General features: G+C 48.5%; 2 protein-coding genes across 8 annotated transcripts in view; both read right to left on the minus strand.

Moving 5' to 3' along the window:
* Window positions 1-1,908: 1,908 nt before the first annotated feature.
* On the minus strand, window positions 1,909-68,187 carry RAP1GAP (RAP1 GTPase activating protein). Its single transcript, XM_082612628.1, has 24 exons — window positions 68,102-68,187; window positions 30,846-30,939; window positions 24,868-24,903; window positions 23,794-23,841; window positions 22,501-22,539; window positions 21,828-22,013; window positions 18,036-18,139; window positions 17,698-17,776; window positions 17,276-17,329; window positions 16,094-16,177; window positions 15,787-15,887; window positions 15,524-15,653; window positions 14,034-14,189; window positions 13,497-13,568; window positions 12,803-12,889; window positions 12,239-12,376; window positions 10,280-10,411; window positions 7,189-7,298; window positions 6,110-6,223; window positions 4,383-4,506; window positions 3,291-3,393; window positions 2,823-2,926; window positions 2,512-2,553; window positions 1,909-2,135 (listed from the first exon to the last, which is right to left on the minus strand). Exons 3-23 carry the CDS (start codon window positions 24,883-24,885, stop codon window positions 2,545-2,547), a joined length of 1,992 nt encoding a protein of 663 aa, XP_082468754.1. The 5' UTR covers window positions 24,886-24,903; window positions 30,846-30,939; window positions 68,102-68,187; the 3' UTR covers window positions 1,909-2,135; window positions 2,512-2,544.
* Window positions 68,188-78,006: 9,819 nt separating this feature from the next.
* USP48 (ubiquitin specific peptidase 48) overlaps window positions 78,007-143,522 on the minus strand; it is a gene marked incomplete at its 3' end in the record, with an annotated part of 67,457 nt that continues 1,941 nt past the window's right edge. For 2 of the 7 annotated variants that reach the window (XM_082611885.1, XM_082611881.1), the window contains exons 2-27: window positions 131,795-131,915; window positions 130,454-130,610; window positions 127,687-127,814; window positions 127,245-127,369; window positions 126,648-126,756; window positions 122,229-122,362; window positions 121,541-121,623; window positions 113,734-113,913; window positions 110,799-110,927; window positions 109,967-110,116; window positions 106,277-106,474; window positions 105,461-105,575; window positions 104,403-104,533; window positions 101,678-101,749; window positions 95,487-95,611; window positions 95,201-95,323; window positions 94,843-94,904; window positions 94,467-94,577; window positions 93,763-93,893; window positions 93,320-93,426; window positions 90,971-91,075; window positions 87,180-87,335; window positions 83,416-83,541; window positions 81,837-81,885; window positions 79,611-79,637; window positions 78,007-78,555 (exon numbers count right to left, since the gene is read on the minus strand). In XM_082611885.1, coding sequence (XP_082468011.1) covers window positions 78,533-78,555; window positions 79,611-79,637; window positions 81,837-81,885; window positions 83,416-83,541; window positions 87,180-87,335; window positions 90,971-91,075; window positions 93,320-93,426; window positions 93,763-93,893; window positions 94,467-94,577; window positions 94,843-94,904; window positions 95,201-95,323; window positions 95,487-95,611; window positions 101,678-101,749; window positions 104,403-104,533; window positions 105,461-105,575; window positions 106,277-106,474; window positions 109,967-110,116; window positions 110,799-110,927; window positions 113,734-113,913; window positions 121,541-121,623; window positions 122,229-122,362; window positions 126,648-126,756; window positions 127,245-127,369; window positions 127,687-127,814; window positions 130,454-130,610; window positions 131,795-131,915 — 2,977 coding nt within the window. Of the gene's footprint in view, window positions 78,556-79,548; window positions 79,638-81,836; window positions 81,886-83,415; window positions 83,542-87,179; window positions 87,336-90,970; window positions 91,076-93,319; window positions 93,427-93,762; window positions 93,894-94,466; window positions 94,578-94,842; window positions 94,905-95,200; window positions 95,324-95,486; window positions 95,612-101,677; window positions 101,750-104,402; window positions 104,534-105,460; window positions 105,576-106,276; window positions 106,475-109,966; window positions 110,117-110,798; window positions 110,928-113,733; window positions 113,914-121,540; window positions 121,624-122,228; window positions 122,363-126,647; window positions 126,757-127,244; window positions 127,370-127,686; window positions 127,815-130,453; window positions 130,611-131,794; window positions 131,916-143,522 lie in introns of those variants that run through there. The other 5 variants (XM_082611884.1, XM_082611883.1, XM_082611882.1 and 2 more) reach the window with 5 other exon arrangements.

The following is a 143,522-nucleotide window of genomic DNA, read 5'->3' on the forward strand; positions in this document are numbered from 1 at the left end:
CTCAAGTCTCCCAGCATTTTCCAGACCTGCCCACTGTCCTGGTTACCCTCCGCACCCAGCAATGGCCTCCTGGGTCCTCCCCTCCTTGGGCTGACATTGCCCAGCCAGTCCCCACCAGCAGCCCCCACTTCTCTTTCTACTGCTATTTCACATCCTCCATGGCTCCCCACTGCCCTCAGCATGAAGCCTTAGCCCCTTGGTCTGGCGCCCAAGGCCATGTGACCTCTGGCCTCACCTCTGCCCCATCTCCCTGCCCCTCCATCCTCACCTCCCCATCATTCAGAACTGCTGGCTCCCTTCCCGACAGCAAGCAGCACTCTCTCTCCTCCTCCATTTGCACCTGCAGCTCGCTCCCCAGGGACACTCTCCTAAGCCTTTCCAGGATGCTCAGGCACCACTGTTCCGGAGTCTTCCCCATTCTTCCCTTAGCCAGGCTGGACCGCAAGCTTGTCCCCGCCCCCCACCCCCGCCAGGGCATTCGTCACCCTTTATTGTAACCGCTCTGCACTGTGAGCTCCTTCCAGCAGCTGGACAGATTCATCGCCATCTCCCCACCCCCATCATTCCAGGTAAGCAATCCCTTGGCGCCCTCAGGTGGCCACATAGGGGAAACCCTTGAGCTTCACTGGGCATAGGAAAAGAGAGGAAAGCCGATCCTTGAGCACCCACGGGGTGCCAGACGCTGTGTTAGATGTTCCACATGCTCCAGCTCCGTGAATCCTCATGACGAACCCTTGGGAGACGTATTATCGCTTCCGTTTTACAGAAGTGGAAACTGAGGCTCAGAGAAGCTTGTAAGTTTCTCAGCGTCACCCAGAGAGTTAGAGGCGGTGTCAGGACTCCAATCTAGGTCTGCCTGATTGGACCTTCAAAACCACGTTCTCCCCGCTGTGGAGAGGGGAGCAAGGTGGAAGAAAGGGCAGGGCCATGGTGGGGAAGCCACAGCTGGTGGTCACGGAGCCTGCGGCTTGGCCCTGGAGGTGCTCGCAGACCCAGCTGCTGATTCGGGGGTGAATAGGCTCTCCCTCGCCACCATGGTGCCACTGAGATCTGTCGGGTTGATCCGGCTGGGGGGCGGGGTCACACGAAGCCACATCCGACTCGGGGTACAATAGCGATAAATAGAATTTATTTTGTACAACTGTTACTGACATACACACGGCCACGGGGGGCTTCCAAAATGGGTGTTGGGGCCGGAAGGCTGGCCTTTGGCGTGGCGCCTAAAAAGTGTGGACAGACACACACAAGGATGTGGACTCAACAGCAGCTGTGCCTGGCTGCCCCCTCCATGGTGGGTGAGGGTGGCGCAAAGGTGCGGCCCATAATGCTAGGCCAGCTGAGACCCCTCGGCCCGGCGTGCCCAGGAGCATGGGAAGGCAGGGGTTAAGCTGGGTGCTGGCTGAGGAGCCAGGTACCTCCCGCTTCCCCCAAAAGCGGGTCACTCGTCTGTCGTGGAGGCAGTGGATAGGGCATCGGCGGTAGAGACTGAGGGTCCAGGAGGGGCAATGGGCACAGCCAGCTCCCATCGGGGGCCCCAGGAACCCCAAGAAGCAGGGTAGGGTGATGGGAGGTCTCTGGGACGACAATCCTCCATTCTGGGGCAGGTGCATGGACTCACAGCCTTCAGTGACCTCTGAAATAATCTTGTCCATTTATAGCAGAGGTGCCCAGAGAGGGAGAGTGATTTGCTCATAGTCACAGAGCAGAACCCAAATTAGAAGCTAGGACTTAGGACTCCCAGCCCAGTGCTCATTCTACCACACCTCACACCCCACGGCCTCCATAGTAGGCTCTGTATGCACTGAGATGTCTCAATCCCCCCTTCCAGCTCACTCCCCCTGAGTCCAGAGGGGCACCCAGGGGTGATGGATGGCCAGGCCTGGAGTCCTGTTTCAAGGGACCACTCCCTGCCCCAGCCGGCCCCCCAGCCCAGGGGGTGGGGATGGTGCCAGCAGCTTCCCCGCTCCCAGGTCTGGATGGCTCTGCCCTGCAGAGACAGCCCAGACAGTGGGCCAGGAGGAGGGTTGGGGAAGTGGGGGGCAGCCCACAGGCTGGTTGGTGCTGGCCTCGGGGGCAGAGGTCCCGTCTGCCTGGATTTGACACAGCATCTTCACCTTGTGCTTCTGCGGCCTCATCTGCAGGGTAAAGGGAGACGGAGGCACCATGAAGCAGGGGGACAGATGCGGAAGGGCCCACCCTTGGAGTTCCAGGCTCTGGGTGTTTCCATCCCACTGGGAACCCTCCTAGACCCCTCCCTCCCAACAATTCCCAAGTCCCTTTCAGGCTCCCATCAGATCCTCCCAGAAACTCATGGGCAGAGGTGAGGCAGCATTTATTAGCCCCATTGTACAGATAAGGAAACTGAGGCCCACGGTCACCTAGCAACTGAGTGGCAGAGGACTCAAACCTAGACACATAGCTCTGACCCAAGAGAGGTGACAGAGGAAGAGAGAGAAGTCGGCCCACCCCCGCCCTCTCCCCACCAAACAGAAGCTGAGGGCTGGTGCTGACCTGCTCAGTGTCACCTTCAGAGGGGCCTCCTGGCTAACAGCCCTGCACAGAGAATGGTGGCAATGCAGGTGACAGGACAGATGACACGGAAGATACATGCAAGCAGAAGTCACTGGCTGTGCCCAGGCTGGACGAGCCCAACCCTCCTGGATTAAGGGGGCCCCTTGGTCCAGCTCCCATCCCTGGGGACCCCTGGTCGCTTTGATGCCTCTCCCCAACAGCCAATCCCCCTCCCAGGTAGGGCTCCCCATAGGGCCAGGCTCCAGGCTACCCGTCCCCACCGTGGCCAGGCCCCTGGTGGCTGTGCGTACCAGCTGGGGCGTGTGCTGTTCAGATGCTTCCAGCTGGATCTTGATCTCGGGACATGCAGGGTCCCCCGACTTGCCGGCGTCTGGGTGGGGTGACCGAGAGGGGCCTGGGGAGGGAGGCAGGAGGGAGCCACCTCACTGGCCGCGGGGAGGCACCAGGGAGGCGGGGGGCATGGATGGGCGGTCGGCACCAGTGCTCCCCAACCCCACCGAGCCCCTCCCTCTGGGACTCCCACCCTTAACTCCCTTCTTTACCCCCCCTTCCTGCATCATCCTCCAAGGCCTTTCTGGAAACCACCAGCCCTCCAAGCCACCAACCACCCTAGGCTGGATAATGACCAGCCCACCGTCCCCGTGTCAGGGGCAGTCCCATCACACACCCACCACCTGGGGCCTGAGAACTGCTTTTGACCCTCTGTGCCCAGCCTTGTCCCCGGCCCACCACAAGACTGGCCCCTGCCTGGCCAGTACCTGGGGAGCTGCCCCCACTTGTGGTGCTGACACTGTCCTCCAGCCACGTGCTATAGATGAAGGAGTCCCGCTTGTGGGGCGTCCCTGAGGACGAGACACTCTCCTGGGGATGGGGGAGGAGAGAAAGAGGGAGGTTAGCCCTTGGCCATGGCACTGGTTTGGCTCCCCTCTCCCCTCCTCACCACCCCCTCGCCGCTGCAATCCACCACCCCCCACCCTTGCCCCTCTGCAAAGAGGATGAAGCCCCAGCAGTGTCTGCCCCAGGGGGGACCAAAGGAGAACAGAGTGGGAACAGACACGGACCCAGGCGCGCGCGGGCACACGCACACGTGCGCTCCCATTCATTCATTCCGCAAACATGTATTGATGTTCTCGTAAGCCAAGCCACCGAGAGAAACCAGGAAAGGTCCCAGCCCCCCGAGAGCTTGAAGTTGAGAGGAGAGACAGGCTGTGAAGAGACTAGTACAAGCCCCACAGGGCAGGGCCTTGGTCTGCACTGTCCCCTCTGCCCATGCAGGGCCTGGCACGGGGCGTGGCAAGGAACAGCGCTCGCCGAAGGACTGTTGAGTGAAGCATGACAGACAGGTTCCAAGGACAGAGCCCAGGGTCTATGAGAGTGTAAAGGGGGCTCCTAACCTACCCTGGGACCAGGAAGGCAGGCTTTCAGGAGGAGGTGATATGAGGCTGAGCTGAGAAGGATGAATACGAGTCAGTCAGACAAAGTGGGAAGGAGGAAGCAGGCAGTGCTCCAGACAGAGGAAATGGCATGTACGAAGGCCCAGAAGTAGAGTAAAGCCTGGCTGGTTTGGGGACTGCAGAGGAGGGCAGAATGGCTGAGGTGGTAAGAGACGAGGCTGGGGAGGGAGGGGCTAGATCTTCAATGAACTCAGAGATTGGGCTGTGGGGGGTACTGGGGAGCCATGGAAGGCTTTAGAGTAAGAGAAGGTCAGTCTGCATTACTCCTTTGGGCTGAGTCCCTTGATCACAACTCAACCACACCCAGCCTCATGCTTCAACCCAGAGCATCTCCAGGGACCAAAGAGTACCCCCTTCAAGCCGTTGTGGGGCACCTCCCCTCCCTGGGCCTCTCACCAGGCCTGTATCGTCCCCGTCCACACCCTCTGCTTCCTCCACGACGCTGGCGAAGCTGCTGGCACTGGACGAGGAGCGGGAGAAGTCCTTCAGCACTTCTGCTCTCTGAGCTGCTGTCTCCGCTCTGCCACAGACAGCGTCCTATCAGCCAGCATCCACACTGGGCACCTCCTGGGCCAAGACCCCATGCCCCTGCCCTCCCGGCCCAGGGCGGCCCAGCCTGCAGCCAGCCAAGGGCCTTTTTGGCTTCTTATAGCTCCCTGGGGCTCTGAGCCTCCCCGATGCCACTGTCCTTCCTAACACGCGGATCCTATCATGCCCTCCCCTGCTCAATACCCTCTCCTGGATCCCCACTGCCCCAGATAAAGTTCAATTTCCTCGGCTGGATGTTCAATCGTAACTATTAACAACAATACTGTCATCTAGTGCAGGTTTGCTCTGTGCCAGGCACTGTTCTAAGTGCTTTTACCCTAGTTATCTCATTGCTATCATTATTAGACCCATCTTACAGAGGAGCGGACACCGAGGCACAGAGAGGATGGGCACACAGCCCGAGGTCACACAGCCACAGGATGGGCACACAGCCCAAGGTCACGCAGCCACAGGTGGGAGAACCGGTAGGACCCAGGCCTTCCAACTCCACAGTCTACTCTCTTTTAACTCTCTCACAATTTTGTCCCATGCTCAGGGCCTTTGTGTCTCTTGCCTGGAGTCTCACTCCTTCCCTCAGATCCCAAAAAGTAAATTCACCTTTCAAAAACCAGCCAGGGGTCGCCTACTCAAGGAGGCCCTCTCTGATTCTTCTTTGCTGTGGGAATGACCCTCTCTGCTCAGCTTTGTCCCTCCCTGTCCCTGTGGCCCTTTCCTGCTTCTCTGTTCACCCGCCTGACTCTTCAGCCCAGGCCGGGTCCTCTCAACAGCCCCCTCACCCGCCGCAGCCAACACAGAAGGGGCTCAGCCAACAAGCACTGAACAGAGGGGCAGCCTCCCGGCTGGCCTCCCTGCGTCTGCTCCTGCCTCCACCCTCAGAGCCTTCGCATGCTGACCACAGTCAGCTTGTTAAAGCACCACCACTCCTCTTAACTAAAATCTTCCAAAGCCTCCTTGCCAGTCTCAAAGTCCTCACATGGCCTTCAAAGCCGTGACCTAGCCCCCACCCACCTCTCCAACCTCATCCCCTCTGCTACCGGTGTCCGCCTGGGCCCAGCCTCACTCATTCAGCTCCAACTGCACCAAGTATGCCTCAGGGCCTTTGCACTTGCCGTGTTTCTTACCTGAAACCCTCTTCCCTCTGCCATGCCACTGTAAGTCAGATCTAACAGGGCTGACTCCTCACTCAGCTCCCAATTCAAACCCCACCCCTTGGTAGATGTCTTCCCTGAACACCCACCTAACGCCCCACCCCCACCCATTCTTCATCATATCCTCTGCTTTATTTTTCTATCACCACTATCTGGAAGTAGCTTATTAGGTTATGTTAGGCTGGACTGTCAGCTCCACGAGGCAGGGGCCGTGTATGTCCAGCTCACTGCTGTCTTGCAGAGCTTGGCACGCACAAAGTGCTCAGCGGGTGTGTGTCAAAGGAGGACCTGGGAGAGTAGTCAGGCCCCCTGCCGCTGTGGTGTGGCTGTGTCAACACTCCTGGCAGGCCTGGGCCCAGACAGGGGGTAGAAAGAATGGGCCCGCCACACCCAAGCCCCCCGGCTCAGCATGCCCCAAGCCCCAACCTGTTTTTGGTCGTGGGCATCTCTGGGGAGCTCTGAGTGGATGAGTTCTCCGACTTGGGCTCCTGTGAGACGTGCCCGCTGTCTGGGGTCTTCTGGCCAGCCGGGGGGCTCTCCCTGCGGGGCACATGGGGGCAGCGGGGGGATTCAGCACCAGGCCTGGCATCAAGGGTAGAAGGAGGCCCAGGTGGTGAGGGGAGGTCATGGGTGCCTCCTGCCTCGTACCCACACCCCACATCCTCAGGGGCCAGCCCCAGAGCAGTCCCTGCAGCTCCTGGGCTGGCCTGGCCAAGGAGGGGGCGGGTGCTGTGGGAGCACCTACTTAAGACCCCGTTATGGATAAGGAAACTGGAGTCCAGAGATGGGAAGGAACCTGCTCAGGGACATGCAGCTAGGACATGGCGAAGCCAAGACTCGAACCCTGGATTCATGGGATTCTGGGCTCTCTTGCCTTCGAGGACAGTGCCAGCTCCACTCCTGAGGCCTCAGTGCACCTGCTCCCTGCTTCACATGCACTGCACACACCCTCACAGCAGCACCATGCCGTTGGTTGTGTTCTTATCCCCATTTTTCAGATTGGGACAGTGAGGCTCAGAGAGGTACCGTGACTTTCCCAAGGTCACACAGTCCCAGTGTGGTGGAGACAGGACTCACCCCCAGGAACTATCCTCTGCTTCCTGGAGGCTCCCTGCTGGTAATACGGTGTGCTGTCCACACCCCGCCCACACAGATGCACTTACAGACCTCCACGGACCAGGCCTCAAATCCCAGCTCTGCCCCTCACCAGCTGTGTGACCTGGGCAGGCCCCTGACCCCTTGACCTGTGGCTCCTTGATGTGCAAGGTGTGACCCCTTGGAAGCCGGCAGAGCTGGGACTGGATGATAGGGCTTCATGTTAGGTGACGAGCTGGCTGTGGTGCCTGACGCAGAGCAGGGACTTGACCGTGTAGCTGTCACCGGTGGGGACAGAGGGGGAGAAGGGTGGGAGCTCCCTCTTGCCTGCTGTGCTTTGCCACTGACAGGGGGTCAGGGGGAGCCAGAGGAGACGCAGGACGCCATCCTACCCCCTCTGCTGCACCCACCTTTTCTCCTGCACCTCCTGTATGTTCTCAATGCCGATGGCACTGCTGCGGCGTGAGCCGAACGGGCCCGACTTCTTCCTGGTGGGGCTCTTTCCAGGGACAATCAGTGACTGCGGGGAGAGGTCCCAACTCAGTACCCACCTGCTCCAGGAGCCCCCGTGCCCCCCACATGCCACCCTGGGGCCCTGCTGCCCAGGCCCTGAAGCAGAGACAATGAGCAAGAAAAATGAGAGAACTGTCCATCTCCAGAGAGAGCTGTCCTAATTTACAGATAAGGAAACAGGCCCAGAGAGGGCCAAGGCCCCCCTGAGGTCACACAGCATGTCTGGACCCAGCATCTTAGTGCAGGAGAAGAGCAGAAGCCTGAGGGAGCTGGACAGCCGCTCTGGGCTGGGATTGGAGGAGGCCAAGTCCTCGGAATGACTGCTGCCTTTGCCCCCGGGACTTCATGGGACCTGCAGCCTACGGGCAGTGGGGAGAGAGTGGGTGAGGCAACCCAAGCCCCTGCCCCCTGCTACACCTCGGAATCTCCAAACTGGCTGGGGGAGGTTCTGGCCCAGCAGTTGAAAGACGCCCCCCAGCCCAGTTTACACATACACTATGGTGGGATGCCCCAGGCACCAGAAGCATGTCCCCCATTTCTCTGGGGAGGCGGGAAAGTGGGCCCCATGGAGGCACAGATGGGCAGAAACCCCCAGGCCAGTTCATGGTCGGGACAGGGAGTTAGGGCAGAGGAGGGCGATGGCACTCCATGCAGAACCGGCGATATTGGGGGACGTGCAGCTGGACAGAGGGTCTTTAGGTACCAGATCCTAAAGGCAGGGACTGGGCCAGAGTCCCAGGGGTCACGGCAGGGCCAGAGCCCCTGGTGGCGGGGGGGACACTGGCACTGGCACAGGTGCCAGGCCCCAAAGCAGGTGCTGAGTGCCATCAGAGCTGCTGGCACTCCATCCTGCCAGCCCTCGGGCCTGTCCCGGGGGGAGGGGGGCAACGTCCCCAATATGGCCTCCGTCCTGAGAGCGAGCAGAGAACAGCGCGTGCAGGCAGCCTCCAGAGACGGCGGCCCCGCGGACGACAACCTCTTCCACGGTTCCTATGCCTATGGCACTGCCCCGGCGTCCGAATCTACTTGCACTTTTCCCAGGAATAAGCAATGACTGGCAAGCAGCAGAGGGTGGGAGCAGAGAGAGAGAGAGACAGGTATAGAGAGAGTCAGAGAGACAGAGATGGCGGGAGGGGGAGGCACGGAGAAACGAGACAGGGAAAGGAGGGAAATATAGACAGACACAGACAGACAGGGACAAAGAAGAGAGCGGGGCAGGGGATTGAGAGAGACAAGGCCGGGGAAGGGAAGGAGAGAAGAGGTGGGAGGAGACACAGAGAGAACAGAGGAGAGAGATTGACAAACAGTCACATGAGAAGGGGTGCAGAGTTAAACACGGACAGACAGACACAGAGACGGACCCGGGGAGCAAGACGGACAGAGACGGAGAGGGAGGGGCAGGCACAAAGGAAAAATCAAGGGCGAAAACAGTTCGAAAGAGGAGAGGGAGTAAAAAGACAGGTGCAAGAGGACAGAATACACAAGCGCAAGAAGGTGGAGGGAGGCAGGGGGTGGAGGAGGGGAAGAGAGAAAGGGAAGAGGAAAACAAGCAAAGAGGAGAGAGTGGAAGGAAAAGGAAGCAACATGAAGAGAGGGGACAGTTGTGCAAAAACAAAAACAGAAATGGGTCTGGTTACTGCCACGGTGGGTGCTGCTGGTCTGGCCCTGTCCCTGGGGCCCCTCTACAGCCACCCACAGGAGGCTGGGCCACTCTGGTGGGGAAGGAAGGGAGTGGCTAGTGAACTGGGGTTGGAGGAGGGTGGGCCTGCTTCTCCAGTGACAGTGGGCTTGGTGACTGCTGGAACACAGAGGACTCGCCCTGCTTCCCTGGCCAGGTCAGCCCATGGGGCAGGGGTGGGGTGGAGGGGGTCCCTCCTGCCACAGGACACAGCCTCACAGCACTGAGCACAGGGCTTGCTTGGCATGCAGCAGTCAGTCAGTAAATGATGGGTGGGTGGGTGGATGGATGGATGGATGGACAGACGGATGGATGGAAGGAAGGAAGGAAGGATGGATGGGGAAGGGGCAGCAGAGCGGTAGGTGCAGTGCTGGGGGGTGACCACTGGGCAGCGGAAAGCAGACTGGCCCACAATCGAGGGCCTCATTCATCCTCTGTGCCCAGCACACCCCCTGAGTATTAGTAGCAGAATCCCACAGAGCCTGGCAGACAGTAAGTAATCACACAGTAGGTGCTCACTCAGGAGAGGCTCACACAGAAGCCCAGGTCCTGACACACAATAGGTGGGCACAACCACAGAGGCCCTGGCACATAATGGGTGCTCACACAGCTCATCTCCTGACACAGAGAAGGTATTCACTGCTAACCAGGGCTTATCACAGCAGTCCATTTCCTGACACATGGTGGATTCTCATACAGCAGCTCAGGGCTGGGCACACAGCAGACACTTACAGAGTTAGGTCCACGCAGTAGCCCAGGATCTGACATACAATAGGGGCTCACAGAATCTCAGGGCCAGGCCCACAGTAGATGCTCACAAGATACATGTCCACACAGCAACCGGGTCCTAGTACACAGTAGGTGCTCACATGGCAGCCCAAGTCTGGACACACAGCGGTACCCACCAGCATCTCAGAGCCAGGCATACAGCAGATGCTCACACAGAAATCCAGGTCCTGACACACAGTGCGTGCCCACAGCCTGACACACAATAGGTGCTCCCAGAAACTCAAGGCTTGACAGGAGGTGTCCATACAGCAGCCCAATCCCCAGCATATGACAGACAGTAGGTGCTTCACAAGGAATGTGACACAGAAGCTGCCCCAGAACAGACACAGCTGAATAAGGGGCCAGGAGGTGGGGTGGGCCGAGGAGCTGGGGAGGGGGATGCAGGCTCTCAGCATCCCAGTGTCACAGCTTGGGCACCTGACCCCGTGGAGGCAGTGGCTAGACCTAGCCTAGAGCCCAGGATGAGCCCTCGGACAGCAGGGCAGCGGGGGGAGGCAGGGCCCCTGGGGGAGGGCACTCACTATTCCAGCCGCCTTGGCCAGGTCCGGGTTGTTGGGCGCAAAGCTCCCGCTGTGGCTGGTGGACACGGTGTTGGGCTTCTTGTTGCTCAGCCCCATGGCATCCATGGACTGGCTGCGGCTCCGGATGACCCGCTGCGAAGGTGGCAGTAGGGGTTTCGTAAGGCCCCACCCCCTCAGGGAAACCCAGGAGCCACTGACGCCAATCTCGGTGACCCCAGGAAGTCCCTTCCCATGAGACCACACAAGAGTCAGGACCTGTACATGTGCCAGGGGTATTGTGGGCCTTGACTCTGCCACCAATTTGCTGGGTCACCTTGGGCAAGCCACTCCACACCTCTGAGCCTCTGAGCCTCATGACCTGTTGTGCAGTTGTAAAGACCGCAGAAGACGCTGGGTCATGAGCAAAAGCGTGCACAGAGAGACCTCCAGAAACCCCAATTCCCTCCTCTTAGCGTCTCTTAGGGCTTGCTTTCTTCCCTTTTCTCCCCTCCTCCCTCCCTCCCTCCCTTCCTTGCTTTTTTCAGTCAATCTGCGCTGAATGCTCACTTCAGGGCCGGGTACTTTCCATTCGCTCTCACTCAATCTGCCCCAGGAAGCAGGCACTGCCACCAAGCCCATTCTACACGTGACGAAACTGAAGCAGAGGTGGGTCTGGAACCCAGATGCCAAACCCAAACCCTTGACCGTGGGATCCGCTGCCTCTAAGAAAGTCTGTAACTTAAGCCCGGTCCACCATCCAGCACTCACCAGATGTGGGATCACTGGAGCCCCCCCTCAGAGAAGACACCCCAGGTCCGTGTTCCTCCCACCCACTCCCTGTCTCCAGTGAGCAGAGGCAGGGCTCTCTTCGAGCCTCTTTCTCAAAGACGTTCTGTTCGCCTCAGCCCAAGGCAGGCCTGGGCAGCTGGGCTAATCCTCTTATGCAAACCCACACCTCTAGCTTTGTGGCCTGCCCTGGGGTAAAGGTGAGGCCCCGCCAGCCTGCTGGGCACCTGGAGGATGGGCAGTCCTCCTCCTGTGGGTGGAGGACACAGTGGCAAAGAGGCCACCGCCTGGGGACCTGCAGCCTGGGGGAGTCCAGGCCCTGTGGGGGGAAGAGGAACTCTCTCTGCCTCTGTCTCTCACTTTGGATGATAGTTGCTGAGGTAGATGGGCAGGGCTTTGCATTTTCCTTAACTTAGATTACACTGATCTAACTGCTTCACAAATAATTCTCAACAGTTGTATGAGGTAAGTTGCCACTACCCTAAACAACAGATAAAAAAACCTGAGGCTCAGAGAATGCTCAAGCTGATAAGTGGCAGAGTTGGGATTTGAACCCAGGGTGTCTATGCTCTTAACACTAAGCTAAACCAGAGATAGCCAGGGTGGGGCACACGGCCTAAGGTCATGCAGACCAGGTCCCTCTCCTATAGCCCCTCGTTCACCTCCCTCCCCTGACCTCTGTTTCTTTCTCTGGGTCAGGACAGAGGCTTCCTCCTCTCTTCTCTGCCTGCTGACCTGGGAGCCACCACCCTTGGCACCAGAGGGCTCCAACCTTCAGCACAGCTCCCAGGCAGACTCCGCCCCCAAGCTTAGCCCCGCCTCCAACCATCAACTCCTCCCCCAGCCAGAGCCCACCTTACAACTCCCAACCGCAGCTCTACCCCAGGCCAAGACCACACCCCCCCAGGTCTAAGCCCACCCTAAAGCCCAGGTCCACCCAGAGGCTCACCATCACCCAGACTCTACCCCAGGTTCGTGCCCACCTAGCCCGAGCTCACGCCTATTAACTCCACCCCTGACTCCACCCTGAGCCACGCCCCCACCCGACTCCACCTCCAACGTGAGCTCACCTCTAGCCACACCCCCACACCTTGTCGCTAAGGGCATCCCCCGACTCTAGCCCGACCGCGTGCCCAGATTCCTAGCCAACCACATCCGTCCCCCTCCGCACCCAGGTAGACCCCTGCTCTTCACCTTGAAGGACTCGAAGAAGCCACCGCCCCCGCCGCCGTTCTCCATCTTGTCCTCGTCTCCACCCAGGCCCATCATGGACTGGCTGTGGATGTGCAGTTCCTCATAGAGCGTCTCCAGGAGGGCGGCCCGTGTCCGCTCCTGAGGGCCAGGCCGGGGCCGTTAGGAGAGACCCCAGGGATCAGCCCTTCCCACATTTGCAATCGCGGCCACCTTCTCTGAGTGGGAAGTGGGCCTGGGCTCCAGAAGCCTAGACGGCTTCCCTCAGGCCCCTCCGCAGCACAGGCAGCCCCCAGGGCTCGACGTGGCCCCTCAAAGATCTGACCTCATGTCCCCACGCCCCTCCTCCACTGCGTCCTCTGTGGCAGCCCGCCTACCTCCAAGGCCCTCCTGAGCATTCCTTACGAACCCTTACTTCCTCTCCCTTGACCCTGGTGCTGCTCATCTGTAAATCTGTCCTCCCCCAGGCAGCCTTCCCTAAGGCCAAGGTCTGAACATAACTCTTCTCTCTCCAGGGGCTGAAATTCTAGGGGGTGGGGGGATTCAACCCCAGGAACCCATACTCACCTCCAGTTTGGCAAACTTCTCTGCCTTGTAGCAAGCATATTCAGCATTGATCAGTTTTGTCAGCAAAAATTCCTGGAACTCAGGCCCCTGGGAGCCCCCAGCGTGGAGAAGAGAAAGCGGGGGTCAGGCGAACACAGAGACAAGGGGCTGGGGCTCCGGAGCCACGCTCTGCTGGGGCCTGGGGGCTGCCCTCTTCACTCCCAGAAGGGCATCTCCTTGGGCTCAGCTCCCCAGCCCAGGCACCTGTGAGCCCTAGGCCCTTCATGGCTGCCCACCCCTCGGGAGAGCTGGGTTGGGGTCTCCCACTGCCTCAGTCTGGGGATTGGGGGGTGCTGAAGCCAAGGCTCAAAGTGAGGGCTCCTGAGAGGTGAGAGAGATGTGTGCCCCTCTCCCCAAGCATTTTAGAAGAAGGTTGAAATTGTCAAAAAGACAACAGAAGTGAGGAAAGGCCACAGAGTCTGCTCTACAACATGTAAAACAAGGATACAGTCTGTTCTGTGCCGTTGTAAAATAAAGTCAGTTTTTATCAAGATGAACAGAAAAGCCAGGCCCCAGCTGCTCAGTTAGGGGAGCCGGGCTGCCCTGGCACACAGTGGGGCTTCAGGACCTCGTCCAGCAGAATGTGCACCCTCTCAGCCCCCACCCATTTAGTCCTGCTCTGCCCACGACGGGGGTGCTGGGGGCTGCCCCTCACCTTCCTGAACACAGCAGGGTCCGGGAGGGGTGGCCCGAAGAAGGGCACGTCGTCTCTCGCGGTGACGGAGACCTGGAAGGGAGGGCAGCTGTCCCCATGGAGTCCCCACACCAGCCAGAAACCACTGATTCGCCTCCCTATCCTGCCCCGTGCTGGGCACAGGGCTGCCCCTTGGCGGGGGAGGTTCAGTGACTGCCGATCGGATGGGTGAACCCCAGGATTTCAGCTCCTCCATCCTTGGTCCTGAATTTGAGTGGTGGGAAGGAGTGGAGGGTCTCAGGAGTCATGAGGCTGGAGAGGGAGGAGGAGGCTAAAGGGCGGAGGAGGGTAACCAGCCTCTCTGAGGGGAGGGACTTCGGGGGGCAGCGAGGGCAGGATGGGACTCCTCCAGCATCAGAGCACGAGGGGGGCTCAGAGCCCTCCGGACGGTCCCCCTACCTACAGTTGGGAAAACTGAGGCTCAGAGAGGCCTCACAGTGAGTGAGGGTGGGGCTGGGATGGTGGCTGATGCCCTTGGGAAGCTCCGAGATCACCCACCTTGTACAGGGGGCCATCGGGGCCCCCGCTCTCGGCCTGCACCACCACGTAGGCGTGCAGAAAGTTGGACGCAATCATGTCCGGCACAAAGGGCGTGTTCTCGTCCTGGAAGACCACAGCCACGATGTCGTTCCCGATGTGCCGCTTCCGCTGCAACTGAGCACAGGCCACAGCCTTCACCACCCGGCCGGGGGCCCGCGAAGGGTGGGGAGGGTGCACAGGGCCACAGCCTTCACCACCTGCCTGGGGGCCCGCGAAGGGTGGGGAGCGTGCACAGGGCCACAGCCTTCACCACCCGGCCGGGGGCCCGCGAAGCGTGGGGAGGGTGCACAGGGCCACAGCCTTCACCACCCGGCCGGGGGCCCACGAAGGGTGGGGAGGGTGCACAGGGCCACAGCCTTCACCACCTGCCCGGGGGCCCGCGAAGCGTGGGGAGGGTGCACAGGGCCACAGCCTTCAGCACCCAGCCGGGGGCCCGCGAAGGGTGGGGAGGGTGCCCGCAGAGGTGCGGGGGGCTTGGGGTGGGCAGAGGGCATGTCTAAGGAGTTGCTTCCTCCCAAAAAATGTGGGAGAAACTTGTCTTAAAATTATTTTCGTTTTCTTGGAATCCTGTGACAGATGAGAAAACTGAGGCCAAGACAGAAGTGACTTGCAAGGCCCTACAGTGAATTAGGGGACTTGAAGCCGGGGCTCTTGGTCCCCAGGCCCTACCTCTCACCCTCCTCCTGTCTAAATACCCCAAACATGGGCCCCTCTTGAACAAATAAGTTCCACTCAATATATCTTTGTTGTTAAAATGAACAGAGAATCTATTAAAAGAAAATTAAAAGACGTTAAAAATAAGGAATAAACGTTTCCATTTTTCTCACATGACCCCTGTATCCCCCTGTAGCCCTGGAGTGGGGGCATGGGGAAATAAGGAGGGCAGCCCTGCAGGAAGCTTAGGACAGGTGACAAATTTCCAAGTTCAGCTCCAGGAACATGCCTTGCACTTCCTCATCACCAGGCCTTTGCAGAAGAGGGAAGCCATTCTTTCTCCCAGAATGCTCCTCCTCCCTCTCCTACCTCCTTTGCAGCCTAAAAGTCACTTCATCTTGAAAGCTTTGCCTGACTCCCACCTCTGCCCAGTCTAAGTGCCCCCATGTGACCTGACAATACCCTTCATTTCCTGTAAAAATACTCGCATTTACTGAGCTCCTGCTATGTACCAGATACTGTTCTAGCCACTCTGGGTGCATACCCTCGCTTATGCTCACCTATAAGGAAGGTGCCATTATTATCCCCATTTCACAGATGTGGAAACTGAGGCTTTCACAACATCGTAGTAGCTTGTCACCTGGCCCCAACTAGAGGCCACAAATTGGGGGACTAGATCATTTCCATCTCTCTATCCCAGGGCCCACTGAGTCTGGTGTGGTGGACACTGAATGGATAGGTAAATGGGGGACAGGAGGACAGGTGGGAAGCAGGTGGGTGGGTGCCCAGGCTACCTGCTGGGCGTCCCCTTCTGTGTAGGGCAGCTTGGTGGACACGTGAAACATGATCTCCTTGTTGCGGAAGTTGCAGTACACAGACTCGGTTCCCGTCTGCCCGTGGGTCACGTCCAGGCCTCCTCGGAACCTGCCCCAGGCCCCCCAGGCCACGGCTCAGTCTCCAGCCCCAGCCAGGCCTCCGCGGGGCCAGGATGGGGGCTCCCTCCCTGCCCAAGGGCATGGGTCGGATTATCCTCTGCTTGTCCCACCCCAATGCTCACCCCTTAAAGTCCTGCAGTTTGACCTTCTGGCCAAGGAATTCGAGGAACTCCACGAAGGCGGGGCTCTCCTCGTTGGTGCTGAAGAGTTCTTCCTCGGAGGTCTAGGGATGCACAGAGGGCAGAGGTCATCGAGCTGGGCCTCCTACCCCCCCACTCACACCCAGGAAAGCTGGAAGGGGGACCTCTGGCAGCTCCTGAGCTCCTGGGAAACTGAGTCCCTGGGCAGGTGCTCTCCCTGGCAAAGGTCTGAGGTCCCAGGTACACGGCCAGATGTGGGGGGGGGGCAGGGAGGAGGAGGTGAGCACACCTGCCCAAGCTTCTGATAAATGACTCCGAACTTGAAGTTATTGCTGATGACATGCTCGTCGAAGGTGACAATGAGGCGGGAGGCCTGCGGGGACAGGATGATGGGTGAAACGTGCTGCTTTTACAAGTTGCCGTTTATTGCTCTATGTGCCAAGCACTGTGCCAGGCACTCCACATGCATCCACTCATTTCCTCCTCAGAGCAAGCCCGTGAGGGAGGCACTCCCGCAGACTGCATCTCACGGATGAAGACTTCGACATTCCGAGACCTTAAGGAACTGACTTGCTAAGGTCAACGGCTGGCAAATGGCAGAGCTGGGACTCGAACTCAGGTCTGTTGGATTCCAAAGGCTAAGCGCATTGCTCCTGAGTTCTGCTCATAAACTCCCGCCCCTACTCTGCTCTAACACCCAACTTGTTCCCCGGCTCTTCTGTAAAGCCACCTCATCATTCTAGAACAGGCCGAGTCTCAACAGTGTGCTGTGGAGCCTTGAGCAAGTTCCCCTTCTCACCTTGGGCTTTCGGTAACTGAGAAGCAGGACCTGATTTCTGAGGCCCCTTCCTTCAGGGGAACTTTCCTGGACCACCCGCCCTTCAGCGGCCTCACCTCACTCTGGAATTCAGTCAGAGCCACAGGCTGTACGTGTCTTTCAGGGCCCACCTCTTTCCAAAAACCCCCTGGCTCACTGAAGACAGAAGTCCCTCCCCTTTATCCCACATTGTCACAATGCCTCAAACCCAGCACCCAGCACCAGAGCTGGAAGTGCAGCTGCCGTCTGTGGGGTGGCACCTATGGAGGTGCCTGTGTTACTCTCTCTCCCCAGGTCCCCTCTGGGGTCAGAAGGCAATACCAGTGGAGCCTTGGCTCAGGAGCACAGGTTACCCTTAGGAGGGCCCCTAAATGGCACTGAGAGTTCCCAGAGGTAAGGAAGGCTCGCCTCCAAGGAGGACAGCACGAGGTTCAAATGCAGGCTTCCTTATCTGCTGTGCGTCCTCGGGTAAGGCACCAACCCTTTCTGGGCCTCTGGTTCCTCTTCCGCAAACTGTGGACTTTGCAGGGTTATTGTGAGGTTTAAGTGAGAGAACTTAGGAAAAATGCCCTGCACACAGCAGGTGCCCAATAAATGCTTGGCCCCCTAGTTACCCACCCACTCCCAGTGAGCAGGGCCCAGATCCAGCCATACCTTGGGGTAGAGCACAGGATAGAATCGATCCACATTCACGTCTTCGCACACCAGCTGCGGGAGCAGATAAGGGAGGGCCTGAGGGTGGGGCCTCTGGGCCTCCCTGGCCAAGGTCTGGGGGGAGGACAGTGGAGGACAAAGAGGGGACAACCAAGGCTGAAGGAGGCTCACTGTCACTCAGAATGGGGTAGAGAACTGGAGCCCCTGTCTCCAAAAGGTGCTCTAAAGAGTGCCCAAAGCACACAGCCAGCACGTGGGCATCATGGGAACACGTGAGCGGCAGGACCCTGGAGACAGGCCACAGCAGGCAGGCCAGGATCTGGGGCTAAAGATGAGGGTGTGCAAAGGCGAGGCTGCAGCCCAGCTCTGTGCCCACCTGGGGTGTCCACGGGGGGCTCAGCATGAAGGATCAGAGGCCTCACCTTTGCCATCTGGACCACGTTGGGGAACTCAGTGAGGCAGGAGATGGGGATGACGTCATGGTACGTCCGGCACTTGGTCCTGGGAGGAGAAGACCCATGCTGAGGGGCGAGGCAGTGCGAAAGGGAGATGGGAGCCCCTCCACACCAAGTAAGACCAGAGAGGGCAGACCCCAGCGAGGTCCAGAGGTGATGAGGCGGTCAGGCCTGGCTTGGGCACTAACTTGCGGTGCAACCTCAGGCAAATCCCTGGCCCTCTCTGGGTCTCAGTTAGAAGAGTGGGTAAAATAAGATGGGCTCTCAGATTCTGAGAGTCACAGGTCCCCTCACCCCACCCTCACCTGAGCAGCAGACGCAGGTGTTCCTGGTCCCCGATGACATCGTACTTGAGTGAGAAGACAAGGTGGCCCAGGGCGGTGTCCAGTGAGTAGTAATTAAAATGCTCCTGTGGTGGGAGGCGGGGGCCAGGGGAGAGGGTGAGGCTGAGCCTGAGGCTTCCAGAAGCCAGACGAGAAAGCCAACTCACCCCCAGATGGGGGTCCTTCACCAGGCAGCAGTTGTCCGGGCTGACAGCACTGTCTGCCTCAGAGAGACCTGCATTCAAACCCCAGCTCTGCCACTTGCCAGCTGGGTAACCTGAGAAGGTCACCTCACCTTTCTGTGCCTCAGTTTCCTAGTCTATCAAATGGGAGTGAGGCCCACTACCTTGTGGGAGGGTGGCAGGCACTGAAAGAGATAGCGCCCAGCGCAGAGTAGGTGTTCTCTGAACGTCTGTAGTAAGCTTGGCTCTCTGGGTCTTCAGCAAAGTCAGGACCACATCTGTACCTGCATGGCTGTCTCCCAGCCCCCACCCCTCTCAGAGCTGGGCACACAGTAGGTGCTCAATAAAAATATGTCAACTTGTTAAAAATCAGACATTTTTTTCCATTTAGTATTAAACTATTTTTTGTTCACATTTTACAAAATGCCTCAACATTTGTAATATTATAAAATACAGTTCTTTTCCATTAACTTTTTGTTCTTAGCTCCTTGAAACAAGAAAAATTAGGAATATGATTGTTCATATTCTTTTTTTTTAAATAAATAAACTTATTTATTTGTTTAAAAAAAAATGTCAACTGACTGATTGGTCAACTGATTGCTCTGTGGCCCCTGAAGCCAGGGCCCATGAGAATCAGGAAGTGAAACATCTCATGAACACACTGGCCGGCTGACCGAACCGGTTCCTGTCCTCCTGCCTCACCTGGGGAAGACACAGGGTGGGGAAGAAATGCTCCCGAGGGCCCAGGGGAACTGCAGCAGGGATGGCACCAGAGGAGAGGAGAGGAGCTGGCAGTCTGGCACCTCCAGGTGGGGAAGCCCCAAAGCCAAGAGCCGGAAGTGCCACATTTCACCCCACCTGGCCCTGGGTTCCCCTGCCAGCCCGGCCCTGGGAATGAGGCTGGCTCCTCAGCCACACCCACCCCAGAAGTCATCGTGGAAGGAAGCCCCGTTTAAATACAAACAGCTGTGCTCAAAGGATGGCAGGAGGAAAAAGATGTAGGGGCCAGGGGACATGTGCCATAAATCCACAGCTCAGGGGCAGTCTGCGGGGACCTGGGGCAGAGTGATGGAAACCCCCAAAGGCCTGGCACGATCTGCACAGAGGGAGTGGCAGGCACTGGGCAAGGAGGTCTGCACCCAAGTCCTCGGGGTGCAGAGTTTCCCCAGACCCCGCTGGCTGGGCCCAGAGAAGCCCAAGGAGAGTGGGCTCAGGGTCCCAGTGGGTCAATGACAAGGTCACCCTAACTTCCTCCCTCTGCCAGAACAGGGCGCACTGCTTCCCCAGCACCCCACCTGGAGCCGGGAATGGCCCGGCCTCTCTGCCAGCCCCTGGGGCCCCTCCTCTCTGTGCTGCCAGCCTGACCCTGGTCATCATGCCTCCTCTAAGACCCCCCAACCTGTACCTCTTCCAATCCTCCAGTGCCCAAGGCACCACCTTCATTCTACCACTCACCACTTCTTCAGCAAACTTTTCTGTGCACCAACTATATGCTAGGCCCACAAAGTCCCCCAGGCCCCACCACCTGCCAGACCCAATTAAGAGCCTCTGGACAGTGGGTTCTGAGGATGCAGGTCTCTCCCCACCCACAGGTGGAATCCCCTGCCCTGTTCTGAGTTTGTCCCCAGGCAATGGCTCCTGCATCTGAGCCTGCTGATTTAGTCTCAGTCACCCTGTCCCCCCGCCTTAGCACCAATACCCACCACAATCAGGCTAATGCCCTGGGCCCAGACTGAGCCCACACAGCTTCCCAACACCCCAAGGAGTCACCCCTCCTCCCAGCACCCACGAGTGCACGCACACACGCTAGAAACGTGACCCGTCCCTTAGTGTGTCTTAATGGAAGGTCAGCCAGAGTTATGTCCAGCTCCTAGCTCAGTAACTGTGTGAACTTAAGCAAGTTGCTTTATCTCTCTGAGCCTCAGTTTCCTTTTCTGCAAAAATTAGGACGATCCTGATCTCACAGAGTAATTATGAAGATATAGTAATAACAGCTAACATTTACTGAGTACTTACTATGTGCCAAACATGGTTCTCGATGCTTTTATCATCCTCATTTTTACAGACGAGGAAACAGGCTCTGGAAGGTTAACTAACTTGCCCAAGGTCACACCATCAATAAACAGAAGAGTCAATAGGTGCATCCAGGCCCACGAGACTCCAGAGCCCACGCTACATTCCACCACCTCGTTTGTAAACTGACACAGAGACAGCACTTGGCATGGAATGTGGCACGTACAAGGTCCCAGCGTGTGACCTCCCCTCCGGCTCCCACAGCCTCACCCAATAGCTCCTGCCTGGAACGCCGCCGTCGTCATCGGGTGACACTAGGACAGGTCGTTACTTGGCAGGGTCCCGGCTCTGGGGCAGGTGGTGGGGCAGGGGTTGTACCAATCCAGGTCACACCATGGAATTACTGTCTTCCCCACCTCAAGCTGCCTGAGGGCACGGTCTGGGTCTGTTTTGTTTGCTGCTGTATACCTGATGCCCAGAACAGGACCAGGCACACAGCTGGTGCTCATTATTTGTTCACCCTGACTGAACCCTTTGTGCCAGACACTTTGTGCTGGACATCATTCTAAATGCCTCACAAACATCGTCGCATTAAAGGCATAAGGTGGGTATCATCACCATCTCCGTTTTTACAGTTGAAGAACCAGAGGCAGGGGCTTCCCTGGTGGCACAGTAGTTAAGAATCCACGTGCCGGGCCTCCCTGGTGGCGCAGTCGTTGAGAGTCCGCCTGCCGATGCAGGGGATGCGGGTTCGTGCCCCGGTCTGGGAGGATCCCATATGCCGCGGAGCGGCTGGGCCCGTGAGCCATGGCCGCTGGGCCTGCGCGTCCGGAGCCTGTGCTCCGCAACGGGAGAGGCCACAACAGTGAGAGGCCCGCATACCGCAAAAAAAAAAAAAAAAAAAAAAAAAAGAATCCACGTGCCAATGCAGGGGACACGGGTTCGAGTCCTGGTCCGGGAAGATCCCACGTGCCACAGAGCAACTAAGCCCGTGTGCCACAACTACTGAGCCTGTGCTCTAGAGCCCACGAGCCACAACTACTGAGCCCGTGTGCCACAACTACTGAAGTCTATGCACCTAGAGCCTGTGCTCCACAATGAGAGAAGCCACCGCAATGAGAAGCCCGTGCACCGCAACGAAGAGCAGCCCCCGCCTGCTGCAACTAGAGAAAGCCCACACACAGCAACGAAGACCCAATGCAGCCAAAAATAAATAAAATAAATAAATGTATTAAAAACAAAAAACCAGTCTCCCCATCTTAAAAAAAAAAAAAAGAAAGAAAGAAACAGAGGCACAGAGAGGGTAAGTGACTTGCCTGATGTCCCAAGTAGTGACAGAGCCAGGATTCAAATCAAACCCTGGTAGAGTCTCTGTTAACCACTATGCCATAACACTGCCTTTTGCAATAAATGTTTGTTGACTGAATGAGTGAATCCACTACGCATGCTCCCTGGACTCTGCGACAGACAGCCCGCCCAGTCCACGGTTCCGCTCCCTCCCAGGCCCAGCCTCCCCCAGGGCTGGGCTGTGACCCACTCCCCACCCAGCCCAGCCCCCCAACACCAGCGGGCCACACACCTTGCCAAGAAAGTGCTTGCGGTAGATGCGGGCGGTGGGGTTGCATTCCAGTTTCACCTTGGCCGTGGGCGACTGAAGCGGCTCCGTCTCCGGGATGCTGGTGATTTCGTGATTGGTGCCTTCAATCCAGTAGCCCCCAAACTGGGGCAGCAGGATGAGGGGGAAGGGCCCTTCTCGCCCCAGGACCTGAAGGGAGGACTCAGCTGAGAGCCACCCACACTGCACACCACTGGGGGCCCCAAGACACCCCCCAATTCAGACCTGGAGCCACTTCTGCCATGGCTAAGGAGTACTAGGGGACAGCCCAGAGCCTATGTGGGTCCCAGGGCTCATATCCACATCCTTCAAGGCACTTGCTCCAGCCCTTCTCCTCCCACTGCAGGCACAGACCCAGATGCACAGAGCCCCATGTCCCAGTCTCAAAGGATGGGAGTGTGGGGACAGGTAAAGCTGAGAGCATGACATTGGCCGAGAGGCTGGCATATTTGGCTCAGAGGCCTAAGGGTTCACATGGGCTCTGAAGTCTTGGGCTTGTAAACTGAGTCTCCAACACCCAGAGCAAGGCCTGTGGTCTGGCTCTTGATGAGGAGGAGGACCTGGGTGTCCAGACTCCCTGAGGGAGTGCCTCCTGGGCTCGGGATGGAGATGGGCTCAGTGAGATCCAGTCGGTTACCTCGTGGACGCTCGGGTAGGGAATGTAGTCCTCCTCCGTCTGCAAAACACAAGCAGGGCAGAGGCCCAACTGGGGTGGGGTCCTTACCCTTTACTTCCAGCCTCCCCAGAACACCTGTTGTTCAGGCAGCACCCCCGGGCTGGGCTTGCGGATGGGGCTGCGTCCTCATCCCCCCATCCCATGTGGGCTGACCCCACGAGGCAGGGACTGAGGCAGGCTTAGCTCACTGAGTGCTGGCAGCCTCTTCTGGGTCTCCTGCCTGGGGAAAAGGAGGCTCACTGCATCCCCAGAAGAAACCTCTGGACCAGTGGTTCTCAGTGAATCAGAATGGCCTGGAGGGCTCATTAAACAGACTGCTTTGCCCCACCCCCAGAGTTTCTTATGCTGTGCGTCTGGGTGGAGCCCAAGAATTTATATGCCAACAAGCTCCCAGGTGATGCCGATGCTTCTGGTCTGAGGACCACACTTTGAGAAGCCCTGTTCCAGACAAAGCATCAGCCTTGTGCCCATGAACCCCACTTTAACCCTCATCCTTGTAGCCCTGGGTCCACTCCCCTAAGCCCAGCCACTGATATTCTTGGATTATTGGGGTCCCAAATCACCAACCATGGTACCGTACGCCTACCTGGAGGGGCTATGCAGCTCCCACCCCAAGAAAATTCCGAGTCTAAAGAGCCTCCTCACGCCTCCTTTGGTCCCAAGCTTCCTGTTAGTCTCTTCATGAAGGTTGGGGGACAACGAGGCTACCCCTCCCCATCTCTCCGTCTCTCCCCCTCCCCCTCAGCCGTCCCAGGCAGGAGCTACGTGGAGAGGGGGAGCGTAAGCCTCCTGGGTCCTGGGTATGAGCCTTCCTGCAACTGCTGATCATAAGTGGCTTCAAGGAAAACCTTTTACAGCAGGCTATCGCGAGGGATGGGGCTTCGATTTTGAGATGGGGAAGCCTGCAGAGGCAGGGTGAGTTTACAGTGGTGCAGATGGGGTGAGGAGGAGCTGGAATGAAGGCCTATAGCAAGGGAGGGGCTCTCCACACCTTAGCCTCCTAGAGGGCAGGGGCTGGGTATACCCTGCTTCCCCCTTGGCCCCAGCACCAGACCGCAGTTAAGACTACTTCATGAAAGGGGGGCGCAGATTCTCCTGGACTGGCTGCTCGGCTGGGGCAGCACTTCCCCGACCCCTCGAGAGGGAGTCTGCCTCCCCCTTCCCGTCCCCTCCCATCCCCAAGCCCTTTGGAGAGCACTGTTCAGGAAGCCAAAGGCCCCCAGAAGGGTGGAGTGGTTCCAGATTCAGACCTACTTTGAGGGGTGGTGGGAAGGAGCATCGCTGTTCATCCATCCTGCTTCCCTGCAAAGAGAAGGCAGCACATCCCGTCACACCCTTCCCATGCTGCTGGAAGCAGCACCCCTTCCAGGTAGATGGTGCTGTGGAGGTGCTCCCAGGGCAGGGCGCTGGCCGCCGGGTTACTCAGGCCTCTGCAGGGCTGGCCCTCCTGGAGGGAACGGGGGCTGCGGGAGGCTGGCAGCAGCAGGGAGGGCTCGGGGCTCTGGTCACTGCTGGGAGTGGGGGCAGGGCCAGTGTGCACGCTTGTGTGTGAGCTGGGGAGGGAGGCCGCTGCATCTACACAGATACGTGTTGTTGAGAGCGAGAGGGAGAGGGAGAGAGAAAGGAAGAGGGAGAGGGGGAGAGAGAGGGGGAGAGAGAGGGGGATGGGGAGAGGTGGAGATGCAAAGACTAAGAGGGGCAGGGAAACAGGAAGATGGCAGGAGACGGGGTTTGGAGGGTGAACCGATAGCAGGAAAGCTCCCGAGGTTGGTTCAAGTCCCCCGGCCACCTCCCAACACACACCCAAGCGAAAAACACAGATGAGGGCCTGGAAGACCAGGGCTGGGGAGTGGAGGATGGGCAGGGGTCAGGCAGAGGGGGCGGGGGCTGCCCAGTTCCTTAACACCTCCCCGGACCTGCAGCCCAGCCTCTGGTTGCCCTGTGCCCTGGCATCTGTCCCTCCCCCTATTCCACACAGGGTCCTGCAGAGCCTGTGATGCCTCTTGGGAGATGGGGGATGGTATGTGCGGGGTGGGTTGAGGCACTGACCCCAGCAACCTACACAGGGATGGGAGCTGGAGAGACGCAAGCGGGGCCTGCGCCCTGGGTCAGTCAGGCAGCTGGGCGCTATCAGTCCCCATCCTCTCTTCCGACCCCAGACAAAGGGCTCTGGACAACACACTGCCAACATCTCCTCCTGGCACGGTCTGTGAGAGCTCCTGGCCCGTCCTCAAGAGAGATGTAGGGCTGCAGATACAGCAAGGGTCCCCCACCCCCAGTCCAGCCCCCTCTGTGGCTCCCCAGAACGGGCTCCAGAGCCCACCTCACCTGCATCTTTTCAATCATCTCAAACAGGTCTGTGTTCTGCAACAGAGATGGAGAGAGAAGGTCAGCACCAGGTAGCCCAGCTGATCCTGCAAGTCTCTGAGGAGTCTCCACCTGCCCCAGCCCTCCTGGTCCCCCAACTCTGACCAAACACCGTGGACCTGTCCAAGCAGCAAGAGGGAGTGGAAGGGACATCATAGGATGGGGCTCTGTGCCACTGACTGGCAGAGTTTGACCAACTGCCTGGCGAAGTCTGCCCAGAGTCCAGCACCCTCCCCAGGCAGCCCACCCCACTCGGTCCCCTTCCCCAAAGGAGGAGGCTGCTGCCTCAGACAAAGAAGGTCTTGACCTTTGGGGAGAGACACATCTCCCCTATGTCACTGCAAGACTGGCAGTGCCCGGATCGGCCCACGGACCCCTCAGAAGAGCCCCAGGTCCCAACTCCAGAGACGAGCCCAGCTGGGATCCTCAGGAGGGTGTGTGGTTCCACTCACCTCTGGAAGGAGGGCCCCATCCTCCCCCCCAAGCAGTGTGGGCTGGGCGTCTGTTGGGGGAGAGAATGCTGGGATGTCCCATTGGCCCAATACCTGTGTCTGAGTCCACACATTCCCCCTCCTCCCTCCTCCCTCCTCACACTCCAGCCAGCCTCTCCTGAGGCTAGCCAGGGCACACACAGGGTTAATCCGGGCATCTGCCAGCTGTGCTTGGCAGCTTCAGCCTCTCCAGCGCCAACTCCCTACGAGCCTTCCTGGAAGGCGGCATCCTTGCCGGCTGGCGGAGCTGGGGGCTGGGCCTGGGAAGCCCCCAGAGTCTCTAGGAGAGCGCCCCTCCCCCAGCACCTCCAAGGCCTCAATTCTGTCGGCTCCTGCTGTCCAGTGGGGGCACTGCCTGAGCTCACACACACACACGTGCTATGGGGCTGTACACCAGGAAACACACACTCCCTCTCTCTCTCTTTCTCTCTCTCGGTCAAACACACACAAGCCTGCACACCAATATTTAAACACAGTCTCACTGTACCAAAGAAAGCAAACACACAGAAACCCACACGCACAAACCCACCGGGTCTGTGCACATCAATTCTTACAGCTACACGCTAACATACAAATACACGTGTCAGTGTCCTACGTTACACAACAGCACACTCCCTCACACACATACAGGTCTATGTCCCATAAGAGCCGCACACACAAATGCAAACCCACCCCTATGCAAGTCTGCGCAACCGCACCAGTAATTGCAAACGAAGCTACACGAATGCCACAAAACTACTCTCACATCCACGTGCCGAGAGACACAATAACATGCACTCGCAGACACAGGCAGGTATGTTCATGGACACCGAGCCACAGCCCCACTGCCACGCACAAGTTCACCCTCCCCCATCAGTCACACTCCCCGTATAACAGACATGACAGACTTGATCCCATAACATTAAATGAGCTTTGAGAAAAAGAAAAAGCATGCAGCAACTATGGAAGTGGTTAATCGCCAAGGATGAGGGGCACTGGTCTGAACCACACACACACACACACACACACACACACACACACACGGAGCTGTCTGTTAAAGATCACAAGACACAGACACCCCATGTGCACACTGTGAGGCCTGCCCACAGAGGCAAAACCCACCCTGTAAAATGCACGACAGGAGTCCACACGAGATGGTGACCCACGGCCCCTGTGGCCACACCCAACACTTCTGAGCTTGGAAGAGACAATTCCACAGGCAATTAGAGCGCAGACCACAGACACACATCTGCAGTCCAGGTAGACAAACACGCCTGTCAGCCAACACCTTGCACAACAGCAACATCAGCATCTGTGCCTGGGTGAGCCACATAACCTCAGCCCAGCACGGTACCAGCACAAGTGATACGGGTGCACTGATGTCCCCCAGAATACCCAACCCAGGGTAACATGGCCTTACATGGCCAGAAACAATGCACTGGGAGTCACAGCCACATAACCACTGACACATGGTACTGTCACCCAGAGCGCACACACAGCAACAAGTGATACCCACAGATACAGCCTCACTAGTGCATCGGATGCTCTGACACATGGAAGGCTGCGAGTGAAGTGCCCCAGGGCACCAAGCAAAGTTACACTGTGACATTCAGACCCTTCCTAAAGGGGGGAGGGGATGGATGAAGTGGTCCCAAGGCTAGCACCCACACACACACATGCACACACACGCACACACACATCCACACACACACAGAGTGCCCCGGTAGCCCAGAGCCACAGTGCCACCACGGGCACTCTGTTCCGTAGGCAGCTGCAGAAAGAGCTCAAGGTCTGGGACCCCAGGGCAGGGGTGTGCCCTGTGGCCTCGGTGGCCGTGTGTCAGCCCAGAAGCTAACACACCCTCCATGACGGAGCCTTGCACACCCGCCCTGACTGGGGCAGAGCCTGCCGGGCTCCGAAGAAGTTGGGCTGATCCGCCTCCCGCGGACCTCCTCGGCCAGGCCGCCTTCGCCCTGGTCCTCACCTGCCAGCCGGCCCCAGAGGGCAGTGATCCCCTCCGAGGACGGCCCGGGGGCTCCAGGGGCCGCGGCTGCGCCATCCTGAGCTCGGCCCGGCCCCGGCCCCCACCCCGGCAGCGCTTTAGCTGACCCAGCCGGCTCCGGCCCGCGCGAGCCCCGGCCCGGGCCCCGCAGCGCCGAGCTCCGCGCTCCCGGCTTCGGGCTCCCGCGGCGCGCTGCCTGCGCTTGGCTCGCCGGGCGGCCGGGCCCTGAGGGGGCGGGGCGCCAGGTACGGGCGGTGCGGGGACCGGGGCGGGGCTTCGGGGGTCCGGGGCGGGGACACAGGAGGCCCCGCCCCCGGCGCGGGTCCCGGACACTGCGCCTGCGCGCTCTTGCCAGCGCGTTGGGAGCTTTCGGCGCGGGCCCTTGAGCCCCGAGGCTCTCCAGCGCACCCCTAGCCTGCCTCCTCTACCTTCCCAAACTCTGGGTACCACGCCTTAGGGCCTCAGGGATGGGCTTCTTGGGCTGGGCTTTGAAGTCGGGGAGGAAGTGGCGGGGAGGGGGTGGGGGGGGTTACCTTGGAGACAGAGGGCTTTTCTTGAGCATCTACTTAATGTTGGACCCTTTGCAAGTCTTATCCTCGCCCCACAACTCAAGAGGTACGAGTATCATCCCCATTTTACAGAAGAGAAAACTGATTCCAAGAGATAAGACTGTACAGTGGGGGGCAGGGCCTCAGCATCCCCTCCCCAGACAGATGCTGGGAAAGCAGCAATTGCTTCCTGAGCTGTGGCCAAGTCAACACCAGCTGCTTCAGACCCTGCGAGGCAGGGCTGCCTACCAGCTCAGTACCCAACCTCTCTTCAGCTTCCTGAAGGAGCTGCTGGCAGCTACCCACCACTCTCCATCTCCAGGGCCAAGGCCTCCTGGAAGGAAGGCACTGCACCTTCCTTTCCCCCAGACCTGGCCCTGGGTCAAGCTGGAGCCCAGGAAGCCGGTGGGAACTCTGGAGATGTGTATTCCAGACACAGTGTAGCTTTGTTCTTAATAATTAACAGCAGCAAATATTGATTCACGCAGGCACTTCCAGGCCTGAGCGCTTCCGGGCACCCATCGAAATGCAGCCAGAGAAACATTCATTCCCACACTGGGAGGAGGCAAGAGCTGCTCGCATCACCGGAGACATCTATGTGCCAGGAGTGGAGGGCGTGCACATGTGTGCATGCAGCTGTGTAGATGAGTGTGACTCTGAGATCAGATGGGGACATCCTGGGTGTGCATATCAGTGTGTTTGTACACGTGTATCTGTATATACATGCATGTATACATGTGTGAGTCTCTGAATACATCTGCAGACATGTGAATGCACCCATGTATGTAGGTGTGGGTAGGCTGTGTATGTACATGTGTGCAGCTTTCTAAATCCTCAAGCAGAAAAAATCCTACAGCAGGGCAGGGTAGGAGGGTCTTGGATAGCTCAGTGTCTATACAAATGTGGCTTCCCAGTGAGAGGGGGATGTCCTTTCTGGGTGTTCTGTCCTGCCCTGGGAACATAATGATGCTGGTAATAGTTCAGCTTCCTAATTTGAACTTTCCAAAATTACTTTCACAGTCATCCCCCAATTGCAAGCTGGCAAGGTGGGTAGAAAAGAAACTGCCACCTCTATATTACAGATCAGAAACTGAGGCCCAGAGAGGGGCAGGGATTTGCCCACTGGCACAGGGAGGTCAACTGCCTCTCACGCTGGCTCCACCATCAACATTATAAATGTGTGCAGAGCTGGGGGAGGGGGAGTGGAGAATGTGTCACAGACCTGGGACCCCTCAGCCCCACCACTGGTTTGCTGGGGACCCAGTCTCTCTGGGTCCTGGTTTCCTTTGCTGTCAAAGGAGTACGATGTACAGACTGTGTCTTGATTCTGGGGTGGGGGCGGACTGTTGGGATGGGGCAGTTTGGAGCCCGCAGCCGGCTGGGCTGTATTGGCACAAATGGAGGCTTCTAGCCAAACTGGGCCGAGGGGAGGTAGCTCAGAGCTAATCTGAGAAGGCCAGCCCCAGGCTGGCCAAGCAGGCCGGACTCAGGGAGATGGGCTCTTCTAACCCTCATTTTTCCAACAGGAACACTGAGGCCCAGGAAGGGGAAGTGAACCCAAGCCTCCTACCGGATGCTTAGGGGGAGAGGGACTGGGAGACTCACTTCTGAGCCCAGCTGCCATGGAGTCGCTCCCTACCTGCCAAGTCCCAGGATCCACATGGCCCAGTCTTGGGCTGTCACCCAGGCACAGACAACAGGAGAGGATCTCAAGAACCCCTTGATATGGTTCCTAGGACCCGCTGCACTTGGACCCCCTTGGAGGCGGTGATCCAAAAGTACACCATTCCGTGGACATGTGCCCTCCTGGCCCAGAAGAGGTATATGGCCCTTGTTCCAGGTCAGAGCACTGGGAAAGGAGCTTGGCAGATCCTGCCTCTGCTATTTCCTGGCTGTGTGACCTTGGGAAAACCACTTCCCTCTCTGAGCATCTGGATCCTCATCTGGAGAATGCCTACCACCAAGGTTTGATGGAAGGACCAAGAGGCACGATATCTGTGGACGTGCTTTAGAAACTGAAAAGTGTAGTACAAAAGTGAGAGCTTATTACCCTCTGCATTAGAGATGCCCCCAGACTAGGCACTCTGGTCAGATAACATGAGTTCTGGTCCTAGACCCATCACATCCTACCTGTGTGTCTTTGAGCAAGTAACCTAACCTCTATGAACCTCGATTTCTCATCTGCAAAATGGGACTAATAAGAGTACTAATATAAGTACATAGTAGTTAGAGTTTGAGAATGAAATGAGATACTGCACGTAAAGCATTAAGTACCCACCTGGCACATAGTAAATCTCAATAAATGCTAGTGGTTACTACTGGTATTTGACACCCTGTATAAGTTGTTTAGTTATTTATCTCCTAACTGGACTATGGCTCCCTGAGGGCAGGGTCTGTGTCAGATTGATTTCTGGCACCTCAGTGCCCAGCACAAAGTTGACACAGGTCAGGTGCTGGGCAAACATTTGATTTTGATGATAACAACAAGAACAGCCTCATTTATAGGGCTCTTACTCTGGGCCAGATATTGTGCACAGAATGTTTTATCATCACTTTTGACACTTAACCCCACTTCACAGGGCTACCTCTTACAGTAGCCCTGTGAAGTGGGATATTATCATTATACCTGATTTACAGATGAGGAAACTGACGGTGATGTTGATAACGAATATAAGGAAGAATAGCTGTTTGGCCAGTTTATTCCCAGTTGTTTTGCCCCAACAGTGCTACAGACCCTGGTTCAACTTCTGAGACTGTACCGGGCCCACCCAGGGGTGAGGAGTGGTATACCCTTGGGGGGGGCTAAACCCCAAGCAGCATCTACCCAAACATTTTACCTCTGCATAGCAGTCATTCCTAGGTATCTCTTGGCCCTGGGGGGGTCTCCAGACCGGGGGCTGTGGGGAGGCGGGCACTTACCTTAAAGTGGAGTGAAGCAGTCTGGGAGGGAACTAAGTCCACTCGTGGCAGGTCTAGTGCCTGAGGGAAGTGCTGGTTCTGCCCATCACTCCTCCTGGAAGAGAAAAAGAGTCTGAGGTCAGGGAGGGCCCCAAGTTGGGAGATTTGTGAACTTTGGGAGGGAGAGTCACTCTCAGAGTTGGGGGACATTAAGGGGGACAGATTTCACGGAGGAAGGGGTCCTGGGTTACCCAGGAGGCAGGAGAGGAAGGGCTTCCTGAGCCGGGCTGCCAAACAGGCTCTCCTTCCCCAGGGATCAGAGCTGTAGACAGGGTCTCACTTCCAGCTCTCCATTAGGCCTCCCTAACCCATACTCCAGCCAAGAGGATGTCCACAGCCCATTCTGAAGATGGGCAGACTGAGGCAGGGGGCAGTGAGGGTTGCTGTAAAGGGCTGAGCCCTGACCTCTGGACTAAGCAAGGTAGCCCAGCCTCTATGCATCTCTCCCTGAGACTTTACGGACAGAGTAGCCTTAAGGCTGAGATGCCACCTGGGCCATTGCTATTATTAATGACAATAACAATAACAGACACTCATTGGGCCGACTATGTGCCAGGTCCCGTGCCAAGCCCCTCCTTCCAGGCCTGAGGGCACAGACTCATCACCACACTGGCATTCCCACTTTACAGATGAGGACGCAGAGGCATGCAGAGGTCACACAGCTGGTCAGCGGCAGAGCAGCATCTGAGTGGCGCTTGACTGACACCAAGCCCAGACTCTTTGCCCACACCCACGGCCCTCCCTGAGGAAAGGAAGCAGGTCTGGTGAGGGTGAAGTCAGCTCCTATTACCTTAGAAAGCCTGCCGAGGAGGCTAATTCTGGGGTCAGGGAGAGGAAGTGCCCAGTGGTTCCTGGGACCCAGGTGGCCCAGGGCTGGGCAAGCAGTCCTGGCTTCCACCCACCACCTAGGGCCACCCTGACGTGGCTGCACCCCCGCCCCAGTCCCTCGACCAAGGCTGGTCCTGAGAGGGTGACTCATTCAGCCCACTGCCCGCTTGAGTCAGGCAGAGCTGGGACTGCCACACCCCAAGAGGGGAAGGGCCTGTGGGAACCTGGCCCAGGAAGGAGACGCTGAGGAAGCTCTGAGCCCCCTTGCTGGCTCCCCTGGGCCCAGCTACTCAGGGAGAAACAGCTCAGAGGAACTGTTCATAGCCCTGCCGCAGGCACCAGATGCCTCTCCACCTCCCAGGGGGGCTAGCACCTTAAAAGGGGGTCCTGAACTGGGTAGTGCTTGACCCAGAGGATAGACATGGTGGCAGTGACATTTTAGGCCTGTGGCATTGTTGTAGGGGAGATATTCCCAGGCACTTACCTGTTGTGTGACCTTAAATCAGTGACACACCCCTCTCAGCCTCAGTTTCCAGAAAAAATTCATCATGGAGCCTGGGCAGCTAGAAGCTGTTCACTCAATGAATTCTCTGGTATTCATGCATTCATGGTAAACTCTGGCTCCCCATGTTAGGGTCTCATTAAGTATTTGTTAAATGGATGAATGAATGAATGAATGAATGTTGGCAGTAGGAAGGCATTAAAGGTCTGTGAGCGGGGCTTCCCTGGTGGCGCAGTGGTTGAGAGTCAGCCTGCCGATGCAGGGGACGCGGGTTTGTGCCCTGGTCTGGGAGGATCCCACGTACCACGGAGTGGCTGGGCCCGTGAGCCGTGGCCACTGAGCCTGCGCGTCCGGAGCCTGTGCTCCGCAACGGGAGAGGCCACAACGGTGAGAGGCCCGCGTACCGCAAAAAAAAAAAAAAAAAAGGTCTGTGAGGAAGACAATGGCCTAAACACAGGTTTCTGAGGATTACAAGGTACAGTGACATGGGGAGAGACTGGGGAAGGGGGAGTGGAGAGAGGCCCATAGAACTGGTCAGGGCAAATTCCACTGAGCCTGCCATGGGGACCCTTGAGACCGACTATGTGCCTGGAACTGTGTCAGGCATATTACACCTTCACTACTGTGCTGGGAGGCTGGCATTATTTATCCCCTTTTTTACAGATGGAGAAACTAAAGCTCAGAGAGATGAAGCCACTTCCCCTAGCAAGTGGGTGACAGAGTCAGAATTTAAAGCCATGCCCTTGACAAAGCAGGGCGGTGCCAGGTCAGCATGGAGAGCAGAGATTGTCCAAGGGCCAGGAAGTCCTGGAGTTGAAGCCCAGGTGAAGCTGGGTCCCCTTGATGGTAGAGATCACTGTCTTGGTGGCCCTGGCTGCCGAGTTGAGGTTTCTGCCCATGATTGAGCTATTCGGGTGCTGTCCTTCTGTCTGTCCCTTCTCATACCCCAAGGCTCAGGCTGTGGCCACTGCAGGTCAGCCTGGCAGCAGCTCCCCAACACGCTCCCCTTCCAGAACCTGCCTCCGTTTCCCTGTGTCCAGGTGCCCCTTCACGCAGGACTGCTCACGTTGGCACAGGACTCGGTAGGTCTCTCAAGACAAGGGGACTCTTGATTCTGTTGGAGTGCTGTCCGAGGCCCTCAGCTCTCCGGTTCCTGGCTGTCCAGAGTCTGCCCCTCACAGGCAACCCCTCCACCTCAAAGGTCATTGCTGAGGCCCTAAGGGGCAGGGGAGGCGAGGGGCTCCAGGATGAGAACAGCGCAGAAATCGGAGGCCCTGGGTCCCGCCTGCCCCAATCCATCCCAGCTCTGCAGGGATAGAAGAACAATAATAACAAAAGCCACAGCCTCCCTGTGCCTTCCATGAGTTTTCTTAATCCTCACAGCTCCCCAGTGAGGCAGGTGCTCAAAATCTACCTGCTTTACACATGAGGAAACTGAGGCTCAGAAAGGTACATTAACTTGCCCAAGGTCGCACAGTTAAGGAGGCAGAGCAGGCATTTGAGCCCAGGTTTGTCACTCCAGAGCCACAGATCTGAACTTGAGAGCACGGGCAGCCAGCCCTGTGGACCCAGCACGTCACATCAGGGAAGTAATAATAACAGTAACAACAGCAAGGGCAGCCAACCCTGATGCAGGGCGTACCGCGTGCAGACCCTGCGCGAACGGCTTCCCTTGTATTACCTCATTTAATCCCGTTTCAGAGGAGGGAACTAAGACACAGAGGTTAAGCAATGTGTCCAAGGTCACGCTGATAGTGACATACAGAGGATTTGAACCTCCAACCATCGGATCTAGACGCTGCCCTAATGCTACGCTGTATTATCTCTTAGAAAATAGTAGTTGCTCAATCAGGGCTTCTGAAGAAATGAAGAAACTCAGGTTCTTGCCTCCCTCCCTCCCCCCTACCCTCCTGATGCCTCCTCCTCCTCCTCTTAGCCTTCCTCACCTCTCACACACCTCTTCCCCACCTTTCTAGCCCACCATGCACTCTCCTCTGCCTCTGGTCTCCGCAGACCTCCCCCTATTTGGTTATTTTCCTCCCTCTCATGAACTTGAATCTCTCTGTCCCTCCCCTTTCTCTCCTATCCCACCCTTGTCTCCTCCCGACCTCCATCATTCCGTTCACACGGGGGCCTCCCAAGTCTCTGCCCCCTCCCCACTTCTCTGGAAACCTTCCTGACCCTATGGCCTGGCTCAGCTTAAAATGCCTTGCCTTCGGGCTTCCCTGGTGGCGCAGTGGTTGAGAGTCCGCCTGCCGATGCAGGGGATGCGGGTTCGTGCCCCAGTCCGGGAAGATCCCACATGCCGTGGAGAGGCTGGGCCCGTGAGCCATGGCCGCTGAGCCTGCGCGTCTGGAGCCTGTGCTCCGCAATGGGAGAGGCCACAACAGTGAGATGCCCGCGTACCACAAAAAAAAAAAAAGAAAAAAAAAATGCTTTGCCTTCTTCCTGCACATGCAGCAGCTGGGACATGGGGAACTCTCCCCACTTTTCCTTTCCCCTGGCCAGGACCGCAGTCATATCTGCACAGCACTCTACAGTTTACACAGGCATTGTCTCATTCAATCACCTTGGCAGTTTTGTGAGGCTGGATTATTATCAGCCTTTTTTCAGATAAGAAAACTGAGGCTCAGAGAGGTGAAGTGACAAGCCCAAGGTCACTCCAGGGAAAGGGCAGTGCCGGGGTTTCACTCTAGCCCAAGGTTCTTCTACTACACACATCACAGCCGCTCTCAACCCAGGCCCTCAGTCCTGTCACCCAGCCCCCAGCGGCCTCCCCATCACAGCCCCGGGTTCCTGCCGCCACCGCCAAGCATCTCCTCTAGGTCCAGCTCCAATGCTGCCCTGTCTGGCCTGGACACCTGCCTGTAGGTACAGGACACCTGGACACAGGAATAGGCGGCAGCCAGAAAGGAGGTGACTTGCCCACGGTCACGCAGAAAGCCAGAGCCCACCTGGAGTCTGGGCCAGCCACGTTCCAGGGTCACTTTCCAGCCATGCAGGTGTGTGGCCACCAGCCATCTGGCCCTAGCTCCTCTCCCTCTCGGAGTGCCCATCTCTCCCAGGGAGAGGGTGCGGCGGGGTGTGTGGGGAGGGACCCAGTGGCCCAGCTCCTGAGCGGGATGGGCCAGGCTGAAAGCTGCTGCAGACAGCTCCCGGTAACTTGGCAACTGTCACTGCACCTCCTCCCCCTCCCTTATCTCCATATTGAGGTCACAGTAATAATTGCAGTGTCGTGAGTGCAGCTCTTTCTACTTTTCAGAAGCCCTCTTTATCTGCTCACTCCTGGAAGTCTCACCGGAACTGGAGCGGGAGATAAGGCAGTCGCTAGGACCCTCCATTCCCAGCAGGGTAAACTGAGGCTCAGAGAGGTTAAACAACCAACTTGAAGTTACCCAGCAAGGCGGGAGCAGATTAGGAGCTAGAACCAGGCCACCACCGGTCCAGGGCCACAGATGCTGCACTGGGTGTGGGGGGGGGCGCTCTCAGGGGGGGTATCCACACTCTGCAAAACTGCAGGTCAGACCCAGGTGTGATTGGGGAGAAAGGGAAGACGGAGGACAGGTGACCAGATGCCTCCCTGGGTTGCTTCCCACCTGTTAACCAGCTGGAGAGTTGCTGGGAGGGTCCTGTCTTTTTCTCTTATCTGCAAAATGAGAGACAATGTACCCACCTCCTAAGCCACGGATTAGAGTAAGCAAGTAAGCGCAGTTGAAGTGTTTGCCATTATTATGATGATGATTATTAGCCGCTCTCCCAGAGAACCCACCCTTTCAGGGCGCCAGAGGGGTGGCTGAGCTATCCTGTGAGTAGGACTTGGCCCTTTGGCCATCCAGAGAGAGCTGCCCTGAACGGAGGCCCCCAGGTGGGTCTGATCCCTGCTGAGTCTCCCAGCCTCATCCCCACCCCGGCTTCCTGCCCTAACCTGGCTGGGCTGCAGGCAGCTTTCCAAATGCACTGTTGCCCACTGCTGAGCCTCTGCACAGGCTTTGCCCTTTGCTGGGAGCTCCTTTTTCCTTCTTTTCTCCCCGATAAACCATTCATGCTTTAAAATGCAATTGAAACAGGTGAAACTCTGGTGGCCAGAGCAGGTGACGCATGACCACCAAGGCAGGAGTCCTGTGACAGGAAGTAGGGTAGCCGGGCAGGTGCTGGACGGCACACACACAAGTTGGGAAACCAGTCCTGGGGGGGTGATAGAAGGGCAGAAGAGGGGCTCAGCCAACCAACGAACATAAGGCTGAGAAGGATTTGTGGGGGGCTAGCCCAGGACTGGGGCTTAAGGGGTCCAGGCCAGCCCAGCACTGGTCACCAGAGCTCAGGGTCCCTTGAATCTCCCTGGTCTCCATGAGACCAACCGGTTCTACCAAACTGGTGATTCACGTTGGGGCGGGGGGATGGGGAAAGGGCACAGACCTCAAAGCGAGAAGGGGTCCGGCCCCGGAGAGTTACTCCTGCGAACCTTCAGTCCCCTGAGAGAGGGCCCTCTGGATGGGGCTTGGGAGCTGCCCGTGCCTCCCAGCCGTGGTATCAGGTCTGAGGGGACTCTAATCTCCTGAAACCAGAGACTACAGGCCACCCTGGAACTGCCCCCTCCCCCGGGGGCCACAGAAGCCCATTGTCTCCGGAGCTCAGCCATCCGGCACTGCTTGCCCCTGGCCTTGCCAAGGTGCCAGGGAAGGTGGCCAGGGGCAGCCGGTGAGCAAGTTTCTGAAGCTAGGCCTGGGCCCCCTCTGGAGGCCCATGGGGAGGGGCGGCGAGAGCAGGGGCGTGGGGGACACAGGCGTGACTGCTCCTGGCTCTCCGTTCCCCAGGCACCTTTGACCTCAGCCAGGACTCAAGGGGGAGTGGTGAGGGCACAGGAGACAAGGGGTGGGGCGTGGGGGGAGCCAAGCGCTGTGATGTTCTTTGACCCTTACAACAGCTCTGACTGAGGCTGCTGTTATCCTCACACCATTTCACAGATAAAGAAGCAGAGGCTCAGCTAGGTTGCAAGATGGGCCGGGGTCTCGCAGCCGCCCAGCGGCAGAGCTGGCAGGGCGCCCCTGGGGGTGGGAGGACAGGACCTCAGGCACCAGGCAGGGCAGAGGGGAGCAGGAAGGGGGCTCGGGGGCACCGCACCCTCACCCTGAGCTGGCTGAGCGCCGAGACAACCGGATCCCAGAGCTGTGCCAGGCAGCGGCCTCCTGAGCAAACAACAGGTTGGCAGCCCCGAGAGGAGGTCATGGGACTGGCCCCCACCCGGGGGCACAGCACCTGGGAGCCGGGCCTCCCATCCGCCAGCTGCCCGCCAGTGCCTCCCCTGCCCAGGTGGCCCAAGGCCTGCAGCAGCCTAAGCCTGACCCTCCGCCTCCCCGGGGATCGACCCCTCCCTGCACCGGGGGCAGGAGGGAGGAGTGACGCTGAGGTGACCGGGCCACGGGGCCTTCCTGCTCCTAACGACAACGTCCGCTTATCCCGCCTGGCACTTTACAGTTTACACACCTCCTTTGCTCGAGACCCTCTCAGCAGCCTCACAAGGAACCGAAGGCAGGTTATGTTCGTTACCTCCATTCTACACAGAAGAAAAGTGAAGCCCGGACAGAGGTGATGACTCGCCCATGGTATCACACCCGAAGCCCAAACCCAGCGGCTCTGGCCCTTGCTCACGTGGGCACAGGACAACTTACCAATGTGCTGGCACAGGCCGCCGCCCTTAGCACGCAGGGAAAGGGTGGCCAGAGCTCGTGCACAGGGGCCTTCCCAGCACCCATGGGCTGCACAGTCTTGGAGCCGCCCCCACCCCGCCTCCCTCCTTAACCTTATTGTTCTCTCCCAGCCTCTGCGGCCCAGGGGGTCCCCCTTGCTGAACTCCATGCATTCCTCCGCTCACTCACTCCATCACCCACCCACTCCCCCATGTGCCCTTCATCCCTGTGCTTAGTCACTCATTCAGGACACACGTCCTGACGCCCGCTCTGGGCCAGACAATGGTGCTGGGCGTTGGCATCAGAGCCAGGCCTCACCCACCTCAAAGCAAAGCCCAGTGACACTGCCCGGACTGTCCTCTAGCTGCGCCTGGTGCTCTGTGGCCTCACTGCTCAGAGGCTAAACCCTGCAGTGCTGAGGCCTTGTTAAATCCATCCCTCTTCCTCCTAGCCAGTGGGTTTGCTCCCTCATGGGTTCCAGGCCACCGGTGAGCAGAAGCTGAGTATATACAGTAGGTGTTGTTCAATAAATTACAAGCTCCTGCCCGGAGAGACAGCATAACATCAGAGGTGTGGGCCCTGGAGCCAGACTGCCTGGGTTTCTATCCTAGCTCTGCCACTGAACAGCTGTGGGACTTGGGCAAGTTACTTAACCTCTCTGAGCCTCAGTTTCCTCATCTATAATTTGGGGATAACAACCGTGTCTGCCTCCAAGGGTTGTCGTGAGGATTAAATGAGTTCGTACATGTAAAGTATGTAAATATTAACCACGAGCATTTCCTGGCCTTCCCTTCTCTCTTCCTTTTTTCCTTCCTCTGTAGGCTGCTGAGGACTGAGGCAGGGCTCCTGGGTGAAAGTTGTGAGAAGGTAGACCAGAGTCCAACATGAGAAATAATGGGATGAATAGAGCCGTGTAAGGTACTGAGCTCCCCGTCAAGCAAAGGCAGGAAGGGATGGAGGGGGAGATGCCAAAGTATGGGAACAGGGAGAATAATGGGAGCATGGGGTTTCACTAGATGACTTGCCAGGCACCTCCCACATGTGGAATCGACTCCTCTTGACTCCAGGGTCTGTGGTCAAGGGCAGAGGCAGTGGATAAATTCCCATTCTTGCAAGGAAATGGACTTTCCTGGGTCTCCTGTGACACATGGATTGCTGCTACTTCTCTGCCGGTTTGCTTGCCTCTCCCATTAAGGATGAAAATGTGCACATTCTTGGGCCCAGCAACTCCACTTCTAGGCATTTATCCCCCAGAAGTACTTACCAAAAAGCACAAAAATATATGAACAGAGGACATTCACTGCAGCAGGGTTTGCCATAGCTGAAACCTGGAAGCTGGTTAAATACACAAGGCATGTGCAAACCATGGAAGACCATGCAGTGGTGACAAAGGAGGTTTCTAGTCCTGACGGAAAAGGGAATTTGAGGTATACTGTTAAGTGAAAAAAAAACAGGTTGCCCCCAAAAAATCTCACTTGTAAAAATTTTAAATTACTTGTAAAAGTTCACATGGGTTATCTCTGGGAAACAGGACCACTAGGAACTTCTGCCTTCTACAGGATATATTTCTCTGCATTATTTGGATTTTTACAATGAGCACTGATTATTTTTGTCATTAGAAAAAAAAAAAAGAAAGATTAAAACAACTGAGTCCTTTGAGTCACCTCTCTGAGTACCTGACTCCTTTACCTTCCTCAATCATCTTGAGAAAGAGATACTCTTCACTCCTTATTCCAAGGAGAAGCTGACACAGAGGGAGGTTAAACACCATGGCCAAGGTCCCCCAGGCAGCAGTGACAGAGCTGGGCTGTAACCCTCGCTCTGGCTGACTCCGAAGCCCACGTTCTTTCTCCTACACAAGGCACTCTGCTCTGAGGGGCAGGGAGGAGAGAAGGCAGGAGAGAAGCAATCCAGGCTGCTGGGCTCGGGGCTATATATACCCTGGGACCTCAGCTGTCAGGTCCTGGGAGCCAGGCCAGCCCGGGTCAGCCTGTGCGGGGACAAGGCTGTCTGCCTCATTTGCAAATGCAAATAAATGAAGCCTCTGCTCCTGGCGTCAGGTCCCAGCCCCGAGCTGCCCCAGGCTAGCAGGCTGGCAGGTGCCCAGCCCTACCCCTGGAACCACCCCCCAAGGCCTCAAGGCCGCCAGGCGGATGGGCATGCACTGGGGCTCTAAATAACTTTCCAAGTTGATCAACGTGTTTCTGGAAGAAACTGGTGTTTTAAGTCCCTTGCCGCCTTCTCAGTGAGAGCCTGGAGAGGAGAGGAGCACAGGTGCTCCTGAGTCTGGCTGGACCAATGGACAGATCTAGAAGCCAGATGGACTTGAGTGCAAATCCTGACTTGGTCAAGCTCTAGCTGTGTGGCCTGGGGAGAGTCACTTCACCTCTCTGAGCCTCAGTTTCCTCAGCTGTAAAATGGTGTTGATAATTCCTCCACGCAGGGCTGCTGGGAGAATTCAGTGAGATAACGCATATGAAAGTACTGCCCAAGCTAGGAGCCACCTTCCATGTGCAGGGGAGGGTTATGATCCTGCACACTGTGGGGGTGGTTGGGAGGGGGCACGTGCACATCTGTGCAAATGTGGAGTGTGCAAAGGGCTGGATCAGAGGGCGCTGCTCCACAAAATCATCAAGCAGCTGGGGAGAATGTCTGACACTTTCGCTGGGAGCTGGCACGGGGTTTTCTGCAGGGCTGCCTGCTGGTGCGACAGGGTGTGTGCAACTCCCTGGGTGAGGATGTAGGTGGGAGGCCTGGCAGGAACGTGAAGTGTGGGTGGGAGAGAACGCGCTCGTGTCTGGGGCGTGCGTGGGTTTGTAGGCGAGCATGTTTGTGTCTATCACGTCATCCACCTGCCTAAAAGCCCCCCGTGGCTTCCCGCCACGTGCAGGGTGGAGATTCGACTGCCTCACGTGGCCCACGAGGCCCTGAGCATCTGTCTCACCTCCCAGCCTTTGCACACACCGTACCCTCCACCTGTTCCACCCTCCCCCGTCATCCCCCATCACACCTACATGCTACACTCTCTTTTTAATTTTTTTATAAGCAGATATTCATTTAAAATTTTTATTTATTTATTTATTTATTTTTGCTGTGTTGGGTCCTCGTTTCTGTGCGAGGGCTTTCTCCAGTTGCGGCAAGCGGGGGCCACTCTTCATCGCGGTGCACGGGCCTCTCACTATCGCAGCCTCTCTTGTTGCGGAGCACAGGCTCCAGACGCACAGGCTCAGTAGTTGTGGCTCACGGGCCTAGTTGCTCCGCGGCATGTGGGATCCTCCCAGACCAGGGCTTGAACCCGTGTACCCTGCATCGGCAGGCAGACTCGCAACCACTGCGCCACCAGGGAAGCCCCATGCTAGACTCTTATACAGACTTTCTGGAGCCCCCTCTCCAGACTGGGTCAGGTTGCCCCTACCCTGACCAGCTTTCCCAGAAGCCTGTCCCGGGTTTGCACTTGTCATGGTGTGATTATCAGATCACGGAGCTTCTGCAGGTGTGGACCCGATCTGTTTGGGGGCCTGGCACACAGTCGATGCCTGATTATGATGTGCTACATGAGTGAATGTGTATATAGCTGTATGCTCATGACGAAGCTGCCTGGACAAGAGTCAAGTCTAGGAGTGTGCATAGGGAAAATGTGAGTGTGTATAGGGGGCATCTCAAAGAACCTCTGGCCCATGGGTGGGCCAGATCTGGGAAAGGCCGGGGCACGCTATGACTGGTACTCAGGCCCAGGTTGGCTGCAGTGAGAGAGAAAGCCAGCTGAAGTTCCTTTGCTCCCCTCCCCCAAACCCCTCCTGAAATAGGCCCTGGGTCTCTGCACCAGACCCCAGAATACTTCTAGGCAGTGGTCGCCAGGCTGGCCTCCTGCCTGTGCCCTGCAGTCGGCCCCACCCCTGCAGTCGGCCCCACCCCTGTGGGCTCAAAGGCTCCACCTTCTGCCACACGCCCCATCTCACCGGAGGCCCAACCCAAGCCTGGTCTTGCATGCCTGCCCACAGTGCCCACCCCCCTCCCCCAGGCCTGCCTCCTGAGCAGCAGTTCCTCTGAGAGAGGATGGGCCTCCAACCCCCCTGCCTACTCAGCCACCTTCCACCTGTTGCCAGGAGATGATCTGGAATGTTCCAGATTTGGGGAAGGGAAGGAATCTTGTTCCTACCCCAAGGCCTTTACACATACTCTGCCCTCTGCTTGGATCACCCTTCCCACAGTCAGTTCCTTGCCATTCAGGCCTTGAGAGGCCCTCCCCGATACCCTTAGCAAAGGGTATCCCCTCCCCAGCCACCCTGTCACTCACTACCCACTACCCATGTGAATTCACCTTATTTGCCTGTTAGCTCATTTTGCATCTGTCTCCTGCACTGGAAGGTGACCTGCATGAGGCCACACACCAGGCACCTCAGGTTCGCCGCTGTATCCCCAATTCTTAGACAACACGTGGCAGGGACTTGATTTTGTTGAGTGAACAAATGGCTAACGAGGGACTTCCCTGGTGGCGCAGTGGTTAAGAATCTGCCTGCCAAGGCAGGGGACACGGGTTCGAGCCCTGGTCCGGGAAGATCCCACATGCCGCAGAGCAACTAAGCCCATGCGCCACAACTACTGAGCCCGCGCTCTAGAGCCCGCGAGCCACAACTACTGAGCCTGCGTGTCACAACTACTGAAGCCTGCGTGCCTAGAGCCCGTGCTCCGCAACAAGAGAAGCCACTGCAACGAGAAGCCTGCGCACCGCAACGAAGAGTAGCCCCCGCTCGCCGCAACTAGAGAAAGCCCGCGGGCAGCAACAAAGACCCAATGCAGCCAAAAATAAATAAATAAAATAAACAAATTTATTTTAAAAAAAACAACAAGCAAATGGCTAACAAATCCTTGAAAGGATCCTGTGAGGCGAATATTGTCCCTGTTTACAGGTGTGGAAACTGAGGTTCAGAGAGTTTAAGTCTCTAGCCCAGGGTCACACAGCAAACAGTCAGACCAGGTCAAGATTAGGGACTATCAGACTCCACTAGAACCCCAGCACGTCAGTGTTTTGTAGCTAACCTTCCCATTTTATAGATAGGAAAATGAGCCTCAGAGAGTGAGAGTGCTGTTTCTGCAGGTTACCGGGGCTTCCCATGGTCTGAAAGAGCTGCACTGTTAGGCTGTGCTGGTCCTTTAAAAGCATCTCCTCACTCCTCTCACTCACCCTGAGGTGGTGACAACTAATAACCCCGCTGAACAAAGGAAGAAACCATGGCTCAGCCAGGGAGGCACTGCCCAAGGTCACCCAGCCAGGACTCAGTGCAGACCTGGCTGGCTGCAAAGCCAGCATTCTCAGGGCCAGTGTCAAGGTCAGTGCCCATGGCTGGGAGCATGCTCACGTGAGGGCAGGTCTTGCCTCCCAGAAGGCAGTGAACTTCCAGAGGGCAGACTCCACACACTGAGCGATTCTGCCCCCACTGCAAGGACCAGCTTGTAAGGATGACACGGCAGTGACCACGATCGCTGGCATCACTTTGGTTTTGGACCTTGGCATACATCTCTCACTTAATCCCCACAACAATCTTCAGGGTAGGTGCTTTTATGGTCTTTAATTTATAAAACCCAGAGAAGTTATCCTCCACTGTACACAGCCCCAGACTGACAGCAGGGCAGGTCTTACAGTGGGGAGTGCCCATCTTACAGTGGGTGACGGGCAGCCCTGGCAGGCCTCTGCCCCATCGTGGCTTGGGGGTTCAGACCCTCTAGGGCACCCACAGGAAGTCCCAGTGGGGCTAGCAGGGACATGAGCTGGTGGCTGCCTCTCCCACTTTCTGTTGCCAGGTCCAGTTCCGTCCTGTGCCCAGCACATGCCACCAAATGCTTTTCTCCTCCACGTTGCTGACCTGCCACCTCCTCTTCTTGGAACACTCTCTTGGCACTGGCCCTCCCTCCCGCACCACACACACACAGACACACTGCCACTTGGCCCATTTCAGCTTGTTTTTTGAGTTTCAGCTTCTGGGTCACCTCCTCCAGGAAGCCTCCCCTGATTCCTAGGTAGGGGAGAGGAGTCCTTCTCTGAGCTCTCAGAACTCCCCACATCTGCCCCATCAACACGTATCACCCCCCCCCTTAGAACCCTCTCTTTCCTTATTCTCCCCCCTGCCCTTGAACTCCACGAGGGGAGTGGCCTTGTCTGTCATCTCCATCGCCATGTCCCCAGTGTCCAGCATGGGGTTTGGTTGGCCCTTAGAGGGCATTCCCACATTAAATATTTGTTGAGTTAATTTGCTAAATGAAGGAATGACTGTCTTGGGAGAGACCCTGAGCAGAGAAAAGTCTTTATGGGATTTAGGGATATCACAAAGGTTGCCTCCTTAATCACTTCTCCTCAAATAAGCCACCTCCACAGGGCCTAAAACTCTAGCACTAAAATTTTAATGAGTCTCTCTTTGGTTTAATGTGTCTTTTCTCTCAAAATGCAAATGCTCAGAGAGAGGGAAAACATCCACTGAGTGTACACAATGAACTTATTTCATTCTAAATCCCTGAGAGGTAAGGAGCCTGGTCTTATTGTCATGAGCAATCTGAGGTTCAGAGAGGCAAAAGTAGCTTGGGCAAGGCCACACAGCAAGTAAGAAAAGTTGAAGTTGGTATCTGGACTCAGATCTGCCTGAAAACAGAACCCCCATCTTTCTATGCACCTCCCAAACAAAGGGACCTAAGCCTGAGCATTGCTGGAATGTACAAGCAAGCAGGGCCAACCAGACTGGGAAACTTAGAGCTGCAAAGTGCCCTCCAGGACCATCTCTGCCTCCTTTTTTTTTTTTTTTTTTTTGACCACACCTCGCAGCATGCAGGATCTTAGTTCCCTGACCAGGGATCGAACCCATGCTCCCTGTAGTGGAAGCGTGGAGTCTTAACCACTGGACTACCAAGGAAGTCCCCCATCTCTGCCTCTTGATTGTGCCGAAGGTGGGCATGGGGAAACTGCCCAAAGATGGGGATTCACTTCCCAAGGTCACACAGAAACATAGCGGCAGACCCAGGACGGAAACCCATCTGAAGGAGACTTTCTCTTATCTCTTTAAGTTAGGGAGGGCTCTTTCCTGGAAGAGGGCGCGTCTCCGGTCTGGAGTCTCTCCTAGGCATCCCCCCTGCCCAAGAAGTGGCCTTCCCCAGGAGTGGGCATTGTCTGGCCCTAGGAAGGCAGCGAGGGACAACTAAGGGGGCTTCAAGGCCTGCACAAGCTGAGCTAAACAGAGGATGTAAAGGAGGGTGGGCTAGGATGAGTGACTGTTTAGACAAGAAAGAGTGGACCTGGGGATACAAAATCCCCATCCTTGTCTCATTAAAGGGCCACTGTCAGGGATGGGACACCCAGAGGGTGCATCTAGGCTCAGGCAGCTGGTCTGAAGTAAGGAAGAATTTTGAAATCCATCTGAGTTGCTCAGGAATGGAATGGGATACTTCAAGGGTAGTGAGCCTCCTATCACTAGGAGTGAGCAACAAAGGCTAGTCAAGGAGCTGCCAAGAGGTCTTGATGGTCTCAACCAGGGACGATGAGCTTCAAGAGGTCTACAAAGCCACTGAGAATAAACGTACGATTTCCTCAGGGGGCCCCCAAAGTCTTCTTCCAATATTCAAAGGGGTTGTGAACCAAGGGAGGGTTCCTTGTTTAGTGGGAGGCCATAGGAGGGTGCCTCAAACACTTCTTCCATCTCCAAAGATTCTAGGAGGCCCAAATTCTCTGATTCTGAGATTTCACAAAGCCAAGAGTCTGAGACTCAGTGGCTCTGCATGTCAGTCACTGATGCTGTAGCCAAACTCCTACTCTGCCTGCGAGACTCTCAGTCTGGCCCCTTCCCGCTTTCTAAATCCACCCCTGGCTTCACTCTCCCACATCTCTTCAGCCATACCAGCCTCCTTCCTGTTCTGAGGACATACCAAACTCACTCCTGCCTCAGGGCCTTTGCATCTGCTGCTTTCTCAAGTGGCTCTTCTCATTCTTCAGATTTTGGTTCAAATGCCACCTCCTTGGAAAAGCCTTCCATGACTCCATCCATCACCCCACAGCTTCACAGTACAGGGTGATGTACAAACTGGAGCCCAGCTGTTTGTGTTCAGATCTCAGCCTGGCCAAGAGACCTTGAATAAGTTACTTGGCCTCTCTATGCCTCAGTTTCCTCAGCCCTAAACCAGGAGTAATGACAGTACCTGCCTCATGGGGTTGTGAGGATTAAATCCATCAATATATGGAAAGGGCTTTGGAACACAGCCGCGTGCTGGCTAAGCTCCAAGTAAGGATCAGCTCTTGTTAGCATGTACTCTTGCTTTAAAATTCAGCACAACCATCACAGTTTGTCTTTTTGGGTTTTGGGGGGGGCGTCTATTTATAGACTGTCTCCCCTACTCCCTGTTTTACACATGAGGAAATTGAGGTCCAAAGAGGTGAAGAACTGGCCAAATCAATCTCTCTGAAGATAGGGATTGGGCCTGTCTCATTTTTCGCTGAATCTGCAGTCCCTAGAACTGGATCTGGCTTACAGTAGGTGTTCAGTAGTTCCTTATGGCTGAATGAATGATGAATAAATGACCAAGACTACCATCACTCTGAGGTGCTGTGCAGCCAGGAACCTGTGCACCTAAGACTCTATACCAGCCTGCCTCTGCCCACCCTAGTCCCAAATGACTCTCAGCTCAATCAAGGTCCCAGCCTCTCTCAGAAGTAGCTGCTGAGACAGGCAGACTAATGAGCTGGGGACCAGCATCCATGCTCCTTTCCCCCGTGGAACCCCCTCACCCAGGCTGGGCCAGGGGAATGAGGCAGGAGCTGCCCTGGCATTCGCCTTGAGGGATCCCTGCTCAGAGGTGTGGTGGCAGGTGTGGGCTCAAGAAGTGGTAGCTAGCTCCCCTGTCCTGTGCTGTGCCAGCTGCCCATCGGGGTCCTGCCCACCAGATGCATAATAGATGAGGAGGCCCAGCAGGCTGTGCCCGCCTGGCATTTCAGAACCACTAATGAGGCCAGCCTCCTGCTTTCTGCAGCAGCACACAGGCTCCCTCCGCCCCCCAGGGCCTCCGGCTCAGTGATTACAGAAAGGAGCCACCTGAGGACAGGGGCTGCCCACCCAAGACCCCCACTCAGCACAGGCAGCCTCCAGGAGAGCTGGGGCTAAAGGTACAGGCTCAGGCTGACCCTGCTGCCAGCCTTGTTCACCACTCACTGTGTTCCCCTGGGCCAGCCAGGTCCCCTCTCTGAGCCTCAGTTTCCTCATCTGTAAAATGGGAGACAGAGAGTAATAGTCTCTACTTTGTAAAGCTGGTATGAGGATGGAATGAAATAATTTAAATGAAGTTCTCAGCCCAGGGCCTGAGACCTGGGAAATGTTTCATATATGGGAGCAACTGGTACCATTACTGTCACGGGGAAATATCTCTGTGACCAGATAGGCCCTCCTGGTGGGACACGGGGTTGGGCAGTGCCCTCTGTTTTGGAGGTATTCCGGGATTATCTCACTCTCCTCCTCCTCCTCTCTCACTGCATAACCAGGATTTTTCTCATTCCTGCGGCTTCCTTGTCTCTGGCCAAGGACCCTTCCCTGGCAGGAGGAAAAGCTGGATTCAAATCCAGCCTTCGCCAGCTGTGCCACTTTGGGCCAGAGTCTACAACGTTCTCAGTCTTGGTTTTGGCCTCTATAAAGGGGACACTAAGGCCAACTTTCAGGACTATCATCATGACTTAATGACACCACCACAGTAAAATGCCCAGCACTCACTGGCACTGAATCCTTGCCAGGTCCTGCTCCTCCTCCCAGGGTCCCAGCTTTAAGGTCAAAGCTGAATCTCCTCTTCCCAGGGTATTTCCAGAACCCACCTTCCCTGCACAACTCCACCTAGCCATTCCCCCACTCTGACACTGTTCCACCTCCCTCCTCCCCCCACCATTTGAATCCACCTTAAATGTCCATTAGGGTTGCGGAACCAGAGTCACCCACTATCCCACTGGCTCCTAATCCCCCCACTGGGCCTCATTCCTCGGCATTTGCACACTTGTTCTGTGTTCCTTCACTGTAGATAATCTGCTGATGAGAGGCAGTGGGTAGGGGAATCCAGCCATGATCACATCTGGCTTCTACCAGGCCTCACTGCTCCCTTGATCCAAGCCCCTATCTCTTAATCCTTTTTAAAAATACGCGGTGAGGGCTTCCCTGGTGGCGCAGTGGTTGAGAGTCCGCCTGCCGATGCAGGGGACATGGGTTCGTGCCCTGGTCCGGGAAGATCCCACAAGCCGGAGCGGCTAGGCCTGTAAGCCATGGCCACTGAGCCTGCACATCCGGAGCCTGTGCTCCGCAGCAGGAGAGGCCACAACAGTGAGAGGCCCGCGTACCGCAAAAAAAAAAAGATATCTTGGGGGCTTCCCTGGTGACACAGTGGTTGAGAGTCCGCCCACCGATGCAAGAGACACGGGTTCGTGCCCCGGTCCGGGAAGATCCCACATGACGCGGAGCGGCTGGGCCCGTGAGCCATGGCCGCTGAGCCTGCGCGTCCAGAGCCTGTGCTCCACAACGGGAGAGGCCACAACAGTGAGAGGCCCATGTACCGCAAAAAAAAAAAAAACGCGGTGAAAACCACACCTCCTCTCAGTCTACCTGACAAGGTTTCACCTCTTCCATTCTCTGGACACATTGAATTCAATCCCACAAACATTCATTAAGCATTTACTGGGTTTGGGTAGCTGGGCAAGACTGTGTGGAGGATGGAGAGATGAGAAGAGTACAGCCCAGCTCTTATGGGACTCATGCTGGAAAGTGGGCCGAAGTCAAAAGTAACTCAAGCAACCCCTGCTTTCAAGGACCTCAGACCCTGCCTCACGCCACACTCTTACGTGGATACGTTCAACTCAACTGAGGTCAACTCGCTGAAAGATCCAATTCATTAAATACTATTGAGCACCAAATGGGGCTCAGAGAGGGGAAGTGACCTGCCCAAGGTCACACCACTAGTATGTGACAGCGGCAGATTCAAATCAATGTCTGTCAGACTCCAAAGGCCATGGTCTTTCCACTGCACTAGGAGTATGCTCTACTGTGTGCTCTACAAGCATGGTAAGCAGCAGAAAGGGCATTCAAGGAGAAAAAGAGGAGGCGTGGGGATCAGGAAAGGAAACACTCAACAAGTGGTGATAAAGATGGGCTGCAGGTGTGGTGAGGGCTTGTGGAAATGGGAGGGGAGGGGAGGGGACAATGTGAGCAAAAGCCTGGAGGTGGTGCTCATGGGGACCATATTCTCATTGATCCGAAATGCAGGGCATGGGAGAAGTGAGTCCCAGCCTGGAAGGTGAGGTGGAGACAGGCCTTGAATGCCAGAAAATCATAACTGATAGTCAAAGTGACCACCCACTTACAGGGCACTAACTAGATGCCAGGCACAGGCTGGGGGCTAAGCAATTGGCTTGGGGATGAGGGAAGAGAGGGCCTAGGGGCTAGCACCAAGGACAGCAGCTCCAGCAAGGAGGGCGTGAGGCAAGGCATTGTGGGTGATGGGCAAGTCCTGGTCATCCCAGAATCTTATTTTGTAAGTGTGTCAACTGAGGCCCAGAGAGGGGAAGGGACTTGCCCAAAGTCACACAGTGGTTAGTTACTATTAGTCCTAGACCCTCGTCTCTTTGACTCTTCAATCAAGGTTCCCTAGAGTGGGCTTTCTGAGTCAATCCTCCATCTTTCTGAGTCCTCCTCCATCTTCAACTCTTCCCTCAGGTGCATCTGTCAGATCTGCCCTGTGGCCTGGAGGCCCTGGGACGGAGTGAGTGAGACTCTAGGTTCTGCACAGAGCCTAGAAGATCAAGATTCAAATCCCAGCTCTGCCACTGACTAGCTGTGTGAACCTGGGCAAGTCACTTGCCCCCTCCATGCACCATTCATCTGTAGTTAAGGCTAATAGTCCCTGACTCAGAGATGTGGTAAAGATTATGTGAGATGATGCAATTTAAGCACCTAACAGTACCTAGTACACAGCAGGTTCTTGACAAATGGCAGTTGTTGGGATACTATTATTGAACTCCTTAAAAGAAAAGGCATTTTTCTCACCTCCATCTGTATCTCTCCTCGCCCTACCCCTGCTCTGGGCTTGGCATATGGCCTTGCACATGGTAGACTCAAACTGGCTTTGCACGTAGTAGAGGCACAGCAGCAGGAGACAAAACCCAGAGAGGGAGAGTAACTGGCTCCAGGTGGCACAGAGAGTGTCAAAGGAAAATAAAAGGGCAGGCCCTGGAGCTCAGCCTGGGCACCCCGTTTGCCTCTCGCCCCAGGTGTGGCTTCCTAGGGAGCTCTTGGCAGCAGGTAAGGCAATGGTGCCAGATAGGAGTCATCCAGCAGCTGGGGGGCACTGCAGGGCCTGGGGACCCCAGGAAGCCCTCAGCAGGGGCAGAAAGCAGAAGCCAGAGCAGTTGGGGGCTCTCCTGCTGGAGTTAAAGTGGCAGCAGGAGCAGCCAGCCGGACCCAAGTGATGCCGGTGCCAGGGAAGCCGGGAGGCACCCGCCTGCTGGGGCATCGGGCTGGGGGGTGTGAATCCCGAGGTGAGGCTGCACCTCCACCCACTGCTCACAGTGTTGGGGAAGCTGCAGACACTTCCTCCTCCAGACTGAGGCAGCCTCAGACACAGGAAATGGGCTGGAGGAGGGCGTCCTGAAGGCTATGTATGGAGTGGAAGTAGAGGGTTTTGGGGTCAGTGGCCAGGAGCCACCATGAGATGGGAAAGAATAGAGAAAAGGAAAGAAACCCTTTCACTGAGGGCCTACAATATGCCAGGCCCTGTTTTGCTTTTTTTTTTTGGTACAGTTTTCGCTCTGTTAAATAGGCATTTTAATCCCCATTTCACAGATGAGAACACTGAAGTTCAGAGAGGTGAGTGAATTGCTGAAGGTCACACAGGCAATGGCAGAGCTGAGATTTAACCTGATTTGCCTGACTCCAAGGCAGAGCTCTAGAAAGAACTGTGGTGATGGGACAGAGCTGGTAAGAGGGTCTGCCCAGTCCAAGGCCTGCAGAGGATGGGTGGAGGGTTGGTGGGGTCTGGTCTGGCATTACAGGGGGCAGTAATGGTTTGGGAGTGTCTGTAAAGTTCAGCCAAGCAGCCCAGCCCCTCCCGAGAGCCCCTCTGTACTCACCACGCACTCCGGTGAGGGGTGAAGGACTTGTCCACCCTGAAACACAGCAAGAGGGACGGCAGGTGAGGGGGGCAGACCCTCTTACCAGGCCTCGCCCAGCACATCAGGCCAATCCTAACTCACCACCGCCCTTGCAGAGGGGCCTAGAGGAGGTATTGTTTCTAAGGTGCCTGATGCACTGTCACCATCCCCCATAGGCTGCAGGGGCCCTAATGTCAGTTTAGGGACATGTGAAGTTGTGGGGTGAAGAAGAAAGGAAGAGAGACAGGATTGGGGACAGGGGAGCAGGGGCCCAGGACCAGGCTATGGGGTGGCAGCAGGGGTGGGGTTCAGCATGGGATGTCCTGGAACAGGTGGAGTGGGACAGGGACTACAGCAGTTTGGGATCAGAGCAAGGATGTAGGGGTGTGGCTGGAGCCAACTTAGAGTGTTTCCAGACGGGACTGAAGGGTGTGGGTGTGTGTAAAGGTGGGCAGGAAGAACAGCCCCCCTCTACTTCCCCAGTGGCCTGCCTCGATCCCGGAGCTGGAGCTCACTCACATCCACCCAGGGGACAGACGCCTGGGAATCTGGGAGCAGGAGACCCATGAGGGGCTTCCTCTCCTAACCCACCCCCAACCCAGAGCAGAACCAGAGGAAGACCTCAAGCCCCCAGAGCTCAGGGGCTACCCCCGGCCTCGTCTCCCCCACTCTCTCCAGGTCCGGCATTAGAGAGGGTTTATAGGCAGTGCCCCCTCCCAGAGGCTCCCCGCATTGCCCTCTGAGGGCACCTTGGGATAGGGGAGGGATCCAGCCTCCAGCCCAGCTGGGGGCCGAGGGGCTCAGCAGCTGTTGGGACAACAAACAACTCCTGCCTCCTGGTCAGAGGCCAGAGGAGAATGGGAAAGGGGCCCCAAACCGGACTCCGCCAGCTAAGGAGACATCTTCTGGGAGGCAGGGATGGGGTCTCCCAGGGATCAGCTAATGTGGACTCTGCAGATGGGGAAAGTGAGGCCAGAGAGGCCAGGACTCGCCCAAGGTCACACAACAGGATGCAGCCCCACTGCCCGGCTGCCTATCAGTGTCAGATGACCGGGAGGCTCAGGGCTCAACCCAGGCCCATCACCTGATGGCTAGCAGGGCCCCAGGCAGGGAGGGCAGCCCTCTTGTCTCCCACCCCACCCAGCTCCTCTGTGGGGTCCCCTTGGAGGCTGGGTGTCCAGAGAGGGGACGTACCTTGGACACAATCCCTTCAGATCAAAGAGTGCATGTTCTGCAGCGTTACATGCGTGAGCCCCAAATGCTCTGCACCCAAAAGATGGGTCCCGTGTGTCCCTCTGACCACAGGGAGGCAGGGCCTGGTGAAGGTTATGCAACTACTTGGCCAGCCAGGGAAGGGGTTCTGGCCAGTCTGTCTACCCAGTCTTCCTTCCAATTTACCAAACCTCTGCCTAAGGCAAGGATCCTCCCAGCCCACCTCTGCACTCCTCTGGGATGGGCACTTGGGGTCAGGAGGAACAGTGACCCCAAGATGGACCAGACACCACTCTGACTCCCCCCGCCTCCACAGGTCTCCAGGTCCAGGCAGCCAGCAGCCCTGGGTGGAGGGGGTTCCTGAGAGCCAGGCAGCCTGAGATAGGGGCAGCGAGGTGCCCAGGGGTGGAGGTGGGCGGGGGCCTCCTAATGGCTTCTAGGTTCCCTTCCTCCAAAGCCTCACTGCTGGGGCCCAGCAGCTTCAGGGACCAAGTCAGGGCCCCTGCAGGGCCTCCCCTTGACCTGCTTTTTCCCACCCCCACGACCTATACGTGCACCCAGGAGTGCACACACACAGGCCCACCTGCTGGTCCACACACAGTCATACACATAAACACTGTCACATACTTAGACACAAACACAGAAATGCCCGCGGCCACTCGCATCCCCACGCGTGCACATGGGCACCCAATCAACACGCACACGCAGACTTCCCAACCCTACGAGTTACGTACTGACATCAAACCGCTCACCTCACACCTAAGCACAAATTCACAACTACAGAAACCAAGGCAGACACCCGCGGGCGCGCGCGTCCCCCGCCCCCCGCGCCCTTCCCCGCGCACCCCCGCGCGCGCACGAGCGCCCCCGCCCGGCGCACCTACCCTCCGTAGGCCCCGAAGGTGAAGCTGCGCTTCCGGCCGCTCATGGTGCCGCCGCCGCCCGCGCCCCCCGCCCGGCCCGCGCCGAGCCGGAGCCGCCTCCCCGCGCCCAGGTCACCTTGGCAACCCGGGCCGCCCCGCCCCCGGCCACAAGCCCCGGGATTGTCCGCGCCCCCGCGGGCTGCGGTCCAGCTGTCGGGGGCAGCCGCGCGCAGAAAGGGCCGCTTGTTCGCGCCGCCCTCGGGCCGGGGGCAGGGGATTTGCTGGACTTTCCGAGCTGGGACCTCGGGGCGGGGAGGCGGGAGGGCCGGGCGGGGCCTGGGCGGTAGCTGGAGTCGGGGAGAGGTTAGGACGAGGCCGACCCTCCACCCCCAGACCAGGGCATACCGGGATGCAGACCCTCTTCTGGAGGCGACACCCTCTTCCATCCCCCCCTAGAGCCTTCCGGTTCTGTCGGCGGATTTGTCCCCCTGTCATCACGAAGGGGAAGCTCATAGCGAGCCGGGTCCAGAATTTGGAATCCAGGGTCAAAATGGTCTGCACTGTACCTCGAATTTCTCATCTGTAAAATAGGACGAATCCCGCAGGGCCCCTGTGGTGAGTTAACGTGTGTGGAGCGCTCTGCCCAGGCCTGACACAGTAAATGCTAAATAAGTGCCAGCTAGGAGAGTCCCGCACTGTGGGTCAGAAGCTCTGCTCTTGAAAGAGTGAAGGAAGGAATTGCCCACTCTCATCCCCCACTCCCAGGAGCCCTTCTTTGCCCAGGTGAATAGGAAGAGGCGGGGAATGGAGATGCCCCACCGTCTTCTTGAAAATCATCCATCCTGGGTTCCTCAGCAACCTTCCCTTCGGAGGGAAACTGGGCTCGAAGTTCTAGAGCCGTTCATACATTCACTCAACAAACACTCGGAGGCCCTCCTCTGCACCCAACTCACCCAGAACTCACAGTCCAGTGCTCCGCCCTACAGGAAGCTGTCTCTCCTGCCCCAAGTAAAGGTGTGTCAGGAGACAGGGGACACTGCCCCTGCCCCCAGGACTCACCCACCCCTCCCAGAACACCCACTCTGCTGCCCCCACCCCCTGCACCCAGGGAAGCCCTCATAGAAACCTGAGGTTTTCTATGGGGTTTTCTGTTTAAAGGGACTGCAGGGAACAGGCAGTGGGGGGACGAGGGAGAAGGGACACCCAAGGGCACAACGATAGGGTGGCAGGGATTCTTCAGAAGCCTCTCAGGAGCTGTTCCACCTGGGCCCTGAGCCAGGGCTCAGTGAGCTCCATCTTCCCCTGGGAAATGGCTGGTCTGGGTACCGGGCTCCACAGTTTGCCTCACCCAGGTGGGGGATGGGGGGCACAGCAGTCTCCTAATTTCAGATGTGAAGAAACTGAGACCTTGGCTCACAGCAAATATTCCTGTCTAGGTGGATTTCCACCCCCCGCCAGCCCCTCTCTCTGCCCCACCCTGGACCCCTCCTCCTCTCCACACATTTCTGGTGGGTGGAGGAGCCCTCAAGAGCCCCTTGCAGAGTTCAGAGCCTGGGCAGGGCCAGCCTGATTTTCTCAGCCCTAGAACCACTCCCTTGGTTTGGTTCTCAGAGGAGGGTCTGGCTCTCTCTTGGCAGGGTGCTCTGGAGCCAGGGCTGGGCCCCTTCTGCTCCGGGCAGGGCGGCAGATTCCAGGGCAGTGTGGGAAGCCCACTCCTCACAGAGCAGTCTGGTAGGGCTCCCGAGGGGCAAACCCTAGGAGCACTGAGATTGGCCCCGAGAGGGAGGAAGTGTTTCCTTCCTAAGTGGTAGCAGCAGCAGGGGCGCCCAGAAAGCTGGGGTGGAGGCAAGGACCGGGAGCTGGGCCTGGGTCACAAGGGGGTGCACACGGTGTCAGGGCTGGGACCCAGGACTCCAGCCCCATCCAGGGTGATGCACCCACCTGGACATTTCCCTCAGCCTCGCCACTCTTTTCAGTGGGAATGATTCCTGAGTGGGCTCTGCATGTCCACTTGGCAGGGTGGCCAAGAAGCCTCTGATGTGCCAAGTTTCCCAGCTGGTGCTGGGACAGTGGGCCCTTGAGAGGGGCCATGGGGGCTGCAGGGTTCCCACCGAAGACAAAGGGCCCAGTGTGGGCTCCGGACTCTTGGGCTCTGACCAGCTGCAGCTGCCTCACTGGCAAGAGCTGGGGGTGGGGTGGGGGTGGGTGTCACAGTCCCTCAGCGGCCGCTCAGGACACTCCCAGGCCAGCTCCTGGTCCCGCCAGCCACAGCAGAATTTAAATGCACCTTCTGAACCTGCAAAACCACTTCTGAGAATTTACCCTCTACATCACCACAGGTGAGTCTCAAGATGAATGGCCAAGGACAAGAGACAGGAAGGCAAGTGCTTATATCCTCATTCTTGTGAACCCTCTCAGGGTTCAAATCCCAGCTCTCCCACTTGTCAGCTTTGTGACCTTAGGCAAGTCACTTAATCTTTCTGTGCCTCAGTTTCTTCATCTGCAAAATAGGGTTGATGAATATAAAAGTACCTACTTCAAAGGGTTTTGCCAAGGATTAACTAATTTAATACTTACAAAGCATTGAGAATAGTATTTGAATCACATGAGTTTGTTAAATAAAACACTTGCTGCAGGATCATTTGTATTAGGCCGAACTACATGAAATCACCATTTTTTTTTGAGTTAGCAAAGATTTATTAGTAAGAGTTCCAAAACAACCTAACAGCCATCCAGATAAATAGATCAAAGTCCAGGTGCACCATGCAGCATATGCAGCTGTTGGAAAGAAGGGGGCAGCTCTATGTGTGGGCACATGAAACAACCTCCAAGACACACACACAGACACACACAGAGGTGGGGCAGTAAGGGCGGAGGTGCCAGGCCAGGCTCTGACATTTCCTCGCTGTATCGTATTTAACAGTCCCCAGACGTCCAGCCTCCACTGGCCACTGTGACAGGGAGCTCAGTACTCTCCAGGCAGCACAGAACCGGTGCTTGCCGACTGGCACTGGGAAGCCACTGCCGTCTTTGGGGTGGGACAGAGCTCCCTTCTTCCTTCCCCTGCAGCCTCTCCCCTAGAAACCAGAGCCAGGCTGCCCTCCAGGGTCCAGGCCCTCCCTCTAGAAGGAAGCCTCCCTTCTGGGCCTCCTAGATTTGCGCCTGAGTTGTTCAAACAGGTGCCAGACTGTGTGAAGGAGGAGGGAAGGGTGCAGGGGTGGAGGGTTGCAGAGCTCCCTTTCCAAGTTCACCCTGGGTTGAACTCTGGAAGTTCCACCCACCTGCCTCCAGCTCCCACTTCCCAACCCTCAGCGTGGAAATGTAAGGGCACAGGGAGGGGCAAGCTCCTGAGAAGATCTCAGGCCTGGGCTCCAGATGGGGCTGGTGGGGTCAATTCTTGCTAGGGTCCCCAGCAACCTCCCCTGTTCTCCCTCCCCCCTGTCATTCCCAAGCATGAAACCTGCTGGGGGCATCCTGGGCAGAAGGCAGGGCAATCCCGGGCTTCCTGCCTGGCCAGGCAGCCTCCTGTGTTAACCAGTTTTCCTCTCCGGGCCTCAGCTTGCTCATCTGTTAAAACACCCACTTTTAGTTTGCTGGGTTAGAGACTGAATCATGGAAAAATGAGAATTTCATAGGTTTGAAGCATCATTGTCCTTAGCTCATGGCCTTTCTAGCCAAGCCACACCCACCCAATCCCAAGATGCTGCAAACCCTGAACTCCTGGAAAAGGAGTCTCCTGGAGGGTCCCTAGGCCCTGGGAAAGGAGGGAGGAGTGGGTGTGGCTTGGCTCACACCCTCTCCCCAAGTGGCTGCCCAGTGAAGTTAATGAACCAGCCATCCTGACTCTGAAACTGCCATCCCATTCAACGAGTTCCTGAGACCTCTGCCTACTCAGAAACCTACTGTGTGTCTGACACTCTTCAGGAACTAGGGGTAGAGGATGAACAAGACAGTCTGTAGTGGACCTGTGTGCATACCTGCACAGAAACTTCACCAGGTCACACGTGCACTTGTCCTTGTACTGTGCACAGAGACATCTAACTAATGCCTACAGCGATCATATCAAGGTCAAATGCATGCAGACGTGCTCACATGAACACCAGCCCCACACTTACAAACCCACATGCACACACGCATGCAAAGGTCAAGTCAAACTCACACCCAGAGGTCCCAAATCGGTGAGTGCTCACCTACTGACTGTGGCTGGGTTTGTACCCACATGTGAATACACACCAATGCCAACAGATTCATACACAGAAATCACAGGCCCACACAGATCACATTATGTTCACACAAAATATACACACAGACACACGTGCGCACACACATCACACACACACAGAGCGCTCAGCCAACTATTGGGAAGAAATAAAGGTAGGGGTCCAGGGGTGTGCAACTGCTACATCCCCAAGGAGAGGGGAAGCCAAGACCCTCTCACACATTATAGTCTGGAATCCAGCCAGCCTCCCTCTCCTGCCCCCCTGCTAAGGGCATGGCACTCCCTGCCCATTTTCAGAAGCAGGTAAGTTGAACTGGAAGGGAGTCTAGTTACGCCCAGAGCTCCACCCGGGGCAGCTGGGCGGACTGAGCCCTGTACCGGGGGCAGGAGATCTGGGTTGCGGCTCCCAGCTCAGCTGGTCACTCACTGTGTTTCCTAGCAGAATCTCTTCCTGCTTTGGGCCTCTACTGGTCCATCTGTAAGATGGGGGATGGGATGCCCCGACAGTTCCTTAAGGTGCCACGCTCCCACTCAGCCAGTCAGGGTTGCTGTGAGCCCCTCTGCACCCAGCCAAGGCCCCCACCTTGGCAATGGTTCTCAACGGGGATGGCTCTGCCCCCTGAAGGGCGTTAGGGAAATATCCGAGGGTGGTTTTGGTCCTCCGCAGTTACTGGGGGTCACCGCTGTCACTCAGTGGGTGGAGGCCAGGAAAGCTATGCCAGGGAGAATCCCACCCAAGGAGACCTGTATCAAATATCCCCCCAGATATTCACGTGGGGGAAAGGCCTGTTTATCCCATCCTACAACTTAACTCTGGTTTACATATGAGTATTTTTTAGTATGGCTTTATACAAACTGAGTCTTCAAAAGATGTAACTGGGCTTCCCTGGTGGCGCAGTGGTTGAGAGTCTGCCTGCCGATGCAGGGGACACGGGTTCGTGCCCCGGTCCGGGAAGATCCCACATGCCGCGGAGCGGCTGGGCCCGTGAGCCATGGCCGCTGAGCCTGTGCGTCCGGAGCCTGTGCTCCGCAATGGGAGAGGCCAAAACAGTGAGAGGCCCACGTACCGCAAAAAAAAAAAAGATGTAACTACTGGAGCCATTCTGAACTAGAAGTCAGGTACCACGATAAGATTTTTCTACCCTTAAATCTAAATTTTTAAAATATACAAACAGGGGCAAGCATTTGGTTACTTCATTAGGTCCTGTGGTGTGATGGTGCCAGACTATTTATCTGTGGAAGTGAGGGCTTTTACTTCCCTTAGGGCAGTGTGTCGTTGGGTTATTAAATTGTGTGTGGGGGTAGGCTTATTACCTGGGAATACCATTACATGAGAATAAAGAACGCTCTTTAAACATGTGTTCTGAAATGGGCCTGAGTCCGCCGCGGTCCCGGGCGCCCTCAACTGGTCACCACGGGAACTGCAGGGCTAGGGCCGGGCGGGCTCCAGGACCAGGGACAGCGCCCCGGGCGTCTCTTCTGGGGAGGGCTGGGACCCGAGGGCGCCCCGAGGAAGCGCCCTGCATTCCCGGCCGCGCTCCGGTTACCCCCGCCCCACGCACTCCTCATTCCCGCCCTTGAGCGAAGGCGGCCTCCCGAACGTGCCTTTTCCCTAATCCCCGGCGCGAACTGCCGCGCCTCTCCCGGCCGACAATGACACACCTGCGCGCCACAATGGTGGCACCTGTGCCGCCGCCCACCGTGTTCCCGCCGTCCCCTCTCCCCCGGGAACCGACCCCTCGGTGTGCAGATCATGGAGGCGCACCTACGTGCCCTGGGACCTCTCTGATCTCCACGACAGCCCCCTGAGGCAGATTACACAAGAATTGTGTGTCAGCCGTGATGGATGGAGAAACTGAGGCCTGCAAATAGAGCAGATCCAGTTCTCCTGCCGCCCCCTCAAGACCTCATCCTCCATCATACACGCACCTCAGCTCAGTAAGAGCAGCTACGAGTCCCCGGGGCCCTGTACCAAGCTCTCTCGTTGGTTCAGTCCTCATGACCACCCTGTAAACTACGTGCTATTATCATCCCTGTTCACAGACCAGGAAACAGAGGCCTCTTGAGAGACTAAGTGGCTTACCCAAGGGCCAGGGAAGACCCCCTAAGGTAACTCAGCTCTGAGTCACTCTCAGGGACACTCCTGCAAGAAGAAAGCCCTTCAAACAGCACATGCTGCCCTGCCCTGACACCCCCGGAAGCTTGAGAGCCTCTGCCTCAAGACTTGGGGGCTATCTCCCCATCCTCACAAGCTTTAGTCTTGCAAAGCACTTCCCCAAGGCACACAGTAGGTGCTCAACAAATATTTGCTGCTCGGCTGAAGCCTGCCTTCCAGGAACCAGGCTTCTAAATGCACAAACACACAGCCTGGGCACAGAGCCTGGACACAGAGCAGGGCAGTGTGAGTCGGGGGTAAGGGCATAGGCCTCAGAGCTGGACAGAGCTGGGTTCCAGCCCAGTCCTGAGCTGTGGGGCTCTAAGCCTCAGTTTCCACATCTGGAAAATGGAGGTATACCAGCTCTTGGCTCACAAGGTGATGGTGAGCATCAAACAAGGTGACGCACACAGAGAGAGGACTTAGCACGGTGCCTTGTGCCCACGAAGAGCTTGCATGGTGCTGGTTGCTATTGCTATTGTCCGTACAGTCTTCCTGGTGGTGTACAAAACCCAGAAAGCCCCTGCTGAGTCATGCCCACAGTTCTCACAAGCGTAAATCAGGCTACAGCAGACACCGTAGGCAAGAGGAAGGGCTGAGAAAGAGGTTGCAAGCACACAGTCTGTGGCCAGGCTGGGGACAGAAGGGAGGAGGGCAGCCATCCTTGGCGGGGTCAGAGAGTCTAGGAGTGTTTGGAGATGCCCTACGTCTCTGTCTAATCTCTGACCCTCAACCCCTGGCCTCTGACTCCAGATCAGCTCCCTGGTCTCCTCAGCACAGAAGGTGCTCCATAAATGTCAGTGGATGAATGTATGATGTCCTAGGTTGGCTATGAGCAAAAAGAAGGATAAAATAAAGTTTATTCCTATCATAATACATACAGGGGTTGACATCAGCATGGGTTCGGAGGAAGGTGGACCTGTGTTTGAATTCTCACCTCTGTCTGTCACTTCCTGGTTTATGACTTTGGGCCATTTTCATAACCTCTCAAAGCCTCAGTTTCTTCATCTGTAAAAGGGGATGGTAATGAGAATAATAGTACTTACCTTATAGGATTCAGTGTAAAGTGCTCAGCCCTGGCACACAGGAGGTACCCAATAAGTGGGGTCTGTCCTTAGTACTGTTACTGGACTTGTGCCAGCACAGCCATACACTGAGTCAGGAGAGCCAGGTCCTAGGCCCAGCTCTGCCACTGGCTCAGTGTGACTATGGGCAGGTCCCTGCCCCTCTGGCCCCTGGTTTCCTTCTCTGTAAAATGAGGGCTCTCCAAGGTGCCTTCTCAGTCTGAGTTGGGGGGCAGCCTGGGCCTCATGGGCATGGCCGGTGGAGAGGCCCCTAGGAAGCAGCTCGGCCTCAGTCTCACTCTCAGCAGGGAGGGGGTGGTGTATTCCCATGACAGGGGAGCAAGGCAGGCATCACTGGGAGCCCTGGAGCTGCACCGGACACCTGCCTCGTGCCCACACAGACTTCTCAGAAGCAGCCCCCCCCCCAGAGACACCCCCCACACTGTCCCTAAGGCAGGACGCAGTCCTGGAGCCACACCACGTGGGCCCTAAGTCTCAGGGGACATGGGATGGTGCAGTGGGCTCAGGCGAAGCAAGATCTGGGTTTGGAGTCCAGCTTGTGCCCCGAGGCCCATCCCTTCACCTCTCTGAACCACAAAGTGAGGAGAATAACAACAGCGAAACGAGTCCTGCCAGCCCTGAGGGTTCTGGCGCACGTCGGAGGCAACCCAGATGTGAAAGCCCTTTGTGAATTGCTGCCATCGGTTGTAATCATCATAATTATTATCTATAAAATGAGGGGGTTGGACCAGCTGATCTCCATGGGCTCCTCTCCAGCTCTGATGTTGAGGATTTCACGAGCTGGGAGTTCATGCAGCCAGAGGGGGCCAGGAGAATCCAGGGTCTGTGGGATTGTACGTCCCTGGGAACCTCTGCAAACAAATCTCCCCATTGTCTCCTCTTCCCCCAACTCAGCCCGGGGTGCTGAGCTCCACAGACAGTCCACGGGGAAGGGAAAAGGGAGAGAGGGGGAGCTGGGAGGTTCAGGGCCAGGTCCTGCAGGTGTGGGGCAGCCCCAGGGTTTGAGCCCCAGCCCCAGCCCTGCCCAGAACTAGGCCCCCCCTCCCCCTCCCCCTCTCATTCTGCATGCAGTACACTAAAGGGGTTAAAAATGGAGTCAGACAGCCCTTAATTCAAATCTCAGCTCCAGCCACACACCAGCTGGGTGACCTTGGGCAGACTGCTTACCCTCTCTGAGCCTCGGTGGGCCTAATGACAGCTGTTCTGAGGATTAAATAAGACAGATCCATGAAAAGTGCTTAGCAAGGGCCCAGCCTACTGTAAGTATTCAATTAATGCCCCCCACCTGCACCCCATCACTCAGCCCCCATTCTGCTTCGCCCCTGCCAGGAACGCTCCTGCACTGCTAAGCCAGCCAGCCACCTCCCACCCTGGCTAACACAGGGCAGACCCCAGTGGTGCAGCTGGGAGCAAGGGCAGGGGACAGGTCCCAGGTTTCTCTGCCCCTCAGAGCACGGAGGGCCACACCTCTCCAGCTAGGACGGTCTGGGGCCCTGCCCAGTGACTGGGACAGGTGAGGGCTTTGTCCCAGGGGCTCTGTGCAGTCCTGTTTCCGGAGGCTTGAAGCCCTGGGAGAGGGACCGTAAGGGCACGCCTATGCACCTGGAAAAGCTCCCACATCTCAGGTGGAGGCAGGTGGTAAATGGGGCCAGGCTGGAGCCCACCTACCCAGAGCTTCAGCCCCATGGCCTCTCTCTGGACCCTCAGGGTCAGGACGCAGCACCAGGGTGGGAGGCGTGCCTGCCATCAGCCTGGGCCTCGTCCTGGCAATCCCTCACAAGTCAATGAGGGGTCCCACTTTTGAAACGGAGGAATTGGGGCTGCCCCAACAGTTCTGGCCCTGAGCTTGCAAGCAGAGAGAAATTCCCAAGGTCACCCTCCACCCACCCCCAAAAGTCCCAAATCAGAGGAGTGGGGTCTTGGAAAGGGCTGTCCTCTGAGCCGGGATGGGGGTGTCTTTCTCTTGCAGACTTGGGGTGGAGAACTCAGAAGCAGAGCAGAGGGCTGGGCCCACGTGCCTCACCTGTCCACTCCCCCAACAGCCTGGCTGTGGCAGGCATGTGGCTCCTGTGGCCCTGAAGGTCACGGCCTCTCTGGCCGCTCAGGAGTCTGTTTTCACCCACTGTCCCCCACTAATTGCAGCAGCCCCAGATTCTCAAGGGAGCCTGGGGAACATGTAGTTGCAAGAAACAGCATGATTCCCCCAGAGATACGACACACCTGAGGCTCATACAGCACGGTCACCAGCTCCACCTCACTGGAGCCACGTTGCAAAGGCAGAAACTGCACCCACCCATTGCACAGATGGAAAGGGAGGCTCAAAGGGGCTGGCGACTTGCCCAAGATCACACAGCTAGTGGGACGAGGTCAGAGGGGGACATGGGTCTCCTGATTTCCAGCACAGACGATAGTCCCCTTCTCTCCTAACTGCTTGGTGCCTTGGTCCTCTTTCCTGTCCCTGGGATGGAAGACGTTGGAGCTCCCTCCTTTGCATACAGGGGGGAAATGAGACCCAGAAAAATGGACAATGGAGCCACACTTACACAGCAGGAGCAGGGCAGAGAACTGGGCCAGGCTAATTCCTACCCAAGGCCTGCCCACAGAAGACTCAGCCACTCTCTTCAATGGTTTTCCCATTGGCTTGCAGGGAAAATTCCTCAGCCTGGCATTCAAGGTCCTTAATAAACTGGCTCCAACTCACCCCTACACACACCTTCCAGTGAAGCCAAACCAGTGTCCTGATTGCCACCTTTCATGCTGTAGCGGTCTCGCCACCAGAAATACCTTCACTCCTCCTTCCACTCTCAGTGACTCCACTCATAGCCACCATGACCATTTATCGACCACCTACTATGTGCCAGGCACTGACTCCCCAAGGGGGAAAACTACGCATCTCATGTGACAAGAGTAATGCCAACTGCCTTGGAAATGTGAGGTTATGGAAACAATTCCCACTGCCCCTAAAACATTGAATAAAAGGCTTATTTTTTCTTGCTGTAATAAAATATTTGCAGTTTCTTTTTTAAGATTTTTCTCCATATTTTTCTGGTGTTTGTTTTTTCTTCTGTGCATTCATATCTCTGAGTGCAGCTCTATGTTTTTCAAAGCAGCTCCCAGCCACCATGACTGATCTGCACAAAAAACACTCTCAGGTAGGCAGGCAAACAAAGGCTTATCATCCCTGTTCTATGGAGAAGGAAATGAGGCACAGAGAGAGTGAGTGACTTATCCAAAGTCACACAGCAGAAACTGGATTCCTGACAACTCCCAGCCCATCTCCTCTGAGTCCCCAACAAGTGGCCCCAATGAGTTGGAAACTGCCCTGGGTATTTGCCTACATTAATCTTCTTAACCCTCAAAACAACCTCATCAGGTACATAGAGTGGGTGATGCCCACTTTACAGATAAAGAAACAGAGGCTCAGAGAGATGGAGTAATGGGTCCCAAGCTGTGCAGTTAGTCAGTGGCAAAGTCGGATTTTTAACTCAGGCTTTCTTCCAAAAGGGGACCCCAGGGAGGGTGGCCCCACGCTGGCAGAGGCATTTACTAGAGGAGTGGGCGGGTCATTTGACCTCTTTGAGCCTTACCTGCTCATCTGAGACATGGCCACAGTAGCACCACACTGGGCTGTGGCAGGGACCGACGGATGCCACACCCAGCTCATGTCTGTTTCACCGGTGTCTATTACTGTCCCTGGGACACACTACACTCTCAATAAATGCTTCCTGAGTGTGCAGACGAGGGCCCTACCATTGTGCCAGCACGGAGCGGGGGCACCACAGATCTGACTCCTTTCTTCCAGTGGGGAAGGCTGGTATCCCAGCGGAACCTCCCCGTTTTGGGGTGTCTCCCCACTAGCACCCCTCTGCTGCTTCTTCCTTCCTCTCTGAGTCACTGCCTGCAAGTACAAGTCTGCAGCCCTAAAAATAGAGCACATATGGGGGCATAAAAATACTCACAGATGTAAACTACAGCAGCAGCCCCCTGCCCTCAGGTCCCCCTCTGTTGACCCCAGGGTGGTCGCCCCAGGAAATCCCTGGACTGGAAACCCCTGCTTGGCCTAGTGTGGACCCAGAGTTTTCCATCTGCCGGAAGTCCTTAGCCAGGGGCCCCCTCTTGCCCCACACTGCCCAGCAGAGCCAAACCTCCTTTCCTCATTGGCACAGAGCTGCCACCTCACACCTCACACTCCCTAGCCAGGCCAAGCTGCCTCCCAGAGTTGGAGATGGGCCCAGAGAGGGGAGATGACCTCCCCGGGCCACACAGCCAGCAAGAGGCAGGGCCAGGCCTGGACTCAGAACTAGCGCCCTGGCAAGCCCAGGGTGAGCATCCAAGTGAGAACGGCAAAGCCCGGAGCCCCTCGCTGCCCTCCACCTAGCATCAGTCTGCCCTGCAGAAGACATCTGAGCCCCCAGAAGCACCTCTCAGCAGCTGCCTCCCAGAGATGCCAGGCTCTCAGAGGCAGAGCCAGGTGCCAGGGCCCAGGCAGGCAGAGGTTCTGCTGAGTGAGGAGGTGGGTAGAGGAGAACCCCGAGGTTTCCCCTCCCTTCATACCAGCTGGCCCCCAGCCTCGCTGGGAGGGCAAAGCAGAAACCAGGACTTGGCAAGGTCTCCCGGAAAAGTGGCAAAGGAAAGGGAACCCCGGGGCTGCTTGGAGCCTGGGCTTGGGGGGTGTCCTGTTTTGGGAGGGGCCTGAGGAACAGCACCTCCAGGGGCAGCAAAGGGGCAGCCCAGGGAGAGGCTTCTCTGGCCACCTGGCAGGTATATGTCTGGGGGGAAAGTGGGCAGGAGAGGAAGGTCCACTGACGGGGAACCACAGGTAGTTTCCTAGGATTCTCAGGGTCAGCCAACCTGGTTTCATGTGAACCAAAAAAGAGGGAAGAAGGTGAGGGTGAGGTTTTGCTGGGGGTGGCCAGAGGGGCCTCTGCCACCCCCTGCTGGGGTGGTGCTGAGTTCGTGTCCCCCGCACAGGAAGCTGATGTAATGCATGCGTGTGTGCACCCATGGCGGCCTGGGTGTGGGTGGGTGCACGGGTCTATCTGCCAGGTTCACTTCTAAGGGTGCGGGGCTTCCTTGTGCTCTTTCCTGGGTGTGCGTCATGTGCGTGCCCTGGAGGAGGCAATGGAGGCCGTTATCAGCCCCATGAGGGCTTTGGAGGAGCCTCTTCTTCCTGACAACACCCTCCTCCTCTGTGTGCACACAGCATCTGGATGGCAGGTCTCTCCGCTTGCGGTATTGGTCAGAGTTAGAGGCGGGGGTCTTGGCCTGAGCGTGCGGTGTGCTCCTGTGTCTGGTTCCCGGGGTATCTGTGAATCGGAGTGTGTTTGCATCTGTGTCTGGCTGTCCACGGGTCTTGGTTGTTTGTGCAGCCGTGTGGCTGCTCAGCGGTGTCTGACGGTCAGGACAAAGGCCTCCACAGACAGACAGGTGGTGTGGAAGGCAGACCTGCCCCAGGAGTCCTCAGAGGGCCTCTCGGCTCTGGAACAGGACAGCCGGCAGGGGTGGGGCCTGGTGAGAGGGAGGTGGAGCGGGGTCTCAGGGTTCCCTTACCCCAGGCTCGTGCTGACCCAGCTGGGGGCCTGAGGCCAGAGCAGCAGAGATGCCCGAGCCAAAAAGGAGACCGCCTGCATTTCAAGAGGCCGAAGAAAGAATCCTTTTTGTCTCACAGGGGCGGAGGGTGGATAGAGAGGGGTCTCTGGAGACCCCTGCCAGGCAGGCACCCGGGGCAGAGAGGAGAGCAGAAGGCTTTGCCCAAGGAAGGCTGGGAGCTGGGAAGGTCCCAGGGAGGGAACACACACCATCATGGCCATGGGCAGAGGCAGAAAAGCAAGCACGGGGCTCTGGGAAGGGAGGTCTGAGTTCTGGACCCTGAAGAAAGGTGAAGTCCTCCTCAGCCTGACCCCGCTTCCCACCTCCATCCCAGAGGCACCCTCCCCACCGCCCCGCACCCCAGGCCGCACAGAAGAGCAAGTCACCTGTGAACCGCTCTACCTTGTCACTGACCCTGTCTCCACCCCACCACTGTGGAGATCCGTCTGGACCAGGAGCCAGAGAACTGATTCTAGGCCAGCCAAAGGTGACTCTGTGACCTTGGACAGTTCAGTCAGCCTCTCTGAGCCTCAGTTTCCTCATCTGTGCAATGGACACTCCAGTTCCCCTCCCTGAAACATTGCTGTGGATAAGGAAGGCTCTCTGCCACTTGAGGATTAATCGTGACCCTGGAATCCTTTCCAAGGCCATTAAGGTACCCCTCTGCTTCCCCAGACCCTCCAGCTGCCACGAGGTCTCAGAGCAAGACGCAGGTCCTGGATAGAGGGATGGGGGCCATCTTGGGGCCAGCTGGGCATGACTACCACCTGCCCCACTCAGCCGCTGCCCTCTCCCTGTCCGGGGGCCCCTTTGGCTGATTCCCCTCTCATTAGCTAGGAAACTCAGGGCCGCCCAGCCCCTTGCCCTGGCCCAGCTTCTTCCTCCAGACACCCTCGGGAAGGAGGGACCACCACCCTGTAGCAGGCAGGGTGGACTAGGAGCCTGGGGAGGAAATGCTGCCTCCTTCCTTCAGTTTCCCTCTGCCCGTCTCTCCTGCTCTGTCCTGACCCAGCTTCTCCCAGTCTCCCTCCTGCTGGCCTCTGACTTTGGAGAGGAAGGGGGATGAAGCACGGGGACAGATGCCAATGTGCTATGTGGGAGGGTGGGGTGTCCTTGATTCCACCCCCAGGCCTGTGGTAGGACCCCAAAAACTAGGGGTCACGCACAGGTCGGGGTCTAACTACCATGGAGGGAGGGAGCTCACGTCCTGAGCTGGTGTCTGTGTGTGTGCGTGCATGTGTGAACACAAGGGATCTTCCCCAAGCCCAGGCGCCCCACGGCTGGCACCAAAGCGTCTGTGGGTCGCAGGGACCGCCCTGTGGATTCCCACCGAGTCCTCAGATCCTGCGGAGCCGTGGGTGGGGGGGCCGACGAGGGGGCGTCTGACTGCGTGACGCGGGGGTGCCCTGTTCCGCGGCGGGTCAGGGACGAGGCTGGGGGGGATGCGCGCTGTCCCTGGGGAAGCAAGGACATCACTGCCCCCTCGGTTCAGGGTCGCTGGACCCCCACTTCCTTCCTCTGAGGACCGCAGTGCCTCCTCCTGGTGGGTGTCGGGGCCGGGCCCCTCCCCAGAAATCGAGAGAACGCGCCCGTTTCTCCGCGCCCCCTCCTCAGGGTGAGTCCAACACGGAACCCCCACCCACGCAGGGGGGTGGGACCCGAGCCCCCCCTCCCGAGCCGCGGCCTCGACCCACCCCGGAGGCAGGGGGCTGAGCCGCCCCCCCAACCCCCGCCCGCAGCGCGGCCAAAGCCAGCCTGCGCCCCCTCCCCGCCGGCCGCCGGCCCCCAGCCCCCGGGTCCCCGCCCGTTGCCCGCACCCTCCTGGCCGGCCCGCCCGCGCCGGGTCTTGGCTGCCGGCCAAGGGGAGCCCGGGCCACCTCCGTCCCTTCCCCTTCCCAGGGCCGCCGCCCGGGCGGGGCGGACTCACCCGCGGGCCTGGGCCGGGGCTTCCTGGGCTCGGCGCTCCGGAGCCCGCGGCAGCCGCTGCAGCTCTGGTCGGACGCGGCTCGGCGTTCGCCGCCGCCGCCGCCGCCGCCGCCGCAGTTCGGAGGGAGGGGGGGCGGCGTCACGTGACCGCGGAGCCTCCTTCCCGGCGCGCTCCCCCCTCACTGCGGAGCCAGAGCTGGAGCCGCGGGCTCGGCGGAGGCCCCCACTCGGCCGCCCGCCACAGCAGGTCCCGGAGGCGGGAGCTCTGCGCCCCATTTTACAGGTCGGGTAACTGAGAACCGGAGAGGGCAAGGACCGGCTCAAGGTTACACGGCTAAACTGGCAGGGCCGGGCGAGGACCCAGGGGTCCAGCTGACAGTCCCGGCTCCAAGGGGAGAGGGGCAACTTCTGCGACAAGTGGGGTCGACGGGAAAGTGCGGGACACGCCCTAGGCCCGCGAGTCTGCAGGGGCGGGAGGAAGGAAAAGGCGGCCAGGTTTAGCTGGGTGAGGAAGCTGTACCCCCGCGGCACGTCCTCCGCGCCCGGGCGCTTCGCGTGCCTCCTGGCAGCGGCAGCGCGCTGGCCCCCCAGCCGGTTAGCGGCTCTCCGACATCCTCCCGGGACTAGGTAGCTCTCTTCCTACTCCCAGCCTAACCGGGGAACGGGGGTGGCGAACCTCAGGCCACGCTCGAAAGGAGTAGAGGGAAGGCTGCAGGAGAAAGGTGGGGTGAGGGCAAGGGTGAAAACCCAGGCACGAAGGGGCCTCAGACATCACCGTAACCTGACCTCTGAGGCCCAGAGAGGGGAAGAGACTTGCCCAAGGTCACAGTCAAGTGAGCAGCAGCAATGCCGTGGACCCTTGAGCGGCTCCTGGGCCCCTCTCCCCACTGGACTCCCCTCCAAGGAGCAACCACCCTAGATGAACAGAGAAAACAGGCAGTGTGCCTGCAAGGCCAGAGCTGTCGGGGACCATGGGTGAGGCTGTGGTTGGTAGGCCCGCGTCACACAGAACGCTGATTTTAGAGGCGATCCTTACACCTCTGGTTCTCACACCCTCGCTCTAATAACTGGAGAAACTGAGGTCGCAAAAGGGATAGAAAAAACCCTCCATCTCATCTACCCTCCAAGGTCAGCGAGTCCAGTAGGCCCACTTCACAGGCAAGATTTAGGGAAGATTCAAGTCTTGTATTCATTTACTCACCATATTTGTTGAGCACCTGCTGTGTGCTTTAACAAGGGACCATCACTTCCACGGTCCCCATTCCCCCCTCTATCTTCCCAGCCATGGGGATTCATTTCATTAAGGAAAAGACCTGGGGCCTTCAGCAATGCTTCTTTCAGCCTCTGGACAATCTGAGCCTTTCAAGCCTGAGTTTTCAGTCCCACAGGGGTTGGGACCAGGGCCATGTTTCCCCGCCCAGGCTCTCACCTCAACCAACAGAGATTAGAATTAAGGGGGAGTAGCAGGCCATTCCTCACCCTTATCCCACCCCCTGAAAATGTGAAAAGGCAGAGGGGATGTAGGGATGGGGCACGCATTCTCTCCAGTCCTTCTGTGTCTCATCCGCAGGCACGCCCCAGCCATGGGTGGGAAAGAGTTCCCAGCCCAGGGCTTCTCAAACTTCTAAGAGCACAGGAGTGGCCTGATCCAGATTCAGTGGGTCTGGGGCCTGAGCTTCTGCATTTCTAATAAAGCTTCACGGCATTGCCGGTGCTCTGGGGCCACAGATAACATTTTGAATAGTGCTGGCAGAACAAGGCCCTCAGGGAAGAAGAAACAAAACTGCAGGGGCTCCGAGAGCAGCACCTACTCACTCTGGGCCCCACCCCCACCCCGGGTTTGATTTCCTGCCTAAGCATCAGGCCTGAGCCTGGATCCTTCTCAGGATGTACCAGGGCTTTATAGTTTGGTTCAAAGCTGTAGTTAAGAGGGAAGAAGTTGAATGAGACTGGTCAAGGTACGTCTGGGGATGGTGCAGAAGGGATTTCATAGTGCAGCAACTGCCCCAGACTGGTGTGTTGTACAGGACACTGGTCCTGAGAGATGCTTGGTGAAGTAAAATTGTATTTGGGAAACACTGGTTGAAAACCTAAAGCCCTTCCAGGGCAGCATGCACTGGGCTAACCTGCCTACAGCAGGGCTGGGCTCACACATCTCAGGAAGGGCACACAAACTCCAGGGTTCTCTGAAGCACTACATCTCCTCCCATCCTCTGTCTTTTTTGTGAACTGGGCTAGATGGATCCTTGAATTCAGTTCCCATCAAAATTCCGGTGCCTCTTCAGCCTCTCCAACTACTCGCCCAAAAAGCCCTCTTCCCCTCCATGCTGTGAGACAGAGACCATGGGCTTCCAACTCTGGCCAGGAAAGAACTGCTGGTGGTACCATTCCAGACTGGACTCTGGAGTGAAGCCACAGTGCCTCAAGTGAGCCACAGCAAGGGGCCCGATGGAGGCAGAGGAGGTGCGGAAACAAACTAAGTGAGGAGTTGCAGCTGTGATCTTTCGTGGTCCGGACCAGCAAACTCCAAGGTCTCCAAGGGCCTGTGGTCCTATGGGCACTGAGGGACCGACTGTACCCAATCCTGGCTGAGTAGGTCAAAACACGAAGGCTCTTCTGTGCCAGGCCTCTATTTCTTCTTTATTAACCAAGGAGCTCTTCAATTACAGCACTTTCCTCTTTACAGAAAACCTCAGTGCAAGAGGCTTATAATCTCTCCTGTGTCCTGGGGGGCAGCATGCTGAGACTCTCAGGGGCCCTGGGGAGAAGGCAGCCAGCACGTGCCATAGGGGGCTGGGCACAGAGCCTGGCATGGAGCCTGGGTATTAAAGGGAAGATTGAATGAAGGCCCTGGAGCTTCACTTTCCCTGTCCTATTTCAATCCAAACCACTCAAGACTGACCACTCATGCATGGCTGCCTCTGGGCACAAGCCTTCTCTTTTCCAAACACTTAATACATTGCGACCCAGCAACCACCCCTGCCCTCCCTCCCCACTGCTGAAAAACGAAAGCTGGCTTCAAAAAATCTGACATCTAAGAAGGCTGGAGAGTGAAAACGTGGGTGTCACAGCTGTAAACTTGGAATAATGCACGAGGGAGTCCAAAACTGGGAATGGAAATTACTCTCTGCCACCCTTCCCTGCCTGGCCAGATCAGGAAGATAGGGATGGGAACTGCCCAGTGGGAAAGGCAGAGGGAGAAAACCCAGAGTGGTGGGTCCCCAAGGTGTGTTGTCCGCAGAACACTGAGCCAGGTCTAGGAGGGGCTGGTGAAGAGGAGGAGGGTGGGCTGCAGGGACGGCTGGAAGAAAGTTCCGCCCCATTGAGAACAAGACCGATGAGGACTGAGAGTCAGTCAGCTCCAGGGCACATCCGTCAAGAAAGGTTCTGAGGCCTCAGTGTCTCGGTGGGCTGCCATGCTGATGCCGGAGACACAGCAGACAGGATGCCACACTGGGGGGACTCACTCTTGGATCACAACTGTGAACGCAGCTAGGAAATCCCCATTTTGAGGACAAAGGAGACAAGCCTAAAGGTGGGGACAGCACTGGTCACACCAAAGTAATAGAAAACTCTCTCCCAGGGATCTTGCTGTTGCTCGACAAGAGCTTCCAGGGGGTCCTGAAGTGTTCATCCGGTTTTTCCTTGCTGAGAACATATGTGACACACTGCAGGATACAGGATGAATAAGATGGCCAGAGACCCTGCCCTCAGGGAGCTAGACCAGTCCAGCACTAATTAGGTTGATTCATTTTCTGGCATTTGGAGTGGTTTTAAATGCAGACGTAAGGGGCTTCCCTGGTGGCGCAGTGGTTAAGAATCCACCTGCCGGGCTTCCCTGGTGGCACAGTGGTTGGGAGTCCGCCTGCTGATGCAGGGGACGCAGGTTCGTGCCCTGGTCCGGGAGGGTCCCACATGCCGCGGAGTGGCTGGGCCTGTGAGCCATGGCTGCTGGGCCTGCGCGTCCGGAGCCTGTGCTCCGCAACGGGAGAGGCCGCGGTGGTAAGAGGCCTGCGTACCGCAAAAAAAAAAGAATCCGCCTGCCAATGCAGGGGACATGGGTTCGAGCCCTGGCCCGGGAAGATCCCACATGCCGTGGAGCAACTAAGCCCGCGCGCCACAACTACTGAAGCCCGCGTGCCTAGATCCCGTGCTCCACAACAACAGAAGCCACCGCAGTGAGAAGCCCGCGGACCGCAACGAAGACTAGCCTCCCGCTCACTGCAACCAGAGAAAGCCCGTGTGCAGCAACAAAGACCCAACTCAGCCAAAAATAAAAATAAAAAATAAATTAAAAAAAATAAAATAAATGCAGACATAAGATCCAGCACAGCCCTAACTCTGGCTCCCAGTTAAGACAAAAATAAGTAATTCACTCTAGTTCCAGAATTCTAGACAGTCTAGCACGGCTTGAAGCCTCCTTCACCCAGAGCCAGTGCACGCTACAGATGGGAGAGGAGATGCAGCCGAAACTCCAAACATAAACCAATCAAAGAAATGACTCACATATAAAACAAGAGTCCTTAGAGGTGGTCCAGTCGCGCAATTTCCCAAGCACACTCCCTGGACTTCGAGGTAGTGGGTGGCGGTAGGGGTGAAGAGGTGAGGCCCCACTGCCTCCTTCCACCTAATTCCTGCTCGACAATTTCGACACCCAACTTCCTTTTAGAGCGAACACTGAGGCACAAAGGGGAACACACTTATCCAGGACCATAAACAGAGCTGGTAGCAGTTTAGTGTTCTCTCGGTTACGCCAGAGAATGGGGGGAAGGGAGACCAAGATCCAAGCTTGCAGAGGCCCATGTGCCAGCCGGCAACGTTTCAACCCAGGCAGCCGCTGCCCAGGCCTCTGGCTTCCTTGGGGTGTGTCCCCCACTTCCTGTGGCCCAGGGCTTGCCTCGCCTGGCAGCACTAACGCAGATCTGGAATTCAAGCTGCCATTCCAGCTGCTGTTATGAGGCTGGTTCCCTCCCTGACCAAGAGCAATTTCACTTCAAAGGCCCTGGCCTACGCAGTCCCAGCCAAATCCTTGAAAGCAGGTCTTTTTGGTTTTTCCCCTTTAAACATGTTGGGGGAGAACAGATGATGCCCTCTGTTTGAGACCAATACAGTAATTACGTTGGACAAGCTCTCAGAAGGAACTTCAAGGGGAATTCAGACAGCCTCATGAATGGCAAAGTATGAACACACGGCACGAGAAGAGCCACCGAGTCACTGGTGCCCGTGGACGAAGCCTGTTTGGCAGCAGGATACACGTCTTTGGGAAACATGGTCTTGCCTCTGCTTGGGGAGACACAGCCAGGGCTCAGTCCAGTAATGAGCTGGTGCAGGTCCCAATTCTAAAGGCAGAACAATGTCACCTAGAAAAGGCCAGACAGGGCTTCCCTGGTGGCGCAGTGGTTAAGAATCCGTCTGCCAATGCAGGGGACACGGGTTTGGGCCCTGGTCTGGGAAGATCCCACATGCCTTGGAGCAGCTAAGCCCGTGTGCCACAACTACTCGAGCCTGCGCTCTGGAGCCTGCGAGCCACAACTACTGAAGCCTAGAGCTCGTGCTCTGCAGCAAGAGAAGCCACCGCAATGAGAAGCCCGCACACTGCAACAAAGAGTGGTCCCCGCTCGCTGCAACTAGAGAAAGCCCACGTGCAGCAATGAAGACCCAACACAGCCAAAAATAATAAAGAAATAAAGAAATAATAATAATAATAATAAAGGCCAGACAACTCCTGGCAAGTTACAAAGATGACTTGATTCACAAGACCAATTCTGCAACCTCTTCCCAAAACCTAATGAGGCTCAGCAAAGATACCTAACTCTTACCATATGAACAAATGTCACCAACTTGTCTGAAACACATGCATTTTTTAAAAGTGCTGAATGTGATATGGTTGGCAGTACACTGCAATCATGTGATAAAGCGGGTCCTGCAGCTTATCTGTTGGGGAAGTTCCCAGAAGCACAAGAAATACCTGTTCCATGTACCCTACTCTTGAAAAATATTATTCACTAAATCTCAAGAGGTAAATAAAGAATATAAAACACGATTCTCAGATCAGAAAATAGCCTGAAGCACTGGCCGCAGTCTTCTGCTTTGCCCGGTGCCTGCACAGCCTGGCCTCTGAGGCTCACGGCACCTGTTCCTGAAGTTCTTGGCAATGACAATCAAAACACTGGAAGCTGCCCCTCTGGGGCAGAACCTGCCTATCACAAAGACATAAATCTTCAACATGCATTCCAAACGTGTTTCAAATTCCTTTCAACATGACCCTGCAAATAAACATAGAATCAAGGCACCTTACTGTTTGGCCATTAGCTTCACTTTCCTTATGGGCCAAGAGGAAATATTTATATAACAGAATAATCAAACATACCTGTCCAGCCATCATTTTAACTCTCATGGCTTCCAGCATAACCTATGTCCTAAAGTTCTCAGGGAGGGGGTTCCAGGCAGCTTGGCGATGCCGTTACAAGACCTCTTTTTGAAGACTTGCGGGAAAGATTCCACAGTGTTTCGTCACAAAGGCTAAAGTCTAATTACAAAGAATCATGAAGTATTTTACCCCAACAGTGTTTATTATTGCATGATCCTCAGTGTGGGAGGGTGAACAAAGCAGCAAATACTGTTCTGTTCGAAGAGGTAATTTGGAAACCAAGACAAAGCAAAGCTAAGCAACTTTGCTTAAAGGTAAATGGTGAGATTATCTGTAACACAGGTGACCCAACTTCTCAAAATAGCCCTTTCAACACTCGCCTACACAAGTATGTGCTATCTGAACAGCTAGCAGACTCCTCAGCCCAATTAACTCAAAAGCCAGATCTGAAAAAAACCCACAAATGTTTGGGATGTATGATATGGAGGCGTTGTTTTCTACATCGCTCTACTACACTTTTTTTTTTTTTGGGGGGGGCGCTATGTTGGGTCTTCGTTGCTGTGCGCAGGCTTCCTCTAGTTGCGGCGAGCGGGGACTACTCTTCATTGCGGTGCACAGGCTTCTCATTGCGGTGGCTTCTCTTGTCGTGGAGCTTGGGCTCTAGGCGCGTGGGCTTCAGTAGCTGTGGCGCACAGGCTTAGTTGCTCTGCGGCATGTGGGATCTTCCCGGACCAGGGCTCGAACCCGTGTCCCCTGCCTTGGCAGGCGGATTCTTAACCACTGCGCCGCCAAGTCTCCATACTAGACTTGACCTTCAGGACTCGGCACAAAGCTGTTGCTAAGTATGTGAAACAAAGTGTTACCATTTTACAAATGTCTGTAACCTGTATTTTAATGAATAAAGGATTCCACTCATGTTGATAATCAAATCCCCAGCCAATATTGGTATCTATGCATTGCCTGGATTTTCGGGGTGGTAAACGGCTAGCTTTCAGAATCAGAAATACAGTTCATGACAAAACCCTGCACCTGGGGTGGGGATGCACGGGCCATAGGCAAAGGGGTAAGAATCTCCTTAAAATGAAAATGCTGGTTGTTCATGAGACTGAACTCTATTCACAGTCCCCTGTTAACACTGAACAAGCTGAACAGCCAAATAAATGCCAGAGAGAAAGGATGTGACACTCCTGTGCGATTCTATAACAGGAAAGGCAGGCTTCAGTGCTCATTTCACCTTAGCAGTTTGTTCAGAGATAAATCACCCTTTGGGTATTTAAAACAGGTTATTCAAGCCTAGCATTCACTTCAAGTATTAACCAGGGTCTGATCAAGAAGCCCATGACCATACAGACCAACCAAATGGACATTTGAAGTAATAAAAAACTCACTCTGGATTATGATGCCACAGAAACAAACATACATTTCTTTTAAATTGGGCAGAATGGTAACTGTAATTCTACACAATAAAGTTCATTAATACACAGAAACTTATTCCCCCCAAGGAATGAAGACATCCAAATGGCGACCTATATTTGAGGTGATGGCAACAACTCGTAGCAGAATGGCATGTTGTACACATCAGATTGGGGTTGAGGAATGGACAGCAATACAATGAGGATGGGGGGCAGGGGTGACTTCAAGCTTCATTTTACCTTCCACAGAAGACTGTCTTTAAAAAAACAAAAACAAAACCACATGCATAAGAAACCTGATGGGAAAAGTCTCTGCACCTTAGTGTGGTCAGTCAAGGAGACAATTGATCTCCATCTATTAATACAGACAAGGCAAGACTTGATTTTAGGTTACATGTTGTACCTGTTTTCCCTGTACAAAGTGGCGAGGGCCACTAAATACACGTATACATGACTGTGTAACTCTGCCCACCGACCGTGGGTGGGAGAGGGCCCAGCCCAAGGCTTCCCAACAGGGGCGGCTTGCACATGCAGCTTTATCGGGTCTCAGGCCTGAAAACGTGCACTTCTAATACAGCTTCGCGGCGCTGCTGGGCCTGTGGGGCCACAGACATCACTCTGAGCAGTGCAGTGCTGGCAGCACGTGGTTAAGTCCTGGGGGCAGGAGACAGAAAACTGCTGGAGCATCACCTGCTCACACAGGGCCCACCCCACTCCCACCAGCTGTGCAGATCAGTAAGGGAGCCAGTACTGGGTCATCAGCCTGAAAGACCTACCACAGGCAAAAAAAGACTCAAGTAACACATTTTAAAACTGTTATTAACAGCAAACTGGGGAAGTACATCAGATTTCTGGGTGACTACTGACATGTTTATGTCAATCCCCAGAAAGAACCTTCTCTGGACAAACAGCTTCTTTACAGGGAGGAGGAAGCAGCTGCATCAAGTACTAAGTGAACTTGCAAAGTCTTTACCCTGGGAAAGTAGTAGTTGCTTGGCATGTTATTATTTTATGTTCAGGTTCATTGGGGGGCGGGGGACTGCAGGTGTTGGGATCTAAAAATGAGGATTAGCTCACGACCTGGACCTCAAGTCCTTCCTTTCCCATTGCCGACCTGAAGGTGGGGCCCACAGGTTCCTAGGATGGGTTGTGAGGGTCCTGTGTGCAGTGCACTCCCCGACACAGACTCATTAAACACCCCCTGCCTCCCCAGGGGGTACAGACTGAAGACACTGCAAACACAGAGGGGAAACTCAGGTAAGAAGTTGTAATTTTACCAAAAAGCCATAATTATTCCGATAAAAAGATCTATTCAAAGGGGATGCTGCCAAGGTTACTGGTCCTCAAATTGAAACCTGACACCCACATCTGGTATTTCAGTTTAAATTTTCAGAAAAGGAAGGGGTTTTAAAAAAAAAAAAAAAAAAAAGCCCAGCAAAACCCAAGGCTAAATAAAGTGTTAGCAAGAGAGATGCCTGAGTCAGCATCTCAGCCGAAAACTTGTATGTACGTACTCAGAGGAAACAGTGAAACAAACTCCAGTCTTAATTCCTTTGAAATCCTCTGATATTCTAACGAATCCTGCTTTGGTCACATGTCGCTAACCAACAATCCTGAGCTGGATGACGTGGCACACTCCATGCACACATTTTTTTTCATTTTTGAACAATGTGATCTAAAAGATCCTTTCTGGGTGTTTTGGAAGAATGCTTTTTCAAAAAAAGAGAAGTGAGATCCAAGAAATGGCGGACTTGGAGGATGGGAAGAAGAAACTTTATATAAAAACCCGTGTTATTTTCCAAATGTATTTCAGGCCATTTTACTCTTCAGATAAGGTGGTCAGACTTCTCAAAAGTGCAAGGTGTATTTGATTTCCCACTTTTTAATAATAGCAAAACTGGAGGATGCTATGACATGTAATACATTCACCATCCTTTCTGAAATGCATGGAAGTAAAAAGCCTTTGAAGACACAAGTGAGACACAATCCCTTGGCTCATTGCAGGAGACACACAGATGCACCCTCCTTTCCCAGCACCAAGTCAGAGACCAGCGGGCAGGATGTGAGGCAGGTGCACTGGAGCCGACACGGAGAGGAATCTACTCTGAAGACACTTTCCCACAATTACGGCAAGGTCTTCACTTTCATGCTTTATTGAAAGTAAAATATGAATCAAAGACAGGTATTGGTAAGCAGGTTATGTCTCTAAAGAATTACTTTTAGTTCAGAGCAGAATGTTGTCCCATCTACTGTGATACAAATCCTTTATGGACCAATGCATCTGGTATGAAACTCAAGCAAGGAAATATAACAGAACTTTATTCCCTCCCGTGCCTATAAATCTCATATGTAAACATGATTTACTGATACTGCTACTAAACTTTTTCAGTCTTTACTTGCCCATTCCCCCCCCCCACCCCCCTTAAATATAAAATTTGAAACATTTCCTTCAAGTCTGATGGCCTTCAGTGCAATCTGCTTTACTTGACATAAGGCATTTGGGGACAGTCACTTTTGAATGGTTTTCTGCCTTGCGGAGGAGTCATGTAATGGTTTAATTCTTGAATCCACTTTTTCTGTAATGCCCTAACATGTCAAACTCCTCTTCCTTTCTGGTCATTTCTTAGCAGTCAGCAAATGTTCAAAAAGATTAATGTCCAAGAAGACCAGTACCTGGGAAAAGAAACACATGTGGAAGTACAGTTGTGAACTGCAAGGTAAGAGTTCATATATTCCATTTGCCAAGAACGCATCACCAACAGGGAATATCCAACTTAATAAATGAGCACAGAAGCCTTTTGACGTTGAAGGATAAGAAAAAATATCAACAGACTCCAGGTTTTCAGCTAAAGCACATTCCCGTTGAAAGCCATGTGGCTGTTAGTTATCTCCACACAAGTTACTCAGATTTTACTGATGCTTTCATTTGATGGCCATTTTTCATAAAGAAATTTTCTGCTTTGTTTGTTTTGACCACATCAGGAGTTTCTGTGTAGTGGGAATGTGTAGACAAAAAGCCGCACCGAGAGGGAGGCTTTATTTAGGCCAGTAGCGTGGCTCACTTGTTCGCTTTAGCAAAGAACCCCTGGTATTCGATTCAACCTCATTCTTGGGCAAAGGTGCAACCTGTCACAGACCTCTGGACTAGGCCACAAAGAATCAAACTGGCAACAGTTAAATATGTAAATGTCAAAGGTCTGGATTCGACTATGTGCACAACTATAGTGGCCAAGATGTAGTAGGAGGCACTGCCGTTTATCAATTTAAAGTAATAATCCAAGAAATGCCTAATTCTAAATAGATCAATGAAACCTTTTCACTGAACCTAATATAATTCAGCAAATTCTTCTCCTCTAATTCTTATCAGTTACATACAAACTGTTTTGCTCTAAGATGGGACTGACAGGAGGAACTTGAAAAGGTTAAGTATAAAAATCAAAATGCCACTAGCTAATTCCCCAACTTCCCCCCGAAATGAGAAAGAAGAAGCAGAATGGATATCTCAAAGTAGATATGTCTAACACACAGGCCCTATTTGAGGCCTGAGGCCTGAGTGCTGATACAGATAATGAAGAAGCTTGAATAAAAAATGCATTTAACTAAAATTAATTTCAGTCATGAGACTCAGATTGAATTAAATTTTAAAATCAAATCATAGGCTTCACTTTAATAGAAAATTAGAGTATGACTCTGACATTCATGAACAAAATGTGACAAATGTAACTTACCTTTAAACCCTTCTTCTGGCATACACACTGGAAGGAAAAAAACAGAATTCCAAATTGAAAAGATTGTCACTACCGACAGTAATAAGTTCACTTCAATGCCTAAAGACGAAAAGTTTAAAATAACTTTTAATTACCTTATTCACCTATAAACATTACCTTTGAAGTTATAGATAATAATCAAATGAAAATCTTTCTCTTTGCTTTTATTTTTATCAAAGCAATACATATGCATCACTCAAAAGACAAATACTGGGAGAACAAGGGTTGTAACTGGAGCCAACATTCTGCATGATGGGGGGAGGGGCCTGGAGAAAACCATGTGGCCATCGCCCTCTCCCCCCCTCTGCCTCCCATTCCCACACTCTAGAAGGAACCACTTTCAGCCCTTGCAGCCACTTCTGGTATTTAACCTCTGTATTTCTAAATAACATGCTTATATTGCTAATTCATAATTTTAGATTCTATCTAATAATTTCAGGGAAAGATAAAAATTTAGTTCTTCTACCACCTCTTACATACCACCTGCCCCCGAACCCATCCTCCTGACACAGTGACATTTTTTGCTAAGCTAACCTCCAATGTTTACATTATTTTTTATTCCATAATAGTGCTCACAGTTGAACTCGTACCTTGGTTATAGTTCCTGTCTGGTATGATTTTGTCTTTCTGGGGTTGGTAACTGTTGCATTATTTATGTGCTTCATTTTCTCTGTACTATCTCCAATTCAAGTGTAAACTCTGAAAGAGCTGTAAACCTCAAGACAGTCATCTATCACTTCCACTCTTCCCAGAGGACATCCTTTGCCAAAGCCTGCATCCCACTGCTCCAATCTGGATTGAGTGTGCTCAACACCTGCTGCAGAGCTTCTGTCCTGGAATTTCCCCCTCACCAGCTTCTAGGGCATCTATTGCTATGTTGGATCCATGTTTTGGGGTTCCACTGTTGACTTCTTTCTTGAGTTACTCTCTCATTTAACAGAGCACACCCTCCCAGAGTATCTCGGCAAATGGTGTGTGAGAGAAATTGGAGGCCTTACATTCAAAGAGCCATCAAGTGTGACGTTAAAATAAAGTCTGTCTAGTTACAGAATTCTAGATTCAAACTCACTTTTCCTCAGAATCTTGTGGGCACTGGTCCATTAGTTTGTCTTTCTGATCCTTCATCCTGTCAATGTGCTGGTTTTTCCTTCCACACCTCTAGATGCTTTTAGGGTCTTCTTATCCCTAGATTTATACTTTATTGTACCAGGCCCTTGGTGCACCCATTTTTTATTTTCATGAATTATTTTCTGTTCTCTGAATGTTCCTTACACATAGACTATTTGCTCTTTCTCTCGTATTGTTTATAGTTAATTTTTAAGCTTTCTTATTCTTCCTGTGTTGTCTATTTTCTCTGGGCTCCTTTTTTTTTTCAGTCTGTTGATTGACGTCTTTTGGTTTCATGCTCTTTGCTCTAGCTGTCCACTTCCACCTATTTAAGTGTGAGGTACTAAAAGGATGCCTAAAAACTGCTCAGTGGGCAGTGGTGGGCTTAACCCAAAGGGCACCTGGGAGATGAAACACTTTTAAAAAATATTTGTAGGTTGTTTTCTTGAATTGCTCGTTTCCCCGGAGGATCATCCCTTCCCTTGACTATGGGAGGTAAGAGATGGGCTGCCAGTATATGAACAAAGAGCTGGTGGGTGGTCTCCCTGTTTGGCAGGTAATGGGCCTAATTATCACCTTTCCAGGTTAATTTCTTCAAAGAGCTGAAACACAAACTCTACAGGTTGAGAAGAGGCAGTGACATGAGGGAAGGGCTGTGAGGATCTGCAAGGTAGTGAGCTGTCTAACTGCTTCTTATACAGCTTCCAACCTGCCTTTAGGTTTAGACCTCACTCTTACGTTCAAAGGCACCTAGGGCATCCAATTCCTGTGTACCTGTCTGAGGCTCTGCAATTTGAATTAGCTTTGCTTTTTGTTGACCTCTTTCACCTGCAGGCTTACATTTATTTGTTTCCTATGGTAAATTAATTAATTAGTACTGTTTTTCTCCACTTTCTAAATTTTCAGATATCATTCTTACCATGATCTTTTCAGAGCAATAATGTAAGATTCTACCTTAACATGCAGAAACTTTGTTCAAGTTTAAAAGTAAAAGCACTGTAGACTAAAGCATCAGTAACTATAATCCCACCTTCCTTTAACAAGTTCCTCAACAAATTCCCAAAACAAGTTGGTCTTTACCTTGCATGACATCATCCATTGCAGCATAATCTGCAATTGGTTCGTCAGCCTAGAAGACAAATGAAAACAATTCAAAACCACAAGGGAGTGGAAGCCAGGAGGAGGATAACGTCCCATCCACCTCACATGAAAGGCTGGTCCTGAGCCCACCAGTGTGTTGCTCCAAGACACAAATACAAACACTGTCCAGTGGAAAACAGGGTTCAATCCAGAGCTGGCAATGTCCAGGATTAACAAAGGATGCCTTGTCAATGGTGGGTCTAGACTCAAAACCCTGATAACCACACAGACTGCACATTGGATGTGGCACTGTTTTCCTGCTCCTCAAATACCTTTAGATGCAGAAAGGTTCAGATACCCTGAGTTACTAAACACTGATCTAACTGATATGACTTAAGGTGACAGTGATGACAGCGTGAGTTGGCAGAAATCAAGTCAGAATGGTCCTCTAAAAATGCCAATTAGGTTAAAAATACATTTTCATCCCTCCTCAACATCAAGAAAAAAATACCCATGTCCTTTTTAAGGCAGAAGCCAGCACTGAGTCTGAGCTTGCAGTGGAATTAGCTGCAAGGGCCAAGAGGACAATGACCAATATGGACTCTAGTTGCCCATCTGAAGTACAAACACTTTAATTACACAGGCTGTTTCTAGGATTTTAGACGGCGTCTTTAGGATTCAGCAAACCAAAGAGGCTTTCAAAATAATTCCACAGAACCTACAGTTCCAAGAAAAGCAAACACGAAGGGGGTAGCAGGATGAGGGGTGTGTGTATGTGTGTGTAGGGGTAGATATGGGCCTGCATCATCATTTCCAGGGGGCAGGTAGCAGGATGAGGGGTGTGTGTGTGTGTGTGTGTGTGTAGGGGTAGATATGGGTCTGCATGACCACTTCCAGGGCCTAACTTTATCTGACCAGAATTGAGGCTCTACGGTATGAAAAACATATTTCACAGTTCAAAACCTGAAAAATATTCTATCACATCATGCAGGGGGCATGCTTCTAGCCATAAAGAAGAAAAAGAGGCAAAGGAAAGTGACAAAATCAGGCCCTGAGGGAAGGCAGGATTGGGCTAAAGAGGCTGGTTCAGTGATTCTTCTGTGACAAAGTCTCAGAAGCCCCTACTTTCTAAAACACACCTACCTCTCCTAAATCCATTCTCCCCAAAGCCAATTTCCATACCCTGGACAAGAATCCCATTAAGCCAACCAAAAGTATTGACTATTGTGGCCAAGACTTGTGTCTTATGCCTATTTCCTGTACTTATGAGGAAAGGTGGAGATGCTTTAATAGTAGAAATATTGGTTAAGTAATTCGCTGATCCAAAAGTTAGGGAGGAGGTTAAATCTAGATTATTTTAAACAAGAATTATTAAAACCCCACAAGACCCAATGATGTTGTGACCTCCTCTAAGTCTCTCGTGGCTCATCCAGAGATGGAGAATGTAGAGGCCAGCAAAACTCACAGCAGAAGCTTCTTAGCACACCCTGCTGAGAACCTGAGGTAACTGTAACCACCACTGCACGCAGTTTACACAAGAGAATCCCTAGAATCCCTCAGGTAAAGAGCTGTTACCTACCTTTAACAAAATGACAGATTCAGGAATGACGCCAAGGGTTCCGAGGGTGGCACAGTCATCACTTAATATCTTTCCATCAATTGACAGATTCTGGTCAAAAGGAGCAACTGAAAATGCATGCATGATCTGTGCCAATATAAAAGAAACAAAGTTTGTATAAAGCAAAATACTGAGACTTATACCCTATTTGAAGAAATAATGCATAGATTCTGAGGGCAAAATAAAAGCCTTCAGAATACAAAAGATACAACAGTTTACAGTCAGCTCGCTTGCTAAATTCCTATTGAGACTCTAATCCCAATACATCTGAGAACATTCTTAGAGGCCTGATAGAGAATTAGGAGACAATTATACCCACAGGACCTTGTCTTCTGCATCTACAACCTCTCCACGGGTCGGGGTGCAGAGAAAACAAAGGAGCAGAAGGTGGGGCTGGGCTGACAGCTCCTCTGGTAATAAGGCTTGAGCAAGGCCGTCACTGTCACTCCTATCATGCCCAGGTTCCACATCGTTTTAAAAACGAAGTCAATTCCAAATTCTTTCATAAGACCAGCTCTAAATTAACCAGAAGGCTATCTGGACTCTTCTCGTTTTGATCCCCTTAGTGAGCAGCTGGGGCTACAAAATTCAGCCGTTGGGCCTGTCATATATTCTTAGACTGAGTCTTGCCTCTAGGAACCAGAATACGAATTTCTTAAGGGTAGGGGCCATATACTCCAGCCCAGTTCTAGCCAAGTCTTAAAAATTGAATACATTCAGAAAGACTATTGTGCATAATACTTAAACATTGTTTTCAAATTCAGAAAAATTTTTTATCACGTCCAGGGAGTAAATACCAGTGCGAAGTAAGGAGGAGGCGGGCTCAGAGGCACACATAGGTACCCTTCAATGATACATTCTAATTCTTCACTTGGGTATATTCTAGAGTGTTCATTTTATTATGCTGCATAACTGAGTTCCATTCTCCTTGAATATGTTCCATTACATGTATCTCATTACACCAATATCCATGTTACAGGGAAACCATTCTACCCTTTTATGCACTCTATTCCTCTACTCTTTGAAAAATCTGGAAAGACAAAACAAGCAGCCCTGAACCAACTGTGTATATAATTGGGCCCAAGAGCTTTCCAGCTGGGAAGACCATGACCGGAAAAGTGATTTTAATAACAGTACACAGGTAAATAACAACAGGGATAACAACACTGGCCTCTACCCTAACTGTTAGGCCAGGTTCATAATTGGACTTCTCAAACGGACATCAGGCCCTCAGAAGCAAGCAGAGACTGATTAAATAGGCATCTGTAGCTACAGTGCACTGACATAATCAATGATCTGTCTATGAAGCAATGAGCCTATTTCTGGTACGTGAGAAGTACTGACGGGACAGTTCTACTGAAGGCAGCCCAGCACGCGGGCATCAGGCAGAGGCAACAGCCCCAGTTAGTCAATATGACCCATGAAGAAGAAAGCAGAGTTACAGAGGAAGTGTCTGATACCAACTTAATGTGGGCAATGTCACAGATACATGACTGTAGGAATGCGAGTTCACACGCCTAAGTGGGATGCACAGGGTCTTTGCACCACCACACGACACTGGACCAACCGCAAATACCTCTAGACATGAGTTCCATCACTGAGGGGTGGAGGCTCATACTTTATGTTTTGAGTGCACAGACAAGGACATTTCAATTCATTCAACAACTCATGAAGATTTATTACACCATGTGTTGACTACTGTGCTACATACTGGAAATATAAAGTGAATAATCCCACCCCAGAGAGGTCCAGAGGACAAAACCAAGCAGTGAAGATGGTGGCAGAAAGTACACACTGCTCCTAGCAGAGCACATAGAAAGGAGCAGTTAGCTGTGTAACTGAAGGCCAAGACAGGTTGTGCAGAAAAGATGCTGTGAAAGATGAACAGTGCTTACTAGTGAGGAGAAAATGGTATTTCAGAATGAGGGAACAGGCCAAAGGCACGGAGGCCCGTGCCCTGCATAATAATAATTCATAAACCATAAGTGCTAGGAGAATGCTTCAGAAGAATTAACATTCTATGGGTCTGTTTAACAAGCGGGTGCAGCACTGTTGATCTGTGGGGCATAAAAGGAACAATGAAAACTCTGTTCCTACAAGGTGAGCAGCTCCATGCTGCTTGCCATGGGGGTGTGCGTGTGTGGCTGAAATAAGGAAATGCAATAAGGGAAGTGAAATAAGGAAAATTTCCTCCTTTCTAAAGCAAGCAATACTACCCACTCAAAACCTCTCTTTGGGAAAACTGAATAAGACAATTAAACACCAAGCATATTCTGAGAAAGGAGATGGATAAATTGTACTTTATGGCCTCATAGGTGGATGAATTAAGCAACTATAAATGGGTGTAGTTGCCATCCTATTAACTTGGAAATGTAGTATACCCTAGAGGACAGGCTCCATGAAACAAAAAAAAATGCACTACATGCTTAAAAAGTCACCCACCACCACTGGCTGAGAATCACATGCATGCCCACCACAAGCCCTAACAGTGCTCAGGTTGCTGGGCAAAAAGGTCCCATCTAGTGGGAGCTTTCAAAGCTACCACCACGGATCAGTGAAGGGAAATTACACTTCACTGCCCTCTCTTTTGACTGTTTAGATCACAGGGGTCCTCGAAGCAAGGACGGGAGATGAGAGGAGGGACACGGCAAAGGAGCCATCCAAGGAGAGCACACCTGGGGGGTTTCCTGTGAATAGCTGCTGCCTTCTAGCAACTCATTTGTTCAGGTAACATGCTCATAGATAGAGGTTATTTCTGCTGACTTTTGATTTATTCTTTAAAAAGGGTAGTCCACAATAAAAAGCAGCACAGGCTTTGAAAATGTCTTTATCCACAGGGGCTCTTTTTGTAATTTAAAGGTTTTGAATGTTCGAGGTTTACCACTGACAGGCAGAAAGCCGGTGATAGAAACAAGCTTTCTCAGATGTAAAAGCTACAATAACAGAGTAAAGATATTATGCCAACACATTTATTTTCAGAGCCATGGGTTCAACCAAGGGAAGTACTGTTCCCGGGACAATCTGGAACACATAACACCCTCAAAGGAAGCCTATACTTTTGCCTCAATTACAGTGATAAATATCAGCAACAAGGAAAAATGCATAACCAGTAAACCAGGCCACATGAAAGTAGCAAAGAGGGAAATTTGGTCAACTTTTGGGATCTGTATCAGTGACTAAAACAGATAAGAGGCCAGATTTTTTTTCATGTACATCTTGAATTTATCAGCCTCTTTTTCCTGGGTTTTGAGATGTACCATTGGCATGCTCATTTATAGTACTTTAGTATTGCTACCAGGAAACAACAATATCATGAGGCATTTTCATAATGCATCCACTGTGTTGATGTGCAAAAGCAATGGAGGGGGCGGGGGGGATAGAGTGGGAACGATCTAAAATGAACCTTCAAAGAGAACAACCTCAACACGTAACAAATTAAATGGCTCTCAACATTTCTCACTATTATTGGAAAGCTACTCAGAACCTGCTCAAGTTTTCAGAGTCCCCAAAATACTTTTCATCTTCACAGAAAGATTCTTGGCTAATTTTGAAAACTTTGAAACTCTTTCTAAAGAAAGAGTTATTTTAATTTGGTGACCCTGCAAGCATTATTCTAAACTCAAAAAAATCCTCTCTCAATGGCCTAATACTTAGGTGCAAAGCAGAAACTTGTGAAGACCCTCCAAGTTCAGAGCATAATTAAACAAATGCTATATTTTCCTCACCTGAATTTTCAATTCTTTTAACGTTTGATTAGCAGAAACAAGAAGAGCTTTTTCACCACGAACTTTTCTATGTCGCATACTCCGCCGAATAACTTGCTTTTGGTAGGCTATATAATTTTGATGGGATATCTTTTGCCTCTTTGTTCCTCCGTTGCTCTATAATAAAGATCCGAAAAAAAAGAAAGCACTGAAATTACCCACACTGTGACCTGTGCTCATAAAGTTCATCAGGCAAGCAAAAGCAATTTATTTATCAGACTGTTAACCATTTGAAATTCAAAATCAACAGTGAACAGGAACTCACTGGAGGTTCTTAGTAGGCTCAGACAAAACTGAAGAAATTAAACGACAAGTAAAATACACTTCTAACTGCATATAAGCTCCAGGATTTAAAAATGTATGTATTATAAAAAGGAGATTTAAAAGCAAAATAAGTTTGGCCTTAGAAAGACACAATTATGATAAACTGAAAAAATTTTAAGATTATTAAATTTAATCCAGTCAGTGTCAAAAAGGAAAGAAATGGGTGCGGAGGCAGGATAACTGTTCCGGATAACAGTCTAAACTGATACAAAACAATGCATATCTTAATTGTATGCTGGTTTGAGGAGGGAAAATTGCTTCCGACACATTTGGGATGGGTGAAGAAATCTGAGGTTGGGTAAACGGGACACTGTCTTTACTGATAAGCTGGTTTAAGAACTTGGGGGTGGAATGCCATGATGTGCACAATTTACCTAAAGATGGTTCAGCAAAAAGTACAGGCATACATATGGGTATATAATATATATTGTACTAGTCTTAAGAAAAAAATAGATGAGAACCAAGTCTCTTTCTACAATACTCCAATAAATGCCTCATCAAGAGGTTAACAGTCAAGATTCTTCTGCTAACCAGGACAGGGAATGAATGAAACAAGATTCTTAAAATAATCTTTTCCCCTGGTTTAATTAAATCTGGATGAGGTAACCCCCAGGCTCTGGCTCTGGTTTCCGTGGCTGTCACTGAGTGTCAGGTGTGCATAATCAGAGTGGTTTAGGGGTCACTATGGACACAGATGCCACCTATGCATCATCAATGGAGCTCCAGAGATTTACAAAGCGGAGAGGATCAGGGGGTGTACAGAAGAGCATTTGTTCAGGGTGATAGGCCACAGGCTAGGTGCTGCACAACGCTAGATTCAGCTCTAGCTGTGCGTCTAAAGAGGTACACAGGTGATTCTAACATAAGAAACAACGTAGGAGTTAAAAAAAAAAATTCATGACACATTTTTCTCAATCTCAACTATTCAAGAAAAGGTGAAATTGGACCTAAATTTCACAAATAGGAATATAAGGGAAAATATCTACAACAACCTAAAATTTTACTTTAGAAATATAAAACACAACCAAATAACAAAGCGCTGAGCATTAAGCAAGATGTATTTTTTAATGGGTCTAAAAGCCTTTCCCAGAATTTTTTTTTTAATCCATAGAATTTAAATCGAACTTATCTGACAAAAAGCAGTCCACTGGTTTTAGAAGGCTTTCAATTACCTAAGTAATATCCAATACTGGGTACATTATTAACCTATATTGTAGATAAGGTCAAAGTCAAAGGAACTGGGTTGATCTAGCTTAGAGAAAAGAGGAAAGGGGATTTGTTCATTTCCATTAAGGACAAATAGAAATGCATCATTTTATATTACAGGGATTTAAAACAGCAATTACAGAAGCTTTGTATTGAGATAGTGCAACGTATTACAAAGGAAAGATTTGAGGAGGCCGACATTCTGAAAACTCTTGACATTCTTCTGGGACTAACTACTCTTTGCAAAATGGAAGGTAACACCTTTTTTGCAAGACAAAAATGTTTAAAACATTCTAGAGTATACAACAATGAGAAGGAAGACAAAAGAAAGTTCAAAGTACAAAAAAAAATTATGTCATAAAAAACAATGTTCCCCAACAAATATTCTCTATCGTATTTATAAAAGGGAAATCTGTTGTCATCTGCATCTGAGGAATAGAACAGCAATTTAAAAATTGCTGTGGGTATGACAACAATAGGTAAAACTAGACATTAAAAAAGTTAAAGTTTCCCAAAAATCTAAATCACTTGAAAACGTTTTTAAAAGTTTTCTAAGTAACTCTTAGGCTGAAAAGTAAAGCTTGAAATGACAGAAATAAGGACAGTAAGAACACAGATATATACCTAGCTTTACAAACTTATTTACAAAGTTTACCAGAAGAATAGGGATTCCCAACTGATTATTAAACCATACTCCCACTAATAAATAAACTACCAATAAACTACCATGGTACTGCCGGCCAAGCAAACGAAAGAGAATGGAGTCCTAAATCAGGATGGACACAAACACTTCTATTTTAAATATATCAACGGAAAAAGCTAATACACAAGCTTGTAGATCTGACTTGAAAGATGGGCTGTAGAGGAGATGGGAACATAAAACAAGTCGACAACAAACAAGGTTTGTTATGTTTGCAAACTCCTATTCTAGAGACATATTACTTAACTCAATAATCTCAAAAACCATCCCAAGGAACAGAAGGCATACATGTACATAAATTTTAATGAGGGCATTATTTATTATAGGAAAATAGCCCCACAAAACTGAAAACCTACATCCCTATAAAATGTATGGATTTGGTTAGCACTGGGACAAGGGGGCCCTCCAATGCTGAGGGATTGCAACACAAATTTGGTAGGAGTGGCTGATCACCGTCAGCAGTGCCTCACTTTGTGCTTCCACAGGTGTTTTAAAGTCAACAAATGCTGACATATCTCTTTATGCCAGCTGGGAAGCTACAAGTAACATTTACCTCAGGGAGACCAAGATTCAAGTCAAGAGTGCTTTTCAGACTTTCTTAATTACAGTTGAAAATGGAATAACAGTATCAGTATATATACACAGAGAGGCCAAGAAACCCAGATAATCTCTGCTCTGTATCAGATACAACAGATGGCCATTTTATCACTTTTATTCCTTCAGGGAGGATGCTAACCATAATCCGACTACACTATTTTTTAGCAGTAAAGAAAGAACACAAATATCTCTAATTAGTTAATTAAAGCAAAACTCTAATTAGAGTAGAAATTCCATGAATTTAAGGTAAATCTAGAATATCCTGGTGCATAATGGCCTGACTTTTTGAGAAGCTAAACTTATCTACATCATATATCAACCAAACATATTCCCACATTATTTCCTGTTCTTGACATTTTCCTCCAATATCACTGTGAACATGCAGAATATAATCAAGCAACCAAGTAAGAGGGGGTAGAAATACCATAACATAGTACACAGAAAATAGGTAATTTTAATAGAAGAAAAATGAAAGACTAATGCTGGTTCTAGTCATTTGCCTAACACGTAAGAGACCCGAAAGTCTCGTCTATAAACTCTAATATTATAAAGGCTACTGTGTGTTTTCCTTGTAGTCAGGGAATCTGAGTTTAATAATTTTTTCATACATAAAGATTCCATGATTAAGCAACAAACCAAGATACGGGTTAGTTTAAGTTTTCTTTCCAGGTAAAAACTGAATCATTTCAGTATATTTTAGCCTTTCTTGCTTAATAGCACATATTAATTCTAGAGTAATGTAGCCCATGGCTTTTCATGAGAAATCAGGACAGCCACAGCATGCTACCCAATGCAGGAAAGCGGGAAAAAAGGGGTCCTGAGAACCAACATCCTACACAGGCTACGCAGAGATGTCCAAGAGCTTAGAGTGACTGCTCTCAGAAAAGCAAAAGGTGTAACAATGAAGAGCAGCTTCAACACATACTTGATTAAAATCTGGATCTTTTTCTCCATCCGGTTTAGCTTCTTCCTTATCCTCCTCTGTTTCAGAACTACTCACATTTAGCTCTGGAGCTGAATCCTTCATCACCTGAATGTGCCAGGAAAAGACAGAAAAGTAGGTCAGACCCTAGGAAGGCGAGCTATGGAGGCTGTGGGGCTTTTTTTATTTTAAATACATTTATTTATCTATCTTTGGTTGCGCTGGGTCTTCGTTCCTGCATGCGGGCTTTCTCTAGTTGTGGCAAACGGGGGCTACTCTTTGTTGCAGTGCGCGGGCTTCTCATTGTGGTGGCTTCTCTTTGTTGTAGAGAACAGGCTCTAGGCGCGTGGGCTTCAGGAGTTGTGGCACGCAGGCTCAGGAGTTGTGGCTCGCGTGCTCTGGAGCACAGGCTCAGTAGTTGTGGCACATGGGCTTAGTTGCTCTGTAGCATGTGGGACCTTCCTAGACCAGGGCTCAAACCCGTGTCCCCTGCACTGGCAGTCAGATTCTTAACCACTGTGCCATCAGGGAAGCCCGGCTGTGGGGCTTTGACTGGCCACCTTTATCAAGAGGAGGCACACCTTTTTCAATGGTGGGGTAGTAGACCAGATAGAGGATCAAGACTCAAGGGCTCTCTCTCTTTTCTGTGCTCTTTTAACATGTTAGTTCTTATCCTATGATTTATTCTTGTATTTAATGTGTTTGCCATAAATGTAAGCAGTCTCTGCAAAACAGTTATCAGATTTTACAATGATGTTATTTTGTAGAAGTTCAAAGTTGCTCTACATTTTCCTTAGTACACTGATCGTCAAGCCTTTTCAAGTTCAGACAGGAGTCCCAATGCTTCTTGAGACTGAGAAAATGAAGGATGGATGAATTACTGCTATCAAACTAAAAAATAATAATAATAAAACATTACCTAAATTGGAAACTATTTTGTACTAGATACCAATATATACATGCACTAATAGGTACAAAAGATATAAGAAAATTCCAGGGGAAAAATTGAGACATTTTTACTTAACTTCATTTTCTCAGCAAATCAGGAAATGAGGCCTTAATTCAACTTGTGAAGCAAAACCCTAGACCATTAGAGCATTAACTTGTAAGTTACCCTTCTAAAATTATGTGTTTGGTAACTGTCATCAAATAAAACACATTCTATTTTGTCTTTAGTTCCCAAAACCTTGGAATCAAATTAATGAGATGTCCAGAGATGTGGGTCAGGATCTACCTAAGAGCCATTCCTAATATAGTGAAAATGCTCCAAAAACAATCCACAGCAACACCCCTGCTCCCAAATTATACCCAAATCTGTCTACTTCACCTACCCTTTGGATAAAAAAAAAATGCAAGAGGCTCTAAACTGGCTGTCCTTCTTCCCGTTATGCCCTTACCAACTGCAAACACAATGGCCAGGGTGACTTTTGGAAAGCGTAAATGAGATCACACCATGACCTCTCTTGAAACTCCAGTGGCTTACATCTACGCTTAGAAGAAGGTCCCAGATCCTCGGTATGATGTATAAAGGCTGATAAAATTTGATCCCTCATCACCTATCGCTTTCCCTCCTTGGAAGAAACTTCTCTCTAGACCAGCGCTGTCCACTATGGTAGCCAGAGGTGACACATGGCTATTTAAATTAAAATGAATTAAAAACTCAGTTCCTCAAGTCACCCTAGACACATTTCAAGTGCTCCACAGTCAAATGCAACTAATGGCTACGGTGTAGATACAGAACATCTCCATCACTGCAGAAAGTTCCACTGGGCAGTGCTGCTCTAGATACAACTTACTCTGTTGCTTCAGCACATTAGGCTTATGGTTTTGCCTGCACTACACGTCACAGGCTGACTCTCTGACAGTTAATGCTCAGGTAAAAGAACTCCTCCTCTGACGCACCTTTCATACCCATGCCCTATCTAACAATGCACCTCTGCCTCTACCCGTCTCTCGCTTTACTTTGCTAGATTTCCTTCAAAATACTTGTTCTTGTCTGAAATTATCTTATGAATTTATGGGCTTATTCTTGATCTACCTCACTAGGTACAAATATTCTTGACGGTAGGTAACTTCTCTGTCTTCTGCACCACCTGTATCCCCAGCACCAAGACCATTCCTAGCACACAGCTGACACTCAACCAATATTTGTGTTTCGATTAATAACTGACTAGATCCACATAAATCACATAACTATTCCTTTTCAATTCTAGTCCAATGGCTCCGCCTGCACCATGCCCCCCACCAAAAAAAAAAATAAGGCAACCCTAGGCCATCCTCAGTGAAAATCCAACAGCAAGTCAAAAGGCAAGCTTGATCATTACTAGGCATGGCCACAAGAGGGACTGGTACCTTCTTATTATCCACGACTTTATGGACGTAGATGGTGGCTTGAGTGTATTCACGCAGGTCCCTCTGCTGTTGACACAATAACCCTTCTCTACATTCTGGACAGAGTTCTTTAAAAAAAAAAAAAAAAAGCAGTGGTTGAGGAATTACTGTCAAAAGATGAAAGATCTAAAAGAACATATCAAAGTTACCAGAGTGTATTCATCAAAACATTACTCATATTTTCTGTTAACCGTTGTATTCTATTGTATGCAAATAAGGAAATCCATTTACTGTTGACAAACATACAAATAATGAGGTAATTATATGATACTTCCCATCTGCGGAATATAGTTTGGAACACCACATGATCTTTAAGTAGAAAATACAATACTGACATACTCCTTCCTTCCCCCTTACAATGCCAACTTTTAACTACATAAACCAAGAGCGATATGAAAACTTACTAGGCTCAGAAATATACTGTGTTTCTGAAGGGTTTGCATCTCCTCCTTCAGTTCTCATGATTTTAATTACATGATCCACGACAAAGAGCTTTTGTATCATTTGCCACTCACTGGGCCATATGAGAGCTATACTGTGCAAAAAAACACAACATGCTTTAAGACACAAGGACGTAGTCCATCTCTAAACCAAAATTATCAAAACCAATATTTAATACAAATAAATTAAGAAGGAAAAGATACATCAACAAGGAATAGTAGTTTTTTCATACAAAAAAATGTTACAACAGCAGTAAAACAAAATGGACTGAAGTTATCAATACATGGATCAACATGGCTAAACCTCAAAAACCGAAGTTGAGTAAAGAACTCAGCTACAGAGGGATAAATACTATATGATGTAACCTAGAGACACTGTCTTGGGTACCAGCAGCTTGGAAGGAGAAAGGAGGGCTCCAGGAAGGAGAAGGGAGAAACAAGAGCAAGGTAGCCTCAGGCAGCCTCTTGATTTTTATGGAGAAGCAGTCTTTTTTTTTTTTTTTTTAAAAAAAAAAAGGCAAGTGTTCCACCTAGCAGAGAATACCAGAGGAAATAACCCCACAATTCAAACAGATTCTTAAAACAGACTCTATGTCAGATGAGAAATTTCCTAAACACGTTCTATTAATCACTAGAAAAAAAAAATCACATGAAGAGAAGAAACTCACAGTTTAGAATCTTCTTTGGTCATGGAAGCAAATGTAAACATGAGTCCCCCGTGAGGACACAGAAGAGCACTGTTTCCAACTGATGACACAGGACTACACCTTGTAGGTTTTCTACTCAAATGAAACAAGGAGGATCAATATACTTCACTATTGCATGACTAAAGAGAAGATTGTTTTAAGATGATTATTTTTAAATTAGAGATATATTTTAATGATAGTAATTAATGTGTTTCTCAGGATTATTCATTTAAATTATTAGAAAATAAAACTTTCAGTATATGCTAGTAAAAGTAAGCTACTACGATCAGGATCCATGAATTCTTAAAAATAATAAAATCAACAATAAAAAAGGAAATAGAAAATTTGGGGTATATACCTAACAAATTTTCGCCATTCTTCTACAAAGAACTGTGACACAATGTAGAGGACATCCGTGTCCTAGAACAGAAAAATCAGATAAAAGTATCCATTAATTCACTGCATTCTTAACCTAAATCCTACAGGGAAAATGTCTCCATATACTGTGGTTTTCCTCTTTCAAGCTTCATAAATAATATGGAAATACAGCCCTCTACCAAACAACCAGAAGTAAGAGTAAAATCCCCCGGATAAGAAAACTATACAAATGAGAATTAGAGAAGCTCTCAGCTGTTCTGAAACCACTGTTCATCAGGAATTTGGCAAGGGTCTTACAAAGGTGAGATGAGTTCTATCCTTTGTGGGAATCATTATACCTCTGGCCAGTTACTGAGACACGGTCTGCTTTTGTCCTGGAACAAATTGGGAAGAGAAGTCTTTTGCTCATTTGCAATCATCTTATGCAAGGCTTCATTTTCTTCTCCTTCTCTTTCTAAAATCTGAAAGAGAATGAAGCAGGAAGCAATCAACCATCTCCTGCTGACAGCACAGGACCTGCCTCCTCCCTAACCCCTACCAAGAGTGCAATGTCAATTCTCCTGGGAAGTCAATCCAGGGAGGTGGCATTATAATTTCCACAGATGTCAGGACAGCGTGCAGCACCTTGCACTGTGAACAGCATTCTTTGTAACTTGGAAACTCGGGAGCCTTTGGGAAGTATTGCTGCAGTTTGCTCCAAGCCTCTTTAGAAACAAGCCTTCTTTCATTTTCAGATATGCATAACTCCCCTAAGTCAAAAAGGGGTGGGGGGGGGGCCGGAGTAGAGAGAAAAGGTTAAAAAAAAAATCAATATATACCCTCCAAAAATCTATTTTATATTTCTTAAACTTAAGACAAATTTGTAGGGCCTCTTTTCCTTCTGTTCTAAAGTACTGTAATTCTCTCTCTCTTTCCTTAGTTTCAAAGTCTCTAAATTTTTAATTTCACCTAATTCTAAAGAAGCCAACCATTCCTTTGTCCTTAATCTAGGTCTTTCTTCCTACCAGTGAAGGAAGCACTAAAAGGGCTTCCAGGGATCCTGGTGTCCCTGTGCCACCCCAGAGGTTGTTTAACAGTATTTTGTCTGTATTTCATCTCCGCCCACATTCAAATGCCACAATTTCCTGCAGAACGTATTTTCTCCGTTTTACCTTATTACTTTACTAAATTCATCCCGAATTGAAATGCTATTTTCAAAGTTGTGTGAGACTCACGCTTAAATAGTAAAGCAATCTACTGTTCAATCATAAAACCATCTCCAGTCAATTGACCCAGTTGGTTTGCTATTACTACTGCAAACACCCTGAACCCCGTGGATCTTTAAAAATCCTAGAAGAGAATAAGCAGAGTGCTAGTCACCACCAGCCTTCATTTCCTCCGAAGATCACAGGAACACCCAGATGGCAGTGACCCTCAATCTCAGCAGCCCCTCCTCGGTTGACTGATACTTCTGGCATTTCAGGCCCTTTCTCCTCACTCAACCCCTCACTGTGTTTGTGGTTCCAGTTTCTATTGCTTCAGCTGTTCCCAAAGATAATTAGTGAACTGCATATAGTACCTATATGGTTCTTTACCCAGAAAACCATCTTTAAGTTTCCAAAGGAAAATGTGTTTCTACCCCCATTGGCAAGATACTTACATGTTTATATGAGTAAAAAAGCCAGGGGCTTTCTAAATGCAGTATCATGATTCTTTGCTTTATGTGTTTTATAACAATAAATAAACCAAGAATCAGAGAAATTAATACACCCAGGGTCACCACAATTGGTGGATAATGGAGCTAGGATATGAAACCAGATCTCTCTCATCTAAACCCCATAATTTCTAATGCCTCAAAATGCATCTTCTTAACTTCCATCCGTCACCTCTTATTGAGCTTTGACTAATCCTAAGAAATGATTACTTTGCTTTAATATACTTATTACCAGAGAAAATAGATCACAATGTAAAAATTGACTTTATTTCTGAGTAGGCTGTTAACAAATTTCCTCTGAGGTTATGAAAACTTACTTTAAAATGCTATCCTGGGGCTTCCCTGGTGGTGCAGTGGTTAAGAATCCGCCTGCCAATGCAGGGGACTCGGGCTCGAGCCCTGGTCCAGGAAGATCCCACATGCCGCGGAGCAACTAACTCCGTGCACCACAACTACTGAGCCTGTGCTCTAGAGCCCACGTGCCACAAGCCCTTGCTCCGCAACAAGAGAAGCCACCGCAATGAGAAGCCTGTGCACCTCATCGAAGAGTGGCTCCCACTCGCCACAACTAGAGAAAGCCTGCGAGCAGCAACGAAGACCCAACACAGCCAAAAAAAAAAAAAAAAAGACCTCCAGGGCAATTATACTTTTTAAGTGGTTTCCTCTTTTTTTTTTTTTTTTTTTTAAGGGACCGTTCCTCTGTATACATATGGTATAACCCCATCTGGTTCAGAAAGGGAGAATATAGGAAACAATAATGCAAATACACAAACACATATTTTAAACAGGATTCCACAGACTCTCTGGATACACTGCCTCTTGTTTTGAGGTAAGGGTGCTTTTACTTTGTGACTGTAAGATGTGCATTACTCAGGTAATTAGAAAAGAACACAAGTTTATTTCTGAAATCAGCAATGTATTTTAATGTCACTTCACTGCAGTCAGAAATTCAACACTGCGCTCAGTATTAAACAGAAAGTCCTCCACTCGACCCCTCGTCATGTTTCTAAATTTAGTTTCACATCATTTTAATAACTACTATGATTTAATGCATCTGAATAGTTCGACCTCACAACAATGAACTTTTACTTGTGACATATGAATTTTTAGAAATTAGACTTGTATCCTGCAATATATAACATTGCTTCTTAAATCTTAAGAGAAAGCCAATAAACTAAATTCATTTTGTAAGCAACATCTCCCAATACAAGAACAAACTACTCATGAGAGATTGAATTCACCAAACATAATTCGATAACCTAATCCCCAAAGATTCTTCTGGTAAAAATAGAAATCTAGTTAACAATGAGTTTAGACTCTGGATAAATCCCCTCCCCGACAAAATCTAGTTCAAACTCTAATACTTTGGGGGCACAGAATATCCAAAGAACTTGTAAAACAATAAATTAAAAAACTGCTCAGCTGCTTAGTAAACAGGTATAATAAACAAGGTAAGTTAAGGAAGGTTAACCATTAAATGAATATACAATGAAATGGATAAGAAAGCCTGATGGATAAGGAATATCTGCAGTACATGCTAAACTCTATGATAGTAGCAAATCATATAATGGAATATATAATCCATTATTAATTCACACAAAATCCATGATAAATATACACAGGCTTTAGAATATAAAAATGCAAACACGGACTTCCAGATAAAAATGTTTTAAAACTGCATTTACTTCCAGTTCCTCCTGAAACACCATTAAACCACAGTAAGGGGACCTTTTTTAAAGATACAAAATCATAATGATGGATAAAAGAAAACAGATGGGACAACAGAAACAAATATTTTAGAAGCTTAAAGTTGGATGGATAAGACAATAAAAATGAATTCTAAACTGACAAAAGAAGTAACCCAATTTACTACACTACAGAACTGGTCCCACAAATCCAGGAATTAGGGGTACCCAGAAGAGAACAGACTAAAAGACTATCTAAGAGGCAGTTAAAATTCTGAGTTGCCCTTCTATACACCCTACAGATACCTGCCCCCGCTATCCACAAAAGACAACACAAGCTTCTCTGATGATATAAAACCTAAGGCCTCTGCACTGGGGGACACAAAGCCGAGATGAGAGGTAGTGCGCTGAGATGCAGATAAGTGAATGTTTCCATACAGAATGCAGAGACTCCCAAGCCTCCTCTCTACAGCCCTGGAAGTGACAGCCAGCTCTGCATTTTCCAGGCAGGAGAATCAAAGATCCTTATGGAGAAATCTGAGCAGTCCAAGAAGGGATAATCTAAGTGAGGATTCTCCAGTGAAACGGCCCAGCCAGGACACCCAAACAGGGAAGCTGGAAGTCCCCTGCCCTCACACATGTGCACGGCTTCCACAGAACCCCCCGAGCAATAAATGAATTAGGACCTGCACAGGGTGAGGTGTCACGATGCTGTGGACGGAGATCTTAACAAGCTACCAAAAGTGGAAGGGACAAAAACTGCCTAAGAAGGGCTTTGGACAAATGGTACATTGAAAGATACAGTAAGTCCTTCAAATTTTCAAAGAAAAAGAATTTCAGACAATTATACAACTAGGGGAAACCTATGCATTAAGTGTGGTACCCTTTAGCAAACGACTCTCACCTCTCTGTGCCTCCGTTTACTTACTCATCAGTACAATCGGTACACCAGTAATACTGACCTTTCAGGTTGTTGTATAGATTAAGTGAGTTAATATCTATACATGTAGAAAACTACTAGGCACAAGGTAAACATATGATAAACGTCTATCATCTGTTTGCTATGACGACCATCACGACATCTCAGGAACAAGTTTTAATATAAACCTAAAGAGTGGGGTAGGTTTTAAGTGAAGTCCCGTATCCTGCACCTGTGGACATGGTACACTGACAGGTGACATCCACAAAAGCAGGAGTTGAGAACTATGCTTTTTTTTTTTTTTTTTTTTGCGGTACATGGGCCTCTCACTGTTGTGGCCTCTCCCGTTGTGGAGCACAGGCTCCGGACGCGCAGGCTCAGAGGCCATGGCTCACGGGCCCAGCCACTCCGCGGCACGTGGGATCCTCCCGGACCGGGGCACGAACCTGCGTCCCCTGCGTCGGCAGGCGGACTCTCAACCACTGCGCCACCAGGGAAGCCCCGAGAACTATGCTTTTTAAATGCAAGATAACAAGGTACAGCAACAAAGTGCCACTGAGCTGCAGATCAAGCTAGAAGATCTAAAAAAAATAGCTCATATACAATTTCTGACAAGCTGAGGGGAGCAGCATAAGTCCTGAAATCACTTTCAGCTCTGCCATGCTTTCTAGTCAAAACTGTAAAACTAAAATGACAAGATGAGAGAGGTGGGCTGAGACCAAATGTCAGTGAACGAAGGAGGAAGACAATCTGAGCTCTGGCATTGTTTCACTCTGCTAAGCAGCACCGCATGAAAACTTAGTATTTTACTACAGATTCCTCAAATCTCAAAATGGAGGCACTTATGCTATGTGCACATCTATGCTACAAATGTTTAAAAAAAAAAATCCACATCCCAGGATGACCCTTCACCCCCACTTCCTAGCTGTGTAGCCAGTAAATGAGAATGCCACTCAGCTAGTGAAGTGCAGTGAGACTGTGTCCAGAAAGACAGGCTGTACAAATACAACTCAAGTGACAACTACTATCACTAGCATCACCAAGGACCCTTCACAAAAACCCACTGGTGTGGGGACTTCCCTGGCGGTCCAGTGGTTAAGAGTCTGTGCTTCCACTGCAAGGGGTGCAGGTTTGATCCCTGGTTGAGGAACTAAGATCCCACGTGCCGCGCCGCACTGGTGTGAATGAGGCAAAGGGTGAGGCATCGTGTATGGGTTCATAATGAGGCAGTGAAGTAAGAACTAAAATAAGGAATTTATTGGGACCAACAAGAAGTCTGAGTATTAGGCTCAGCCATAAAATAGAATGAAAGAATGCCATGTGCAGCAACATGAACAGACCTAGAGATTATCATATTAAGTGAAGTCAGAGAGACAAATATCGTGATATCATTCATATATGGAATCTTAAAAAAAATTATACAAATGAACTTATTTACAAAACAGAAATAGACTCACAGACAGAAAACAAACTTATAGTTACCAAAGGGGATGGTGGAGGGGGAATAAATTAGGAGTTTGGGATTAGCAGATATACACTACTATATATAAAATAGACAAACAAGGACCTACTGTATAGCACAGGGAACTACACTCAAAATCTTATAATAACCTATAATGGAAAAGAATCTGAAAAAGAATACATATATGTATAACTGAATCAATTTGCTGTATACATGAAACTACTGCAACATAGTAATTAACTATACTTCAATTAAAAAAAATAATTCTGAGTATCAGCAATACATTAGCACACAACAAGAAATGCAAACGTGTTAACAGATTCATCACTGACATCTCAGCTTCTCTGGGTCCAATTTTTATCAGGGTGGAGTTAGGGGGAAAAAAAAAAGAGTGAGTGGGGAACTTATACAGTAGAAGACTTTGAGAAGTAGACACCTTTTTGGCTTTCAGAGGGCTGACAGAATGGCAAACCATGTGTCATATATCAGGAGTCCCTCTCAAAAAAAAGTTATTTCAAATGAGCACTCACTAAAACCAAATAAATACATAAACAAATATTCAGGATTAATAAGGATTTGGAAATTATTATTAAGAATATACAGTACACAGTAGCTAAGAAACTAAAGCAGAAATAGCCCTAAGAAGAAGAATATACAAATGCTGTTTTCAAAGTGTTCAAATTTGGACAAAGACACAAACACATAAATGGGAAATAACTGAAATTCTTCTCCTTCAAGCTCAGAAAACCCTTCAATGTGACAAGTGACAATAAGTTTCTTCTCTAAAATATGGGGAAATTCTATTATTTTAAATTTTTTTTGCGAGGAGAGAGGGAAACGTGTGAGAGGCATTGGCTTGAAAGTAGGCAGTAGAAGCTAACAGCTGAAAAGGGCAAGAGAATAGAAACATTAGGATCATGAACAGTTTAGAAAACCAGTTGCTCTACCATGGCTGCCATATTAGGGCCTGAGCTCTTGAGTGTAAAATATCTAACAAAATATATATGATATGCTAAAGTAAGGCTAACAACAGAAGTTTTACATTATCTAGCTTACCATGTGGGCAAAGAATGTCTTCATTAAAATTTAATTCTTCCTCCTCCTCTTTTCTTTCTTCCTTTGATTCATCTAATCAAAAGAAATACAGATAATAACTCTTCTACTGTTGTATTTAAATTTCAAAGTAGCAAAGATACTACTCTACACAATTTCAAACACAGAAAACTTTAAAACATTTTAAAAATTAGACCCAAGTGATTCGACACAGTCCTGCTAAGAAGTGTTTCACTTCTTTCCCTTAAAGGAAAGAAAAATTTCTGAATGGCAGTTTTGCTTTTTAAAGATTGGCGTTATGCAAGAAAATATGCATTTTTTTCAAACTGAAGAACAGTTTACATATCCTTCCATCAATTCTAGTCAAGGTATTCAGAATACTGTGTCATAAACCAGGATAATCATCTACATGTCATGTCACTTTCACCCATCGACTCTTTAGGGAAGAACAGAAAACTTTAGAAGGCTAATGAAATAAGGATTTCATGTCAAACATATATAATTAAAACTTTCCTTTTCCTATTAACAGTTCTCTTTCAACGTCTGCTTTTCCTACTTGTCTACACTGTGACACTTGCCAGTTTGTACTTGTGTATACCAGTGAACAGGATCAAATAAAAGAAGTCCTAAGTAGCGGGATATTAGAATAGTTATTCATGGATTTTCCAGGTTAAGCACATAACAGACTTTTAATACACTTAGTATACATAAAGAATATTTACTAATCATTAAGAAGCTTAAGCAGAGAAATGGGCAAAGGAAAGACATGACCAGATAACTCTGTCTCCTGCCTGTTTCTCTGTGTCTCTCTCTCTCTCCCTCACATAATGTGAAAATTAGGCAAAGAAGTAGGTACGAGGACACATTTACTGCATCTGTGTTTACCTGCTAATTGTAAAACACTGAAATAGGTTAAATAAATATATATTCATACAATGAAATGTAGCTGCTAAATTTTTAAAAACTGTTTTGGTAAAGGATGATGCACAACTGCGCCAATAACAAGCACCATTATAAAAAGCCACTATTTACAGTGATTATACCTGGTGGAAAGGCTTGCAGGTTTTACTTTGTTACTTCTACTCTGCTTCAAGCTTTTAAAATCTTTGGAGGAAGGGGGAGAAGAGGAGCATTTTACTCTGAAAGCGACATGAAGAGTATTTTTCAGCTATAGGACATCAAAGCATTTTCTGTTATGGCATCCAACTTTCCTTAAAATGAAGGGTCACTGGAATCTAAAATATGACACAAATCCACCTATCTATGAAACAGAAAGAATCGGGGACATAGAGAACAAACTGGTGGTTGGGGTGGTGGTGGCAGTATGCACTGGGACTTTGGGGTGAGCAGATGCAAACTGGTATATACAGAACGGATAAACAACACGGTCCTGCTGCAGAGCACAGGGAACTATAGTCAATATCCTGGGATAAACCATAATGGAAGAGAATATATATACGTATAACTTAGTCACTTTGCTGTAATTAACACAACATTGTAAGTCAACTATACTTCAGTTTTTTAAAAAAAAGGGCCACTGATATGTAAAGAGGCTTAAAAGAGCACAAAATATTTAACATACTGGGTCACGTCACACTAAAAGTATGTTTTTAATCTTTTTTCTTAGTGAGGTGGTTGATGTACAATATTAAATAAGTTTCAGGTACACAACATAGTGATTCACAATTTGTAAAGGTTATATTCCATATATAGCTATTATAATATATTGGCTATATTTAAAATATCTTTTTTAAATGATAGAATAAAATTGAAACAAATGTTAAGTTCATGAAGTACACGGCACAACAAAATACTTTAGCCAAAAGAAAAAAATCACTCTTCAAATTTGAAAATGTTTAAAAAAAATTAGTTTAAAATTATTAGTGGCTCTGGTGTTTTTACATTCTCAAAAATAAAGCAGTGATATGGGAAGATCCACACCAAATAAAATGATACAAATGTTCAAATGCAGAAAATACAGAATATTTCATTAAAAGGTTAAGAATATTAAAATAATAAAATATATGTATATAAGTACTAATATTTGGAGATAATATTAAGTGAAATAATTGCTTATGGATCATTAATTGTATCTGAATTAGTAAACTGATCAAACTACTGATTTCTATCTTAAATCTAAAAGGTTTTAATGTTTTAATTTCCCATAATTTTATAAAAATACTGATTACAAAATTGAATTGAGTGGTTGACTTACATTAATATAATTTCCTATTTAAAAGCATCGCTTCAGAAAACTCAGAAGAATTTATAAGTAAAAAGCTATTCAAAACCGGCTTTTTCTCCTGGATGAAAAATGCAGAAGTTCAAGCACATTTAACTTGACGAAGTCAGCCTGTTGGCGTGGCTAATAATCTATAACCAAAATGTACTGAGCTAACAACATACTATGCAATTTGCAGCACACCTGCCTTTCTTAAAAATTTTAGCTGGAGCAAAATTAAAAGTAATTTTGCTTGGGATTAACTAGAGAGACCCTAAGCCCAAAGCAGGTCATAAGGAATGCCTCTCGTGAGGTGTTGAGCCCATGCTCACTTTCAATAGCTTGTAAGTCTTTTTATTTGTTCTGAGACATTTTTGAGAGCTTTAGGCTTCAAAAAATTGTCTTAGAAATTACGTGGATGGGAATCAAAACAATTTTACTACAAACAAATGCTTACAATTTTGTGGTATGATTCACAACCATCTACATACAGGTTTTAAATATTACCTTTATTCAAGGTGTTGCCATTCATTTTCCCACTGCTTTGGTCTGCATCACCATCTTGCTCATCCAGCTGTTCAAGAGCTAGCTGACGCCAACTGCGTAAGGAGGATTTCCCTACCCAAAATCCATCACTGCTGTGGAAAAGAGAGAGAATGTAAAATCATGCAAGTAACATTTCCTAATGTCCTTCTCCCTTCTTTCCTTGTAAAGGCCACAACTAAACTGAATTAAATAAAATGTTCAGTATTTGCTGCTGTGCATACAATTTTTTTAAACCTATTTCCTGATTTGGGCCATTTTTACTCCTCACTATTAAATTGCACGTATAGAAAATACTTTGCTTCCATCCTCAATCTTAGCCTGCTCCTCCTAACCCTCATTTAAATTTATGCCAATCACACCAAACAACTGGCCACTTTCCTTCACTTGATTACTACTCAAAACTGCATATAGCTGACCCTTCAAATGTACATATAGGCACTCACATATATGTACACAAACACATTTAGAGGACTCAGTAGGCTGTTTGTGGAATGACCCAAAACAGTGAACTAGACTGATATTTCTTTGGGAAATATACAACTTAAATTAAACCCAAACATCATAAATGCCACCTGAGTCCAGAGGTGCTCTACAGAGGGTGGCTCAACAAACTCCAAGAAGCCTGGATGTTCCTGACAAGGATGCACCACTGGGTACCCTTGGTTAACAAACTGACTTCAGCCTCTCTAAAGGGGACACCCCAGGCCTGCTAGAATGGTTTTCCAACATAAGTATTCCACAATTCCATGTCAGAACACAGGTGAGCACCTTGCCTTACCTTGTTTAGGCCTCAGATGCACACCTCTGCTTCCACCTTTCTAATGGATGGCATTTAGCCACAGGAGCTGTGCCTCAGCTCTCTTTATCTTTGCCACAGCAGCAATCACCACAAAACTTACTCTGCTGTGGCCAACCACTCATCTCCCTTCTTTCTTCCAAAGATCCCAAGTCCCTATTATCCACAAATAATAAGCTACTTGTTTTTTTAGCTTATCAAACAATATACACTGTGAACATACCCCTTTACTGTTGCTTTGAGCAGATTATTTACAGTTTTATAATCTTCATTTAGTTGGTTCTTCAGACGCAACACACGACAACGTTCTACTACACATTCCTTACACAGGGCTTTCACTGAGACAGAGAAAACGAAAGGGAAGAGTATATTCACATACAGATTTCCTGTTAAGAAAATGTTTTCAGCACTTCATAAAACAATGAAGAATTTTAACCCAAAGTCACAAATTTTGACAATATAGCAAATTGGTATACGTCCTAAGTTATTTTGGCAACATAAATATCAAGACAGCAATAGTGTTATCCTGCATAAAGAAAGAACTATAGGATACAAAATGTTATAATATGCTATAACTACCTATGCCAGAAAGTACATTTTACAAGATTTAGATGCAAATTTTGCAAGAGCACCATCAAATGATGGAGGCTGTAAAGGAGGGGAGGGTAATCAATATATCTGACAACTATAAATGTAATGTTAATTGTTAAAGACCTTCGTGTGGGTATCAACCAGACCAATACTCTGAAGAGTATTGTACAAAAACAAAACACTACTAGATGGCTTTCTCAAATGTATCCTATTTTATCTGTCTTATGAGAAAAAACACACAACAAAACTCAATAAGCAGTTTCTTTTCTAACATTATAAATATACCACGTATGATGCTGCTTAACTTATACTTGATTTAGCAAATCATTTTTGCACAGTGCAAGGAATATGAGGTCTAAGCACAGTCTGGGTCAAATGACCATAAAGATCATATAATGCAGACTTATTGCATTACTCTTTTTTAAGCAGATAAGACATCTTGAATTACCAGTTAGTCTTGGTCCTCCTCCATATCTACTATAGAAAATGTCAGCTGCATATTCAGATATTCTCTTCATAATCGATATTTTATCCGGATGAAGCTTGTCGTGGGAACACAGGCAAGCGTGATTATCAATAGGCTTGGTGGGTGTCGATTCATCCAACCACTTCTGCAGCCACTCAAGAGAGACAAATTCATAGGGCTCTGAGGAAGAAAGCAAGGGAAAGAGCCTATGTATTTTTACAGCTTTTTGACTAAGTGATACATTCATTTTCCTCAAGACAATGCAAATTCTTTCCAAAGTTAGCAGAATCAGAAGAATCATTGTTCAGGGAAGACATTACATGAGTACAGCACAAAGCTCTGTTTAACTAGCACTCATCTGAATTCAAGGAGCTGTGCACGGGAGGGACGAGTCTGCACGGTGCCCTATAAGATCGGCTGGTATTATTAACCACATTCTACAAAAGAGGTTTCCACAGAGAGAAGTGTCTTGCTTGATAGCACAGCAGAGCTCTGATCAGGACACTTGGTGACTACAAGCCACACTCCAGGCCAGCTCGCAAATCACATAACCTCACCCCCATAACGATTTTCATAAACACTTGTCATCGATGTGTGATAATACAACTGAAAGTTAAAATGAGGAGTCTGACTAGGTTCTAAGTTAAAAATTAACCTCATCAGCTATAACCGCACTTTCACAAGGCCATTTAAACCACTGAATTTTTCTTCACCCAAGATGATACTGATGTTGATTAAAAGGTAGTTGATTTCCCCATCCAAATCCATATCACAATCAATTCATTACATTATTATGTATTTCAAGAAATTAAGCTATTTTAAGCAACTTCTAGGATGAAGTGCACTAGAATCGAATATATCAATTCTGAAGTTGCAAAAATTAAGATACAACCAAACACCTCAGAATGTGTTTTAATTTGGGAAAACAGAGCCCCAGAGTTCCGTAAAAGCCAAAATTAAAGATAAAGGGCCAGCTTTGATTACTTACAAAGATCTCCAGTGAGTCCCAGCATAAAACATAGAAGAAAACATACAGAGGTTGAATTTATATATCTGTATTATGATACTACTTCTGATGAGATCTGAGGGATAGACAATTCAACTCAAAGCCCATTTTGACCAATTTTACACTTCCCTGAGATTTACAAGTCTAAAAACTAACTTCCATTTTAAGTTTGGCATAAGACATTTCAATTTTTACAAAAACAAAATCCAGAACCGTTGGATCCCTTATTTTGCTAAAACTGTACATCATAAACTGAAAGACTCCTAACTGATTGGTCAGCTCTGATGCAGCTGCAGAGGAAGAGCTCGTGACTACAAGTTGAGACCAAGTTCTGCCACCAAGAAACTGAACTTGAGCAAGTCACTTGAACTCTCTATGCTTCAGATCTTTTATTTGTAAAATGAAGGTAATAATACCTGCCTTCTACCTACCTCACAGGGATGCTGTTGAATGTAAAAGATAAGATATGTGAAGCATTTTGAGCTTTTATGGAAGAAAAGAGATACAGAAAAGTTAATCATATATTCACACAATATATAAATGTGGAGACCTTAAGATTCAGCACAGGTTAACATGGTTGTGGCATTTTACAATGTATAATGGTATGGAATGATCCCTATCCCAGAGAGCAAAATACAAGTCTTAGCATATCTAATCTTTTCCCAAGGAGAGTCCCATAGGTTAAAACTTTTAGTAATCTCAAGGCTATTGATGTAAGATATGAAGATTAGAAAAATCTTGAAAGAGCTGTAGCAATTTCTAGCAAGGGCTTCCCTAACAATTGGGGTCTAGCACAAGTCTCAATAATTAAAGTAGATTCTGCTTGTGGAAGGTTTTTACACTACAGATGTTTCTGCACTAGAGAGAGAGAGACGCCTGGCAGGTTCTCACAGATGTTCTCCATTATTGTGATGCCAAAGGCATGGATAATCAACTAACAAACAGGAGTAAGAACTCTATTAAGTTGGGATAACAAACTGTATAAAAATCTCAGCATCTGACGAAGCGGGAAAGCAAATGTTAAAATATTTACCAAAGGGAAACGTATACTATGGTTCAAACTTATTTATATATAGTTTTAAATGCCTGGATTTTGAATAGGAATTTGTTTTGGAAAGTTATAAAGTCTAGAAAGATCATGGCATCAAAAATATTTGAAACAACTTACCTAAAGATAATTTAGGATTATTTAGAGATAATTTATTTCAACTTAAATAAAAAGGGCCAAAAGGGTTCAGGTTCCCAGTGAGGTTTATATTTTAGGATAAATGACCCTTCTTTTAATATGTTCACAAAGATAAGATTTAGAAAAAACATAACAAGACTTTGATTGGCAGCACAAAACCATGGTCATTAGCTTTGAGATCTGACAATATTTTAGGAAACCATGGACTTACTATCATATAAGGTTACTATAAATGGGAAAAAATTATAAAGCTCATAATTGGTAAGAGTATTGATAACATATATACATATTCGAAGAACACAAGCACTGGTTCTTATAGACGGAATGAAAACAGGCAAGAGGGCACAGTGTAAACTTGACACGTAACATCTTTGGACCATGCAGTTTTAAAGAGTGATTCAAAACAGCATTTTAGTTTATAGACCCAGTAAGTTGCTTTCTTTTGTCCAGTGAATACAGGAAACCATGAATAAGGTTCAGAAAACAAATTTCTAGGTACCAACTCCTTTGAATAAATTTAGAGATTTGAATTACATGTTCATTTCCAAATTGTTTCCAATAAAACTGAGGTCAGTCTAATTCTTTAGGATAATCCCAACCCTTGAAACAGAGTAACAGGTTACAAAGAAAGGTCAGAATCAAATTAAGGTATAGTTTAGACAGAACTTTTGAGAGATATTCTTACAGATGTAGCAATTTATATTCATCTTTTGCTTAAAGTAATACCAGTAATGGAAAATTGAGATATCAAAAAGACAAAACCACAAGTACAATTATGCTTGAGTATTTATTTTCTAAAATTAGTAAAACTGCCTCTTTTTAAAGTAGGAGTTGGGTATCGGGAATTGCCTATGAAATGACAGAAAACATTATTATAAATGGCATATCAGCCTTAAGGAGTTGAGGTTTCCTTTTTGAGGCATTAGATAAACTTGAATAAACATACACAGTAAAGGAATGAGCTGGACTGTGTGGGATAATTCTTAAGAAATTAGGGGTCAGCAGAAAGCTTTCCTATTCTTAGAATATTTGATACTAAATTTCAAAATAATCTAACAGTATCATAAAAATAGTACTCATATAAAAGAATGCCTGTTAATACTGTTAGGGCACAAAGTACACAAAGAAATAGACTAGGCGAGTTGCTTCCATAGTAGCCCAATCAGATTTTTCTTTTAAAAACAAGTTAATGTCTCACAAATTAGAAATATCTACAAGAGTTATATATGCAGAGTGCTGACCTAAACCTCATAATTTATTAAGAGCTTCCCATTTTTAAAAGTACATGATAATGAAAATTATACGGAATGCTACACATTAAGTTACTGTCGGTTTACATAGTAATTGTATAGCGCATAAGCTGGCATTAATGGGTTATAAATAAGAAAGGGCAGGGGAAAGTTTGTTCATACACATTTGTGAACATAAAAGAAACAAGGCACTTAATGGCAACAGTGCTGTCCCAGAATATCTTACAGACCAGCTCCAGCAGGTAACCTTTGGTACAGCTCCTTAACTTCTTCATGCTTTGCTTTTCCTTTATCCACACTTTGCTTACGCATCTCGGCCATTTCAATACACCACTCCTCAAATTTGGAATTATCTCGATCTACCAGCTCTTGAAGAAAGGCTATTCAGAACAGAAAGACACAAAAACCTTTATCCTGTTTTTCAAAGACAAAGAACCATGCTGATTTTTAAATTACAACAAATACTGGCTAAGATTTTGGGGGCAACATCCGGTCTCCCTACAACCTGCAGGCAGAAGTAAAACTGAAGACAGCCCCTGGAATAATACCAGGGGGTTCCCCTACCCGATTCTCCATGACATCATCAGCCAACTAGAAGCATCAAATGGGTCAGACACACCATTCAAAACAGATGGTGCCACAGACAGAGCACAACACAGTATTAGGTAAAATGACAACTGATGACTGCCTTCAGCCAAGCAGCAGCTCTTCCTTTTTTATATTAAATCTAGAAAATTTATAACTGGCTAAAACCCAAAACTGCTTTACAAACTGAACAAAACAGAACCAAATTGCTCTTTAAATTCATCTTTATAATCCACAGGAATTTTTTTTAATTGCTTTTGCTTTTCTTCAGGGGCAGCCAGTGGAATAGTTCTGTTAAAGCCTCCTTTATCATAAAAACTCACCACTTTAAAGCAAATCTGTGATTATATACACTTTCACCATTTAACATATGCAACCAACCTACCATAATAGATAAAAGCAATCCGTTCTCGTCATTGACCTTTGAGCATGGTATTCTAAAATATCTGCCTTATGTAATCCTGGAAAATTGCTCACCTGGTACCTGAATAGTCGTGTTGGGTTTTTCTTGAGCTTGTAGTCTATAAACCAACATGTATGCATTTCGAGAGCAGTGAGTTCCTTTGCCACACTTAGGTTTACGTGTCTGAGATTTAGAAGGTTCTGCTGAGGTAAGAGAAATCAAAAGATGACTAAATTAGAATGCCTAGAGTTTATTCATTCTTTTGCAGGGGAGGGGAAGGGGGAGGGTCATAGAAAACAATTCCTAAAATACAAACTCAAGATACATTAAAAGGCAATACAAATTTAGCAAGCTGGACAAATGTTTTAATGTTTAAACAAGTTACTAACCCGCATTGCCTGCCATATTCCATTTTTAAAAGCTGAAAAGAAAGTAGTATTTTTCACAATGGCAAACCTGAACCAGGAAAAAAAAAAAAAACCACAAACTATTATGAGTTTATTTTACTGTTGATCTTAAATTACAAAAATAAATCCAGGCTTAATTGTGCAAAGAAATAAAATGGAATGTTCCTGAAAAAATGAAATAAAATGCTAAGATTAGCCACTAATCTCTATAAATTCAGAAGTGGAAAACATTAGTGTTTTACATGGCACATATATCACATGAAGGTGATCTTCAAATTGAGTCTGATTATCCCAGGATAACCTTCCAATGGGTAGGAGGTCATGGATAGTTCTGAGGAAATCAATTACCAGATCCTCAATTGACAATGTATTTTTCTAAAATTGTTCAGCTTTCACTGATGGTTTCCACCTCTCCTTTCAGTCATCTGTCTCCCCACCTTACAAAAGAAAGATATAACCTCTTACCTGTGACAAAAAGTCTTATCTCACCAAAAGATATGTTTACAGTAGAATTCTGCTGTGTTCGATTTTTAAAAACTTCTAACACACTTACATTGGTTTGATCAATTATACAGTTTTATTTAAAAAAAAAAAAAACACTCAATCCAGAAGTACTCTCTAACTATTTAGAGCTTTACAGCTACAGAAACCTTAGTATATTTCATTAGAATGAAATTCTATAGGGTCAGTGTAATGGAAACACTAGTATAGGAGAAAAAGGAAACATTAAAAAAAAAAAATCCTGTCATAAAAAAAGATCAGTTCATTTAACTCTGAAAAGGATGACGTGGATGTATGGAATCTATATGTTATGTAATTTCATTTGGATACAACAGTAATGCTGCAGTTTAAGTTTCAATATTTATAATTTGTCAGAAGTTACATTATTTGAAGCTATTTAAATTTACAATGAAAAATGTTGTATTTTAAAATGTGCAATGAAATACAAAAGTTGTTCAATATTCTTATAGGGACTACAGGAGCAAATAAGTTTGAAGACCACAGTCACAGGGCACTAAAAATCTCAGGGGCATGTATACAAAGAAAAGATGTTGGTCATTTCTAACTAAAAAATTAAGATTTAAGATATTCATTAATTTGTATAAGACAGAATATAAAATGATTCATAGAAGTTCACAAGAGAATATAGTAATGAATGACTAATGGAATTTAATGAATAAGTATTTTCTATTTTTGATAAAATAGATAAAAGGAGCAATGTAAGCTGCATATAATGAGATGCATTAAAACATTGGAATGGGATTCTCATACATGTAGAGTCTCTTTCTATTGAACTGTTTTAAAATTTAGGACTACCTATATGTAGAAGACAGGAGAGCCTTAATAATGCTTTTAATCCTACAATTTTCTCACCATAATGAAACAGATCAAATAAACCTCAGTAAAGAAGTCAAATAAAGCCGAATTTTAATTATTCACAATTTAAAGCTACATGTCAATTTTGTTCCTAGTAAGAATATCACGATAAGAAAAAATATAAGCAAATGTTAAGAGTCTAAGTATTACTTAGGTAAAGTGGGAGCAAGATTGCTACATGTCTAAAATGTGATTTAAAATTAGAAAATACTTCTAACATCAAGCCTAGGTTGAGCGCTACTCAGAGCAGGCAAGCCCAGCACATCTCCCACTTTCTCTTTTCAAGCTTTACTGAGGTATAATTGATGAATAAAAATGGTATGCATAAAAAAATAGAAAATACTTCTTCAAATTACAAGAATATAGCCACCACATGGATATCTGCAGCAAGATTCCCCATGCCTTCCTTGAAAGCCAACCTCAACTGCCATGCTACTCCACCTTGGGAAAGTGGTACTGATCCTTTAAGAAAGAAGGGTGGCAGGAGACACACACCTATTCCCAATCCTTTTCTATTTTTGCATCCCATTGTCCGAGCCTCACCCCAAAATGACAAACACGGTAAGAAAGTGATGAGAACCTCAGCCAAGATGGCTCCTATTGGAAGAATTGTCCACTCCATTCAACAATAAATGGGTATGTAGCCCACGAAAACCAAGGTGATGAGAGCTACATACTAGAATAATACTATTTCAGGAGGTATCATTTACAGCAGACCTCATTACTACAAAACAGCAAGCAGCTTATTCCCCAGAGGCACTGCTCCACACTCTAGGGATGGAGTAGGATACTTAACAGGGAGGGGTAGACATTGCTCAGGGAACAAAGTTCCCCTGCTATACTTATTTCCCCAAAATAAATGTCCTGACCCAGAGAAAAGGACTACAAATCCTACTATATTACATCTACTACTCATAATTTTTAGCTTAGTACTCACCATCCTCTTCCCTAGCTGCCCACAATTAACCTGTTAATTGAAAATTAAATTTGTGTCTTCAAACTGTACTGAAAACATGACATTACGGAAACCATCTCTGGAGCAAAATCATTTTTTAAAAAAATTCAAGCATTGCTATAAAAGATGTTCAGAGATTTCATGTGTTTAAGAAATGCAAATAGCCTTGATAGTCCATAACAATCTTGGGCCATAATAATTTATCACAAACATTTCTGGTAAAAAAAAAAATTATATTTTAAAAGGGCACTCACAACTTAAAGGTTTTACCTAGATCTTCCTCAATCCCTAGTTGTAATTTCTTCCCCTCCATCTTTTCTATGTCTTCATCATTAAACTTATACCATTCACCAGACTGTGGATCTTTCACATGGGCAATGTAGTGACCGGAATAAGCACTCACTCCTCTGTGTATGAGGACTGCACTGAGTTCATACACATAGGACCCACCTAGGGAAGGAGAAAGGGGAAAAATGAAAGAAATTTTGGATAACATTATTTCTTCTTATATCCTGAGCCTGAATTGTAATGATTACAATTCTTTATGCATCTGACAGAGTTCAAAATATGTCACCTAAGATTTAAAGAATTTAGTCTCATAAAATAATGTAGCAGGCATTGTTTTAAGCTGCTCACTGTATCAACTCTCCATTCCCTCTGCAAAATATACAGGTGGAAAGCTACGGCATTCTGGGCGCTCAGGGTTACGAAGCTATTCTGTAGTATACTTTCCCTTCTGCATTAACAGGCTGAGCCATATGCTTACCAAGAATCAGTTGTTCATATTTTCCAACTTATTACAAAAATTAACTACACACAAACTAGTAAGATTTGAGTGCAAAACTAAAAAGCTATTGTTTCTAGAAAAAAGAAAAATGTTTTTTAAAAATTGGGGATAAGTCATTAAGGAAAATTGCTTTCAAAATAGGTGTAGACAAGGGAATTCACTGGTGGTCCAGTGGTTAGGACTTGGCGCTTTCAATGCCGATGACGTGGGTTTGATCCCTCGTCAGGGAACTAAGATCCCACAAGCTTCGTGGCACGGCCGAAAGAGGGGGAAAAAAAATTGGTGTAGACAAGACAAATAGAAAATACAGAGAAAAAAACAATAAAAATCTAGACTGGGTTCTGCACTCAGATTTCTTTATAAGTATTTTAACTTATTAACTATTCCACTTAAAATAAACAAAACCGGGGCTTCCCTGGTGGCGCAGTGGTTGGGAGTCCGCCTGCCAATGCAGGGGACACGGGTTCGATCCCTGCTGTGGGAAGACCCCACATCCTGCAGAGCAATGAACCTGTGCGCCACAACTACTGAGCCTGCACTCTAGAGCCCGCGAGCCACAACTACTGAGCCCGCGTGCCACAACTACTGAAGCCCACGCGCCTAGAGCCCGTGCTCCTCAACAAGAGAAGCCACCGCAATGAGAGGCCTGTGCAACTCAACGAGGAGTAGCCCCCGCTTGCAGCAACTAGAGAAAGCCCGCACGCAGCAAAGGGGACCCAACGCAGCCAAAAATAAATAATAAATAAAATAAATAAATTAAAATAAATAAATAAACAAAACCTACACATCACAGCCTATCTACTATGCACATGGTTTATGCAAGAAGAAAAGGCTTTATCCATACATCAAAATATCAGCAAATGAACGAACATTTACGTTTTAAGATAAAATATTTTTAAGTTTGAAAAAAATCTTTTAAACATTCTAAACTTAAACCAATTCTAGGGAGGAAACTGTACTTAAAGCAATCACTGCTACTACACATTTTATTAATAAAAATTAGATAACAAATTCATCAGCAATCCTACAACACAGACATAACCACTATTAATATTTAAACTTATAGATTTTTTTCCAACAAATATATCATTAACATCTTTCCACATCATTAAATATTCTTCTGAAAATTATTTATAGTGACTATATACAAGTACCACACTATACTGAACCACTCCCTCACTGCTGGACATTTAAACTGGTAGCATTTTATGGCCATTAAATAATTACCTTTGTCATAAAAATCTTTGCACACATATCTTTGTTTCATCACTGTAATTTCCTTAAAACTGCAAGAAGTAAGTCACAAAGGTATAGCCAGTCACTCATTCAACAAATAATAAATATCCTAGACACTGTTTTAGGCATGGAGAATACAGCAGTTGACTGAAATGACAAAGCCCTGCATTCTTTTAGCTCAGTGGGGGGACATGGTAATGCAGATTAATACCTAAAGCAAAGCCCATCTAACCCACCCCAGCTGAAAATAAATTTAAAATACTAAGATAAAAATACTTGAAAATCTTTTAAGATGCAATGATCATCTGGCAACAAATGAAGAATTCTCAGAAGCCAAATACTATGTGAAGGCAGGAAGCTAGGGAGGTAAAGGAAAATGAAACCAATTTCCTCCTGAGAGTATTAGGTGAAACTTTATCAACTTCAACTGTTTTTTTCACATTTAAGAGGTTTGTGGGTCCAAAGCTAAGATCCTTAAAAGGTGAGGAGTCTAGAAGAGGACTCACATCGTGAAACTAGGGTTCTTCAGTTTAAGAAATAAGGAGAAATGAACCTACCCTGCAGGGGAAATAGTAGGAAAAAATTATCTGCCTTATACTTTGACTCTTGGGGTGAGGAAAAAAACAAATATCTGTTACAAGTTTTTAAGAATCCAGCCCTCATGAATATTTCAACCAAGAATTCATACTACCTAGGAAGACAAAAAAACCTCAAGCCAAGAGTTTAGTTTGATGTGGTCCTACAATGAGTGACAGTTCTAAGGAATATGAATTCAGTCCAACATACACATAAACAAACACAACACAATACAAAACACAAAGGACACAAATCACTATAACTGAGAGGCAGGAAACAACAGATAAAAAACCCATGAAGTTTTTCATCTCAGTTACTGGAAAAAGTAAAAATAAGTAGAACGTTATGTTTAAAGAAATAAATGATAGAATAAAAACTAAAAGTAAGGAATAAGAGATTATAAAAAATTTAAGTAAGATGTGATACAGAACCAAATCAAACTTCTAGAAACGAAAATTACAATAACTGAAAGTCAAAACTCTATGCAAGTTTTAACAGCGCGATTAGGTCTGCGTAAATAGAGAATCATTAAAGTAGAAGGTAGACCTGAAAAAAGTTATGTAGAATGCAGGACAAAGCAAGGGTTAGGAGACATGGATGGCAAAGTTAAAATCTTTATACATGACTAATGTAATTCCAGAAGGAGAGATGAATGAATGGAAAAGAGAAAAAATTTTAAGACATAATGGTAGAGAAATTTATCCTTTAGGGAGGATAAATACACTAAAATTCAACCCAAACAGGTCACAGTGGCACTGCCAAACACCAAAACAAAAACAAACAACCAAAAAAAGATCTTCAAAATCAGACAAAATAAAACAGGTCACCTATAAAGAAACAAGAATTAAACCACAACCAACAGCAACAAAGGAAGCCCTAAGAGAACAGAATCTCTCATTGTCCTGAGTGAAAATAACTGTTAATCCTTAGAGTAAATTTCACAAGAAATAGATACTTCCAGACAGTATGCTGAAAATAACTTGATACCAACAGACCCTTACTAAAGGCATTTTTACAAACTTAATTCGGTATTTTAAAAAGTGATTCCAGATGGAAGGTCTAGAATGTTAAAAGGAATGATAAACAAAGGCGGTAGGTAAACTGGCATCCTATGGGTGTGTGTGTGTGTGTGTGTGTGCGTGCGCGTGTGTGTCTCCACACCAAGCGCCTTGCAGGAGCTTACTTCCCCAACTAGGGATCGAACCCAGGCCCCTGGCAGGGGATTCCCCTTATCAGTTTTTTTTTAAAGGTAGAACTAAAACACATATGAAAACAATACACAACTTACGAGAATATCGATTTCCTAGTGGTTTGAGGTCTTTGTACTGTTTTTAGAGGGTAAAGTTGTTAACTCTAAGAGTTAGGTATGTTATAATTTCCAGGTTAATCACTGAAAGAACAAAATAGTAATAGCAAACAGCCCAGCCCAGGTTGTATCCACCAGGTGGGCACTTCTACACTCCACGTTTTAGGGCCTACCTAGACTCACCTACCCACTCTTCTTTCTACTACACTGCACTCTCCCAATCACTTCATGGAAAAGGTGAACGAGAAACAACCTCTCCACTCCCAACCTCAGGGAAGAAACAACCTCTCCACTCCCCAACCCCAGGGAACCTAAAGAAAACTCCTTAACCCTGAGCAGAGCAACAGGAAGAGAATGGGGGGAAATGTCATGGTGTTAAATTGGCCGGGTTCTTATAGCGTGAGTGAGCAAGGGAACCTCAAGCAGCGAACTTGATCTGTGATGATACCTAACTAGTAGGGACCCCAGGTGCCTGGCAGAAAGAAACCTGAGGTCTCTCTGAAGGAGGTGGCTTCATCCCAGCCCTAAGTGAATCTCCATAAAAAATTTTCCAGGGACTTCCCTGGTGGTTCAGTGGTTAAGACTCTGCACTTCCACTGCAGGGGACGCGGGTTCGATCCCTGGTGAGGGAATAAGATCCCACATGCCATGCAGTGTGGCAAAAATAAAAAATAAAAATAAAAATTTTCCAGAGATAACCACGTACGGAAGACATGGCAACATTAAAATAACCAAATCAGACAGCAAAAATAAACCTGAATAATATTCCACCAATGTCAGTCACATGGATTATAAAACTGGGCTTTCTATGTTTAGAGAAATGAGAAACTTGAAAATATATGCAAGTGACAGGGAACTATAAAAAGTGATGTAAATTTGAATTAGAGGAATTAGGAGTATAAATAGATGAACTGATTCAGTTAAAAGATCAAAACTGTCAGATTGGATTTTCTCATATAAATTTGAAATTCTCCAAAATAAAAAGGTTAAGACAGACAGACACACCTGTGGTGTTTTTCTCCAGCGATCAATGGCCCAGATGAAGGAGCGGAGGAAGCAGATTAAGATTTAATGATGGGTTAGACTTCACCTGGCTATATCCCAGGAGGCAAAAGGGTAAACTACACTATAATGTTTAGGGGTACAAGCTTACACGGTAAAACGTTACAGCAAAAAAATAAAAAAGTGATTGCCATATACGTCAATTACTGGCTATATTTCAGGAGGAAGGAGATTGCAACTGGGCAGGGCACACAGGAATCTTTGGAGTATTGGGAATGTTTTTTCTTGACCTGGGTGGTACTCATGAAGATATTCACTTAGTGATAATTCTCTGAGCCACACACTTTTGTATTTTAACTTCGATGAATGTGTTACATTTTAAATTTTAAGAAGAGGAGGAAAAATAGGATGGAATAAGATGTATGAAATTTAAGCTATGGAAGAGCAAGGTAGCTTATGACCCTCAGAAGGACTGAGGCAGAGTGAAAGACAAAATCACTGAAGGAGAGAAGTTGTTAATGAGGTCAGCTGAAGACTGTCTACAACAGTGGTACTTAGTAGTATTCCCTAAATTATTAATGAAGACAATAAACCACAGAAGTATTAGCAGTAACTGTGACTCTATTACCAATACACATCACGGTTTTCATTATCACATTACCATTGTTGCAGATAACCTGATTTTATACTTATCAATTTATTATACTCATCAACTTAAGAATTACAGTGGTTTTGACCACTGGAACCTGTTCTTTGGTTTGCACCTATATTACTGTATTACAAATTTGTCTATTTTGATAACTACATTTAAATGTAATTGGTTTCTGGGACTTCCCTAGCAGTCCAGTGGTTAAGACTTCGCCTTCCAATGCAGCGGGTGCGGGTGCAGGTTCGATCCTTGGTGGGGAGCTAGGACCCCACGTGCATCGTGGCCAAGGAACCAAAACATAAAACAGAAGCAATATTGCAACAAATTCAATAAACACTTCAAAAATGATCCACATCAACAAAAATCTTTAAATGTAATTGGTTTCTTCTAAAATTCTATGAATTTTATTCAGACTCCTAAAATGGTCTACAGGGATATTAAAATCCCCAAGAAATACGGCAAGAGTTAGAGGGTAAGCTGCTAAATGTTCAAGGTATGAGAATCCCTCTGTCTACATATCTCTGTGTATCTGCAGGTTCACTATTTAAAGAAGCAAATGAATTCTCCTTTAAAAAACAGATCATCTTTTAGATCTATCTTTTCCACTTTGTGTGGATATGTGTGTGTAGACACACATGAATAAGAATTTAGGAAAATATAAATACTGGTTATCTGGGTGATAGAATTACAAGTGGCTCTTATTTATAACTCTTCTTTATGCTTTCTGAATTTTCCTAATTATCTAGAATGAACCCTGTGCAATTATAACAAGTTAATTTGTTTCTAGTATTCTACCTATATGAGGTAATACATTTGTATAACAAACATTACAAAAGGGTGTGACAGGTCTATAACTACAAACTACTGGATTAATTTTACCAGTCATAGCTAACAATTCTAAAATAAGAATTTTAATTTCTCTAATTAAAAATTACTTAGTAGGGCTTCCCTGGTGGCACAGTGGTTGAGAGTCCGCCTGCTGATGCAGGGGACACGGGTTCGTGCCCCGGTCCGGGAAGATCCCACGTGCCGCGGAGCGGCTGGGCCCGTGAGCGGCTGGGCCCGTGAGCCATGGCCTCTGAGCCTGCACATCCGGAGCCTGTGCTCCGTAACGGGAGAGGCCACAACAGTGGGAGGCCCGCGTCCCGCAAAAAAAAAAAAAAAATTACTTAGTAATCCAACATACTAAAACTATATATACAGCTTTTTTGACCTATTATTGAAAAAGGTTTTCTTTACAGTATAAACTGGACAAATATATAATAAATTGTATAACAATAAGAACTATTCAAAATCATACACTGGAGTCAAGGAAAAGAATAATTTGGGAATTCCCTGGCGGTCCAGGGTTAGGACTGGATGCTTTCACTGCAGTGGCCTGGGGTTCAAACCCTGGTTGGGGAACTAAGATCCGCAAGCCACGCAGCGCTCCTCCCCCCCCCCAAAAAAAGAAAAGGAATACTTTTACATCCCCTAAGTTTCTGACCCCGAGAAACCACTAAGCCATCAGGCTTCTCTAATTTCAAATAATTACCTAAACAAAGGAGGCAGGAAGCAAACTACTATGTAAAGTGAACTACTGCTAAAGTTTATTCATTCAGCCAAATATAATAGTAACAAAGTCCAGCAGCAACATCTACAGTAGCTTCCTTCTTCCACAGGTGTAAATTTTAAACTCCAGTACTGGTTAGAGAGCACCATACATTTTAAGGCTTAAATATTTACCACATCACTTCCCCCAACCTCCCCAATCATTTCTGTTGAAGGTTTTATTTTATGGCTTGCTTCTATTTATAAGCTGCCACCAGAACTTTTCTATGGAGACAGAGTTTATGATATAATTTCCGTATTAAAAATTTCATAAACGTTAAGGTCAATCTTAAAAGAGAAGTAAAATGGTCTGTCCAGTACAGGCAGGAGAAACAAAGGGCAAGATGTTTCTTTTCTCTAATAAGAATCATCCTGTTTGGTAAGATGAAGACTACCAAAAGAAAAAGAAGAGTAAGTTATTAGAGACTCTGTCATAACATCCTACAACTTATCAGTGGTCATATATATAATTATAGCATAAATATTGGAACTAGGCCATCTAATGTTTTTGATAAAATGTTTTTTAAAAACGTGAATGGAGGCAGCTTGGAGACCCTTAATTTCAAGAGGAATTACAGATATGGTATTGAGGCTAAGGTAACAAGCCTTGAGTACAGGAACAGTGAAGTATTTTTCATTTTTTATTCTTTTATACCATTAATTATATACTGGGTTGACCAAAAAGTTTGTTCGGGTTTTTCCGTGAACGAACATTTTGGCCAACCCCAATATACGTCCATGAACCATCTAATCTTTGTTATGTACTCACTCATAGAAAATGAAAGTAACATATCAGATCACCTAAAATGCCTTTGTTCTCAAAGATTAGCAAATAAAATTTAGTAGTAAAATGCTACTCTGTACTCAACACAAATAGATCACAAGTTTGTCTCTGAGCATTATAAGTATCACTGCTTGGTAAAAATATTACCTTTGTGTTCCACATAAGGCTCCATATCCAAAATTTCTGAGAAGCCAATGTAGGTATTCAGCTTTTTCTTATGTCCAGTTTGCCTAACCAAGAAGAAAGCTAATTATATTTATATTTAAAACAACCATAAAACAATGTATAAGCTCTACTGGTTATTTTAATAAACTGGATAGCAGCTAGGTAGATTTCATTTAGCAATCTTGCTCAAAACATAATACTGTTTTAGAATTGGGCAATAAATAATCAACAACCTAAAAGGTATGAATTTAAAGTGCTAATTCCAAACAGTACATTTCCAGAAGTTTTAGTTTTATTACAAAGGAAACCATACATGTTCCTGCTTTACAGAAGAAATGCACATGTGAAAAAAAATTGCCTGATCTCCATGGTAATGGGGGACGTACTGTAGTGAGTAGAAAATTTACTCAAGTCCTTATACAATAAAACAGAATGTCAAGGAAATTCAGTTCCTACCTAAATGCCTGCTTTTCCTTGGCAGTTTTTAATAATTTTTCAGAATAAAAAATAAGGATTCTCTATTTTTCTAGTTCTTAATTATGACAGGCTGTAACTTTCATCCCCAAATCTTGACTTTCAAATTATAAGCATTTTACTATCTTATCTATGGTAAAATCTGTACATACTAGGCCACAGTGAGCAATAAACACTACAACATGCACACATGTACCTGTCAAAGACAAAACGCATTAGCTGTAAGTTCAGAGTACAAGGAAGACTGAGGAGTCGGATCTTCCTTGTTGCATTCTGTTTGCTTTGACAGTTTTCACAAAAGTATCGATTGTCTCCTTCTAATTTTTCTTCCTGATCAGGAATAAGACACATTAGTTTACAAAAAAAAAAAGAAAAGTATTTTTTAAGTGATCAACCCTATGATGCAAATTATAATTTCAATTTAGTTAATAGCTTCTATTTCTATTCAAGCTCTTTAAGATCAAGTTATTATAAATAATGAAGGACACATAAGATTGTATTAGCTTAGCAGTGACGTTATTAAATTGTATACAGTGGGGCTTCCCTGGTGGTGCAGTAGTTGAGAGTCCGCCTGCCGATGCAGGGAACACGGGTTCGTGCCCCAGTCCGGGAGGATCCCGCGTGCCACGGAGCGGCTGGGCCCGTGAGCCATGGCCACTGGGCCTGTGCGTCCGGAGCCTGTGCTCCCCAATGGGACAGGCCACAACAGTGAGAGGCCCACGTACCACAAAAAAAAAAAAAAAAAAAAAAAAAATTGTATACAATGATTTAAAACTGGTGTTTCGGGCTTCCCTGGTGGCGCAGTGGTTGAGAGTCTGCCTGCCGATGCAGGGAACATGGGTTCGTGCCACGGTACGGGAAGATCCCACGTGCCGCGGAGCGGCTGGGCCCCGTGAGCCATGGCCGCTGAGCCTGCGCGTCCAGAGCCTGTGCTCCACAAAGGGAGAGGCCACAACAGTGAGAGGCCCGTGTACTGCAAAAAAAAAAACAAAAAACAAAAAAAAACACTGATGTTTCTCTTTCCAAAGTGTATGATTTTAAAAATACTTGGCTTTAGATCTTTTCTCCTGATAATCCCAATTCTGGGAATTGTAAGGAAGTAGGTTTAGAAAAGAAATCATAAGGGGCTTACCTGGTGGCACAGTGGTTAAGAATCTCCCTGCCAATGCAGGTTCGAGCCCTGGTCTGGGAAGATCTCACATGCCGTGGAGCAACTAAGCCCGTGAGCCACAACTACTGAGCCTGCGCGCTAGAACCCGCGAGCCACAACTACTGAAGCCTGTGCACCTAGAGCCCGTGCTCTGCAACAAGAGAAGCCACCGTGATAAGAAGCCCGGGCCCCCCGCTCACCGCAACTAGAGAAAGACCGTGTGCAGCAACGAAGACCCAACGCAGCCATACATACATACATACATACATAAATAAATAAATCATAGGTACTTTGATGCAGCAAAATTAATTTTAAAACAGTGAAAATGTGCGGAAACTACATATGGGCAATGAATATGAAATTATATATACAAATTTCAAACACACACACACACAGTTAAAGTTACTGAACCACATTCATGACACAAAACTAAGAGTGCAGAAAAACGCAATGTTAGAGCTAATGGTGGTTTCTTTTTAAATATCTCTTTTTTTTTTATGCTGACTTTCTACACAAAGTGTAAAGGGTTATTTTTACTATGTGTAACATAGGCAAAATTATTTAAGTCAATAAATTTTTAAGGAATTTCACATGTTCTGATTCTTTCCACTGCCAATCACCTTAGTGATTGTTTTAGTGATAATCTCCAAAGTCATAATCTTCAAGATAAGATAGCCCTTTCAAAAAGAAGTTTTGCTCAATCCACAGCTGTCATGTCAGTCAGTCCACAACTCTTTTAGTTGGGCTTCTTTGATCTCCAATGGAATACGGACACACTTCAAAATTCCCCACCTGTAACCTTTGGGATCCAGTTTCCTCAAGCAATTTACTGTAGGACCATGTTTAGGGTCAGCAGATGGATCTGCCGGGTTCTGAATTTGAGACCCTCTAAAATTGTATTAAGTTCAAATATACTCATTCCTAAGCTATCACACCCTACAACAGTACAGATAGTTGGGATATGCCAATATCTAAGATAAAAAAAAGTTTGACTGTTAGGTTTTTCACAGTTTACTTGGCAGCTCTGTCTTTTTTTTTTTTTTTTTTGTGGTACGAGGGCCTCCCACTGCTGCGGCCTCTCCCGCTGCGGAGCACAGGCTCCGGACACGCAGGCCCAGCGGCCATAGCTCACGGGCCCAGCCGCTCCGCGGCACGTGGGATCCTCCCGGTCCGGGGCACGAACCCGCGTCCCCTGCATCGGCAGGTGGACTCTGAACCACTGCGCCACCAGGGAAGCCCCAGCAGCTCTGTCTTATAGTTAGTTCTTTCCCACAGATATAACAGGTAGTTCTATGAGTAAAGGAAACCACATAGTTACTCTATGAGGCGTTTCCAATGCGGTAGGTTTACAGAAAAAGCTCCATCGGGATAGACCTCAACTTCCTTTATGTTTCTATAACAGCTTTTTGGTACAGATTACACTACAAGACAATAAATACAGTAATACAATACTAGGACTACCACTTTATTCATTTGATCCAGGAAGCCACACTCGCCTATTTACTCAACACACATCCCCCTCAGCATCTTTGACTAGCTGCTCCCCTGTCTCTCTGATCTCTTAATGTTTGAATGTCCCAGGGTTCAGTCCTTGGTCTTCGTCTCTCTCATGCCCTTGGTGATTTGATCAAGCCCTGACTTCTCCCCTGAACTATACCTATCAAATCTAACACGCCCCACTGCAAATTCCTAATTCCTCTGCCAAACCTGCTCTTCCCACACTCCTTCACATCTTAGTTATGCCAACTTTATTCTTCCAGTTGCTCAGGACAAAACCTTAGTAACCCCGACTCCTCTCTTTTTCTCCATATCCAATCTACAATTTTATCAGCTCTACTTTGAAAAATCCAAACACTGTTTATCACCTCTCCAGCTAACCCTTGGTCCAAGCCATCATCAACTCCTTCTGTCTGCCCTTGCCCCACCATCAGCCTATTCTCAAGATGGCAACCAGAGTTATCCTGTTGAAACAGATTACATCACTCCTATGCATACAGCCCTACGATGGTATCTCATCTCACTCAGAGTCAGATTTCCAACAAAGGTCTACCAGGCCCTGTCTGATATGGTCCTTAGTTACCTCCACAATGTCATCTTCTATCATCCTCCCTATGTTTCAACCACACTGACCTCCCTGCTATTCCTCAAACCACCAGGCACATTCTTGTCTCATGCTCTACACTTGCTATTTCATCTGCCCCAGACACTCTTCTCCCCAATTCCTGGATGACTCACTACTCCACTTTCAATCACACTCCACATTCTCCATGTCCCTTCCCTGCTTTAGTTTTCTCCATAGCCCTTATTACAGTTGACACACTAGATGTTTTACTTCCATTTATTTTACTGTCTGTCACTGGTCCCCGTACCACTATCACTATAAGCTTCTTAAAGGCAAAAATGTCTGTTTTGTTCCATATGGTTATTCCCAACAGCTGAAACACTGCCTGAACATGTAAGCACTCAATATTTAGCTGAATGAACCCAATAAATGAGAACTTCAAGCATGCTAATGGCTCTGCTAAAGGAGGAGGAAAAGTACAAAATTATTTTAAGAAAGGAAGCTATATAATAAGCTCACCTATCAATACCATGCTATGTGTCTGCTCCTACATGATAACAAAGGCTGCCTCTTAGCAACTTTTCCACTCCGAACAAAGGGGAACCATTTCCCTGTCTCTGCATAAATTTAAATATACAAAGAGGGACTTCCCTGGCTGTCCAGTGGTTAAGGATCCGTGCTCCCAATGCATGGTGCACGGGTTCAATCCCTGGTTGGAGAACTAAGATCCCACATGCCGCCTGGTGTGGCCGAAATAAACACACATACACACACACACTCACTCTCTCTCTCACACACACACACACACAGAGATATGGAGTGGAGAGGCTGAAGAATGGCCATATTTGATGTAAAAAAATATTTGCATTCAACACTGTCTAGTTCTCATTAAATGAAAAAGTAAATTAACCTTATGGTAACATCACTTATATTTTCTTACTCTGTTACACCCCAATCACACGAGTTTTTGCACATACATAACTCTACATATAAAATAAACTGAAACAGTCAAAAATTATTATTATTATCATTATTTTTTTTTTTTTTTGCGGTACGTGGGCCTCTCACTGTTGTGGCGTCTCCCGTTGCAGAGTACAGGCTCCAGACACACAGGCCCAGCCGCTCCGCAGCATGTGGGATCTTCCCGGACTGGGGCACGAACCCGTGTCCCCTGCATCGGCAGGCGGACTCTCAACCACTGCGCCACCAGGGAAGCCCCAAAAATTATTTTAAATGCAGCCTACTTCAATACTTTATAATTTACAAAGTTTCTTCTACATCATTACATAAACAGAGACACTCATATGTAGAAAAAGTTGTAATAATGAATTTATTCATAAAATCAAAGACACTCAGAATAGTGTTAATGAGCAGAAACAACATATACGCCAAAATCTGAATACCTTCAAAAATTCTGAGATACAATCTGTTAACTGTTTGTGGCCTTGAATATTTAACTCCAGTTCATAAAACTTTGATAAAAGCTTAGATTCTCTGCCACACTGACTGCACCTATAATAAAGCAGAGTGATAAAATTAAGATCAGAGTGGGAAAGCAATAACGTTCTGCTGTACTACATCCTGGAAATACACAAAGAAGCATTTATGACCTTAATCCTGTCATAGAAATTATCTACACTGTGTATATTCAAAAAATAAAAACAAAGTGATTGATGAGGCCATGCATTTTATGCTTAGGAAAAAGTTTAAGAGTTGTTTTACTTTTAGTACTCCAGCAGGCTCCAATCTCACGCTTTCAGCCCAGACCACAGCCATGAAATAAACAGCAAGAGCTCAACCAGACACAGTTCCCAACACCTCGATGGGTTCAACTGCAACTATCTAGTCAGTTGTTTACATGTTCCCATGGAAACGTATTACTATAAATACTTCAGGTCCCATGATAGGCCACTAAATCCATAACCTGGAACTGAACTAGAAGACACAGAAGCAACTGCCTTAGAAAAAAATGTATGATGAAAAAGTGGAAACACACTTACACAGTTACATAAGCATATTCCCCACAGAACTGCTGTTGCACAATGTTCCTCACATCGGGATTCTTTTGTTTAGACAAAGTATCTTCCAAAAGAGACATAAAGAGCTTTGAAAATTCTTGGGCATCCTACAATACGGGTTTGGGTTAATAAAAAGAAAAAAAAAATCATACCTTGCTTTTCAATTTCTGTTACAAATAGTAATAAGTAAAATAATCCAGAAACTATCTGTACTTTGAACTTAGCATTTTGGAACAAGGACTAGAGCTACACTGGATCAGTTTGTGCCCACATATGGATTTTCAGAAACGAGATCAAGGAAAATGTATAATATACTGAACAGTAAATAAAATAGAAAAAAATTAAATTTTAAAAGTTTCTTCATTTCTTTCTATAAAGATTGTAAGGAATGCTTCTTATATTTTAAAAAATAAAAGGTTCTTACCTGCTGCTGCCCTGTGTCCAAGCCCAAAGCTTTAACAAATCCCGATGGATCAATGTATCGCCTATTACTGTTTTGCAACAAGGCAAATAAGTACTGGAGATGCTCACAAATTGTTTGAGGCTCATAATCTATTAAAGAAATGTTTGTTCTTTTAAAAACTGCAACTCTAAAAAAATATGTACTCCTCTTCACATGAGAACATAATTAAACACCCGTATATCCAAACTATAATAATGTTTTATTATAGTTTTAAAACTTTCAAAGAAATCAGTAATCACATCTTTTGGAAGCCATGAGGCAGCCATGGCTGTCTATATGCATCCCCTAAAGGCAAGAGGCTGTACATATGCTACAACAACAGTGGCGACCTGTGACTATGGCTCCTAGAGGGTCAAAGCACAATGAAACATCTAATCCAGTCATAGAAACCATACACTATAGTTACTATTTGCATTAAATGGCCAAATACTTTAATATAATCTCATTAACGTGAACTTGCCACAAACAGAGCAAATGACAGCAATCTCAAGCACACTGATTCAAACTTGAATGAACAATATAACAATTTACTGTTAAAAATCTTAAAATTTAGTTTCAAGTTTTAGTGAGTTCGGAGAAGGTATGAAAATAGGAAGCATGAATCTCAAGAGCCCTAAAAGATTTGTGTATTCTCTTCTGTGCCAGTTATCGATTAATTGCCTCTCAGCTCCAAATCCACCCTTCTTTGCTTGCTCTGTGCTAACAGGGATGAGCTCTGCAAAAGATCCCTCTTTTGCCAGCTAGTGTAAAGTTGAGTCTTGTCAGTAGAGGGCGCTCCAGGGTTCCACTCCGTGTCTCACCAGGCTCTGCGGGCTCCCTCAGCCAGCAGTGGCCAGCAGCTTCTCCCGGCACCGCCTCTGGTAGCTTCAGTGGGATGCCTCTTGTGAGGCATTTCCTCCTGAATGACCATCCTGTGAATGACCTCCTGGACACTCTCTGCAAGAGATTCCAAGGCCCAGTACCTCCCTGAGGACAGTTTCCAGCAAGGAAGCCCACTGAGGCATCTCAGCACCTTCTTGGCCATCCAGTGAGCTCAGGCAGGCAGTGAGTGCTTTCTCCAGTGAGGTCTGGATCTCAGGCCTGGTCAGTGGTGGTGTGGGACTCCACCTTCTGTATTCTTTTTCAGCCCTTGGGGTAGTGACTGCTCCCCTATCTGCTATATCTGTGTTTTTTCAAGTCCTCTTTAATTCTTACTAACCAATTCCCCTATTACTCTAATTTCCTATTAATAATTTTTGTCAGTTCAAATCGTTGTGTAGTTTGTCTCCTGAATGGTCTGAATGGTTTATCTCTTTACTACCAATTGTGACTCACCAATTATGAAAAGGAAGTCAATAGTTCATTTGTAAAATAAAGATAAAAATCTTACTTCCTAGGGTGCAGGGGCTTTACAGGATGTTAAAAGCCCTTCAAGTAAGTTTGTATCTACTCCAACTTTCTTATTTTACAGGTTAGATACTACATGAGATCTTAAATAACTTATCCTCTGCTGGGTTTCCTATCTGTAAAATAAGGGAGTAGTGGAGCTGGGACTAGAACTCAAGTCCCCTCATTTCCAACACAAACTCTTCTCACTACACGGCACTGTGTCTGCTAATAGCACCAGAAATGCACACTCTTATCCGAGAACAAGGTTAAGGACTTTGGTGAAATAGTAAAATCTAAGTGTTTAGAAATTAAAAAAACAAAACAAAAAAACCCACATCTCTTGAAGATACACATTAAAACCACAATACCCAAAGGTGGCCATGGTACATCATTTTACAAAATAGACATTTAGTTTCCACTTGTTATTTAGCTATCTTCTCACTGGTAAATTTATACTTCAGTAAAAACAATGCTAAAACTTAAAAATGATCCATTTCCTACTACTCATCCTTTACATACACTAATTCTTTAAATATCAATAGCTTCTATACTATTAATCTAGATTTAAATATTCAGAACTATAGGAATAAAGCTTTGGGGAAACAAACTTAAGAATTTTTAAGCACTGTTTTGAACTGTTAACAAGGACCAAAAGTATTACCATTATCTAAAGAGCAGCAAGAAGGAAGATGTGGGGCTTAGGAACCCTATCTTTTCTCTCTCAGAGCCAAAGACATGAGCTGTGTGCCCAAGTCAGATCACATAAAAGACAGCACAGGATTTACAAATGAGAACAAGAGTCAAAGGTTCCCAACCTGGAGCTCCTAGACCTGTGTAATCTTATACTCACTTCCCTCTATCCCCCAGGTTTGAGAAGAAGAAAAAGCTGGTCATTCCATGGAAGTTCCATCTCAAAGAGAATAATCTCTAAATAGAAATATCAATTAGGAATAACAATCCACATATTATGCTTAAAAAAACTAAATAATTCCGCTAGAACAGTTTGAAACTGATTTCTAAATTTGCAATGAGTGTAGTCGCATATTAGTAGCTTGCTTTGCCAAGGTTGGTTAATTTAATCTTAATTTTAGAGGGTACTTTGTAAATCAGCCTATTTGGGAATCAAGACAAAAGGCTGTGTGGGTACACTGAAGTATTTAAGTCTCTCAAACTAGGCAAAAGAGTAACACTGTCTGCTTTACTGACTGATTTCTCTCAATCACTAGAATTTAATGGACTGCAATCACAGTGTATTACAGAAGGAAATTGTAGTTGAAGTTTCCTCTATATGGTTGGTTCAAAGTGGTCTAGCTAGCAAAAAGCTCAGCAGTAAGCCCTCCCCATACCCATCCCCACTCACCTTTCTCTTCTTGGATACCATCTCCCATCATGTAGTCACTACAGGTGCTTGGACATAAGTAGAGCGCCTGCCGAAGCTCCAGGTTAAGAAACCACACTTGAAGAAATGTGTTGACATAACAAGTAGCTCCAAGGTTAGTGAGGCCCACAAATGAGTTCTACAAAAACACAAAATTTACAATTATAAAACCAGTTTCCCGTTAACTAAAAAAATTATGAGAAGTTTTTTTTGTTTGTTTGTTTGTTTGTTTGTTTTGCGGTACGTGGGCCTCCCACTGCCGCCACGTGGCCTCTCCTGTTGCGGAGCACAGGCTCCGGACGCACAGGCTCAGCGGCCATGGCTCACGGGCCCAGCTGCTCCGCGGCATGTGGGATCTTCCCAGACCGGGGCACGAACGCGCGTCCCCTGCATCGGCAGGCGGACTCCCAACCACTGCGCCACCAGGGAAGCCCGAGAAGTATTTTTTTTAATTTGATTAAAAATGTGTTAAACTGCCTCAACCACTAAACCCTGTGAGCCTCTCTCAGGAAAGGTCAGGGCATAATTATCATGAAAGCCCCATTTGGGTTGACGATGGGAGTGGGGAAAGTCTTAGGACAGCATCTCTAGTCTTCTCCAGCCACTTAAATCTAAGCTTAGAGAACAGTTGGCTCTAGGAAACATCAATTTTAAACATGTGTACACAGGTTTTTCATTTGCTTTATTCCTAAGAGCCCAGCATTCAGCAGAATGACAAAGTGAAACTTCCAGAAAAGTTCCTTTTTATCCTATAGATCTGGGAGATGGGGGGATGGAGGGAGTTAGTTGCAATTTTTTCCAAAGATAAGGCTGAGAATTCCTGAACTTACAAAGAATCATTCTTTTTAAGAGAGAAAATACTTATACAGGTGACTATTTTGTAAACGCCAGGCTTTATCATTAGAAAGTATTAATTTGTATTACCATTAAAAAAAAAAGGTAAAACTTCTGTTATATGTATAATATGTAAAAATACAAGCCCAAGAAAGTAAAGTAATATCATTATGAGCTTGTTCCCTGGATTTACCACCTCCTTTAAAGAGACTTAAAAAGAGCTCAAAATAAAACATGTTACGTTAAAGCAAACATAGAATCAGCATTGTACTAAAACTATTATTTAAAGGCTTACTGGATTACATAGCTACCTGTTTTAAAGCATACCATTAAGAACTGTTCCAATTCAAGTGGTTTAGAGTCTTAAATTCCACTACTGATCCTAAAGCTGCTTAGGTTACCTGAAATCAGTATTGGTTTCTGATCATAGGCACAAAATAAAACACACAAGAATGCCATATAGAAATCTCTTAAAAAATGATGGCTTACCTTTTTTCTCCTCTCACAGTTGGGGTCATCAATGTTATGAAAACTATTTTCATCTATTTCTCCTAACCAAATGTGCTCACCAATCCCAACCAAGCAATTCGGATTTCCTTTGCAGTTTCGTCTATGAAAAAATATTGTATGATTAAAAAATACCATAGTTCCATGGTAAAGAAATATGCAAATTAAAACTATAATGATACCATTTTTTAAATTCTATTTCTCATCAATTAGATTAGCAAAACTGAGAAAGCATAATATCACACCCAGTTTGTGAGGCTGTGGGGAAACAGAACTCATCTACTGCTGATGAGAATGCCAACTGGTAGGACTCTTACAGAAGGGAATTTTGAAATTGCTAACAAATCTACACACACACCTACTTTTTGACCTATCCGTTTCACTTCCAAGAATTCATCCTGAAGACAGACCTCCAACAGTGCAAAAACACATACACTAGGTTATTCATTACAGCATTGTCTGTGATTGCAAAATACTGGAAATAACCCAAATGACCAAACATAGGGAATATGGTACATCCACACAATGGAGTACCACACAACTGTGACAGGAAAAACACATGACGATCTCTGTGAACTGATGTAATTTCTAAGATATATTAATGAGCAAAAAGCAAAGTGCAAGAGAGTTATCTATAGCATGCCATTTTTTGTGTTAAGAAAGATGGGGAAATAACATACACATGTATCTGCTCATTTGAGCAAAAAGGAAAACACAAATGTATATATGCGTGTGTATAACTGAATCACTTTGCTGTACAGTAATTAACACAACATTGTAAATCAACAATACTTCAATAAAAAAATAACAGTATAAAAAAAAAGAAAAACACCAAAAGGATAAATCAGAGACCAGTGAAACTGGTTACCTGTAGAACATGAGTAGGATTAAGATTTTTTTAAAAAAAGAAGCGTTGGACATTTTCCTGAATATACCATTCCATACACTTGTTGAATTTGGGGGCCATGTGACTGTTACACACAAATCAGTAAGGATGGAGGGAACCCTAAATTCAACACAAACAATAACATTTCAACTGAGTAACATACACTGAAAGGAAGAGGGTGGGGCACTGACCCAAGTAACTTGAACTTGGTCATTAGCAAGTTTATTAGTGTCAGGATAAAGACATAAGAAACGAACAACAGGGCTTCCCTGGTGGCGCAGTGGTTGAGAGTCCGCATGCCGATGCAGGGGACACGGGTTCGTGCCCTGGTCCGGGAAGATCCCACATGCTGTGGAGCGGCTGGGCCCGTGAGCCATGGCCGCTGAGCCTGTGCGTCCGGAGCCTGTGCTCCGCAACAGGAGAGGCCACAGCAGTGAGAGGCCCGCGTACCGCAAAAAAAAAAAAAAAAAAAGAAAAAAGAAACGAACAACAAACTTATTTAATAGCTTCCTTTTCAAAGATACATGGGTTAACAATTCTGAAACTTTCTGTGCATTCTGCAATTGAACAAATAAGTACATGTATACTGGGGATGAAGGGAATCAAGTTTTGGAGAGGAAAGTTACAAATAAGGGAAGAAGAATAAAACCAACCCTGCAGTATTGATTAGGAATGACAGGTGTTAAGTCAAAATCCACAGGGTCTTAATATATACAGACAGGTAGATTAGTGTTGCCAGATAAAACACAGGACAGAAGTTATTTGAATTTCAGATAAATGACATTTATATTTTAAAAAGTATTTGCTGTCTATCTGAAATTTAGATTTAATGGGCAGCCTAAATGAGACAGCTCTTTTGTCAGCCGAGGGCCTAAAAACAGTAACATGAACACACCCAGGCAAGCAGATCTTGATTTCTAAATATTCCCCACTCGAAGAGCCCAGAGCTCCTGGGAGAAATGGCCAATTTGAAGCCTGGGCAAGATAAACATGGACATATTGCTGTGCCCCCAAAATAAGGATGTACTCAAAGAATAAGGAGGACATGTTAGAGCTTGGATGGGCCTCCCAGTACCCAAATCTGGAACAATCTGAGCAACAAAATAATGATCGGACCTGCTCAATAATGTAGGAATCCACAGTAAGGTGGGTGGACGGATGGATGGATGAGAAATTCCTCCTTAAGGAAGAAAGCCAACTATCAATGTGGAAGAAAGGACAGAATTAGACATTCACCATGTGGCTGGCATCCATCAGATTAACAACGAAATCATGCAAGGACTGTCAATGGATGCCAGTGTAGGAAAGTTTGAGGAGTAACAGAATATTTACATAGTCTCAAAGTATCTCAGCACAAGTTGTTTATTAATTACAAAAGGAAATATAGTAACTTTCAGTGGAGAAACCTGGCAGATACCACCTAACCAAAGGATCAAAGTTTAAGTAGCCAGTAATGGGTCTAATTAACTGTATGCCCCTCCCAGCGTGATGCACTAAGAGCACAACGTCACTTCTGTGGTTTTCCTACCAAAGCGAATAACCTAAACCTAATTATAAGCCAACACCAGACAAATCCAAGTTGAGAAGCTTTCTGCAAAGTAAGTGTCCTATACTTTTAAAAAACCTCCATATAGGGCTTCCCTGGTGGCGCAGTGGTTGAGAGTCCGCCTGCCGATGCAGGGGACACGGGTTCGTGCCCCGGTCCGGGAAGATCCCACATGCGGCGGAGCGGCTGAGCCCGTGAGCCATGGCCGCTGAGCCTGCGCGTCCGGAGCCTGTTCTCCGCAACGGGAGAGGCCACAACAGTGAGAGGCCCGCGTACCGCAAAAAAAAAAAAAAAAACCCTCCATATAGATATGGGGATATATGTATATGTATAGCTGATTCACTTTGTTATAAAGCAGAAACTAACACACCATTGTAAAGCAATTACACTCCAATAAAGATGTTAAAAAAAAACACCTCCATATAATGAAATACAAAGAAAGACTGAGTAATTATCCAGATTAAAGGAGACTTAAGATACACAACTGACTGCAACATACGAGCCTAGATTTTCTTTTGCTGTGAAGGACTTTTTAAATCAGTGTGTTCTGAATATTTCAGAAGGTTACCCACTAAAGCTTTACTGACAGCAGTAAAAGATTGGAAACACTATAAATGCCCATCAATAGGAATCTGCGAAATAATACAGCCAAGCAATGGAAACTACTGTAATTAGGAAAAAAAGATAAGGAGAAACTTTATTATGTTGTGATATGTAACAATACCATTAGCTGAAAAAAGCAAGGAACAAAGCAGTGTTTAAAAATGGGTGTGGGGTGGGCTTCCCTGGTGGCGCAGTGGTTGGGAGTCCGCCTGCCGATGCAGGGGACACGGGTTCGTGCCCCGATCCCGGAGGATCCCGCATGCCGCGGAGCGGCTGGGCCCGCGGGCCATGGCCGCGGAGCCTGTGTGTCCGGGGCCTGTGCTCCGCAACGGGAGAGGCCACAGCAGTGAGAGGCCCACGTACAGCAAAAAAAAAAAAAAAAAAAAAAAAAAAAAAATGGGTGTGGGGGGGCCTCCCTGGTGGCGCAGTGGTTGAGAGTCCGCCTGCCGATGCAGGGGATACGGGTTCGTGCCCCGGTCTGGGAGGATCCCATATGCCGCGGAGCGGCTGGGCCCGTGAGCCACGGCCGCTGGGCCGGCGCGTCCGGAGCCTGTGCTCCGCAACGGGAGAGGCCACAACAGTGAGAGGCCCGCATACCGCAAAAAAAAAAAAAAATGGGTGTGGGGGGGACTTCCCTGGTGGCACAGTGGTTAAGAATCCACCTGCCAAGGCAGGGGACACGGGTTCGAGCCCTGGTCTGGGAATATCCCACATGCCACGGAGCAACTAAGCCCGTGCGCCATAACTGCTGAGCTTGCACTCTACAGCCCGCGAGCCACAACTACTGAGCCCACGAGCCACACCTACTGAAGCCCACGTGCCTAGAGCCCATGCTCCGCAACAAGAGAAAGCCCAAGAGAAAGCCCGTGCACAGCAAAGAAGATCCAATGCAGCCAAAAATAAATAAAATTAAATCTTTAAAAATAAAGAAAAGAGTGTGAAGGGGGCTTCCCTGGTGGTCCAGTGGCTAAGACCCCGTGCTCCCAATGCAGGGGGCACGGGTTTGATCCCTGGTCAAGGAACTAAGATCCCATCCTGCATGCCAGGTGGTGTGGCCAAAAAAAGTGTGTGTTTGGGGTATGACAGACCTGTTTGTTTGTTTGTTTAGATAAAAAGACGTACTATAATCTGGGAACAACCATCTTTGAGGAGGTTTACCTCTACCTGCTGGCTGCAAAACTAAGAATAAAGGGTTTCCTATGCTCCCCCATCACCTTTTATATCTTTCAGATTTAGAACTCTGGGAAGTACTACATATTCGAGAAATAAGTAAATAATTGTTCTTAATATTCCACTTAAACACACTGTCTTCTTGGCTTTAAAAAATAAAAATGAAAACAAGTTTGGCCAACTTAAGAGCAGTTTTGTCAGGATTATGTCAAAGCCAAGTTGGAAAGTAACTTACCAAGGAAATAAAAGTATAACTGATCCATGGGGGGGGGGGCGGCGCGGATCTAAAAGGAGTTATTTTTTGTGCCTATAACTCACCTCTAATGGTAAAGGACTACTACAAGGGAATTACAATGAGTAAAAACAATCTCTCCTTTTACACAAAAGTAATTTTTCTCTTCTACCAAGAGAAGATATAAAGAAACAAATAAAAAAACCTGATTCAGAGACAGGGGAAAGCAACCTAAAATCTTACCTTGGAATAGGGGCAAGGACTTACCAGGCAGATTCTTTAAAAAAAAAAAAAGGAAGATTTTTTTAAAAAGAAAATTACAGGGAATTCTCTGGCAGTCCAGTGGTTAGGACTCTGCACTTTCACTGCAGAGGGCCTGGGTTCAGTCCGTGGTCAGGGAGCTGGGATCCGCACCCCATCCCACCCCGAAATTACAACTCACAGCACTGAACTGCAAGGTCTTTAGAACAGGAAAAGTTAGCATCAGCAACTATAGTGAAAATGTTATCTCTAAAACTAAGTAAGTATGTACTTGCTCTTTCCAATATGCTTTTCAAAGGTATACCAAGTTTGTTTTCTCCTCGTAAACAAGGGAGGGGTAAGTCCTTCACAGGTTTTGGCTGGGAAGACAGGCACTCACTCTCCTGTGGGTTCTCTCAGAAAACTACGGTTCCATTAGAACCATTCTGATTTTAGTCTCCTGTTCCTAACAGCAAAATAGAGAAAATGAACAAAAGGAGGCTCTGCTTGTCCACGCTCCTCCCCTCCCACACAACACAATAAATCTTGTACACGTGGTCCAAAGTTGGCCTCAACGAGCAAATAAAATACACAGCTATGAACTAAAAATGTCACGCAATAGGTTTCTTTAACTTTAAAAAGACTTCCAAAAACAGACGTGAGAAGTTGGGAGCAACTTGTATTATTTAGCCCTAGAACGCTGGCATTGTTTTTTTGTTTTTGCTTTTCTTAAATTAACTGATGGTGAGGTATTACTGAATAAGGTTCCATCAGCTAAAATGCCATCACCGTGTAGATGAGATGAACCTGTGTTAAAGCACCAGCCGCCACCCTCCTCCCCAGAGAACCTATGGCTTCCGGGTGCCTAAGGACACACTCCAGGTGAGAACCAAAGTCAGTGGTGAGCCACTGCATTAAAAATAGCTTAGGCTAACCAACTAAAGCTTTCCAAATTGAGGCCAAGCCTTTTTTTTGGTACATGGGCTCAACGTTGTGGAGGATTTTTTTGTTTGTTTATTTATTTTCTTGTTTGGAGCAGTGGAGAATCTACTTAAGAAGCATAAATCATAAAAACATTTCCATTGGGACTCCCTGGTGGCGCAGTGGTTAAGAATCTGCCTGCCAATGCAGGGGACACAGGCTCGAGCCCTCGTCCGGGAAAATCCCACATGCTGCGGAGCAACTAAGCCTGTGCGCTAGGCCGTAGCTACTGAGCCTGTGCTCTAGAGCCCGCGAGCCACAACTACTGAAGCCCGCGCGCTTAGAGCCTGTGCTCCGCAACGAGAAGCCACCGCAATGAGAAGCCTGAGCAATGAGAAGCCTGCGCACCGCAATGAAGAGTAACCCCCACTCGCAGCAACTAGAGGGAGCCCAAGCGCAGCAACGAAGACCCAACGCAGCCAAAGATAAATAAATAAGTAAATAAATAAAAATTTCTACTATAAGCCATTACTTCCAAGCCAACCTAAGCAGTGCAGCAGAATGCCATGTACAGAAGGCTAGATGAAAATCCCCCTGTAGAAGAAAACCTCTCCCACTCAGTCTCCAAAGCCCCAAGCTCCTTTTTATCCCCATTAGGAGTAGGCTACAGGTGTCAAGTATCATCTATCATCCTGTTTGTACCAATTTTCTTATAGTGGAAAAATACTTCTGCATACGTGTTTCCATCAGTGTAAGAAGAGACAGATCAAGGAGGCTGAGACACGTGAGACAGGGACACATGTTTACATGTTTGACGTGTAAATACCCTAGCCTGTTGACTCAAATTTATACAACTTACTTGGCCCTAGAAAGCATCTGAATTTGCTAATGCTAGCTTAAAAAGCAAGTAACTTTTTCAAGGTCACAAGTAGCCCCGATTTAATCTAGGTAGAGTGATGCCATTCACCTTCTCTGAAACAGTAATTTCCTACAACCTTGTAACTGTACCCACTACCCACTCCCCACTGGTCTTCTTCCCAGAAATCCTTCTTTCTGCCTACAGGGAAACCAGAGGGAGAAATGAGTCACAAACAAAAACAAAGCATGAGGAGCACTCATCCTGGTTCTCCCCTGGCTCTCTCCCACTACTCGTGTCTCATTTACTTATGCATCAGTCGGCTTACGACTAGGTTTTTGTTTTGTGTGGCAGTTGACTATTACTGTACATGCCTAGTTTCTTCAGCTCCCCCTGCCTTTTTTTTTTCTTTGAGAACAAATCTGTTCCTCCGTTCTTGTGGTTCTAGCAAGAGCTGCTGAGATGCAGCTCCCATTCAGCACCCAAAAACAGCCTCACAAGATATTTAAAATGGGAACTGAGAGAAAGAGAAAACAACCCCAAAATAACAATCCCTCTTCAGTGGCAGACCCTTCTGACAGCTTAGCTGTCCTAACAATAAGAAGGAAACAACATGCTGATTTGCATGAGAAACAGCTGGAAGAGGTTCATGAATCTCTCCTGGGCTCAAGTGTTTCCCTGCCCTAGCCATGATTTATTTGTCCACATCTTTCCTGAATTAAAACAAACACCTCCCTAGATTTGTTAACTGAGGCACTTCCCTTACACTATGTTAAAGTTTCTGTCACCTGTATCTAGGAACCCTAACAAATATGGACTAACGAAATAAAGCTTTTTCTGTTATTAACTCACCCCCAAGAGCCAACAATCCATTTCAGTCTCTAACAGATCTCCTAATTTTTTTTTTTTTTTGGCCGCGCCGCTTGCAGAATCTCAGTTCCCTAACCAGGGATTGAACCCAGGGCCACGGCAGTGAAAAGTCCTAACCATCAGACTCCAGGGAACTCCCAGATCTCTGAATTCTTAAAAACAGCTTTGCCCCTCTTCCTCTAAGCTTTCTTATAAGACCAGTTAACAAACACGGGAAAACATTCAGCTCCAGAGAAATGTGAGTTTAAAACAGCCATGAAAGATGTTTTCACTTATGAAATCGGCAAAAAAAGTTTTGGTGATGGACTTCCCTGGTGGTCCAGTGGTTAAGACTCTGTTCTTCCGCTGTAGTGGGCCCAGGTTTGATCCCTGGTCGGGGAAGTTCCACAGGCTGCGCGGTGCGGCCAAAAAAAAAAGTTTTGATCATGAATCAGGGTAAAGTGAGAGTCATTGTCCATTCATTGTTAAACACAACACTTTTGGAAAAACTTGAGAAAATGTCTCAAAATGTTAAATGGCACCAATATTTTGTTTCAATGCTTCTGGGCACATGTCCACAGAATATGTTTGACACTGTGGCAATGAAACAAAATGAAGAATTCTAACAGGTACTTTTTTTTCTAGGGCCATGGATATAAGAACACCAAGTGGCTACAGCAGTAGGCAGGGGGCAGATTCCCCAAGTGTTTGGTATGACATGCTAAGCAGCTGTGACATTATTCGCTGTGATTTTAGGCCAACAAACGCTTTTGCAGCAATGTAAATGATGGAACGAGGCTGAACAAAGCCTGAGACATAACAATTTTCCTAGTCTAAACCAATTTAGTTGGCAATGCAAGCAATGGAAGAAAGCTGAATTCCAGCATATCAATGCAATGAAATCAATAGGACTTGGGAGCTGATTAGATGGTGTGGGCTAGAAGGAAAAGGAGACATCTGCGATGATATCCAAAACTGTATAGAAAGGAAACCATTTTTCACAAATCAAAAACTGCAAAGTGGGAAAAAAATAACAGTAGGCTAAGTATCTAGGGGTGCAAATGACTTAAGTTCCTTCTACACTGACCATAGGTAAGAGTGGTAGTTTTAGCTCTGTTTTGACAGATCTCCAAGGATCTGTCATTTAGGAGTATGTTTTCCAGCACAATGGACAGAAATTTAGTCAATGATTTCATAGATGCTATGCAGTACAAAGAAATTTTATTATTTGAATGGGAGAGGAGGGTGGAGATATTACTCCCTCTGCATGGTCATTTAAAAGAGTTATTGCTTTGTTTTTCTCCCTCAACACCTTTTAGTTTCTTGGCTCTTAGGACATCATTTCACACAGCCCAGGTAGAAATCAATGAAGGATAGCAAGCCAACTCTCCTGCTTCCAGGGAAGACCCCTGACTACACTAAGGCTTTGCCTAATGCAGCACCAGATTTCTAAAAAGTGATTTGTGTGAGTACACAAAGAGAGAGAGAAAGGGAGAAGGAAAGAGAGGGAGGGAGGGAGAGAGAGAATAGGTTAACCAAGGATTACTGAAATGGTTCCAATAATAACCATTTACTGTCTGAATTTTCCTCGAAACTTCAAATTGTCTCTGTAACTCCAAATGTCACCACTCTATCAGAATGAAAGTTGCTTAGGATTAGTTAGGTCCATTAACTGAGTTCAGAAACTCCCTTCCAAACTAGTCCCCTCTAATTAAGAACATTCTTGTCCCTCTACCATTTTATTTCATAATCACAAACGGGTGTCTAACCAGATGTCAACAAATAAGGAGGAATTCAGAAGGCTCCCCATCCTTTGACAGGTGGAGTGGGGAGGGGCGCTACAGCAGGTCACTGCCTAACTTTAACCCCTTTCCAAAACTTTGGTGACTGACTCAACATTCCCAGGCTCTTTGTGCTATGTGCTGGTTCAAAGAAGGCAAAACCGGACTTCCCTGGTGGTGTAGTGGTTAAGTATCTGCCCGCCAATACAGGGGACATGGCCTGGTGGTGCAGTGGTTAAGAATCTGTCTGGCAATGCAGGGGACACAGGTTCGAGCCCTGGTGCAGGAAGACTCCACGTGCCGCGGAGCAACTAAGCCTGTGCACCACAACTGCTGAGCCCGCGTGTCACAACTACTGAAGCCCATGTGCCTAGAGCCCGTGCTCTGCAACGAGAAACCACCACAATGAGAAACACTGCAACAAAGAGCAGCCCCTGCTCTCAGCAACTAAAGAAAGCCCCTGCAGCAATGAAGACCCAACGCAGCCAAAAATAAATAAATAAGAGAAGCATTTTTTTTAAAAAAGGGAAAAGAGAACCCACAGAATGAGAAAATATTTGCAAATACATGGGACTTATATCCAGAATATATAAAGAACTCTTAGAACTCAATAATAAAGACAATCCAATTTTAAAATGGGCAAAGGATGTGAAAAGACCTCTCTCCAAAGATCTACAAATGGCCAATAAGCACATGAAAAGATGCTCAACCTTATTAGTCATCAGGAAAATGCAAAGCAAAACCACAATGAGATACCACTTCACACCCACTAGGATGGCTATAAGACAAAAAGTGTAAGGATGAGGAGAAAATGGAATCTTCATATATTGTCTGTGAGTGTGTAAAATAGTGCAGCCACTTTGGAAAACAATTTGTCAGTTCCTCAAAATGTTAAACATAGTTATCTTATGATCCAGCAATTCCACTCCTAGGTATATATCCCAAAGAACTGAAAATAGGTGTTCAAACAAAAACTCGTGCACAAATGTTCATAGCAACATTATTCACAACAGCCAGAAAGCGGAAATAACCAAAATATCCATCAACTTAACTATGCTGTGAGATGATGGATGTGTTAATTGCCCTGATCTTGGTAATCATTCCACAATGTCCATCAAATTATCATGTTGTACACTTTAAATATATAGTTATATTTGTCAATTATTCCTCAATAAAGTTGGGGGGAAAAATTTAAATCCATCAACTGATGAATAGATAAAATGTGGTATATCCAACAATGGAATATTATTCAACCATAAAAAAGGAATAAAATACTGATACATGCTATAACATGGATGACCCTTGAAAACATTATGCTAAGTGAACGCCAGACCAAAAAAAGGCCACGTATTGTACGATTCCACTTATATAAAATATCCAGAATTGGGCTTCCCTGGTGGCGCAGTGGTTGGGAGTCCGCCTGCCAGTGCAGGGGACACGGGTTCAAGCCCTGGTCTGGGAAGATCCCGCATGCCGCGGAGCAGCTAAGCCCGTGCGCCACAACTATGGAGCCTGCGAGCCACAACTACTGAAGCCCGCGCACCTGTAGCCCGTGCTCCGCGAAGAAAGAAGCCACCGCAATGAAAGCCCACGTGCAGCAACGAAGACCCAATGCAGCCATAAATTAATTAATTAACTAAAAAATTTTTTTTTTAAATATCCAGAATAAAGAAATCTACAGACAAAAAGATTAGTGGTTGCCAGGGGGCGGGGGAGGGGGAAATGGGAAGTGACTGGAGTTTAATGGATACAGAGTTTCCTTTTAGGGTGATGGAAGAAGTTCTGGAACTAAACAGTGGTGATGTTTGTACAATATCGTAAAGGTACTTAATGCCGTGTAATTGTATACTTTAAAAATAGTGGGACTTCCCTGGTGGCACAGTGGTTAAGAATCCGCCTGCTAATGCAGGGGACATGGGTTCGAGCCCTGGTCCGGGAAGATCCCACATGCCACAGAGCAACTAAGCCGGCGCACAACTACTGAGCCTGCGCTCTAGAGCCCACGAACCACAACTACTGAGCCCACACACAACTACTGAAGCCCGAGTGCCTTGAGCCCATGCTCCGCAAAGAGAAGCCACCGCAATGAGCAGCCCGCGCACCGCAATGAAGAGTAGCCCCTGCTCGCCACAACTAGAGAAAGCCTGCGAGCAGCAACGAAGACCCAACGCAGCCAAAAATAAATAATTTTTTTAAATGGTAAATTTCGTTGTGCGTTTTACATGACTTTTACAAAACGATTTTTAATGAAATGAAATACTGACAAATACTACAACATGGATGATCCTTGAAAACATTATGCTGTCAAAGAAGCCAGTCATAAAAGTCCACATACTGTATGATTCCATTTACATGAAATGGACAGAATAGGCAAATTTAGAGGCAGAAAGTATATCAGTAGTTACTTCGAACTGGGGGGGAGGGGGAGTGGGGTTTACAGGGAGGATTGAGTGCCAAGCTAACGGGTACAGAGCTTCTTTTAGGGGGGTCGGATTGTGCTGAGAGCTGAACAACCCTGTGACTATACAAATAAAAAATACTGGGTTGTACATTTTAAATGGGTGAATCATATGATGTGTGCATTATATCTCAAAGATGTTTATGAAAAAAACTGCTTGGATATAAA

Source organism: Mesoplodon mirus (genome assembly GCF_964341445.2).
Source record: "Mesoplodon mirus genome assembly, chromosome: 3".
NCBI lineage: Eukaryota > Metazoa > Chordata > Mammalia > Artiodactyla > Ziphiidae > Mesoplodon > Mesoplodon mirus.

What these genes read in the sequence shown, in the direction of transcription:
- RAP1GAP (XM_082612628.1), bottom strand. An exon ending in TGGCCAAGGCGGCTGGAATA is followed by an intron (nt 7,299 to 10,279) that starts GTGAGTGCCCTC and finishes CTCTCCCCGCAG; the next exon opens with TCACTGATTGTCCCTGGAAA. An exon ending in ACGGGGACGATACAGGCCTG is followed by an intron (nt 3,394 to 4,382) that starts GTGAGAGGCCCA and finishes CCCCATCCCCAG; the next exon opens with GAGAGTGTCTCGTCCTCAGG.